Raw genomic sequence first — 144,179 nt, 5'->3', positions numbered from 1 at the left:
CGCGCGCGGCCGCCGGTATATGCAGCGCCGCCCGCGGACGCCCGCGGAAGCTAGGCGTTGCACTTTGGCACACCGCGAGGATGACGCTCTCATCTTCGCGGTGTGCCACAGTGCAACGCGTAACTTCCCCGGGCGTCAGCGGGCGGCGCTGCATATACCGGCGGCTCGCGCGTTTCAATCCGTGAGCACTGTACATACCTCGGCATCATTCCACCTTTGCGGAATCACTCATCTTCACTGGCAGATCAGATAGAGGATGGCCACGCGTTAAACACATCAGAGTCCTGTTGTCAGAGCACTTCACCACCTGTCGAAGTCCACAAGAAGTGCACAGCACGACTGGGTGGCACAGTAACACCAGCACTTCGTCTCGCATGCCAGCATTGCATAAAAAATTGCTGCAGGCTCTCGTGGAGAAACTTTTGTAACACGAGACGGAATCGTTTGAAGCAACATAGGACGTAAAAAAATCAGCGCACAGGGATACCAACAGGTCGAACCTCCGTGCGTTTGAGTGGCCAGTTGAGTGGCCAGTTAATACAACCCATGGCTAGGCACACACTTCGATGCCGCCTTTGCAAAAACGGCGTTTTGACCACGCTACGCAAACCTTGCAAGAATTGCACTGCTGGCGCAACCAGCCTAGAAGTGTCGAGTAAGTCGCCTAACTTGGTTACAAGCGCCAACAAGCGCCACTTAAAACACGAGGGGCCTCGTATTAGGTAACTGCAAGAACTCTTTGGCTAATTAATGCAATAAAAAGAAACACACAGCATATACAGGCCATGCTTACTTACTCCATAAATGACTCAACATATATGCAGTCAATGTTCAACATGCACTGAAAGCCAATTCTGGCTTGCCTTTATAACCACGTTTTGCTTGAACAAACTCATTTCCTATCCCACTGGAGGCAGAGCTGACACAAGTGCAATGGACCTGGATGCCCCTCAAGAAGCTTCACTGCTACTAGCACCAGGTTTTTCTCTTTTTTCCCAAGTACTGTCGCAGTATTGAAGCCTGCCTACGCTTGCATTTTATGCAGTGATCAGCTAGTTAGTAGAGACTCCTTAAAAATAAAATTAAAACAAGAAGCATTTGAGGCAGTGAAGCCTTCTAAATGGCATGTCCTGTCCAAGTAATTGCAGTTATGCCTAAGGAAAAAATGAAAAGGTTCAGCACGTAACAATAATTTTCTCCTGCATTGTGCCTCATCTTTGAAATAACTGTAGGATTTGTAAGAGTCCTGTATAGCGCTTAAACTCCTTGAGTTCGTTAAAAAGTTAAGAAATCGAAAAAAAATTAATCTACTAGCCAGTAAAGCTTCTTTAAAAAGTTACCTGCACAGAAGCACTATTCACAAGCACTTATATGGTTAACTATTACCAAGGACCAACAAAGAAGCTAGGAAGTAAACAAAACAACAGACAGATTTATCGAAAATTTCTGCATTAAAGGGGCCTTAAAGGGACACTGAAGTGATATGTAAACATTGCGGGACTACTAGCGCAAACTGTAGTCCGGAGTCCCAAGGCCTTGTTTCGACCACTCTGGGCGCGTTTACGCGATTTTATTTAGTCGAAAAATTAATTTGAAAATGCTGTCCTCCTCTCTTTACGCTCGCCCATTATCTGTGGCGTTTTCGTGTGACTTCGGGAGGAGCCGAGCTCGCAATTGGCTGCGCTACTGCACGGCTCCCCGGTCTTTATACAGAGTCAGTCGGCCCGGCGTTTCGTCCGCCGGCCGCCGACGGGTCGTCGCAACTCATTCGCTCAGTTGAAACGAAGCTAGGACACGTTTGTAAATGGAAGTATGTGCCTTTCTTTACATGGTTAGTTTGTACACTGTATCTAGCTCCAAGTCAAGGTCGCTTCACACAAGCGCTGCACATGCGCACATGCGACGCTTCGCTGACTGGTACGCCAGTAGGGAAATATAAGGCATCTTCAAGGCGGGAGAACAGTCAGCGAAGTCAATATAGGTACTAAAGAAATAAAATCAACTGATATTTTTACCGTACAGCGTAAAACTAGGGCGCCGGAAGCACTCTTTTGCGCTGGGCGAACAAGCACAGCGGCCAGCAGCACGACTACGCATCTCCGGACGCTTTTCCATCTAAGCAATGCAATTGCTAGACGTGAGATATTGTGGAAACATGGGGGATGCTTACTGCACGAGCGCAAACGAACAAATAGTCACCTAAGCTGCTTGAAATGCTAAAAATAAATAAAAGTGTAAACTGGTTATACATTATATATCTTATATTTCCAAGGTCGGCAGCGCTCGCCCGTGGCCGAGTGGTCTGGAGCGCTAGGTATGTCATCGCAAGTGTTTTGCAAGTCACAAGGTTGAATCCCCGCGGGTACGTGCTTTTTTTATAAATTACCTTTTTCGGTTTCGGCCGATGTTTTCTCTACTGCGTTCACCTTTTATGTTCCGCAACGTTCATTGCTCCACGAACTAGTTCACAGAACGCGCGCAGGCTGGCACTGGCGCGCTAGCGAGTTCTCGTTGGCATGCTGTTGCCATAAGCACCGACTGCTCGCGGGCAGTGGGCACAGGCCAGAATCAACAGACCCTTGGCCTGGTGCGAACACGCGTTTTACGATACAAGCATGAGTGAGGCAAGCTCCAAATATGGGGGAAAAGCGCATGGCATTTGAGAGTCTGCGGGGACGCGGAGGGCGTTCATGCACTACGTAGGCCTCGGCTAGTGAATGCTACGATTCCAAGCCGTTCTGGGAGGCTTAACTTATGCATTTTACAGCCGACAACATGGCAGAAGCGCGGTACGATGATTACTGATGATATTGAGAATGCCCATGCAATAACGCCATCGGTTGTGTTTTACAGAACCGAAACCGAAACCGAAACTTGTTTTATTGCTAGCCTTGGGCATCGTCCAATCATGGTGCCCCTCCTCCTAACGTAACAGCCTTAGTTGGTGCGGCCGCCACCAACCGCGCATGGTAGTTTTTCTTCTTTCGCACTTTGTAAAATAATTACTGATTTGTCACCCGGATAAACGACGAAAAGTGTGCAATTTGAGCCAGTCTACGCAGTGCAAGCAAAAACGGGAGCTTGACAAATTCACTGAAGTGTCCTTTTAAATAGGTCAAAATTTTAAACGCGCTCTTGTTAGAATACGTGCTCTCCTCCCTTGACTGCACATTTCTTGCGGAAACCGGGCTAGAAGAGGTTCTGTGAACCCTCTGACCACATACATTTTGTATATGTGTGCATTTCCCCACTCCCTCTTCCTCCCCCTTTCTTTTTAAGTGCGAATGCACTTCTTAAGGGAGCCTGAATCGTCCGCCACTGTCCGCATAGCAACAGCTGCGGGTGCGTGCGCTCCTCGTCTTCCTTGCAAACGGGGGGAGATGGGCGCGCGCTGCCTGGCCGCTGACATGGCACATACCCACGTGGGGGATTGGCCAGGAATCTCCTCGTCTTCCTTGGCAACGGGGGGAGATGGGCGCGCGCTGCCTGGCTGCTGACATGGCACATACCCACGTGGGGGATTGGCCAGGAATCGGGCGTGAGAAGGGCTAATGCACCCGCTTAAAGGAGCACTGACACGAAATTTCAAAGCTGAGATCCGCTCTAGCCATCAAGTACAACGGCAACACAAATAGGTGTCTGTGAATAAATGCATCTTTCTTTCTTTGTAGTTGTGTGTGTGTGTGTGATCACTCTTTCGCGAACATTACCGAACCGCGCAAATTCAACTCGTGCATTCGCACTTTCACATTCTTCCCCTCGGGGAAATGCGGGGAATTTTTTATTTTTTTTCTCTCTATTTTTCTGTCACCTAACGGCATTCACCCCATCTGGAGTAGCAAGCCCTGCCGTTAGTGGGGCTGACCTCTTCAGTTTTCATTAAAGGCGTTCTCTCTCTCTCTCTCTCTCTCTCTCTCTCATCGCCAGTGAAGGGAGCAGTGATCTAGCTTTTCGCGTGTGATCTAGCCTCTATGACGCAGCTGGCGCTGAAGCCTACACCGCCATTACTGGCGGGTTCTATCAAATGCTGCGGCCAATCAGCATTTCTGACTCTGTGGGAAGCTGCAAGCAGTTTCGGCAGTTTGGACGGCATCTATGCGAAGGACATTCCGGTACAGTATATCTTTGCAGGAACAAATGTCGATCACCACCGTCCATCACTCCAGCTTAGCTGCGTTTGTTGACATAGCGTGTCATTTATGCGACCAGAATTTATGCTGAAAATCACGGAGTGTGTTTTGCCGGCCGAAACCCTATGCACGCGACTGGAGCAACCTGCCTGCTCGGTGAACATGGAACCCACTAAAAATTGGCACACACCGCAGCATCCTAAAGGCCTGAATACATGGAGCGAATATGCGACGAAAAGTCCACGAACAACGCGCGGCGCTGTCCGCCCGACGGGCGGCGGGGAAAAACGTCGTCTGCCACCGATCTGCCGAGGACAGAAAAGTTCGTCCACCGTCGACGGCACCGGAAGCGGCAAATAAACAGCGTACCAAAACTAGCCAATGAGGAAGTCTCGCCGCTCGCCCCCATTTCCGTCTAATCCACTTGTCGGCGCCGTCTGCTGGGCTGGATTGTCACCGTTCAAGCCGGTGCACACACTCGATGTGCACACAATAAAGTGGCGGCAAGCTGTGCAGCTGGGAATAAGCGACTGTACATAATTCGCTTTCGGCTACTTCACGGCCACCCAAACACCCACCACTCGGATGCCTACCTAATGACCGTGACCATTCTGCGGAGGTAGTGACAAAAGCGACCCGCGTAGCTGGAGCAGACGATGAAGTGCACACGATTTTCGCCCTGTGTAGCCAGACCACATTCAGATCGCCGCTTTCTTTAAACTGCAGCGGTGCATGCACATCGGCCACACAACAACAAGAATAGAAACTATTTTTAAAGAATATTTTATGCTTTTGCGGAGTGTTCTACAATTTTACAAAAAAGTGGTAGTGGTATCGAGAGCTTTTTGCTTGTGATGCGCTTCATTTCGCTGCAGTTGCCTCATCCAGCCACACTGACAGCGACCCAGAGGCGAGAGCGGCGAGAGAGGGTGTGTTCCATTTGCCCTTTAGACGGCTTCGTTGACGTCTTCGCGGAAACCCCCCATGTTAGCACCATTCCGATTCGAACAAAGCAGTCAACGAAGACTGCTTCGAGGAGACGGCATCAAAGTGAGCGGCGATGCAGGCTACCTTCCTGTATAAACTAATAAGCGACGCCAGCGCTACCGTTTTGCGTGTTTATGTTGCAACAAAAGCACTTGTTCTTTTATTGGAATATTTATCATAATTTACGAGTGGTGAAGATGAGTTCGTTTAATTATTATATTACATAATGTTTGTAATAATAACGGTAATTACCTTGCAAAGAGACCTCGACCAAATTAATTCCTGGTGCGCGACTTGGCAAATGATGTTAAACACAACTAAGTGCAAAACTATCTCCTTTTCTCGTAAGCATACTCACTCTGATTTCACTTATTGATTGATTGATTTTGGGGTTTAACGCGCCGACGCAACGCAGGCGATGAGGCGCGCCGTAGTGGAGGGCTCCGGATCAATTTTGACCACCTGGGGATCTTTATCGTGCGCCGAAATCTCGTACACACGGGCGTTTTTGCTTTTCGCCTCCATCAGAAAAGCGGCGGCCGCTGCCGGGAATCCTGATTTCACTTACCATGTAAAAACTCAGCAATATCACGAGCCACTACCTACAAATATTTAGGCATCAATTTCACTTCTACATTTTCCTGGTCCACTCACATTACTTCAATCTGCGCAAAAGCATCCTGAACTTTGGGACACCTGCGTCGTAACCTGCGTAACGCGCCACCAGACATGCGCCAATTGTCCTACTTCACATTCGTCCGCCCGCAGCTAGAATTCGCCTCATCTATATGGTCACCTCATCAAAGCTACTTAATTAATCTGGTCGAGTCCATCCAAAACAGAGCCGCCCGTTTTATATCTCGGAACTATAGTCGCAATTCAAGTATCACACAGATTAAAATTGACCTTTCATTCCAACCACTGCAAGTTCGTCGCATGGTCGCTCTTTTGTGTTTGTTTCACAAATACGCCCATAGTGATAACCCATCCCCGCTCCCCCTCGAAACCCCTTCACGCGTCTCGGCACGTTTACACAATCAATTCAGCTTTAAGCGTATCTATGGGGAAACACTTGCATTCAATTCATCGGCTCTACCTCGCGCATTATCTCATTGCAATGAACTTCCGGACGCTATCACTTCTATAACAAACCATGACAAATTTCGTGAACAACTAAATGCGCATTTTTCCTAATCTTTTTACTTCACATGTGTGCTTCTCACATACTCCATAACCATGCTTTCTATTTCTGTTTACACATTCCTTGAATTTTTCTTTTCCTTTGAGTGTTTATGAAATTTTGTGGGTACCTTTTCATTAAAAATGTATAATGATGTCCTGTTAATCTTGTTTATATTTCCCTTTTAGAATGTGTTGGCTATATGCCCCAAGTTCCTCTTTTTTGTATGCCCCCCTTACCCTATGCTCCACCTGGAGCCTGTAAGGTTTTTATAAATAAATAAATAAATAATATTTAGGAAACCCGCGGCTTGCGTTCTTAACATGTCTGCTACAAAGTTTTTGTCGTCTGCGCTGGTGTTGTGTTTGTGACCGCGGCGCCATTCCAATTTTACTCCTTTAGACGTCTAGTTAGACTGCTTCGTAGGCTGTCTACAAAGCTGTCCGCAAATTGGAACGCAGCCTAAAAATTCCCCCGCATTTCCCCGAGGGGGAGAATGTGAAAGTGCGAATACACGGTTGTCGGCCCGCTTGCGGCGCTTGCGCTCGGCCCCCGCAGCCCACCGCCTCGCCGCCTTCTCTTCCATCTCTTCCATCGGGTTTGTAGTATCACGTGTACACCACGCAGTTATCAAGCCGCTATAACGCCGCTGAGTCGCCAACGCACGCCGCTGACGACGTAGTTTGAATGCGTTAAAGATATAAGGCGCGTCAACACTGATATCACCGTCGCGTCCGTGGCTTGATCGGTAGAGCGTCGCGCTGCGGCCGCAAAGTCCGCGGATCGAAACCTGGCGCCGGATGCTGTTTTTCTTTATAGAGGAGCACTGCGGACGCCGCCGACGCCGGCGGTGGATGGTTTGGGGTCGCTTATAAAGTGTATTCACACTTAAAAATTTTTACCAACGTGACGTGCGAATAGGGACACCCCGTTGGGACTCGAGATCCGCGACAGCGCCACCAATCCACGCACGTTGGTGACAACGTCCAAGGAGAGACTGCGCCAGTGGTGGTGGCGGACCTAGCAACCAGGGCCCAGGGACAAAAGTGCTGCACACGATGATACTGACTCATAGAGCAGCCCGTGATTCGTTCAGAATGTGCCTGCCCTATGCATGCCTAACCTTCCCAATATAATCGCCTGTAGTTCCTGTAGTTATAGTTTGATGCGACGGCTAGGGTGCCAAACTTGTGCACACCCCATACTAAGGGGACAGCCACACCATCATGATGATCATCATGATCATCATCATCATCATACTCGCCAACTGCAGCCAGTCCTACCAGTATCTACCAGCCCCAGTTCATTGGGGAAGCAGTGGCAGCAGTAATTGAGGGCACATTTGGCTCAAAATCTCCAGGAAAGCATTCATAAACCTGGAAACGCCCGTGAAATTGTTGCTCTCCACAAGCGTCGTTTGCGTGAGCACGTTTTGCACACCGACTCCGCCCCATGAAGCAGCGTTCTGCCTTTGTGCTGACGTGCGTGTTCGTGGTCGCTGTGCTGGGAGCCGTCTGTCATCTCCAATGTCAGTACGCACCCTCCTTTATTACGGCGATGAGTGGTGTTTGTAAAGCGGAAGAACAACAGCGCCTGAGCCAGCTGCAACCACGGTAAAGTACGAAGCCATACCCTCGAAGTGCGACATGTGAGCATGGCTAGATGCGTCTGCCGCGCATGCGGGCGCTATTATGGGCGCAAAGGGTGTCGTTGCTATACAAAACATAGCTTTATTCCTAGCGTGTTCACGCAAACAACACACCTGTACGCAGACGCAACAGTCCAGTAAGCGCTGACCACATGAAGCGGGTTTTCACGCTTAAGGGGGAGTGTTGCGTCAAGTGACGTCTAGTTAAGCGTTCTAGGCGTTTAGCGGGAGAGCGCTCCTATGATGTGTTGGTGGCTGATGTGTTGATATGATGTGTTGGTGGCCGCCCCTTTGTGGCGGGGCAAAACTTCTGGAGGTTCCGGGGATAGTTTTAGTAGAACCCGCCGTGGTGGCTCAGTGGCTAAGGCGTTGCGCTGCTGAGCACGAGGTCGCGGGTTCGATTCCCGGCCGCGGCGGCCGCTTTTCTGATGGAGGCGAAAAGCAAAAACGACCGTGTGTACGAGATTTCGGCGCACGTTAAAGATCCCCAGGTGGTCAAAATTAATCCGGAGCCCTCCACTACGGCGCGCCTCATCGCCTGCGTTGCGTCGGCGCGTTAAACCCTACAATCAATCGAAAAGCAAAAACGTCCGTGTGTACGAGATTTCGGCGCACGTTAAAGATCCCCAGGTGGTCAAAATTAATCCGGAGCCCTCCACTACGGCGCGCCTCATCGCCTGCGTTGTGTCGGCGCGTTATAACCCCACAATCAAATCAATAGTTTTAGTAGAGTCGCCAGCATGCCTACGCGTTCCAACAGGCATCCTTTCGCTGCACGCTCGTGGCCTGCCGATAACGCCTGGTTCGAGATAGCCTGCTACTGAGCATGCGCCGCCACACTTATGGCAGTGCCCACATCAGTTCGGTCAGGGGGAGAACCCTGTCATGCTGTGACGTAACGATTACAAAGTACATCACGAAAACTTGTTGCCCCACCGCCTTTTTTTTCGCACAACGCCATTAAAAATCGTTGGTGCAGCGATATTTACGCCGCGTCCATAAAGAAAACATGGGAGTCGCCGCCGGAGGCTCCAGGGGGGGGGGGGTTCCGCAGAGGACGGCAGCGTAAACATAGTGGCGCGCGGGTATGTGAGGATGCTCCATCGGTGATGTAAGAAAACAATGCAGCGCAAAGCTATTTTCTCGCCGGTAAACAATCCCTGTCGTTAACTGTCAACGCTTCGGCTACTGGCTTATGCGCGTACAGTGTTACCGGCTGCTGCAAATGATATAGTGTTGGCGCGAGCTCATTATCGGCCGAAGTGTTCCGCAGGCTTAATTTACGCGTCGACTTACTGTGGGGTTTCTCGGCTGTGTCGAACCACATCATTAGAGGGGGAGCGGCGAAGAAAAAAATCATAAATTATTTGCGTGTAGACTTGGGCATGTTGAAGTAACAGCGTGTATCCGCACGATCGGCTTTCAATCGTGCGATCGCACCAGCTGTTTCGGCGGTCAGCTTTTACTGCAGGAAAGGCTCCTGGTTTGAGCCAAAAAAGTTGCTGTTACTTGGTAACATAGCTGTCTTGGTGAGCATTTTTTTCCCAGCGTTTAGCAAGCGTTCAGGGTCACGTAGCCTATTTAGCCACTAAGAAACGCTTGTCCAACGCGGACCGAACATGCGTGCCATGTTAGTAATTATCGCAACAAGGCTTAACGAAGTTTGTCGCTTAACCTGTCTATTGTCTCGTCGTGAAGTTGCATGCTCATGAGTCCGTTCACTTGTTAGGTAAGAAATGAATAGTTTTAAGAATAGGTTTTTATGCTACCTTTTATTATAAAACATGACCCAGGATTCAGCATATTGTAAAAGTGCCTTGTCAAATAGACGAACTTGAATACCAAGTTTTTACGTTTTGGTTAGCCTTAATCGTCGCCGACGGCACGCATGCATGTCACGAATAGTTTGACCGTTTATGACGTACAGCTGTGTTAATTTTTGTTGCCTTTCATACTCAGTTCAGTAAGTTGTGGATATTGTTTTGCATGCATTAAAGTGGTGTGCAAGCTGATTGACGACCGTTCTTGTTTTTTTTATCTTCACTCAAATACATAGTTACTGTACCAGTGCTTTATTTGGAGACATAACCACACTATAGCCTGTGTATCTCCAAAAGTGCAGTGCAGTATTACATGTCCCACGTGATTCCTTTCATCGAGACCTTTAATTTGGTACCTCATCCGCCCTAGTCACATCATTTTGACTATTAACCTATTCTATGACTCGGTGACTATCTCATGACTATAACTAGGAAGCGATTTCTAATTTTCCCCCATAATTCCACTAATCGAGACCATTAGTTTGATACCTACAAGCCCTAGTGGCATCAATTTCACTTTTAACCGAATTTGTGACTCGCGTGACTAACTCATGGCTATAACCAAGAAGCAGTTTTTAATTTCTCCTATGTGATTCTCCTTATCGAGACCTGTATTTTGATGCCCCACAAGCCATAGTGGCACCACATTGACGTTTACCTAATTTGTGACTCACGTGACTATCTCATGACTATAACCAGCAAGCAATTTTTAATTTGTCCCACGTGATTTCTTTCATCAAGACCTTTAATTTGATACCTCATCGACTCTAGTCGCATCAATTTGACTTTTAACCTATTCTATGACTCGGTGACTATCTCGTGACTATAACCAGGAAGGGATTTTTAATTTATCCCACGTGATTCCCCTCATCGAGAGCTTTACTTTTATACCTCACAAGCCCTCGTGGCACCACTTTGACTATTAATCCAATTTCTACTCACGTGACCATCTCATGACTATAACCAGTTTGCAATTTTCCATTTGTCCCACGTGATTCCCCTCATCGAGACCTTTAACTTGATGCCCCACAAGCCCTACTGGCACCATTTTGACTTTACACCCAATTTGTGACTCACGGGACTATCTCATTACTACAACCAGTAAGCAATTTTTAATTTGTTTCACGTGATTCCCCTCATCGAGACCTTTAATTTGATACCTCACACGCCCTAGTCGCACCACTTTGTCTTTTAACCCATTCTATGACTCCGCGACTACTCATGACTAAACCAGGAAGCGATTTCTAATTTGTCCCCTATAATTCCCCTCATCGAGACCTTTAATTTGATGCGTCACAAGCCCTAGTCACATCTTTTTGACTTTTAAACCAATTCGTGACTCACTTGACAGTCTCATGACTATAACCAAAAAGAATTTTTTAAATTTTTCCCACGTGATTTCCCTTGCTGCAGCCTTTCATTTGATACCTCAAAAGCCCTAGCGGCATCACTTTCACTGTTAACCGAATCCATGACTCACGTGACTATCTCATGACTATCACCAGGAAGCAATTCTTTATTTGTACAGCGTGATTCCCTATTCTAGACCTTTAATTTGATACCTCACAAGCCCTAGTGGCATCATTTTCACTTTCAACTGAATCCATGACTCACGTGTCTATCTCATGGCTATTAGCAGGAAGCAACTTTTAATTTGTCTCACGTGATTCCCCTCATCGAGACCTTTAATTTGATACCTCATAAGCCCACGTTGCTATAATTTGATTTGTAACCCAATCAATTATTGATTAATAATTAACATGAATTAGGTAATTAATAAAATGAACAAGCGTAGCCCGCACCTAATTTCTGACAAAAAATGTGTGTCATATGACTACCATTATCAGGGTAACCAGCGGTTGCACTTTTAAACAACACGGAAACACGCGTTCTCCACATTCACACGCCAGGGCATGCCCATACTGTGGCTTAACACACCAATGTTCGCTCGACGCCTGTTGAAGCCAATACCAGAACCAAGATTTGTCCTTTTGTACGCTTCTGACCAATTAACCAAGATAAACTGTAGTTTGACGGAATTTTTTTTGGCGTTAGCCCTGGCTTTAAATGCTATAATTTGAAAAGTATGATACTGAGAGCCTTTTGCTTGAAGTCAGTCGTGGGGGAGATGCCTGTCGTGAATCTTGCAAGATTGTTTCGGTCAGCTACACAACTTGACTCTTTTGAAGCAACAGGCAGCGCGCGGCATACTTTTATTAATCTCCAGAATGTGCCAGTACCATGCGATAAACTGTACTGAGCATTACATATGACGTAAAAATGGCGTGCAAAATTAAATAGCTTGGCATGGTGGTTTAGTGTTTCGTCTCAGTCGGGTGTCGAAATTCAACAAATTATACGAAGCATTCATGTTGCTCCCTTCGTTTATGTGTAGTGTCCAACCACAAACCGTTTACGCTTCATAGGGGTATCGCAACGCTGGGGCTCGTTCCGGAGAATGTGGTGATGGCACGGGCGTCTTTTCGAATGCCCAAAGTGCGGGGGGAGCTCCTACAGAAACACTGCCCACATTCCACCACTGCGACATGCACACGTACTCCGCTACCTACTTCGGGAGCCGTCTGAGTTAACTTCTTGCTGATTTCTGGCCTGTATGCCTCTTGGAATGGAAACGGTGCTTAAAGAGAACGACATGGGACGGGCCGAGTTTTCAGACGGAGCGCCTTCACTCTCGCTGCTGCAGGAGTAGCTGGTATTTCTAAAGTAGCCTTCTCGCTGCGCCGAGATCTTGCAAGAGTGGCCCGCATAGACTGACGCATCGCCCATGATAGCGCACGTCCCAAGCCGTCGCGTGCATCATACTTGGTGCGGATGCGAAGCTGTCACATGTCTCGACCGGCAAAGAAGGAAATTTGAAACAGGGAAAGGCTTAACGAAACAAAAATTATTCTCAAAGACAGAAAAAACGTATATACATAAAACACAGCAAGCAAATACACCGAAACTACAAACGGACTGCAAACACTACACTAAATATTCAGCAAGGAATTCTAACACTCGTCTCCTAAAAAATCTGTATGTCCTAGGACGAGATAAGACGTGGGCGCGGATGTTTCGGTGGCCTATCGAAACAAGCTCAGGTGGCAGCCAGGAACCACAGGAAGCTTGGCTCGGATTTGGGAGTACTGCCGTTACGGCGGCCGTCGTAGGGGAGGAAAATGGCTCGAAATCGCCACCCGAAGACACTCGCCTGCCGCTGCTGGGGTCGCCTAATGCATGGGTTGGCATTACGTTGAGAGTCTAAAGTCGTCGTCCCACTCCTGCCTTTGGTGTTTTGGCCTGGTCACCCCTGGCATTGGTGTCGCGCAACTTTGTCCCTGAGTGCCACTTCTTTCCGCGTCTCTCGGACTTCAGCTGTGAGCTTCAATTTTCTCTCCTGTCCCATCGCGACGTTTCTTCATTGGCCCTTCCAGTCGCAAGTCGGGATTTCTTTGGGGGGCGTTGCCGAGTGGTCATACCCTTGAAGCCTTATTGAAATTCTCAGTCTTCATCATCTTTATCTTCTTCGCCTAATTAACATGTCTACGACTCCTGCCAGTAGCGTACTGCGCATGTGCGGTCTTCGGTCTACACCCGTGAGTAACCTACGCCCAACTAAAACTCCACCAGCAGGGCGAACGAGCAAGGAAGAAGGGAGCTTACACCAGTTTTCCAACTGCTTGTTTATAAGCCTGAGAGACTGACCACAAACTTTACACTAAGTCTTCTTCTACACATCAAAAGATGTCTCGTTGCATTTACTGATCTCCCCTTGCCCATTAAGGGCAGTTACGAATAATCGCGTCTTACAATACGCTTGAGATTATCATACAAGCATTCATGATACGCAATGTATGCTGCATGGACATAACTTGCCACGACTGCATTTTTGCTACAATTCAACATGACAACATGACATTATAACTAATAACCATTTGGTGGGCTCTGCAAAGAGCCTTGTGGAGATTCTGAGCTGCACACTGCAGCATGGTGCACCTCCATTTATTAGCTCAATGCCAGTCAGGTTGCCCAATTCCCGTTGTAATCTGCACTCCTACAGCTGTCGTCTTCCTCACCGAGGATGATGATGATTGGCTTCACATGGTTGCTAAAGCGACACACCTCTGGGCATCTGTCTTCAGTCACAATTACGTGCTTCACAGCTTTGTACCAGTTACTTTCTCAGCTGTCGTTACGACTAGCACGCGGTTAATCTCAAAGTCAGTGTTTAGCTTTGCCTCTTAAAACCTTTCATCTGTGCCCAGATTATCTTGTTGGGGTGGCAACCACAGAATGGTGCACCCAGCCTTTTCTGCCGCGACATCAATCTTCAAGTGCACAACGTGGTGTTTCACCAGTGCCACCAGATCAACAAGCTGCTTCTTTGTCACCGTCATGTCACTCAGGGTACCTTTCGATATAAGCCAGGCTAATACGTCAGGCTTGCGTGAGGACATGGTCGACACAGCTTCTAGGCGCCTTTAGTGGTAGGTCGCGTTGTCCATGACAACAACCCCTGGGGCAGCGTATAGAGAGCAGAGTCAAGGGAAGCCTCCGAATGCTTGCCAATCGTTTCCTCGGTAGCATTTCGCCTGGCGTACACGCACATTTTCCCGCCATATTTTTGCGGACCTAGCATGGTTGCGGCAGCAGGTGGTCGGCAGCAGGTGGTAGAAGTTTATGTGACACCTTCGCCTACTGTACATTAGGTTGTTTTTTTTCTCTTCTTTCTCTTCCTTCTTCTTCGTGTCATCCCTCCCTCTCCTTTTATTTCGGCCGCCCCGTCGCCGCTGATTCCTCTCCGCCCGACCTGCCGCGTGGAATACGCTGGCGTTTGAGGCCTGCATGCGCACGGCCTTCCCGGTGTTTATTGATTTTTTTTGTTTCGTCACATCAGCGGATACAGAACAGGCAGCGTGCCGGTTCCAGAAGCGGCTTCGTTGATTAGCTCGCATCACACATTCGCGGGTACTACAGACGTATTGGGGCCCGTAAAGGCCGCGGATCTGTCAGTCCGCTCTGGTTACAAAAGCATCGCGCTTGCGCCCCAGCTTGGGCTCGGGTGCGAGTTCGTTCTTGTTTTTTTTCGCTTCGTCCCCAGGGGAGGTTGCGCGCTTTGAATGGCCATAAATGCTTATTGTTAATGCCTATTTCATTGTCGGCACCTACGTAAACACTTTTTTGTCGCAAGGTTCATTTTTGGGTGCGGTTTGAGATCGTTTGATGTTGATTAGCACTAATCAAGGTGTTGGACTTGGAATTTGTGCACCTTGCAGCTTAAAAATTTTGGTTTTCGCTGATAATAGAAATACTTAGCTATTATCACGACTCTTCTTTTGCTGCAAGGTTTAGAAGACTGGTGCCTAACGGGCTTTGTTCATTTCGCCGCAGTGTTGCGGGATCGTGAACTCGTGCTAAGGGCAGCACGTGAGCTTATAAAAAGCAAACATCAAAACAGGAGGGAGGGGGTAGATCAGGCGTCCGAATGACTGGGTACACTGCCTGTCACCACTCTCTCTAACTCGCGGCCGGGGGGCGCGCGTTGGAGAACATCTAGTAGAATCGAGAGCAAAAAACCTGGGTCTTATAGCGCACTGAATATGCACAAAAATATTAACAGTACCTAAAAATTTGGAGTCTGTTCAGCGCCAAATATCCTCAATATTTTTTGACACGCGCAATTAACATCACTTTTTCCATAGCGTGCAAGCGTTATGTATTGTGCGCCAGCGCGTGTTTGTTCTTTCAGCATCCTGTTTTCTGATAGGTGTAGGCTCACGGAGCTGGCGCTCATTCTCAGACACTCCTCTCGCGCCACAGCACTGCTTCACACCGCGCCCTCGGTTTCGCCCTCCGTCGCGCTGCTCCCCCATCCCTCCCACCATGCGTTCCTCGTGCTTTCTTCCAGAAAAGGAAATTAGGCTGCAGGGCAAGAGTTCGACCCGTATAGCATCGGCTGCAATTTTCAATTGTAACGGGGATAGGGTCCCCTGGTACCTGGCCCCTGCCGAGCCACCAGCACGTGCACACGAATGCCTCGCCGAGTTTTCTTCTATAGTCGCTAGCATGGCTTCGACAAAGCTAACACGTGCTGCAGAATAACGCACGCCCATAACGCAGATTCGTGTATGCGTAATTCGGTAATATTTACACCTAATGCACGCATTCTACCGAAAAACATGTGATACGTGCCCGTGACAAAACTTTTTGGGGATATTTCGCGATGAACAAATTTTATTTCTTCGGGCTGTCAGAAAACGCTTACGGAATGTTCGGTTTCAGTGTTGAGAAACAGACTACTCGGTATGCGCTCATAACAATATTCTGTTATAAATATGGTTGGAACTTCTTCCTCTTCTAAGCGGTAGAAGACGACGCTGCATCATCCTCAGTTTCATATGACAACGAAGTGGTGGCACGCGCTCGCGCTGCACCCGCAGCTGTACGATTAAAACCCTCATTATCACCAGACGTGCGCTCTCCGCTCTCTCTCGACGGCTTGGCAGCCGCAGGACCTCGAGGTCCATTAGAAATATCATAAACTCGAAGGTGTACTGAGTGACGACACAAAACAACTCTTTACTTGGGACGGGTGAATCCCATGCTTGAAATAAAGGGTTCACTTTTTCTGAAAGGCGTGTTACGGGGTCTGGACAGTTTATCGTAGCAGTTTTATCGCACACCGTTCTTTCGACGGACGTTTTACCGAAAGTGTTTTTCCCGGCCTATTCGCGTAACCAAATTTGCAATACGTTTTTTAGTTTCCACCTCCCTGTCTAATTTGAAAATCTTGTCTCCACAGCGAGCCTATTTACACGATTTGTAGTCTTTGTACTAGTTATCATTTATTTCCTGCCTGGTTTTTCTTTTTGTTATGCGTGAAATTTGACTGCGCAATTTTTTCGTTCTGTTTATTGCACAGGTGGTACCGTCATAACCAATCTCCTTGTGTCTCTAGTCCCCCCCTCTGATCTGAAGCATATCACAGCCTTGTGGCGTATTTACAAGAATGCCTCGATATGCTTCGTACTTTTTTCTATACACCACTTTTGTATCGGCACACAGTCTAATTATTTCGCCGCGTATGTTTTACACAAGTAAGACACGTCTTGGCGCGTGTGGGTCCGATGTAAAAAATTTAACTGGATTTCTGCCTTCCTAATTATTATTGGGCTGTTAGTTAAGTTGCTAAGAGGTTACAAATTCTTGTGCTATGGTTCTCGGTGCCTATCTTTAAGCTAACGAGAATAAGGTTAGTTACAAAATTGGTCACGATATTACAGGCCTGTTCATTTTCATTTTTCTCCCCTCGTTGCACCAATTCCAATCTCTTTTACTATTTTATCACAATGCATAAAAACATTGAGATCAAAATAGTAAACACCAAAAAGACAGAAATCGTGTAATTCTACTCAATAGAGCGCCGTCACCCGATTACTTGGAAATTAGAATGTAAAATGAACAAAATTGATACGAGCGAAAAAAAATCTAATATGGCCCGTGTGATTAGCTGAACAAAGCACATACGAAACCAACAAATTGCACTGTCTCGTCTGGCGTGTTCCTCGAAGGCCACCTAGGAAACGTGAAGTTGGTGAATAAAGAGAGACGTAAGAGGGCCGACGCTTAAGTAGAAAATTTTACGAAATCCTGTACTTTTTTATTTGACCATGATCACCAGGTGCTATGGCGAGCTATCCTACTTGATGGGTTCACCTATGACGAGTTGACCATGAAGGATTCACTTGTGACGAGTTCTCTTAGTCTCCACCACCTCTGTTGGGGCCTCACTTAGTTTTACTGTCGGAACCCCGCACCCTGCCTCTTCCCCCCTGATCCATTCATACAGCAGTAAACTTTCCGAATTTCTTGGCACAATATTTCTCCAGATACTAACAATGCGACCACATGGTCGGAGTAGGAGTCGTGTGCAAACAACGTGAACAATTGGGGAAGGACAAGACTTTGGATCACGGAATGATGAACCAGGGCGCAAGGGATATATTTGGCAACACGAAAGTAAATACACCAATACATACGTAAGGAATATTGCGTGCGGGGTTGCTATTATAGTTGCCACTATAGTGGAAAATTCTCTAATATTAACAAGGGGGACGTTATGCTAGAGTGAAAGCAATGAAGACACAAAAATATAAAAAAAATTCGAATAAAACAAAAGGGATCAAAAAGACGGGAAAGACACGGCAACATACAGGGTGTCCCAGCTATCATGCACCAAGATTTAAAAAAAGAGCAATGGCGTTACTCTAAGAACACCTAGTTCATAGTGTTAGCAGTACCGTGGAGAAGCGGGCAGTAATTGTTTTGTTAATGAGACTTAACAAATTAATTGTAATTAATTACCGAACTCGAGAAACATTGTCCTAATTACTGAAGTGTCAATGAGAAACTTGTAGGTACCCACAAGGGCCATCTAACTGCGGTACTTTCAACGACGAACTAATTGCCTACTCATTCATTCTGACTGACAAATAACACCTGCGAAATATGAAAAATACCACGGGATGGCGCTTCCGCGCGCATTGTAAAGCAGCGTCCCCAAATATAACGAATCTCCGTCTCCGTCCCCCATCTGATCCGCAGCTTGCCACGTCGTTGTAGCGTATATGCTATAATGCCCTGATAAGCTCCTTAGTTTTTCATACTCCGCTTTTGTATCGGCACCTAATTATTTTGCGGCATGTGTTTATGTAAGTAACGTACTTACTGGCGTTTGTGCAACCCCGTCGTGGTGGCGCAAGGGCTAAGGCGCTGTCAATGGCTCTACGCTGTGTTGCTGAGCCAAGGTGGCGGGTTCAATCTCGGCCATGGTGCCCACTTTTCAGGTGAATGCTAAAAGCGAAAATACTCGCGTGTTGAGATTTCGGCGCGCAACAAAGATCCCTAAGTTCTCAAAAATAATCCGGAGCCCTCAACCATGGCGCGCCTCATACCCGAGGTCTTGCTTCACAAGAGAAACTTGAGACAAAAAAGTCTGCAGAAATGCATGGCCGCTTGTCTTGAGCGTGAGTTTTTTTACAGCCCCAGTTTTTAGTTTTTCTATATCCTGTTCGGTCAATAACCTCAATTTAGGCCATTGTAATGATTAAACGTGGAACATTCGCAAAATCGGCATATTGTGGAAATGCCATGCATTATACGTTTTGTACTTGTGCGTAATTATTTTGCTTTCTTATTTTTTATTTGTTCAAAATTTTGTTCAACCAATTATCCCCATTTACAGTATGATAACGATTACATTTATAATTTCCCGAAATCTGCATTGTTGTAGAAATAAAGGGCGGTACACGATTCGCCAGTTTTCAAAATTATTTTATATTTTTCTTTTTTTTGTAACTCTTCAAAATTTCGTTCGGCCAACTATATCCCATTCCGCTATTATAGCAATTACATGTAGAAGTTTCGCGAATTCTGCATTATTGTGGAAGTACAGCGCGTTACACGTTCTGCCATTTTCACAAATTTTTTGTTTGTTGTTAAATTTTTATTTTTTTTCAAAATTTTGTGGACCAGTTATCTACATTTACGGTACTATAGCGATTACAGGTGAAATTTCCACGACATCTGCTATTTTGTTGAATTGCGTGCTGTGACACGGTCCTGGCTGTGGGGGTGCTCATCAAAGAATGCTACGCTTTCAAAGTGTTCACATAGGCGCCGATTATGAAACAGCCTTTAAAAACAGGCAATTATGGCCATTTAAAGCACGCAACCACCCCTGGGGAGGAAGCGAAAAAACATTGGCCGCGTATCTGCTCCTTTTGTTGCAAATGTCGTCAAAAGACGACAGTCTTTGTAGACATTGGCTAAGGAAATGCCCCCCTTTGCTTTTCCGCTCGCCTGGTGTTCGTGTACCGTCGCGCTCATTCCAAGGTAAACACACTAAAGGTTTTCGCAAGGTGATTTGAATTTACCGCGTTCTACTGCTACTGCCCGGGTTCCTCGATGCGAGCGCTGCAGTACGGTGGAGACGCGCGTGAATGGAGGTGGCTGACTAGAATTTCCATAGAGCCGCGTGGCCGTGCTCGAGGTGCGTTCCAAGCATAACATGGAACCTAGCTAGTGTAACCTTTCGTTGCTGTTGCAGCGTGATTTGTCATATGCCGCCAGGAGGCGGCGGTTTTCTGCAGTAGGTGTAGAATATCATTTGCTATCGAAAAACCAAGCATCCATGAATTTTTTAATAAAGGAACACTGTAAATATCCCTTGTGTACTAATTTCCTGTCTTATATTTGCGTAATGTCTTGTTCTTGTTACACAAAGTTGACAAGTATGAACATATTAACCGGGTTCAGACGTTTACCTTTGCCTGTGAGTATATAAGACTATTGCGCAATATCAATTTTACTTTGGCCGGGTGGCTGAATCGAGTCACAGACAGACAGACAGAAAGACACACAGACAGACAAGACACACAGAAAGACCAAAATTTCTGGGGTTAAGTAGCCCAAGAAAGACTATCGTCTTTAAAAAGAACGAACCCGGGCCCAAGCCCGAGCCGTAGCGCGAGCGCGCAGAGGGTTGTAACCAGAGCGGACTGACAGATCCGCGGCCTTTACGGGCCCCATTGAATTTGCAGTACCTCCTCTGGGGACGAAGCGAAAAAAAACAAGAACAAACCCTGGGCGGAGCCCGAGCTTAAGCAGATTCGCGGAGGGTTTTGTAACCAGAGCGTACTGACAGATCCGCGGCCTTTACGTCCAATACGTTCGTAATACCAGCGAATGTATGATGCCAGCTAGTCAACGCAGCTGGTGCTGGAACCGGCGCGCGTCCTCTTCTGTATGCGCTGATGTGTTGCAATAAAAAAAAAACAAAAAAACAATAAACACCACGAATGCCGTGCGCGTGCAGGCCTTAAACGCCCGCGTATTCCACTTGGTGAGTCGGGCGGAGAGAGAGAGAAAAAACTTTATTTTTCTTTCTATTATCGCAGAGGTTTGGGTGGCATCCGTCAGCCACCTCCGTCCAGGCAGCTGCTGGTAGCACTTGGGATGAAGGCCACCAGGTCCCGTTGATCTTGGTGATTGCAGGCGGTAGCCAGCCACTCCTTAGTGTGATGTGTTCTGAGTGCTGAGGTGTTAGTGCATTCCCACAATATATGTTCTTTGTTAAGTATGGCCTTGCAGTGGCTGAACTGGGGCTGTTGGCTGGTGGTCCCATGCCTTAGGCGGTGTAAGCATGCCGGTGTTTGTAGTGTGTTTGTTTGTGCTTGTCTGAGTAGTGTTCTTCTCTGTCCAACAAAGGATGGGGGGTGGATACTCCATCCTGTCGTGGAGGTACTGTCTCATTTTATGCGAAGTTGGGGGAGAGATTTCAGGATACATACATGGTCAGCGGGAGCTCGGATAAGCGTTTCACGGGCGAGTTATTGGCTCGTTCGTTCCCAGCTAATCCCATGTGCCCAGGTACCCAGTTAATTCTGGCCTGTCCTTTTACTGTGGCTAAAAGTTGCAGTGCAGATTGAAAGGTGATTCCACTTGCAACGAGTGACATGCCTTCTTCGAATTCGTGTAGATGTTTGTAAGCGTGGTGCGGGTCCTCGTTCGGCCTATTGGGAGTGCTATGGCTAGCATTTCAGCTTCTTCCGGAGTGGTACAGCTGGTGTGTATCGAGCATTCGTCCTCTTTTATGTTTGTTTGGCTATTGCACCCATAGTTCCTTTCTTGGCTGCATCCGTGAATATGTGTTTTTGGTGGGGATCTCTCACAACCTCCTTTGAATAAATGCCGCTCTAATTTGTCGTCGCGATGAATTCCTTTCTTTGTCCATGTGCCGTGGAATGGGTGCCACCTGTATGTGCTTGAGGATGTCTTGCTTGATGAGGCTTGTAGCGGCCTGGGTAGGGCTTGGTTGGTATCCGAGTTTTGTGAGTATAGCTTGTGCCGAGGGAGTGCTGTTTAGCCGTATTACTTGGTTGTGACGGTGTGTGGTTATAATTTATTCGGTGGTATGGAGATTCCGTGTGTTCAGAAGCTTTTTTGTGCTGGCGCTGAAGGGGATCCTAAGGCAAGTTTTGTTGCTTTCCTGATTAATGTGTCCAGCCAATTTTCTAATGTTTGGTGAGGTTTATGCAAAGGCCTTGATATCTGATGCGGGTGGTGATGACGCCGTCCCTGAGGCGGATTAAGTCTTCTTCCTTGAGCCCTTTATTTTTGTTTGACACTCTTCTCATCATGTGTAATGTCTGCTCACACTGCTGTATGATTTGGCTCACAGCTCTGTGTCCTCCGCCGTCACTTTGTATGTGGAGGCCCACGATGCTTATGGAGGGCTTAGGGTATATATATATGTCGTGGTTTTCGTGGCTTTGGTGTATGGTGGGGGGCTTCCATCGAGGATTGTGCACAAGTAAGAGTTTCGTTTTCTCTGTGGAGCATTTTAACCCATTCGCTTCCGCCGCTCTAACGCCCGTCCCCGCGTGCTGTACCGCGCAAATTTCGGCGGCACGAGCGGCCCTCTACGCCGCCGTAAAGAAACCTCCACAACTCCGGCTATTTAAATCGCACACCAACACTTTTTGTTTTATTCTGTTCAAGAAATTGTTCGAAAAGCACTGCAGTCAGAAAACCTTGCGTGTGTGGAAGATCTTAAAGCAGACGGGCATGTGAAGTGCCACCCCACATTTCTCACACTCCCACCTGCTCTCGCTCTTTTTGCCCTGGGCTTTGCAGACGTGACATTGCCTTGATGGGTTTGACTTGATGGCATTCGGGAGTATTTGCCGAGGGAAGTGAGCCCACTCACAGGCCTCTAGTCGCATTGGTGAGTCACCGACAGGAAATTTGCCTCGACGCCGGTAGCCCGGCAACACAGCCTCTTCGATCATCTGCTCCGCCAGGTCGACTTTCCAGTCTGTGTAGCTGGCTCGCCTTCCCGTAATCTTGGCTGACAAGATGTAGCTGTTGTAAACAGCGATGTCCATGATGTAGAAAAATATTTTCTTGTATCCCTTTGCGTACCTACGCATTATGGGGAAGGAAGCGAGCTGTTGATCTTCTCGATCGACACCTCCCATTCCACGGTTGTAGTCCTGCACAACCTGGGGCTTCAAAACCGGCAGATCATTGTGGCGTTTCTTCTTGCCGGTATCAGTCACATTGGCTGATTTGTGACACGTAGAAAGCATGTTGACCGGCTTCTTGTCCTGCCATGTCAAGGCCATGATGCCTTGGGAGAAAAAGGCCTTGCACTCGCCTTTTTTCAGCTTTGTCTTTTTTAGCTCTTTGGGCATGTTCTTGCGATGCACCCTAACAGTACCCACGGCGTTAGATCCGGCTTCGTGTATTTGAAGAAAAAGGAAGGGTGAGGAATACCAATTGTCCATGTAGATCGTGTGACCATCCGCGAGATGATCGCCGCAAAGGTTGATGACGACAGCCTCACTACACAACATTCCAATGGTAGCGGCCGTATGCTCACTTTTTCCTGTATATACAGAAAAGTTGAGGCAGTAGCCACTAGCAGATTCGCACAGCTTATAAAACTTCACGCCAAAACGGGCGCGTTTTGACGGGTTGAATTGCACGTATGCGAGACGACCACGAAACTTCATCAAGCTCTCATCCACAGCGAGACCTTCTTCTGGAGAGTAGGCACTGCCGATGGACTTGAGTATGTAGTCCAGTACAGGTCGTAACTTCGCCAGCTTGTCATCAATTGCGGTGAGGTTGTCGTCACAGAAGTGTAGATACCGGGAGAGCGCCCAGAAACGTTGCCTTGGCATCACCGTCGCAAAAAATGGTGTGCTAATAACACTTCTTTGCGACCAATACGCCTGTATGCTGCTCTTTTTTACCTGGCTCATTAGTACACAAAGCGCAAAGTAAACTTTCATCTCCCCCGGTGTCGTATCATGCCATGTGGGGTCCGGGTTGGAAGCCTCCTTTTCCTTTGCATAAGCGTTCGTGTGCCTGGAAATCATTTCCCAAAAGTCGTCTCCGATGAGGGCGTTGAACAATTCTGCTCGTGGACTGTCACCTACTTTCAGTTCGATCGATCGCTTCACACCAGCACATCCGCTAAAAGGCAGTTTGGTGACAGTTTCAGAACTGTCTTTTTCCTCCCACTTCCAGTCGTCATTTTTGGACTTCTTTGAAGGTGGTGGCTTGGAGAGACCGCCTTGATGTACACTCACCTCGCTTTCACAATCACTGTCGTTGTGGGAGTCACTCTCATCACTGCTGCCTCCTTGGTCGGAGAGAACTTCTATGTCGTCCCCAGAGTCGCTTTCTTCTTCACTTTGAAACACCAGCTCGAGAATTTCGTCGCACGTAAGGCTTTTTTTCTTTCGCGACGCCATGCTTCAAGCGGCGAGCAACTCGAAAGAGAAACGGGAGCCAAAATACCCGCGAAATTTTTTTTTCGACAACCAAGGTCGACTTTACTGGACAACTATGTCCATCTGGTGTGAATAGGACAAAACAACCAGACACAGAGCAGAGGGTAGCGCCATCTACCGGGGTGTTTTAAAAGCAATGGTTTTTCTGGGGGCCGGCGAACCGCCGGCTTATCGCAGTTTGGCCTTGACGAACGCGGCCGGCGGATCGCCGGCTTTGGAAGCGAATGGGTTAATATTATGTTGTGGGCTGCTATTCCTACTGCATTCATAGCCTATTCCAGGGTGTCTTGGATGTGACCTGGACTTCCCTTATTGATCCAAAGTGTTATATCATCTGCGTAAAGTGAGAAGTTCATGTCCGAAACCTTGCATAATTCTCTGTGGACCTTCACCATGGCAAGAATAAATAGTGTTGGTGAAAGTACAGACCCTTGGGGTATGCCTTTTTGTGGGTGAGAGACGGGAGCAGTGAGCTGGTCACCAATGCCGATGGTGAGTTGCGTGTCTTGTAGGAAGTTTCTTACATAGTTGTACATTCTACTTCTACAATAAATGTTTCCCAGTTCTTTGAGAATAGCGTCGTGGTCTATGGGGTCAAATGCCTTCTTCAGGCCAATGGCCAGGATTGCTTTCAGTGGTGCTAGAGGTGCTTCTTTGTGTATATCTTCGTAAATGCGAAGTAAAGCATCTTGGGTGGAGAGGTTGCTCCTGAAGCCTACCATGTTAGGAGGTAGCATCCATTGATCTCCAAGATGCTGTTGGAGTCTATTTAAGGCCATCCTTTCCATTACCTTGCATATATTTGATGTCAGCATGATTGGTCTTAGGTTGCTGAGTTTAAGGGGTTTTCCTAGTTTGGGAATGAATATCATGTGCCCCAACTTCTATTTTGTGTAAAGAGGGTTTCCTCTTCATTAGTAGTTGATTTCTGTGAGCAGAAATTCGAGATCACTTTTTGCCTGGTTTATTAGGTGGGCTGTAGTTATCTGGTCAGGGCCTGGTGCCATGTGTCCTGTGCACTTCTTCATTGCTATTTTAAGTTCAGCCATGGTGAAGTCCTTATCAAGATCTTCGTTGTTGGTACCCGAGTAGTTCCAGTAGTTAGGTTGGGTCGCGGAGGGAATATACAGTTTTTGTAAGTATTTCAGCATTTTTTTTTTGCGGAACCCGCCGCGGTGGCTCAGTGGCTAAGGCGTTGCGCTGCTGAGCACGAGGTCGCGGGTTCGATTCCCGGCCGCGGCGGTCGCTTTTCTGATGGAGGCGAAAAGCAAAAAATGCCCGTGTGTACGGGATTTCGGCGCACGTTAAAGATCCCCAGGTGGTCAAAATTAATCCGGAGCCCTCCACTACGGCGCGCCTCATCGCCTGCGTTGCGTCGGCGCGTTAAACCCTACAATCAATCAATCAATTTTTTGCGGATTTTCGTGCTCATCAATTAGCGTTTGAATTTTGTTTCCAGCCATGATCTTGATGGCCTCTGTATCGATTATGGCTTTTAAGATACGGCATGCCTTACTTGTTCTGAGGATTCTCTGAAGTTGTTCCCTCGCCATCTTCCATTGTTCTCTTCTGAGTTTATCTGAGTACGTCGGGATATTTTGGTTTAGCTTGGCTATCCTTGCTCTGAGCTTGCCATTTGTTTTGCATCTTTTTCAACGCTTGATAAGCGCATTTCTTGCCTCCCATAAATGGGCTAGGTGCCTGTCCACGCAAGGTCCTCCTTCTTGGTTTGGGTAGGTCTTGGTATGCTTCCTTTTTGTGTTGATATCTTTCGTCGAAGCGTCCAGATCAGGGGGGTTTTGCCCTTCTCTTTCTTTTCCATACATGTCCCATTCTGTGATTTGCTTTTTTTTCATTTGAGTCTTCTTGGTTTGGTGTGGATAGAAAGGGCGATAATTGCGTGATCGCTTCCCATGTATTCTTGGGTATGGGTCAAACTGATGTGTCCTTGATGTGGCCATAGTAAGGCCTGGGTTCGTGTTCTGTTCTACTGAGTTTCCCAATCTAGTAAATTCCGGAGTGTCATTGTGGATTGTGTATCCTGCTTCCTGTAATGCATGTAGGAGTTTGCGTCCCTTCTTGCTGTCTTTGCCGTACCCTCAGGCTCGGTGGGGGCGTCGAAGTCCCCATCTAGTATGTGTTCGTATGCACTTCGCGTGGTCTTGGGTCTTAATATTTCCCGAAGTTCATGTAGGTTGTCTTTCGGCGGGCTGTACATACTTGTGATGTGCAGCGGTCTTTCGGTAGTTTGAATTGATATAGTGATGCTGTGTTTTGTGTCCTGTTCTAGGTTGGCGGGAAGTTCTTTGAGAATGAGGAGTACAAATTGCTCTATGGTTTGGAAGGTAGAGTAACCTGGTAGGGTTGGATGCTTTCCAGTTTCCTGTAGAAGAAGTATGTCTGGTTTCCTAGGTAAGTTTTGGATCCACTGATGTAGGGCGTTTCTTTTCTTTTTGAAACCCCTACAGTTCAACTGGAAGAGGCTTATCTCTCTAACCATGATGTGGTTTATCTGCGAGGGTGGTTAGGTGGCCTCCTGTTTTGAGTAGGTGGTCGAAGCGCTGCTCGAAACGGTGGAGTAGTATGTCGGTTAGGTGTGCAAGACTTCTCTAAAGGAGGGCATCTAACGTTTTGTCCATAACAGCTGCTATTGTTTCTTCTAGTGTTCTGAGGAGGGTGTCCACCTTTACCTCTACTTCTCGGAGCCTTTGAGAATGTATCAGGAGGTCAAAGTCGCTGTGAGCCGACGGTGGTATTACTCCACCATTAGGGGTTCCTTCATCATCTGGACTTCTGCGTTTCGGTCCCGGTGTAGAGCGATTTATTGCAACATTACAGTAAGTGTCCATGACACTTCGGATGTCTGGTGTAGTGACCGTAACTGGTGGTGAGTGGTTGGGAGGAAGGGAGCTTGGTTGTGCGAGTGTTTGTGGCAGGGGTATCAGTTGTTTTCGTTGGTCATGTGTTTGCGTCCTAACTGCATCTCTGTAGGACGTATTTGCTTGTTTGGCTGTGCGTATGTGTGGTGATTTAAGGAGTGGCTGGCTCACCTGGCGTTGACCGGCGTTTTCTGGCGGTTGTTGTATGGTCAGGTCCTGGGATTGGAATGGTGCTCCAGGCATCGATGAGCTTCGTTGCCGTGAGGAGCTTTTCGATCGTTATCGGTAGCCGTTATGGGTCTCATGTTCGGCAAAACGTGTGTGGCTTCTTCCACGTTGTTGGGCTTCTTTTTGCTGGGGTTGTTGTTAGTTTTGCTCGGTGTTAAGGTTCCTACGGCGGAATATTCGCTTGTGGTAGGCTTGGTACGATAGTGCGCTTTCCGCAGTTGTCTTTTCTCGCAGGTTTTTTCATCCGCGCTGTGGTTGCCTACGCAGTTAATGCATTGCGTCAGGCAGTCTTGGTGGTCTTCTTCTTGTACGCCTTTGCCGCATTTTGGGCAGAGTGGTTCGCTGGTTTTGGTACAAACGTCAGCTCTGTGCCCGATTGCGAGACATTTGCGGCAGAATTGCGCTCGGGGTCGGTGTGGACGGCAGCGGTATTCGCCTCCGGAGTATATCACGTCACGGGGGATATAGGTGCCCATAAAGGTGATAATTGCTGTGCCAGTTTTGCCAATCATGCGTGCCGAGGTGATGGTGTAACCTGGGGCGGAGAGGTGCTTCAAGAAGTATTCTGAGTCCGTTCCTGGTGGGATGTTGGGAACTACTCCCTTGGAGGTGTCGTGCGTGGCCGAGATATAGATCGATACTCGGCCTGTTGCTGAGTTTGTGCTTATCGACGAAATACTTCCTATCTTCTCGGCTCTCGTCTTGTCTCGGCAGTTCAGGAAGGCGGGGTTTTTGCTCGGGTCGACACGTAGAGTGAAGGTAGTTGCTTCTTTAGGTGAGAGTCTCGCGGTTTGGCATAGCTGGTGGTGTAGTTCACTTAGATTGGCGAACGCAAGCTTGAGCCCCATCGGCGGGTCGTAACATGAGCTTGATCGATTCTTTCGGACTCACCGGGCGCTGCGATATAGGGTGCCTCCAGCCGTCTTTGTCCTGGTATAACTTTGGAGCCGCGCTTGGGTGGTTTGCGCGGCGGCGCCGGCTTTTCGGTGTCGGTGGTTTGTGGAACACGTCCTAATCCTAGTAGGCATAGCACGCACTCACACGCCGGTCGGGACAAGATCACTGGTATGGTCCATTTCGTTGAAGGTAGGGATCAAAAATTTGTTCAGAATGGTTCTTCTCGGTTCCGGTATGCGTTCCGTTGGTCCGGTGAGGTCGCGGAGTGGAACTTGTTCGAAAAAGCGAAGAAACTTGCGGAGCCGTGGTGTCCTGCTGCTTTTAGCTGCGGCCGCCAGCAGCACCCCTCGGGTGGAGAGGAATCGGCGGCGACGGGGCGACAGAAATAAAGGGAGAGGGAAGGAAAGCGGCAGGAAGGAGCAAGTGAACGAAGAGAAAAAAAAAGAAAAATTGTGGTGTACGTAAGGTGAAGGGGTCACATAAACTGGCGACCACCTGCTGACGCTCATCCAGCGGGGAGGGCGTTCCTCGTCTGGCAACCATGGTAGTCTCCACAAAAAAATGGTGTGAAAGTTTGTGGGCGTGCCAGCCGAAGTGCTACCGTTTCCTGTTGGTAGTCTCCCGATTTCGTTTCTTTTAAGACGGCCAGCCGTCAACACACAGAGCCATCTTTATTGCTGATGTGGGTGACTATCAGCCATCCTTTCCTCCAGATGTCTGTTTGAGTCCTGTTGTCAAGCCAGGCAGAGACGCGTCCTGAAGTGATTTCACTATTTCGTACCACCTAGCCTTCGTGGTGGTGTAGCCGGCATATAGCCAAGTTTCATCAAAGAAGAGCACCTTGCGGTGCCGCTGCCTCTACTCGGCGATCTGACGAAGGTGCTTCTGCCGCAACTTCGGCACGTTTTGACGCTCGATTATCATCGCGATTTGTTCGCAATTCTTCAAAACGAAGCTGGTGTTGTTAAGGAGTCAACGAGTGGTGCGTTTTTGAAGGCTGGGAAGGTGCTCACTCCTCAATTTTTCTGTGATATTGTGTGGAGTAGGGGGCTCGTTGCGCTGGAACAGATTCTGCACTATGTTTCTCAGCGCACACAAATTCAAACCATCACATTCACCACCGGGCCTTTTCTGCGAAGGAGCTGTCAGCTTCTGGCCTGTAGGTTTTGCTTTGGATTTCATGTCTAAAATATTCCAGAAACTGACGCCGGTGTACTCAGTTGTCATGTTGCAAGCTTTTGTTTCCCCAATGTGCGGGTACACGTCTCACTGCTTCATGTAGACATTTAAAACTATGCTGACTGTAACAATAAAAAACAATGCCGTAGCCGTTTTTCCTGTACAAATGCTTGGGCGTTAGTCGTCTCAGCGTGCAGTGCAGATCTTCTGGAGCAGTGCTGCTCTCCGTGGTTTTGTACGTCATTGGGGATCTATCATTGCAAGGTATGTTCATATCACCATCATCATATCTTATTTCCTCAAAGACCCCACCTGGAGGTATTACACAAGGGGTGGAAGTACATGGTATCAAGAACATTTGCCATGTAAGGGGTTGGTACAAAGAATACAAAAAACTTTTGCTACACTGAGGCGCATACAAGGTATAAAACATTGCTACGTAGGGGTGGATATAGTGGGTATCAGTACATTGCCATAAGGCCTCATTGACCGAGATGACCGGTTACATTTTTAATGAAAGTTGATAAGCAAGTGATTGTGACAACGTGGTTTAGGAGGTCGTATCAGTCCTTCACAGTAAGGGGAAACAAGGACGCGGAGAACGTAGCAGTTCTAGCATGGTATCGGGAAACTTGGAGGGGGTGGCTGGTGCAGTAAGAAATGCACATCGGGGGATGACGTATGGTAAATGGCTGAGGGGCGAATGAAAGAGCTTGTGAAACAGGGAAAGAGTGGCTGTGTGGCGTAGAAGGGAAAGTGGCTGGCTTTTAAGGACGAAACACTAATATCTCAGGATATGACGAATGTATGAATCGAGCTGAGAGATTTTGAACTGATTAAAGGTAATTGATTAGGTAATTTTGAGGCAGACTCCTTATAGCTAAGGGGTATTCCAGTGTTGGCAGGTGAGGGATTTGTATGCGAGCAGATTTAGGTGTTGAGGTGGGCAACGCTGATGACGCTTCAAGAATCCTAATATTTTGTTTGCAAATGACATGTTTGTTTGCAAAACGAGAGTGTGAAACCTAGATATTTGAAACACTGCACTATTTCTAGAGTGGCGTTAGTGATTTGGTGTGAGAATAGGAAAGGGTTTTTGCGGCAAGTGAACGAGACAAGTTTACACTTGTTGGGGTTAAGTTTGAGACGCCAATTGTCACACCATTCTTGAATGTTATTCAGATCCAGTTAATGGGATGGTTGATCGGAAGCAATAGTTATTGTATGATAAATCACGCAAACGTTGGTGAACATGCGGATTTTGCAAGACCCAGTTAGGGGTAGGTCATTTATGTAGATCAGAAAGACCAGGGGGCCAAGGACGTACCTTTGCGGTACTCCTCACATTCTTCGAGAGGTTCAGAGGATTCGTTATTTATGTGCACGAACTGTGAACGATTAGCTAACAAAGATTTATTCCATGTTAACACTATGGGGTCGACATTTAGCCCGGATAACTTTTGTATTATTTTGTTGTGTGGAACTGTATAAAATGCTTTTGCGTAGTCAAGAAAAATGGCGTCAGTGTGAAAGTTTGTGTTAAGATTTGTATGTATGTCGTGAAGCAATAGTGCTAATTGGGTTTCGCAGGAAAAGCCCTCGCGGAAGCCATGCTTAGAGGGGTGAAAGAAACTATTGGAATCAAGGAAGTTGATAACATGAGAATATATGACGTGTTCATGATTTTGCATGGGATATTTGTTAATGAAATGGGACAATAACTAAGTGGGGCGTTACTGTTACCTGCTTTGTATACTGGGACGACCTTGGAAATTTTAGAATCACCGAAAGGCCGCAGGTGGTGCGTGACTGTGACGACATGAGGTGCAAGTATGGTACAATTGTATTGGTGATGTTCCTTAACAGTTTCGAATAATTTCGTCATTGCCACATGACGAGGAAATTTTAATGTTTTTCATTAGCGAAGAAATGCCGTCTGTGAAAATTGCTAGCGCAGACATGCTGGAAGCTATCGGAGTGATTGTAGGAACGGAACGCATACTGGGCTCTCTGGTGAACACCGACGAAAATGCAATATTAAAAATGTTAGCACACTCGGCATATGGGGTCACTTCATCTGATTTGTTAGTCAGGCTGATAATGCGGGATGTTTTGGGTCGCCGATCTGCCAAAATGTTTTTACGTTATCACTCAGCATTTTTGGTAGGTGCGTGTTAACAAAAGTGTGCTTGGTGTTGCGCATTGCTCTAAGATTGTCATTTTCCGCGGAGTGGTATTTATCCCATGCGCCGGGCGTTTCTTTAGATTTTGCCTGGCAGAAAAGGCATTTTTTCTTGTTGCTTAGTGGGTTTAATATTTAGGTATAGAGGGCTTTTGCTGCGTGGCACGAAGTGTGGTCTTCGGAATGAACTTATTTTTCAGTTCACTAATATTTTGTTTAAAAACTATCCAATTTTCACTAACGAATCCGTTACAGAAGTTGGCTTAAACTCTGGGAAGAAGCTAGTGAGATGGTTGTTATTTCTTTAAAGTTACGTTTCTCATATGAACAAATTGCTTTGTTTAGCATTTCACGTCATTCTGGGGAAAATCAGAAATCTGCATGGATAAATTTATGGATGGTAATTTCTTCGAGGTATGTAATAGATGATAACCTAGATAGATGGGTGGTTAGAATGACATCAAGGATGTTTGCGTAATTGGTGGCAACACCTGTTGGCTCCAATACCAGTGGTGATAAGTTAAATTTGAAAAAAGCATCTTTAAATTCTCTCAACACTTCGTGGTTTCCTTAGAAGTGTCAAGAATGGCAACTTTTGTGGCGTGACTGTTTTGTGCAGGCACATTGTCAAGCTGGTGGTTGTCACGTGCGAGCAGTCACTCAACGTGACGCTCGTCAACCTTAAGTCGGCAGTGGTCTTCACATCAGTTGCTTTGGAGCTGCTGCTCTTTGCCGATGATGCGAACATGGAACCTCTGCGAAAGGCGGTTGGTTTTATTTCTTGTATTTCATTTGTTGCTTCGTTTTTGTGAAGCACCCTACATTGTTACATGGTTACTTAATCGAACATTCGCTTATTTGCCCGTGCAGTACACAGGCGAAAACCGTGGAAAAAAGCTGTTAAAGCAGCTTGTCTGACCCATTAGACACGTTTACCAGTAACAGTGAGTGGCAACTTATGCAGTTGGTACAGACAGCTGCAAAGAAATTAAAAATATCTACAAAACGTACCCTCAGTATCAGCACGTGCAGCGTGTGTGAGGGGGGAAACAAAAATAAAATAAGGTGTAGATACAAAGCTACTATGCAAAGCTTAGCACCACGTGACAAGACAAAGGTCAAATACAGGGAGCGCAGACGAATTGATCCATCCTTAACAGCATTTCCGGTAACTTATACAAATGGCACAGACCGTAGTGAAAAAAATGACAAAAAGGTAGTGTCAGCATGCAGTGTAGACCAGAGACTGTAGCCCTTACAGCTTTCAGCAAGTTTGAATTAGTGTCAGCGAAGAAGAAAAAAAGATAGTAATCCAGAGCTTACTTGACAATAAAAAGTTGCAAAGAGGGGGCAGTGGTAATCGAATTGATCGTAAAAGTATGTTCGGTATACTTACAAGAGCAAGACATAGCATGTACAGTAGACCGTACTACCTCACAATTCAACAACCGTGTATTGAAATCACAGTGCACAAAAACAAGCAAGAGATCACAGTTAGAGAGCCAACCGCAGTTTTTTAGGGAAATATGTTGTGCGTTGACATTCTGGGCATGTAATGAATAAGATGGGCTAACTTACAGCTCTTTGACCCACAATCAAAAACACAGTTAATGCAACAGAATAGAATGTGCCAAACCTCTGGTGTTATGCATTCGTACAGGTCGGCATTGCGACGAAGTTGTGTAAGTTTTAGCTTGTTCTAGCGCTTTCGGAGATCTCTTTTGTGGTCTTCAGTGAACCTTATGTCGAAAAGTTGAAAAATTCGTGTTGGGCGGTTTATGTGCAACGCATTAAAAGTATGCGCTAGAAAGTCAAGGTTGTGTGTCTATGGATTGTAGAGAAGTTTTCTTCTAGAACATCAGTTAAGTTTTTGTTTCTATTTGAGGTAGTAGCCCCAAAAGAGGATACCTTGAGTGTCAAGGTTATTGTGAGTGGCAGTGGCGCAACCACGGTCCCCAACTCTGCAGGGGTTCTTACACCTTCATTGCAATTCCGTGCCTTGCAATATCACGGACCTTCGCACATGTGGGTTGTACCTAGCCGCGCCACGGCCGTACGTGGCTTTGCCGGGGCCAGGCGAAAAGGCATTCTGGTGGCTGAGCCAAAGTTGGGGTTGTTTTGGACCTTCACAGCACTCTTATACCGCAGGATGACATTTTCGATCCTGCTTTCCACAGACGGTACCTCAGGTATGACCCAGTTGGGGGAATCAGCCAGTCACTTTTTCCTGTTTTCCGGTCAACTCTTTCACCTGCCTATCTCATTTTCTGGCCATGTCCTGTCATCTCTTCTTTTCCTCGATTCTACAATTTTTCCAGGTGGCGAGTAATAACCCTAGGTGAGGAATCAGGGTTGAAAACGTAAACGGTATGTGGCTAGCATGACACAGCAAGGACAGGGCATGACACGGTTAGGAAACGGCAAAGTATGACATCTTCACCCCAAGTGATAGAATAAAACTACCGGAGCTTTCGAAGTTAATCAATAAGCGTAAGACAGCTTACATAAGGAAGTATAATAAGGAGAGGATCGAATATGCTGTAAAGAACGGAGGCAGACAAAAAAGAAGGGAAGCGGCGTCTAGGCGCCGGGAGAAATCAGTTGTATGCACTGAAGACAAGCAAGGCGATGTCATAACACATAGGAACAAAATAGTGATAGTAGCCGAGGAGTTCTATAGAGATCTGTACAGTAGCCGAGACATTCAGGATAATGCCGAAAGAGAAAGTAGTTCAGATGAGTTTGCCATCCTGCCAGTAACAACAGAAGAAGTAAGAAAGGCTTTGAAAGAAATGAAAGCGGGCAGAGCACCTAGTAAAGAACATATAACAGCAGACCTCTTGAAGGGTGGCGGGCCAATTGTACTAGTAAAACGCGCAAACCTGTCAATGCCTAATGACCACGAGTGTACCGCAATCTTTGAAGAACGCGAACACCATCGTAACCCATAAGACAGGTGACATGAAGGACTTGAAAAATTAAGGCTGATCAGCTTTCTGTCAGTCGTGTACAAGATACTTACCAAGGTAATCGCTAACAGAATTTCCGCAACCTTAGATTTCAGTCAACCTAAAGAACAAGCCGCGTTCCGTAAAGGCTTTTCAACAATGTACCATATTCACATGATCAATCAGGTGATATTTAAGTGCGCTGAGTAAACTGAACCCCTATATATAGCCTTCATAGATTATGAGAAAGCATTTGACTCGGTCGAAACCCTAGCAGTCATTCAGGCATTACAGAACCAGGGGGTAGATGAGCATTATGTAAGAATACTAGAGGATATCTACAATGGGTTTATGGCAACCATCATCGTCCTTAAGGAGAGAAGTAAAATTCCTATAAGGAAGGGCGTCAGACAAGGGGACACAATCTCTCCAATGTTATTCAGAGCATGCTTACAAGAAGAATTCAGAACATTGGATTGGGAACAGGTTGGAGTAAGGGTTAATAGAGAATACCTCAGTAACCTCAAATTTGTGAATGACGTTGCCTTGCAAAGTAACCCGGGAGACCAATTTCAAAGCATGCTTACCGCACTGGACAAACAGGGTAGAACCGTGGGCCTGAAAATAAATATGCGGAAAACTAAAGTAATGATCAATAACCTCGGGACAGCACAGCAGTTTGAGATAGAAGGAGAGGCAGTGGAAGGGGTAAGCGAATATATCTACTAAGGCCAAGTTGCTACCCCAGATCACAACCATGAGGCAGAAAGAATTCAGAATAAGAAGGGGGTGGAGTGCATTCGGCAGGCCTTCTCAGATATTGATGGCAGCCTACCATAGTCCGCGAGGAAAAATGTTTATGACAGCTGCATCTAACCTGTACTCACGTACGGGGCAGAAAGTTTGGAGGCTCACTAAGAGGGTTCAACTTAAATTGAGGACGAGTCAGCGAGCAAGGAAATGGAAGATGATAGGTGCAACATTACGGGAAAAGAAGAAAGCGGAGCGGGTCACGGAAAAAAACGCGGGCTAGGGACGTATTAGTAGACATTAAGAAGAAGAAATGAACGTCGGCAGGGCATGTAATGCGAAGGCAAGATAACCGTTGGTCATTAAGGGTAACAAAGTGGATCCGTAGAGAAGGCAAGCGTGGCAGGGGGCGCAGAAAGTTAGAAGGGTAGATCAGATCAAGTATTTTGCAGGGATAAATTGGTTGCGGTTTGCACAGGCCCGGGTAATTGGAGATTAATTGGGGAGGCCTTTGCCCTGCAGTGGGCGTCGATAGTTTGGTGGTGATGATATGGCTAAGGTGCGTCTAGAGCGTTGTCATGTTTGGCTCGGTTTCAGCAACCTGTACTTGCTGAAAATTGATCGAATCGCAGTAGCGAACTAAACAGCAGGTCCAGAGACTCGAAAGCCTTATAGCAGAAAGGGTGCTTGGATTTCAGTGATAGAGTGGCCAAAATCAGCTTGCATTTTTCAGCTTCTGCCTCAGCATACCTGCACTGGTCGATGAGCTCCAATTTCCAGACACCGAAGTTTGTGCACGACTCTCCAGAATGCTGGCTCGCACTGTACATCTTCTGCGTTGTCTCAACTTCATCATCAAGGTTGTATCACCTGAGAAAAGCGGCGCAAGGCGGATCCCATGTTCTTATGTCCGCTGTCTTCAGGTGGTGGCCCATCCACGTAAATTTTTTTGGTGGTAACTTCGAAACAATCACGGGGATGGCTACGTTGGTGGCAACTTTGAAGGCCGAAAATGAAACCTTTGTTTTTCAGAGCCACACCGCAATGTTCTTTCCAAGCAGTGGAAGTGAGGCAGCTGAAACGGAAGTCAGAGGAACTTGTCCCTGTAGCTTCTGATTTGACTAAAGTTCCTGGCTGTGGTGACTTTTTGTTCTTTTTGGGTTTCACCTGATTTTATGCAGACCTCAAGTTCGCGTCCTCGTTGTGTGGCGCAGGTGATGAAACTTCACATTCTTGCTTCAATATTGTCGAGGTGGCACAACACTGCATAAAGTACATTTGCGATGAGTTCCTGCGTCGCTTGCAGCTGCTCTTTGACATCGGCTGATGGTGACTGACGCACTGTAGAAGTCTGCAGGGACGGCGGGGCTACAGTTTTCAGCTGCGTTGGTTGGAAATCGGACATTGAAACGCACGGCAGCGATCACGTTCCGGTTAACGTCACTTTGGACGGCTTACAGTGCAGTCGTTCTCAACGGACACAGCGTTGCTCTGACTGGACCTCTTTCCAATCCACAGTAGCGGAGAAAGTGAACTGTTCGTCATCCTATGACGACTTAGTGCAAACACTTTTATCAGCCAGTACTGCCTGCACTAAGTATTTGAGGTTACAGAAAAGATATACTACCGCCGATACAGTGTTTGAAAGACTTCGTGCAGTGCGTCGGAGAGGCGAAAGAAGAGCGCGCCGGACACAATCAACGAAGATATCCGAGATGCTAGAAGAGCACAGAAGGCCATTAAGAGACACATGAACAAGTTGGCCTGCGCGAATGGACTTCGTTTTGTTCTAAGTTGGACCCGAGGAAGCCACACTCGGAAATATGGCGCCTGGTTCGAAGTCTCCGGGCACCAGCGACACAACTTCACCCCTTTAACTCAGTTTCGCTCAGCACAATCAAGAGTGAACTGGACGCTGAAAACGCCTTCTGCAGAAAAAATTACCTATTCGCCGACATCAAACATAAGACCCTCGTCACCCAGAAGTAAGTCTGCCCTAGCCATCACGTCTCCCCAGGATGAACCATTTTCTGTGGGAAAGATGCGCGTTTTAGGCATCTTAAATCGTTTTTTGGAAACTGGCTGCCTATGGCAAAAATATAGCACGGACGTATAGTGGCTGCACTGAAGCCTGGCAAAATACCGACTTCCATCATGTCTTACCGTCCTATTGCCGTCCTGAGCTGCATCGGCAAGCTTGAGGAAAAAATGGTGCTCCATCGCCTGGACTGGGACCTGGCCACTCGCAACGCATAACCACCACAGATGTCTGGCTTCCGCAAGAGACGTATTAGCATTGATAATGCCTTAGCACTTCCTAACAGCATAAAACAAGCCAAAACACAGCGCAACATCACAATCGCTCTGTTTATCGATATCAAATCAGCCTACGACTGCGTGTACCAGGAAGCTACATGCTCAGTCATGAAGTCTTCGGGCGTTGGGTGTCGCTTGAAGGCATGTATCTTTGACTATTTAACCGATACATGCATCTACATGCCAGGGGACAGCGGTGACACACCGCTATAAAGAGTGGCCCGTGGTGTTCCTCAAGGTGGTGTCCTCAGTCCAACGCTCTTCAACAACACTATGGTGGGCATAGATAAGTGCTTACCACAGTCAGTGGAAATATTTTTGCACGCGGATGACATCTGCGTATGGAGTGCTGGACGCAACAGGCGGGTACTGTGTGCGAGACTGCAGCGGGCAATCAATTCCACTGCGGCGTTTCTAGGAACCCGAGCCCTATATATATCAGCTGGCAAGTGCGCTGCCACCGCTTTTACTAAGCGTGATATATCAAATTATGGACTCACCGTTGCAGGCTGCACTATCCCCTATGTTCTGCACGGCATGTTTTAGGGGCGAAGCTCCTTAGGGCGTGGGTCTGTCCATCCTCGACGTATGTATGTAGCCACCTCTAGTTTAGTTCTTGGATTGTTTACTAGATGGCGGTACTTGTATATGATGAAAAGATGCGCTTGGATTGTTTACTAGATGGCGTGGCTACCTCTAGTTTAGTTCTTGGATTGTTTACTAGATGGCGGGGAGCATTGTAATAAAATCCGTTCGCTGTTGGCGCGCGCTAGGAGTCGCCCGATGGATAAGGCTGCAGATGTGCGAGCCCGCGAGGCAGAAGCGCTCCGTGAAGCTGCGCGACGCCACCGCCAAGATCCTGCCGTACGAGAGCGGGAGGCCGAAGCGTGTCGTCTGGCTGCGCGACGACGCCGCCAAGATCCCAGCGTTCGTGAACGAGAGGCCCAAGCGTCACGGCAATGGCGCGAGGACCCTGCCGTACGCGAAGCGGCACGGCTGCGGCGCGAAGAGGATCTCCGAAACGTCAGAGAACGGGAAGCGGCGAGAAAGCGCGCGTATCGGCAGGCAGACCCCGATGCAGTGAGAGCTCGTGAGGCGTCTGCAAAACGCATCAGGCGAGCTCAACCCCAAGGTGCCGACGCGCGGTTTAAGCGAGACTTTCTAGACGTTACGTTCGGACACAGATGTAGTGGGCGAACTTTCACTGAAGAGTCACGGTTTTACCGATGATTTCCCCTCAGGAGCTTCGCCCACTCATCATCATTCACCCCGTGGATATGCTGTGAATTTTTTCGGTGTGATATTTGACAGGTCTCTGACTTGGTCAAAACACGTCCGCTGAATAAAAGACAAGCTTACATCCTTCTCCAACTTTTTCCGCATGATATCTAGTAGCCCGGCGGATGCAACATACCGCCTCTTGTTCGGCTGTATGACGTCATGTGCGTAGGATTGTTACGCTACAGCCTTCCCTTTTCTTCTACCCCTCTCAAAAGGAAATGCGAGAGTCGTGCAAAGTATGCAAGCGCACGTCCTGTGGGTGTTTATTGGAGTTCCGAAGTCCACATCCACGGTGGGAAGTTTGGTGGAGTGTTGACGACTGCCACAACTTGCTCTTGGCGCGCAGGAGCTCGTTCGCGCTCCACTGTGATTTGTAGCACGGCAGCAAGGTCACCCATTAGCACTCAGCTCAGCCACTGAAGTGCGAGACCTTCTGCCTCTGCATTACCAGCACCCTTCTAAGTCGCTACAACCGCCTTCGATGTACCCGCGTCTGCAAATTACAAGTGGAGTGCCCGGCATTACCCGCAAACAGGATATCCCCACCCCTGCCTTAATGTTCTTCGCCTTGGAACTGATGCCCTAAAAATACAGGGCGCACACCCATCTATACACGGATGGATCTGTGACAGCTAGCTCATCGGCTATAGGAATCTGGTTTCCGTCCTCCCGTACCGCCTTCAGCGCAGCGCTGAGCCGCAGGACGACATCCATGGTCACCGAACTTGGCGCTCTGCATGCTGCTTTCGCCTACATCATCGAGCCACTAGCACGTCAGTGGGCAATCTTCACGGATTCTCGAGCGGCCCTTCAGTGCTTAAAATGGTACCCGAAAGATCAACTTGTTTTCGACCTCAATGCATTGCAGTTACAAGCTCTAAGTGCACACCATCATGTAGGACTTCAGTGGATTCCTGCCCACTGCGGTATAACCGGGAAAGTCAAGGCGGATACTGCGGCATCGATAGCGCATAATCTCTGGAGGCCAGTGATACCGATACCGTTCTCCCGAAAAGGTGCCTCTACCCTTGAGTCCAAGGCTGCCTGGAGATTTCAGCGAGCTATGTGGGCTGTCGCGCTGCAAAATTACGCGCCGCTTCAATCCATAGACCCGCGCGGGACCTTTAGGGTGCCTGACGGACTTTCCAAGCATGACGAAGATGTTCTTCACCGCGTGCGGCTGAATGTCCCTTACAAAAGTTATTTGCGATTAAAGATGAAACAGGCCGCGTCCCCCTTCTGCACTCTTTGTGAAGTGTTCGAGGACTTCAACCCCGTATTATGTGAGTGTACGCAGTATGGAGCGGCTAGAACGTCCCTTTTAGTGTACTTGGATCTTCCGCTTTCTAGAGGACTACCTTTAAGTGACGTGCTAAGCCATTGGTCGAACTTTAAACGAGCATCTCGAGCGACAAAAGCTCTATGGTCTTTCCTGCTAAACACAGGCTTGATCAGACTTTTTAAACAAGACTCTAATATTGAGAGCATAATCTTCATCACCGTCATTATCATAATCTCTTCATCGATTTCACTTTTTCATACATCTGGTGTAGCAAGCTAGTTGCCTTGGCCAGGCTAACCTCACGAGTATCATTAAAGACTATTCTCTTTCTCTCTCAAGCGTTTTAACTCGAGCACTGGCTGTGCCTGTTTCTGTCTTGTTGGCGTCGTCCATCTTTTCGAAAGTTTCGATGGACGGCTCTTTTATATAGACAAACTGTGGGTGACGGCGACCTATAGCAAGTGGTGAGAAAAGAATTAGTATAAGACAGCGGAGATCTTACATACGTTGAAACGTAAGTGCGAATCCCTGGCCCAAAGTTCGGAGTGACAACGCGGTGCTGCGGTCGGGGCAAAAGAGATTAGTCCAGGGCCGCAGACTATTTACTATTTAATGATGAAAAAGGCGGTTCAATGTATAGAATCTTGTAGGAGGGAGAAACATTTATTTGGGAGGATACAAAATCCATAGAGAGTGAATACCTTCAAAATTGAATAACGAACACCTTAGCCTTAGCCTCAACACCTTAGTTGAGTGTACGCCGCAAACAATCCGGTCCCTCAACATCCGGTCTAGCGCACTTCCAAAGTTGCAATTGTCTGCTATGCGCCGTATTTCGACTAGGAACACGTGCACCGACTCCCCTTCTTGTTGGCTCCGGGTGAAAAACTTGTAGCTTTCTGCTATCTCGTGACATTTGGGATCGTAGTAGTCATTTAAGGCTGCACCATCTACGGCGTAAGTAAGGGAATCCGGCGTCCGAGGTGCAATTAGCCCCGTTAGCACTTGCACAGTCTGTGTGTTGAGTGCTGCCACCAGAAGTGCTCTCTGCCTTTTGGAGTCAGTAATAGCATTGGCTTCAAAATACGCTTCAGCCCGAATAAGGTACGATTTCCACTTATCTCTTGTGTCGTCGAAGACTGGGAGCTGGAGGCTGGTCATGGTCGTCAGTACTTGTTGCGGCAGGCCGTCGGCTTCAACTTTTGGGGCAGCATGGGTGGTTTCTGGACTCGTCGCCAATGAAGTAACAGAGGCGCGCGCAGCGCAGCGGGGAGGATACAAAATCCATAGAGAGTGAATACCTTCAAAATTGAATAACGAACACCTTAGCCTGAAAACCAATATTTTCTATGCCACTCAGTCAGATAGCAACATAGACATAAGAATCTATACTTATTTATTTATTTATTCATTCAGGTTACCCCTAAAGGCCCTCTAGAAGAGGGTATTACATAGGGGGGGGGGGCAACACCACATGGTGTGTACACTACAACAGCAAAAAAAGGAAAAAAGAAGCAGAAAAAAAAGCAGTACAACAAGATACAATGCAACGTAACAACTGCAACAAAACGCAAACCATGAATACGGGCAGCAATTGCATGGCGTTATACAATAGTTAAAACAATTTTAAAAAAAGAGGAACAAAAACAGAACAACAAAAGCAAACAAAAAAAATAATTAGTTGGTCAGCGTAGCGCGCATGAGCTCTAAAAACTTAGCCGAGTCTTTCTCGGTGGCAACGTGTGCGGGTAAACTGTTCCATTCAATAATAGTGCGCGGGATGAATGACTGAGCGAAACGAAGTGTGCGAGATAGCGGGCGCTTAACTTTGTTAGGATGATCACGGCGTGGAAAGATGGAACAGGGGGGTTCAAAGAAACTGTCATGTAATGACGGGTGGTTGTAAAGATTGTGGAAAAGTGATAAGCGCGCATATTTCCGACGAAGGGCCAAATCCTGTAGCTCAGCACGGTTTTTTAAGTTAGTGACGCTGGAATAAGAAGAATAATCTGAGTAAATGAAACGAGCAGCACGGTTTTGCAAGGATTCAATATTTGATACGATGTAGGCTTGATGAGGATCCCAAATGGCACTGGCGTATTCTATTTTAGGGCGAATTAAAGTGGTAAAAGCAAGCTTTTTTAAGTGCGATGGAGCCTGTTTAAGATTTCGTTTCAATAACCCGAGAGACAGGTTAGCAGCTGCAAGAGTGAGTTCTATATGATGGTGCCATGATAGATCCGATTGAAAGTGGAGGCCGAGGTACTTGTAAGTAGATGTTAACTCAAGTGTCATATTATTCAACGAGTATTGACTAGCAAAACGGGTAGCAGCGTTAGTAAAAGACATACACTTTGTTTTAGAAACATTTAACGACATAAGCCAAGTTGAACACCAATAATTAATTTTGTTAAGGTCAGATTGCAAAGCTAAGCGGTCCGAATCAGAAGAAATGTTACGGTATATTACGCAGTCGTCCGCAAAAAGTCGAACGTGTGAAGATAAAGAATTTGGTAGATCATTAATATAAACGAGGAAGAGTAGAGGACCAAGAACACTTCCTTGGGGTACACCAGATGTTAGCGGTATATGAATGGATCAGAGAGCAAGAAAGGAATTGAAGCAGAATTGGCAGTTTTCAATGCAGGGGGAATGAAAACTGACACCAGCAAAACAAATCTATCGAAGTATAGAAGGGGTGGCGATTCTGAAATAACTTGAATATGTACCAACCATAAGGGAAGGCCCAGGCGTCCAAATTTTTTCTGATAGCCTTTCATATCTGAAGGTGCATTTGAACCCAGGAAACCATTAACAGCTTGTCAATGAAAAGGGAAATACTGGACGGTCAGAGAGGTTCCCACTGTACGTACGTTGAACCTCACAGCGAGATCTACAGAAACGAGATTGGAGACGAATTGGCAAAAGAAGGAGTTACAAGTGGAATCTTTTTGGAAGTGGCCATTTTAGCACGTTTATAAAAAGAAAACTGGCGAAGCGTGCACTAAGTGGCATAAGGATTGAACCTTAGCAATGCTGTAGGATTCGTTTCTACGTGAGCGCTGCAGGACACATCACAATGCATTTGTATGAGTGGAAAATTGTTTGTTTATATGTTCCGTCGTCCCTTTGCCCTGTGCTATTAGTAGTTACCGTCATATGAATCGATATCGTTGTGTTCCTTTATCATTGTGTTCTTTTGTGTCCCAATATTGTTTTGCGGTGGCTCTTGACGACAGCTGGGGCACAGCGACGGGGCGTACGTGCATGATGCGTGCGCGGCGTTCCTGGAGTGACCTTGAGGTTCTGTATAGCAGGTGTTACACCAGCTGTGGCTATAGGTGGTTGCTAGGCAACGAGAGGTGCTTCTGGGTTTTTGCCAGTCTTTTTTTTTTGCTTTAGCTACTGCGCGAGGCGGGGATGTTCGGTGGTCGTGGCGAGGCACGCGCGCACGAGCGCTCAGCATTTTGTCGCTCCTTGGGGTTTCGTCAGCTTTGTTTTTGTTTTGCTAAAGCTACTGCGTGTACCGGTGACGCTAGGCCGGTCACCAAAACGCCCACGATCGGCACACGCTCAGCATTTTCGTGGTATTTGCAATGCGGAACGCGTTACGCGCCACACATTACAACTGGTTACAACAGCTCCGATGTGAAAAATGATATAACAAGGACGGCGCGTTACGCGCCACTCATTACGACTCGCTACAACAGCTTAGATGTGAAAAATTAAATAACAAGGATTGCTTATGAGAATTGGTATACAATATGGTTTGTGGACACCGGAGATGCACCACTGCATCAATGGGTAAAAAATGCTGAGCATATTCCGGACCACTTCCTAACCAATCACTTAGAATCCCAATGACTTGCCGTACAGAGAAGGTTCCCACTTTATATCACAGGATTTGGCACAAAAGACAATGAATCACTCTAAATGAAAGGACGCGGTAGAAGATGTTCATCATTGTAACTTTCAAAGCAGTGTCATGGAAGAGTAGAAGCCGAACCAGAAATAATAAGAGACAAACGTTTGCTGGATATTTTAGCAGGAGTGAATAATTTTGTTAACTTACAGGCAATTCAAAATTGTTTTTTTAGAATCAAGCATCTCATGCTCGGGGCTGTGTCCCTCCCTCCCTCGTTGTCGTTCTTGTCCGCCGTCCACACTCTACTCCGCATGCGCCTCTCTTCAGCCCCGTCAGCGTTTGGGCTGACGTCAGCGTAGTCCACTATAAAAAGGAATGGCATGACGGCTCCAGGTTTCGACCCCACGGATCTTTGGCCGCAACGGGAGGCACGTGGCGCTCTTCCCACTGCGCTACAAACCAAGACGGGAGCATGTGCTACGAATGCGCCTTGTCCTTCACGAATTCAAACTACGTCAAGAAGCTACTGATACAACGGAGGCACTCGAAGTGGAACGTAAACGGAAACGACGAACTGAAAACCTTAGAGGAGAACGTTAAATTTTCCGCGCGGAAGCTGTGGCGGGAAGCGCCACGCGCCTTGCAGCTCAACCAGAGAAGAGCACGAAGAGGGCGGGTAGCGGGGTAGGAGCGTGAGCACGCAATAAAGAAAAGACGAGAACCAGGATGTGTTCGATCAGGTTATGCGGGTGCCGGTCTCTTTGCTCTCTCCACAGTTCTCTGTCTCTACATAGGGGTTCACACTACGTTCCCATTCGTGCTATGATAAATGAAACAACATAACGGCAACACAATGAAACCTACACGGAACCTTCATGATGCTTCGCATACTCCTCATGGTTTCCCACGGAAACATGGTATACTTTTTGTGGATAGCACCTCTCTCCGTTCTATTGTAGTGTTGACTTGTGGTGCATGTTTATTCTTAGTATTTTTTGTGACTAATTTATGTGTGTTTGACATACAGGGTGTCCCAGCTATCATGCACCAAGATTTTAAAAAAAGAGAAATTGTGTAACTCGAAGAAAACCTAGTGCATAATGTTTGCAGTACTGTGAAGAAGCGGAGAGTATTTTTTTCGTTAATGAGACTTAATTAATTAATTGTAATTAATTATCTAACTCGAGAAATACTGTCCTAATCAATAAAGTGTCAATGAGGCACTTGTAGGTACCCACGAGGGGCACCTAACTGCGGTATTTTCAGCGATGAACTAATTGCGTACTCATTTATTTTGACTGATAAAGGAAACCCGCGAAATATGAAAAATATCACGTGACGACGCTTACGCGCGCATTGTAAAGCAGCGTCCCCAAACAAAGCTGATTGAAAGCAACTGCTTCGCGTGTTACCCGCCGAAGAGACAGCGCATCACCTTGATAATAGCATGCATGGAAGGAGCAGCAGCAGCAAGATTCGCGGGACGCGTGTGCAGATAAGGAACAAACTCGGTCGCGATTTCTTCTTTCTTTCTTTTGTCTATTTCATTCTGGCTAACTCAGAGGCAGCCTGTTTGAGGGCGTTGCTTTACGGTGCGCGCGGAGGCGCCGTCACGTGGTATTTTTCATATTTCCCGGGTTTCCTTTATCAGTCAGAATAAATGTGTACGCAATTAGTTCATCACTGAAAATACCGCAGTTAGATGCCCCTCGTGGTTACCTTCAAGTGCCTCATTGACACTTTAGTGATTAGGAGAGTATTTCTCGAGTTAGATAATTAATTACAATTAGTTAATTAAGTCTCATTAAAGAAAAAATACTGTCCGCTTCTTCACAGTACTGCAAACATTATGCACCTGGTTTCTTTCGAGTTACGCCTTTACTCTTTTTTTAAATCTTGGTGCATGATAGCTGGGACACCCTGTATATTGTACACTTTCCTCATTACACGTTTGCCAATCCTGTGTGCCCTTCTTTTAACAACTTAACTATGGATTTATGAGGTTACTCGGGTGAATTTTTGTACGAAACGAGCAGTTTTGTCCGGATGCACATAATAACTACTTCTCAAGACCCAACAAATTCATCATTGAGGTAGCAGTTGAGGCACAATGACCTGGACGTTCGAACCCGAGTGAGGGAACGCCACGTTTGCTGTGCTGTGGATGAGTTCGACTGTGCCGGCTCCTCCCTTCGATCAGGATGCAGCTTTCAAGATTGCCACCACCGGCATATACTGAGGGTGCTTCTGGAGGACTTCCAGCGGCCCCTGGCTCTCTTGGCGCTACTAGGTTTAGCAGTTTAGGCGGTCCACGAGGAGTGCCAGCCCTCAGTGACTACGACTACGCCACTCTCCTGAAGCGTGGGTCACACATGCTAGCACATCAACCTCCCACCGGTGACGGGAGCGTACGCGTGGCGGGATAGCGGCTTCATCGCGCATTGCAAAATTAAAGTCCCTTGGGCATGTGGCACGGGTGCAAGTTGTCGTCCCACGTCACACCAAGCTCGCTCGGTTGCGCGAACATTTCCTTAGCTGGACGCCAAATTATCTTTCTCAACCGTTTTTAAATCATGATTACCTATATAAGTATTGTCAGTATTTATTCTCTCTCTCTTTTCTTTATTTTTAGTAGTACATGACAACTACTATAATTTTCTTGTTCCCGTTTGTCTGCGGATATGCACATTATGGCAGGCTTTTTGGGTACGTGAAACTAACTTAGGTTATACAGGTCAGTTAAGGTTACTTTAGGGTAGCAAACAATATTATTATTTTCTCTTTCATCATTTTTTTTCTCTTTCTTTTAGTCGGGTAGCCTAGTAAACATTGGTGACAAGCATCTTTGGAAAGCAGGTGAATTTTATGCAGCTCTCTTTTCGGACAGAACAGTGGAGAGGCAGCGACCACCGATAAGGATGTGCAGTAGTCGAAATCATCTTCGAGGTATCAGCAGCAATAGGAACGTCCAATGGAACTGCACCAGGATCACCTCCGCACAAAAGCTAGAATTGGAGCAAGGCTTTTGAAGTCGTTGGTTTCCTTTTTGCTGTTGGTCAGGAGAGGACGACGCCGAACCTGTTACATCGGGGTGAGCTTTTTAGCCCAGGCAGGAGAGAGCGAAATCGTCCCCCGCCCGTACCCCTTCTGGATGGGGTACTCTCATCCATAATACAACAAACGTGCATTAAGCTGAGGTTTAATCGACTCAGCTGAATCCGCATTTGCACAGTTCTTATTGATGATGTCCATAAATGCCGCATTTCATCCAGTCCCACCACGGGGCCGGTGGTTTCTGGTGGCAGGCTCTTATTCCTTACCTATTTCGTCTGCTGCACTGAACCCTGCTATGTCCTCTTTTTTTTCCCTGTTTACCTATTCTTTAGACAATCTTTCGTCATTTATTTTTATTTCTTTTTTTAATTCTTGTTTGTTTGAAACCCCTCTTCCTTTTTCTTTCTTTTACCGGTTATACTAGAGCGGTACTGGTAGGTGTCCATGCCACTTATGTCTGTGCCTGTACGGATAAGTGGGCTCATGAGTGAGTTTGCTAATGTTTTTTATTCCTTGACCATCCATCCAGATTGCCTCGTGGCCTTCCAGTGTGCGAAGACGCATTCGATACTCTGTTAGGCCTCTGTATTATCCAGGGCCCAATGCAACGGAATGGCGGAACCTGTTCAAACCCTGCTCATCGCAGAGACTGTTCCTACCCGTGAGTAATCCCACTATTACACCGCCTAGAACAAAGCATATTTGTCTACGCTGTTAGGTGGAGTGGAATACTAGGCAAAATATAGAGCATGCACAGTGGAGCTGCTGCAAAATGTCTGCAAGAGGTTCTCTGAGCATTTTTGAACAATCAGTCTTGTGGTGAAATTGGCAAATAATAGTAGCCAGGTGACGTGGCCAAAAGATCGGAGGCGTACCTGGTGAAACGAGGAACCATAGCGAAATTCCAGGTAGCCTCATCCTTGTCGCCAGGTTGTTATATCTGCCAGATGGTGTGGCTGAACGGATGCACCACGCTGGACATCGCCGGTCAAACAAAACGTAACACTTCATTCCAGGATGTTTGTTTGGTATGCAGTAAAACATCATTATAATGAAACAGATTATAACGAAATAATGGGTTAATGCAGAAATCGTAATTCCCCTTGAAATTACCATAGACGCCCGTGTACTTACCCAAGTCCTTGTTTTAGCAAAGCTAAAATTTACTCGCGATGGGCATAACCAACCCTTTTTTCTAAAACGAGCAATTACGGACCATTTTGGTACCCGTCAGGTCAATGTCTTACAGGGCACCAAAGGTTGCATTGCTTATCAGATGCGATAATTCAAAACTCGTGCTTGCTAAGCGCTACCAACGCCGTTGCGCTAAAAGGGTGCAAGCGTCTGGCAACACGTGCGACGGTGCGCATCTCCCGTGCTCACGGTAGGATGCCTGGATGTTCCTCCAGGCACTGTACCGGGATGCGCCACTTCTTTGGCGCTCACGATGAGGGCTGGGGTGGACTCAAAATCGTAGCTGCAGCACAAAGCCATCATTCGCCTGAAAAAGACATGGCAAAAAACTATCAAGGCCTTTTTCTCTGCGAAGTGAGGGGCCAGCTCGTTTGCTACCGCATGATCATGGGTGAGCTGCTTGGCGTGAATAAAGAAAGAATTTTCTTTACTGTTTATTACGCGTGTTTTTTTTCACGGGCTGATATGAGTTTGGGGGGTGAGTACATTCCCTTTCGCATGTAAATTGTCGGTAGAATTTGACAGTCGCTGTAACGAAGTAATGGTTATACCGAAGTAATTACGACCACCCTTCAACTTCGTTATTGTGAGGTTTTATTGTATACATTTACTGTATACATTTTTTGTATACAATATAACAAGTGTGAAGCCACATTTCGGCATCTACAGATAATATTAGATGAACAGCAGCACCCGGTGCTACTGCGCGAAACTACACAGTGTTCTCTGGCACATTCAATATGAATCCGACGCCTCATTGGAAGTGCCTCGGGAAGTGCGCTTCTCCTGATGGAGTGGTGGTGATAACTTTTCGCGCGCACTGCCGCGCTCGGTGAGGTGGGGCATTGTCGGGTCACTTGCATGGGTGATGATGGCATGGTAACGAAAACGTGGGGAAGTATTGGGTGTGAAAGGCAATAGAGGAAGAGGGGTAACTGATCTGAGGCGTGTGGTTTTTGCTTGCTTGAGCCATGAGACACTGGTGGCTCTGCTGGCGCAGAGAGACCAATGAGGTACGGTGCAACTTTTTGTTCGCGAAGGCGTGTCAAGTCTTGAAACAGTGATGATGAAAAAACAGAATTCGGTTTTTGGACATCATCGGATGGGTGGAGGCCGGTGAGAAAAAGCACCACTTTTGAGCACGATACTGGCCAAGAAAGATAACGTGAAGGCGCAGGGCAGCGTAGCCCGGCCATTCTGGAGCCATTCGTGTGCATGTTCCTGCAGCTGGCTCCACAAAGTGCTTGCATGGTGGAATCAGGGGAGGGATGTTCGGACACCATAGACGGCTGGGCTGATTGCCTCGAGAGTGGATTTTTAGAGCTGTCAGCAATCCCATGGGCCATTCCGAATTGCACATCACCAAGTCAGTTCATAGATGCTGACGACGACGAGGATGCTACGGCTAATTGCCGCAATGCAGGCTTCATGTTGGATATCACCGATGCGGAAGACGATGATCCTACTAGTGACCTGCGGCAGCTGAGCTAGCGTCGGCGTGATTTCCTGGTGTTCTGGCGCAACGGATATCTCCAGCAGGCTTGAATACAGGTTGACGAAGTTCAGGACGCAAAGCAGCAAATTAATTTCAAGGACTTTTTTATGCTTCACAGCACAGTGTGGGGGTCGTCGCACTGTGTAATATTATTTGCCGTGATTTGATAAACAAATCAGTAAGTCACGTCTTGTCACGATTTTGGAAAGCTTTTAGTGAAGTGTAAAGTTGTGAGAAGAGCTCCTGATGGGCATATTTCATATTTCCAACTGTCGATGTCTCAAACTACAGACGACGTCCAATTTCCTGGACCTTCAAGAGATCACGAAAATATCCAGAAATTTAGGCAATCCGGAAAAACTAATGCATGCGAAAATGCACATTTGATACGTATTTTTCCGCTTGTGAGGGTCTATCACAAATTTGGGCGTACGATGTCTAAAAGTACCATATAGTTTTTTTTCATAATATTTACAACGCCTAATTCTTCTTAAAGATGTAGGATTCATTCAGTTCGGTACTATTCGCCCCGAGAAAATGCTGGAACTCTCTGGAATGAAGCGGCGGTAACGCCACCACTCGCCGGTTCACCGGCAACAAAATACTAAAATAAAACCTCCGCCGCTCAGGTTTCGTCGAAGCTTCCAGTACTTTCGAGGAGGCGCGAGTGGCCTTGCCAGCGCTAAAGCGCGCCGATGATTTAAGAAGTGAGGAAGACGGACGCTGTTCGGTCGATAGCGGCGGGCGAGTTGCGGGTTCTGCCCTCTCTCCCCGTGACGGCGCAGTTATAAAAAAGAGACTCGCGCCGAAGAAAGTCAGCTGCGTTTGGAGTCGCGAAGTGACAACGGCTCCTGCCCGCGTGTGCATCACCATCGGCGACCCTCGCCCTGGAGGACTACAATGTACTCCCGGGTCTCGAATCACCGTGATCGTCTCGGAAGGCCTGGCCTACAACGAAGCCGCGCTTCCCAGGTAGCCGAATCACTTCCGACAGCGGTGCATCGTGCGGCCCAGTCGAACAGTTCGATATGCATCGAACTGTTCGTTTTTCTTTTTAGTTAACTGCTCCTACTCGCAATATCTATTTGTTAACGCTCCTGGTTGTATCAATTTGTCTAATTTTTAACTGTTTGTTGTATATTAAATTCGTTCTATGTTGTCTGTCATTATCGATTCGTTACCTCGTGCTTCTGCAGTATTTTGCCTGTTTAGATATGATTCCTTGTGCTGTTTTCGTTCAAGGCTCTGACTCATTCTTGCCGCTCTGGCCCGCGAAAGCCGCACATCCGATGGCCGCACCCTTCGTCACCTCTGCCCTGTGGATTCGGTGGGGTTTGTTGGGTGTCTTGAGTGAACTCCCCATATCTTCTGACAGGGCACCCTATTTAAGGAAACCGGTGACATGCTCAAAGTCGCAGTACTAGGTTTGCGCTGCGATTCAGCCGACACATCGTTAAAGTGGCGTTTAAGAGCTGTTTATAATAATAATAAAGACCGAAATCCTACATCTCTGGCACTACTTTATGCGGCAAATTGAACACCTCGGCGCAATAAAGTCACGTTTTCTTCTGCACGGAGTTCCGCTGACAGTTTCGTTGACACCGATGACAGTTTCTTCGGTGCTCGCATCAACTCCGAGCTCGTCGGCTGTGTAAGCGCTGTCTCTATTATCGGCGTCGCAGACGTCGGAATCCTCCGTAACTTGACGGACGATTTCGTCGTCAGGAATTTCCACTCAGAGCTCGAGGTTGTTGAAGCCTTCAAAGGTTATCCGGGCTGGAATGGATACGGCGGCCGCGTGAAGGTCATCGAACACAACGTCTGCGGGCGGAAGGTGATCACGCAAGCTGTCCTCACCGGGCGTGCAGGCCGTCTCGGTGTCGAGAATGAAGCCCGCCGGGAGAGAACAGTTCTGAAGGGTCGCTGGCGTCACCGCCTACGACGCGTCTGCAAGCATGCCGACGGCAGAACTGAGATCAACAGCGTAACGTCGGCAAACCTCACCATTCGGCTGAGTACACGTGAATTGTATAAATGCTTCAAGTTGATAATCACGCAGTAGTCCATCGGCTGCGGATTGCTGTAGTTTTCGGCGGCCGAAATTCTATCTGTACGGCCTCCAGCTCTTTCATGCGGCCATGCACGGCGCAGTTGTACACGAACCGCAGAACTTTTTTTTGCTGCTCCAACTTCCTATCCAGCTTGCGCGCGTATCCTTCGAATAACTTCTGCGTTACCCACGCCTTCTTGTTCGTATCGTACAGAACAGTGAGGGCTACTGCCACTTTGAAACATCCTGGATGTTTCAACGTCGCTATGACGCGCAACGGATGCTTCTCGCTGCCTATGATGTTGCTGCCGCCGGGAACAGTGAACTACTCTTAGCTGTGCTTGCCTCCTTGGCAGGAGTCACCAGCAAATTCAAGCGTTTTTTATGTCAGAAGCTTGTAGAAAAGCCAGTTATATGGCTGTGGAAAATATTCAGGCGTGAACTGTTGAAGCAAAGATGGCAGCTTTCCCTTCTGATACTCTGCGACTACGGAATTGTTGACGGCGCTGCTTTTCCCGCACATCGCCCTGAACTTCAAATCATTTCGGTTCTTAAAATAGCGAAGCCAAGCATTGCTAAACTTGAAGTCGCTCACGTTCATTCGAACCGCGAAACCCCGCACGTTCTGCTTCAGGATGCCGCCTGACACCGAGATTTTCTTGGCGATCATGGCATTCAGCCACACGCGGAGTTCTGACTCGAGCTTCTAGAAGCACCCTGATTCGCAGTCTTCTTTCCGGCCCCGGCTGATTTCGTAGCCGCTTTCAAGATTTTTGTCTTGTTTCTAATGAAGTCGGAAGCAGTTTACTTGGAAACTCCGAACTCCCCCCCACCTCTGCCTGTCACCAGCCGCTTTGAACTTGTTGGATGATGGCGGCTTTCTTTTCCATCGTCAGCCTACGAGGCAGGATTCTCATTCATCAACAGATATCCGTAGGAGGTCCGTAGAGATATCCGTAGGAGGTTCAACTGTATGCCCGAATAGCAATTTTCAGTACCTACTATAGGCCCCTAAATCCTTGATTTTTTTACATGAAGCTCCGTTCTCTAGTGATCACACTTCTTATTCCCACAACCCATAGATATGTTTATCCCGCCCCTCATGATGGTGCCACAGGATAATACAGTCATTGCGAGTTCACAATTATCAATAGGTATTCATTGTGGGTGCCGTAATACTGATAACTAGCGTGTGAGTTGTTCGGCCGGAGCATATGCACAAAAGGGCCAGTGAACACACTGGCAGTTACGGCAAAAAAGACTCCGCCATTTTTTCGGCGTGAGTAGTAATATAGGAAAGCCATACGTCGCGCTACCTCTGGTGGCTACATAACACAGTGACCTAACTGTGGCAGCCTGCACAGTTACAGATCATTTTGAGTCATCTCACACCTTCTACTGAGTTCCGCTATGTCATCGGCTGTGGATGCTAAGCCTTTTTTATGTGGTTCGCAGGGAGCACTGGCGGAGGTAGATGCGGTGATCTACGCGGACTCTGACGTCCTGTTTCTGAGCCCCATAGAGGACCTGTGGCATTTCTTTGATACCATGAACGACTCACAGCTGGCAGCCATGGCGCCTGAGGGGGAGGACTACAGCACCAACTGGTACCGCAAGAATGCCGAGCACCCATTCTACCAACCGCTCGGTGAGTGTGCTTACAAAAGTGCAAGCATAAAGTGTGCCTATTCTCGAGCACTACAGCTTGAGTTGAGCCTGGTACCGGTGTTGGTTCTCCTGTACCTTGGGAGAGGTGGACACGTTTACTTGGTTGACGAAAGGACGCCAACAAGCTGTCCGTGGGTTTGCTTTATGTGTGTGCACAGTGGCGTGTTTTAGCACATCTCTTAAATAACGATGCATAGTGGTGTGCGTTGAGGCAAAATTTGATACCTTCTTGAGGCCACATTTGCCCACTATTGCATGTTTTGACTAAATCCTTGGCGAGAAAGCGTGCTGTTTGTATCACTTCCATCGGTATCTTTTGTGATCCTGCCGCCGTCCTTCAAGAGAGTCGACAACCTGCTTATACCCACTAATCAGACGTTAAAAAGCAGTTTTTGTCGTCTCGGAAGCAGTTCACGTCTTTTTACAAGCTCTCCTCTCTTGTGAGCAATTGAAATATTTTTTCTCAACATCGATGACCTTTTTGAGGAGCTTGGTGGTCGTCACTGCTTTGGGATTTTCCTGTGTGTACCACTGAAGAGTTCCCACTGGGGAGTCAGCAATAAACGATGACTGCTGTTTTCAGAAGTTCAATTCAAAGTTTAAGACTTCTTGGAAAATCGTGCCGGATTGGCCTGTGTCTCAGTAATGTGCAATGGGCATCAAGTACGGGTGGGCACGTTTTTTAATCAACATCAATGACGTTCACTGAAAAAACTCTTCCTACAGGGGCAACACAAACGTTAGTTGCTTAGTATGTTGCCACACATTGGGGAACTTGTCAAGTTTATATGTGCCTAGGCAAGGGATCAGTCAGGGAAGATGCAAGTGGTCATCAGAGCTCAAAGAAAAAGTTTGTGGCTCAGGGCGTTGGTGGCTGTCATCAAAGGTTCCAACTTTAAATAGAGAAAACGTAATTTTCTCTTTATGGGAGGAGCGAGTGCTTCTCACCTGCTCACTTTGGGGGTTTGGTCAGCGACTATGAAATAATTTCAGCCTCACTCGACTCTTTTTGTTCATTATTTGATCCATATCGATCACTTATCTATCTTTTTACGTTACTTTTCCTGAAGGCAATAATTAACACTCTTTTCATTTGTGAGAGAAACGGCTGAGACTAAGGGCGAGAAAAAGCGGTGCCTGGAACTTGCAGGAAACTTCAAAGTGTTGCACAGCAATTCACAATGCTTGTAATGACCTCAAAGCAAACAAATTGATAGTTCCTAGCTTTCACTGCCCAGGTAACGTTTAAATCAGTCCTGCCAGGACTCATACTCGCTGATGAAAACATCTGGCATTGGCGACAGCGAATAACACGGGATCTGTCGATTTCAATTCGATCTGCTGCCATGGGTGTCTTATCAAGTGTAGAGACCTCAGGATCAAATAATGCTTTGTGCCTGTACAGAAGATCCAGTAAAGACTCGGTTTGCATTAGGGCGAGGCCATAACTAATAACTAATTGTGGTGCCAAGGATAGGGTGGGGGGACTTATTGCTGGATGGTTTAGTGGAGGAAATAGAACCAAGGGGAAAAAGAGAGACAGCTTCGGAATGCACAGCAGTAGCTATCATGGCGTCTTGATGTAGGAATGTTGTTTCAGGGTGGGTGACAAAAAACGCACAACAAAAGTTGGACAATGATGCCATTTGGAAGAAAATGCGCGCTTGGCATTAGCGCACGTCTCCATCGGGGAACTAGCCACTACAAACTGAAGTCCTTGGCTCAAAGCAGGGGATGAACAAAATGTGTACTCTCCACCAAGTGACGAGTAAATCGTTGGGGATTCTGTCTGGATGCCCGGTAGGACCGCTCTCAATGCTTCGGGTTTGGCAGATGAGAACAGATGCCGACAAGGGAAAATCCTACCTTAGTATGAGTTCGTTAGAGTAACAAGATCAGCATGCGCACTGGATGTGAAGCCGAATTCGCTCAATCAAAACGCTCTTGTACAGCTTCATGAGCACCACACAAAAAAGAGCAAGCGTTTGGGGTTCTCACTATTCAGTGCTGCGAGCAGAAAGTTTTATAATGAAAGATAAGCTGGCTCTGGTGTCAACCAGGGCACGGGCATCGAAACCTTCGGCTTTCACGTAATTTTTTCAATAGTGTTTCTGGAAGAGCTCTGGGCTTGTCTTCAACAAATGCAGTTTTTCCACGGATAAATGCAGGCGCTCCTTTTCCGATTGGTCGTCGGTACCGTTGGAGGTGGTTCGTAGACGCGAGACAGCGGCAATGTGGTTATGGTGATTGGCAGCTACGAGCGACATGGGAAAGATACTCGTTTCATGGAGGAGCGCCGTAGGGAAGCGGATGTCACGTTCTGAATCCTCGCCTTTCGTTATGCTGACATTGTCAACCGAAACAGGAAACGCAGCTGCGGATTTTTAAATAATAGCGGACAGGTCGATCGTTTGAGAAAGCCAGGTAGCCTGGTTGGACGGCGCTGTGGTAAGCCTCTGGGGTGGCTGTGGCAGAAATGGTGCTCAATTGTCGACCATCCAGCCGTGCTTCTAGTAGTAAGAGTGTTTTCACAGCAATTGCGGTGTATGAAGGGGTGGTAGTGATAGAAACGAACAGTGCTTTTGGAACTTCTTTTTCTTATGCGCTGCATCAGATGACACTCATAATCATCAGTCTCAGCAGCATTGACCGAGCGGTGGCACGCCCTCGCGCGGCACCCGCAGCTTACGATTAAAAGCCCTCATCCGTGTCTGACGTGTGCTCTCCGCTCTCTTACGACGGCTTTGCAGCCGGAGGACCTCGTAGTCTATTACATGGTGCCGTAAACCCGGGATCACAAGACAAGGACAACCTCATCGACGCACGGAGCCGCGCAAGCCTGTGAACCGACGCAACACCAACGGCCTGTGCACCAGAATACCCGGCCGCCAGCTGACCGCCATAGCAGTGCTACTCCGACGTCGTCAGAGCCTTCGCTCACAACTGGATAGCATAATAATACCCGAAGCGGAAGGGGCACTGCGAGGGCAAGCAGGAGTTTCAGCGTCCGAGGTGAACGTCCTGCTTGAACGAGTCGAATCACTCCACCAGCCGATAAACCTGACGACCTCATATTTGCCGAGACGCCAGACGACCTGCTCGACAGTGAGACTTCAGATGCGGGCAAATATGGATACAAGGTTCTGAACGCGGCAGCGGCCCCTTCAGGTTGCAAGACGCGCTCGTATTCAGACCTACACGACAGCCGAGTTACCAGACTCCGACAACCGGCAAGGCAAAGTTGCCTCAGCTTGACCTCATCAAGTCCCATGGAAACAGGAAAAACTGGCCACGCTTTTGGATGCAGTAGGCGTCAGCTCTGCATAACAACAACGACCTGAGCATAGCAGACAAATTTAACTATCTGAACACCCTCGTGACCGGAGCTGCCGCATTGGCCATCTCTGGACTCCAGGCGAGCGAGGAATGCTACAGAAACGCCATCAACATTTTAAGAAGGCGCTACGTTAACCTTTAAAGAAAGCGCTGCGTTGACTCAGATCATCGATAAAGCGGCTCATCGACCAAGATCACCTAAGAAGCCTGCTGTACTTGAAACCGCTTTCGTCGTGTTCGAACGGACATCAACTTCGACAGCTATACGACTGGGTCCAAGTACACTTAAGAAGTGTGAAGGCACTTGGCATTAGTCCCACGAATTACTGCCTAATGCTACGGGAGGTCCCCTTCAGAGTATTGCTGTGCGACATAATTCTGAAGTTTCACAAATGCTTCAGCCCACCGACGCCTTCAACAACATTCATTTTAACTCAAGCAGTAATTTACCGACAGCAGCAGACGACAGAGCCCGAACAAGAGCTTTAGTGACTTCTCGAGTTCATCGACAATCAAGTGCAGTGTCGAGAAGCCGTGCAACACTATACAGGAGTAAGGACTCGAGACGTCGCTGTGACTCTAGAAGAGCCTCCTACAAAGCAGCAACACTATGACGTATCCATCATGTCGGTTCTACACACTCCAGCGAACAACACTGAGCGGTACCTGTTCTGCCAGTCCACAAAGCACCATTCAGAGTTCTGCGCCTTCAATGAATGGAACATCACACGGAAAAAACAGCTTCTCCCCAAAGAAGGCCGATGCTTGCGACTCTTCATCGATGGCGACGATTTATTGCCAGTTCGTGGAAAGGCGTTAAGCAACGCCACTTATGGAGCATAGTTCCCCACACTCCTACCGCAGAACGCGAACTTTGCAACAATCGTGACCCAGCATGCCCAGGAACAGATTATACATGGAGGAGTACCAGACTTCTTGGCCCCAGCTAACTGCAAGCTGCGAACGACACGCACCCAACCACTAGTCAATAAGCAGACTCGACGATGCTTTCCTTCCAAACGTTTGGGTTCAAACCCCCTAGTGCAAGAAACACCTCGGCTCTACAACGACCATTCACCTTAGGCCCACTTACGTCATCTGTCGGCGGGGGAGAGTGTTGGAACTTCTTTCTTGGCTGCGGTGTAGCGGATGACACTAAACATCATCAGTCTCATCAGTACCAACCGAGTGATGTCACGCGCTCGAGTGGCCGCCGATTAAAAGCCCTCATTCGTATCTGACGTGCTCTCTCCGCTCTCTTACTATGGATTGGCAGCCGGAGGACGTCGAGGTCCATTACAGGCGTTCTTGGAACGATACCTGTCATAGAGGCAACCTCCTCTTTGCCAAGGGGGCGCGACTGAGGGGGTGTTTGTGCGAATGCTATCCCACGATAGCGAACGCAGCTGCAGTTTTCCGTAGATGATACTGCATATCCACAACCCCAGCAGCTTAGTGACTCGATCATCTTGTTGCAGATGACTAAACTGCCGCTCGTCCAGGCGTGGACGGCACGACCCTGACGCTCGCACGATTTTTGAATAAAAAAGGAGTGATGCCCTTCTTCATGTGTTGACCCTGTAGGCTTCCGACATCTCAACGCCTGCCTGGTGACAAAGAGCAGTGACGTCCTCGATTTGTGATGCGTATGCGTCTTTGGGGTGTTGAATACGAGAAGCGAGCTTCCTTTTGGCAACGTCAGAATTGGTACTTGTAGTCCCGAAAATGTGGCGCCGCTGCAGGATAAATGCCTTGGTTTCTTAGGAACCATGGTTTTGCCGCTTCGTCAGGTAATAAGCAACGTTCTGGAGCTTGAACGGGTCCTTCCATCTGTCAAATGCACTCATCCATTCGTATGCAACCAGTCATCAATATCATCGCCACCTGGAGAATGCGGTGGGCCACACTGGAAGCTGGTGAGCATAAATATCAGAGACGCGGCAGGGGCGGCACCAGCGGACCTAATCGCATTAAGATACAGCATCACCACAACAGGCCCTGTTTTCGTGCAGTCCAAGCTGGTGCTTCCTCTTTGGACACCAGTGCACAACGTACCCACACGGGCAGATAGCGCTTTGACAGATTTGAGCGTTTGTTGCATGGCGCGTGCTGGTATTCTTTGCTACAATCTATATATTGTAAGCGCTGGTTATGGCCGAGGCGTCGCAGCAATATCCCCCCGGCTATTGTTTACAAACGCTGTGTGCCAACTACTCGCAGAAGGGTATGCGCCAGTGGATCCAACCGCAGGGTTTAACACGCAGTCATGCTTCATCTTCACCATCAGTTGATTATCATCAATCATCATCGCTTCCCATCTTGGTTGTTCTCCGGGGCTCGCTCGCTGTCATGCAGGACAAGGCTCGGCCGATAAAGACGTGCTCCAAGACGCCTGACGCGTACCCTACAATATATTTATATAGATATATATATATATTTGACAGAGAAAATAGTTGACTCACGATTAAAAACAAAAACAGCGGTTGACTGAAGTTTCAACTTGAGGACCAGTCATCATCTGACTAACATGCAATTTATGAGCACGCATGCTTATATAGGTGCAGAAGGCGTTCTACAGTGCACCCTTGTTAAAAACATTGGTGGGTTGGGACCAGGGAACAGGAAAAGGGAGGGCAGTGTACATGGGCGTACAAACTTTAGTGACGTTGTGCTCCTGACAATCTCTCCACAGCAAAAAGAAAGAGAGGAACCAATAAAGCGACGTTTCATAGCAACAGGAGATGCGCTACCGCGGGCGACAAACGCTTTTCTAAAAAGCAAACCAATAAACAATCTTATTTCACTGAAAAAAAAACAGGGTGCGAAGCTTGTGAAAAACAGACGCTTCACGCACAAATTATATATATATATATATATATATATATATATATATATATAAGGCGTTGCGCTGCTGAGCACGAGGTCGCGGGTTCGATTCCCGGCCGCGGCGGTCGCTTTTCTGATGGAGGCGAAAAGCAAAAACGCCCGTGTGTACGAGATTTCGGCGCACGATAAAGATCCCCAGGTGGTCAAAATTAATCCGGAGCCCTCCACTACGGCGCGCCTCATCGCCTGCGTTGCGTCGGCGCGTTAAACCCCACAATCAATCAAATCATATATATATATATAGTCTGGTGGAAACATGAAAACTCACAGAGTGCGCGAAAAATAAGGTAAGTGGAGACAGACACACACGAGAAAAACAGAAAATAAAAATAAAGTTTTCCGACGCTTCAGGAAGAGGACTTCCTTTCTTCAGAGTATAGAATGAGTTGGTTTCAGGGATATATATATATACAAAAAATGTAGCACGGTCTAGGGCAGGGCAAGGGAAGGGAGAGTTTGTCCAATGGGATCATGGTTGATGGGCAGAAAAAGAACGAGAGAAGAGGAAGAGGGAAAAAAAGGATACCAGAACCCGCAGTCACGCGGTATGAACGTGAGAAAAAAGAGCCAAAGAAGAAAAGAACGAGAACGAAAAAAGGAAAATTTACCGAGGTAATTCCTCCTTTTCCCCGCGGCAACAGGGGCGAAAGAGGGGTCAAAACATGGTATGCCCATCCACGCATTTGACATCGGCAAAAAAATCACAGTCACGTGGGCGAACATGAGAAAACAACTACTAAAAAAACAGAACCGAAAAAAATTTAAAAAGGTACTTATCCTATTCCCCTTGCAAAAAGAGAGGAACGAGAGGGGTGAAAACAAGGTATGCGCTTGCAGGCTTTTGGCACGGGCGTAAAAAAATAAGAAGGAAATCACAGTCGCCTGGTACGAGCATAAGAAAGAAGTACGGAGAAAAAGAAATTAACAAGGTAATTGGCATTTGCATTGTCTCATGGCAACGGGGGGCAAAAGAGGCGTCAAAAGAAGATATGCCCATGTACGCAAAAGGCGAACATGTGGCCATACACACCCGTTCTAAGAATCAGTCAGGTAAATGAAACATGACAGTACTACACCTGGCTTCTATTGGTAGGAGGCAAAGGTCGTGCCCAAAAGCAGGAAGACCCGCAGTTTCGACAGAAAATGAGTGTACATTCGTATACAAAGAGCAGAAAAGCGCAGGAAAAAAGAAACAAAAAGACAGGGTAAAACAAGTCATGAAAAGAAAGATAACAGAAGACAGGTGCACGCGTATGACGTGGCACTGGGCGGTGCACATCTCGTCAGCACATGGTACCAGTTCAGGCAACGCCGTGGCAGTCAGCAACGAATGTTAGAAAACAGCAATACAAACAATAAAGGCGAGAGGAAAACAATCACACGCGCTCGCGTGCCCAAATTGATTACAAGGTGAGAGTATCAAAGTTTACAATGGTAGCACAGTCTTCTACCAAGAAAATATTGTCCAGACTTTGTTGGTCAAATTATGTTTAGTGAAGCCACCGTGTTAAAAAACGCGGTGCTAGCACGAAACTATAACCGTATACGGGGGTCGCCAACTGATGGGGGAGTATTATCGAGGGAAAGAAATGGACAGGCATAACACTATCCTGAGAAATGCAGCTGCAATTTTTACCGGAGGACAAACACGTGAATTTCCCGTAACTTTCATCGATGCCAACGACGCTAACTTAAACCTAAAGATGAGGTAGGACTCACAAACGTGGACATCGTTATGAGTTTCAAAACTAGATTAAAAAATGGTGGCATTCAGTTGTTCAAACGAATGACCAGGAGTGTTAACATGCTACATAGAGGCAAAGAAGGGCAGGTTTCTGCATGAGAGCGGTGATGGTTAAACCTCAAACGAAAGGGTGTTTAAGTCTGGCCGATCTAGTGTTTGCCACAGAGGGTGCATTCCTGCAGGTATACTACGTTGGTACAATCACAGTTTAAGTTCCCTTTTACAATAACGTAATAGTTTGAAGCTATGCTGGCGGCGGCGCGCTGTTCGGTGGCCATTTTTGGGCATACTTCACACCGTGGTTTGTTACAGGGCATGCAACCAGTAGTCTGTGGTCGGCTGATGCTGGTTTTCGTGAGAAAGTCAAAGTCAAACACAAAATCAAATTTATTTCGATGTAAAGGTATACAAACATATTAATATACAGAAGAGCGTTCCAGAGTCCGCAGACTGTAACGGGACCCTCTATAAAAACGCGCAAAGTGAGTCAGTCGGAGCAGTGATTAATAAATTAACATGAACAAACCTACTAAAGAGAGAAGAGAAGTACAAATAACTGCATAGTTTTATAATTAGCAAACATTGATTTAAACTAAGTTACATATAAATGCACAATATTCGAAGCAACAGTAACACAATATAGTACAAAGTAGTAAATGTAGACGTATAGACAAGTGAATGGCAATAATAACAAAAAATCAGTGGAAGTCGATTCTTGAAGTTATTTACAACAAAATTTTCAAGGGCGTTTTAAGGTTTGTTATAGACGATAATAATTTTTGGGCAAAAAGGAGGCTATTCCAAAATGATATTGCAAGGAAGCAAGTTTTCTTGCCGTAATTAGTATGCACAGTCGTAATAAGTTGTTATTTGCGGCAAACCAGGTGAAATGTTTAGTCTTTAAGCGATTGAGATCAATGGTATCGTATGAAATATAACTGTGAAGTAACTTGTAAACGAAGGCCTAAATTGTAGTGAAATAACTTGTTTACAGATAAAATTTCATTCTCATGAAGCAGCCGAAGCTGAGGAACGATATGAACTGCGAGTGATAATTCGAATACATTGATTTTGAATGTGTTGAACTGATGAAACATGAGAAGAGTAGGCGCTACCCCAAGAGGCAATGCCATAATTAATATGACTGTGAACCAAAGCAAAATACAGTGGTTATAGGGCTTGATGTTGGAAAAAGGGTCTCACCTTTAACAATGCACGTATGCGAAATGCGGTTTTTTGTTTAAGATAAGACGAATGAAAACAAAACGTGAGGCTGGGTTCGAGCACAATGCCAAGAAATGTATGGTCACATGGAGCAATGGGGTAAGGTCCGAGCATTAGGTCAGGTATAGTGAACTAGAATGATCTAGTGGCGCGAACGGCGAGGAAGGGGCGTGCTCTTCTGTGTAGAAAACACCAGGTGGCGCTACTGCGCCATCTTCGAAAGGCCCCGCCGCGGCAGGCTGTCGCTGTTCCGATGTTGGGTAGTAATTAACCTTTACAAAAAAAAAAAACAAGGCTAATTGCGTCTGGCATCCCCGTACCTTGCTAGAAACGTTTTGTTGCAAATCTGCCCGTTTGAGCTGTAGGGAAACGGCTATAAATCGAGTTGTTTGGTGTCGTCTGCTACCTGCGCAGACGATCGATGCGAGCGTACGCGTTCGATGTGCTGCCGGCGGACAACTGCTATGTTTAATTCTTTACGAATGGATTTACTTTTTTTGTATTTACTGTAATAAAGTCCCGGCATAAACCTACTCGTGAATTTGCCTCTACAGAAGCAAATTATACCCAGTATTCTCGCGTCCAGTAGCACCCGGCTGATTTTTTCAGCAGCAAAGTTTGCAATGAACAAATTACCTTCAGTGGAAACTTTCCCCAGGCACTTAGTGCTGAAGGCAGCGTCTCCAAATGTGTCGTTTGAGATCGCAGCTTCGGTAGCACGTGTAATACATCACTAAACCTCCTAGCCGTCATGGCCCCTTTGCAGGCCGAACTGCTGTCAGCTTCTTGCAGCACACTGTTCGCAACAGCTAGGGAATATATTTCCCCGCTTCCGCATAACACACCGCGAAAAGAATGTTTGCGACGACACTTTGTCGTCATGTGGATAGAAGAGCACAGATTTCTCGTGAAAAATGTCTAGCTTTTTTTTCTTCGTATCGATGTCGTAGCGAAAAGAACGTTTCGATCGTCAGCACAATTTAGCCGGCACCAGAGCTTTGAAGGAAGCTTGACTTCTTGAAGATGGCTCATTGTGAAAGCATCCCATTCCACAGAACTTGCGACTTCATTTGATGAGCACTGCGGAGAGAGAGAAGCCTCGTGGTTTGGCTGGTGCACCTCATCTTTTTCGGCTCTTCAGCTTTGTCGTGGCTTGCTGGCTGCCGAAACTGAAAATCTTGTCGTTGCCCGCCTTTTCCTTTGCGGCTTCCGCGTGCATGCTCCGTAAGGAATTCGACGCACAGTCAGGCAGGATGGTAGGTACAGCACCTGGAGCCAGTGACAGCTTCCCGCGTGCAAGTCACACTTCACAGCCGTTTATTACGTGGATGTAATCCCGCAATAAGCACTCGGGCTCAAAGTGGCGCTCACCAACGGCTGAAGATATGGTCAAGAGTTTGTCCAGTCTTCCCAAATTTTGTTCCCACTTTTTGCACAGTTCATCGTCCAGGGGAGCGGCGAACAAAGACGCCTTGGGAGCACCTGCAGGGTAACCACTGTGACAACCCGGAGCAAAGCAATAGGTGTCCGTCCTTCGTTTTGACATCGCGTACCCGGCCTGGCCAACCTCTATTCGACAGCACTCGCAATAACTATATTCCTGACGATTGCATACCTCTTGCTTCTGTAGGGGAACATCACGGAAACGTAAAACACGCAGAAAATGAAAGGCCGGCCTCGGCCATAAACAGAAGGAGAGTCTGTCCGACCGCGCGCCGCCAACGTATCGCACATCCGCTCGTATAGTCTGCGCCGTAGCAGACGATTTGTTTGTAGCCGTTGCCCGATGGCTCAAACGGGTCTGATAAGCAACAAAACGTTCCTAGAAAAGTACAGGGACAACAAAAGTGAGCATCTTTCTTCCATAAAAATTAATTACTGTACCACAGTAAAAAACGGCAGCGGCAATAGCTGGCGAGCACCCCAAGGAACGGCCCGTGCAACCGCGGTACCGTTTTCGGAGAAGGCGCAGTGGCGCCCCTGGCGGCGGTAGACGCGCTTTGCTTCAGCCGAACGCTGCAAAGCGCTCCCGTTCGCGCCACTGGATCAAGACAGTCTAGTTCACTGTAAGGTCAGGGAATATGGTGACCTGTTTCTTAGAAGTCATGAAAATCATAAATTTATTTTTTTCCGTATTAATAAATAAGAAATTGTCATGATACCACTTAAGGACGCTATTGAGCGCAGTAGTTAATTTCGAGTTGAGAGAAATTATTGATTTATCAGATAAAGATATCTTGGTGTCATCTGCATATAAGACGCAATGAAAAGATTGAAGTCAGTTAGTAAAGTCATTAATATATAAAATGAAGAGCAGCGGACCTAAAATAGATCCCGGAGGTACACCTTGGTGACAAGTTTTAGTTTCACAAAAAGTATCCGCCACATATACTATAAACTGTCTGTTGAATAGATAGCTTTTCAGAAACGTTTGTGCTGGCCCTGTTGCCCCGTAGGCTTCTAATGTCTGGAACAAAACGTCGTGATTGATCGTGTCAAAGGCTTTGCTGAAATTTAAAAAAATTGAACCCACGAAATTCACAGTGTCAATAGATTGTTTTATGTAGTTAGTTAAGGAAAGCACGGGTAGGTTAGTAGAACGCCCTGATCTGAAACCAAACCGGCATTCATTCAAGTGATTAAATTTAGATAAGTAGCTGTTAAGACATTTAGCAAATTAGTTTTAAATTATTTTACTAATTGTGGGAAGAATTGAAATTGGATGATACTTTGAGATTATTAGTCGGTCGTCTTTTTTAAGACAGGTATGAGCTTTGCTTTTTTGAGAAAGGATGGAAAAACACCGGACCTAAAGATAAGGTTGATTATGTTACTGAGCGTGTCAGAGATTAGATGTGCCACCAGTTTTAAATGACGTATGGAAAACTTATCAAGGCCAGCAGTTGTATTATTGAGCGAAGAAATCGTGGCAAACACTTCGTTCGCTGGGACAGGGAAACGGAAAAAAGACTGGCTAGCACGGCGGATGTTGTGACGCACGTTTATATTCTCACAGGTTTTTTTATATCTGGAGGCAAAATAATCGCTAAAAGCACTAGCAATGTGAATGGGTATGTTCAGATTTATTCCATTATGAGTAATTTTCGATACAGCAACGTTGTGTTTGGACGTACTCAGGAAGGCATTTAGTCAATTCCATTGTTGTTTTGGGTAGTTTTTATTTTTGGCAAATTTGTTTTCATAGTAACGTTTCTTCGCCTGTTTTAATAGAAGGTTTAAAAGAGAGCAGTACCTTTTAAAACGCCGAGCGAGGTAAGAAATAAAAGGCTGTCGTTTATTTTTCTGCAAAGATTATCTTTTTCGGATACTTTCTGAAAGCTCACTTGTCATCCAAGGGTTACACGGGTATTTATATTGCTTCTTGCATTTTATAGTGATTGTATTTAAAGTTACAGCTCTTACAAATAACGAAGAAAACTGATTCAGAGCTTTCTCAGCATCACACACGGAATTACCAGTTCCCCAGTTAGTTACGCTAATGGTTTTAATGAATTAGTCACAGTCGAATAGTGATGTGAAGTGGGTAGTGTTTCTACACGGTGCTTCAGTGTTGTAGGTAAGAAAAATGGGTAAATGATCGGTTACGTCAATATCAACAACAGCGGAGTGGGGGGCATGTGATAGGTTGCATAACGCGTGGTCTATGAGCGTTCGCGTTTCTGTGGCGTGCATCTTGTAGGGACATTAATCAATGATTCAAAACCAAACCCTGAAAAGCAATCAGTGTAAGTATAGCATAAGTTAGCTTCGGTGTCGAGCAAGTTGATATTCATATCACCTACTAAGGGAACGTTCTTATTTTCAGCAGTTAATTTGTTGAGGATAACATCAAGGCCAAGCACAAAATCAGTAATACAAGACGATGGCGAACGATAAATGCAACCGAGGCTGAAGTTTTTATTGTTGTGTGACAGGAATGTCCGATCGACTTTGACCCAAACTGATTCGCAAAGGCTAGCGTTTAATGAGAGATCGTGTCTGCGCATGTACGAGACGTCACTAGAGATGAAAATTGCTGTGCCCCCGTGACTATCTGACATGCGATGGCAATACTCTGTTTGGCATGATGGAAAAGCATACATATTGCCGTCAGAATCTGAAAGCGACGTTTCAGAAATGCAAATGAAAGTGAAAGAATGGCTCAGCGACTCGATCAAGTTATTGATTGTGTCGACATTTTTGCGGAGGCTCCGCGCAATAAAGTGGATCAATGAGCGGTTATGATTTGAAAGACGGGATTTTGCTTCACCAGGTGATAAACCCATTGCTATAAACTGCGCAGACAGGGGTCAGACGCGAAGTGTTCAAGTATAAATTACTTGAACACGCGCAGGTCGTTTTCTGTGGTTATCCGATAAACTTTGCTATCCTCTGTTTTGAGGGCCTTGATACGGCAATTGTCGGTCTACAAGAATGTCCAGCTGAATTCCTTCTTTAGTTCCTTTTCCTTCTTTCCTTTCTTTCGTTTCTTTTCTTTTCCTGTAGTTCCTTCTTTAATTCTTTCTTTTCCTTGCCCCTTCGATGTACATTTTTCACGTCGATGTAACTGTGAGCGAACTAAACTTTTGATTTGATTTGATTTTATTCCAGTGCTTTAGCAAAAAGTTTCTTGTTTTCAGGGGTTAGGTGGTCGATCACAAAAAACGGGTACCTGGGCTTCACCGGAGAAGCCAATATCATTTTTGTTGAGCCTTGCCTTCCGCGCCTTCTCCACAAAGTCATTTTTATTGCACGTCGCTCAAAATTTTGCTGCGTCTATAAACAACGCGTGGTGGTTCCAGAAATATTCTTTTTGGGCGTTTACTTTGCACGAGGGTACTATGACGTTTTCTTAGTACAGATGGAACTTTCGAAGAGGCCCAATGGGTAAAAACCAGGTTTGTTTGTGGATTGGATTTTGGAGCTTTTTTACGGGGAATTTCGGTACGGTTCAACCAGTTAGCACGTGTAATTGCGTAATCGATCACTTGATTTGGGTATTTTTGATCCAAGAACGCGCTTTTAAGTTCTCAGCAGTTAGAATTTCTGCGGAATCTCAGCAGTTGTTAATTTCTTTTTCTTCGTACTTATTTCTCATGTTCGTACCAGGCGACTGTGACTTCCTTGTTCTCTTTGTTTACACCCATGCCAATTCCGTGCATTGGCATATGTTGTTTACCCATCTCTCTTTTCCCCTCTTGCCAAGAGGGAAAGGGTAATTACATTTTTATTTTTTTTCCTACTCTGCTGTTTTCTCATGTTCATTCAGCGTGTGTGTGATGTTTTTGCCGATGTAAAATGCGTGCATGGGCATATTTTGTTTCCACCCCTCTTTCGCCCCTGTTGCCTTGGGGGGAAGAGGGAATTACCTTGTTAAATTTTTTTGTTTGTTCGCTCTGTTTTTTTTTTCTTGTTTGGCTCTTTTCTCTCATGTTCGTACCCCGTGACTATGGGTACTTGTTATCCTATTTTCCCTCTTCCTCTTCTCTCGTTCTGTTTCTGCCCACCAACCATGATCGAATTGCACAAATCCTCTCTTCCCTTGCCCTTCCCTCGCCCTTGCTACATTTTCTGTGCATATATTAACCTGAAACCAGCTTATTCTGTACTCTGAAGAAAGGAAGTCCTCTTCCTGAAACGTCAGTAAACTTTTATGTTTATGTTATGTTTCTCTAGTGTGCCTCTCTCTACACTTACCATATATATATATACATATATATATATATATATATATATATATATATATATATAGGTTGGGAAATGAGGGGCTCGTTAGGAAAAACAGACTGCCGGCATTTATTTCTGTATATATATATATATATATATATATATATATATATATATATATATATATATCGTCACCAGCGTATCTACGCCCACTACAGGGCAAAGGCCTCTCCTATTATACCCCCCTCCTGTGCCAACTGTGACCAATTTATCCCCACAATCTTCTTGATCTCATCTGCCCATCTAACTTTCGGCCGCCCCCCCAAACCCTTGCCTTCTCTTGGGATCAACTCTGTTACCCGTAATGACCATAATGTCCAACGGTTATCTTGTCTTCGCATTATATGCCCTGCCCACGTCCATTTCTTCTTCTTAATTTCTACTATGTCCTGAACACGCGTTTGTTCCCTGACCTCATCCGCTCTCTTCTTGTCCTTTAATATTACACCTATCATTTTCCGCTCCATTGCCCGCAGAGTCATTGTTAATTTAATTTTAACCCTCTTAGTGAGCTTCCAAGTTTCTGCCCCGTAGGTGAGTACCAGTAAGATGCCGCTGTCATACACTTTCTTCTTCAGGGACAATGGTAGGCTGCTATTCATTATCTGGAAATGTCTGCCTATGCACTCCACGCCATTCTGATTCTTCTATCTCTGCCTGATGGTAGGGATCCGGGGTCACAACTTGGCCTAAGTAGATATATTCTCTTACCAATTTCACTGCCTCGCCCCCTATCCCAAACTGCTGTGCTCTCTGGAGGATAATGATAATTACTTTAGTTTTCTGCATATCTCTTTTAGGACCACGGTTCTACTCTGTTTGTCCAGTGCGGTAAGCATGCTTTGCAATTCCACCCCGAGTTAGTTAACAAGGCTACGTCATCGGAATATTTGAGTTTACTCACGTATTCTGCATTAACCCTTAATCCCACCTGTTCCCAATCCAATGTTCTGAATACTACTTGTATACATGCTGTGATTAACATTGGGGAGATTGTGTGTCCTTGTCTAACGCCCTTTATTTTAGGTATTTTACTGCTCTCCTTATGGGGGATGATGGTAACTGTGGACCCATTGTAGATATCCTCTAGTATTCTTACAAAATGCTCATCTACACCCTTGTTCCGTAATGCCTAAATGACTGCTGAGGTTTCGACCGAGTAATATGCTTGTTCTTTAGGTTGACTAAAATCTAAGGTTGCAGAAATTCTGCTATCGATTAGCTTGTTAAGTACCTTGTAGACAACTGACAGCAAGCTGATTAGCCTGTAATTTTTCAAGTCCTGTATGTCAACTCTCATGGTTTAGGAAGATGTTCGCGTTCTTCCAAGACTCCGGTATACTTGCCGTCATATTAGGCATTGCGTATAGAGGTTTGCCAGTTTTTCAAGTACAATTTCTCCGCCATCCTTCAAGAGGTCTGCTATTATCTGATCCTCACCAGGTGGTTTGCCCCCTTTCGTTTCTTTCAAAGCCTTCCTTACTTCTTCGGTTGTTACTGGTGGGATGTCAATCTCCTCTTAACTACTTTCTTGTCCGGCATTATCCTGGATGTTCCGGCTACTGTACAGATCCCTATAGAAGTCTTCAGCTGCTGTGACTGTTTTATCCCTATTTGTGATGACATTGCCTTGCTTGTCTTTAGGTGCATACTTCTGATTTTTCCCCACGCCAGGACCCCTCTTCGCTGCTTTCAGGCTACCTCCATTCTTTACAGCGTGTTCGATCCTCTCCATATTATATTTCCGTATGTCAGCTGTCTTACGCTTATTGATTAACTCCGAAAGCTCCGCTAGTTCTAGTCTGTCAGCTGCGGTGGAGATTGTCATGGTTTGCCGTCTCCTAATTAGATCTTTCGTCTCCTGGGAAAGTTTACCAGTATTCTGTCTACCCATCGTGCCCCCGACTTCCACTGCACACTTCGTGATAATGCGTGCAGGATTGTCGCTGGCTTCCGGTGTCGTAAAGTCTGCTTCCTCGGTAAGTGCGGAATACCGGTTCTGCACCGCGATCCTGAATTCTTCTACTTTACGTCTTACTGTTCTTATTCATCGGCTTCTTTCGTATTAGCTTGTTATGGTCCCTCCTCAAATCTAGCCTAATTCGTGATCTTATCATACTGTGGTCACTATACCTTACCCTTCCGAGCACTTCCACATCCTTCACGGCGCCAGGGTTATCGCATAATATGAACAATTTTTCATTTTATTGCTCCTCATTCGGGCTACTATACATACATACATATATATATATATATATATATAGTAAAAAATGGGTATAGCTTCTAACAAAACTGTTTATTGGTCGACGGTTCGGTCGGATGCCGACCTTTATCAAGACAACATTTCGTATTTCTCTGCACGTATTTATAAGCTGGTCGTCCAACGACGCCAAGAGAGAGAGAGAGAGAGAGAGAGAGAGGCGGATTTGGGAAGAAAAGCAACAACAAACAGACCCTCTCGGTGAGATGAGGTAAATGTTAACAAAAGGAGAAACTAAGAGAGAGAGAGGGGGGGGAAACCTAAACATGCATAGGGGAGAGAAGAGTACACAAATCTTTCAAAACGCTGTCCTCTATCTTTCGTCAGCTTGCAGAAAGAGTGACAGGGACCGCCCGCTTCAGAAGGGCGCTGCTCTGCTTATGAAAGGAAAGCGCAAAGCAGTAACAGAAAGGATCTCACACAATCACTGGGGGCGCAGCATTCCAATGGTCACTGACATTACGGGAATGGTTTACAGGAAGCGGTCGCAGCCGCACACATGTTTCAGTAACGCCAACCCTTCAAACAAACAGGAGGGCTCGTTAAGAGTGTAGGTACGATCTCCGCACTGTGGCTCAAAGCATGCAAGGTTCCGCCGACTGGCAGGACGGGTGGGCGGCATTCATCATACTTCGGTCTGTTCTTCCGCTCTGTCCGGGCAGTCTAAGGGGTCGTGCCTGAACATGAACCCGGGAAGGGCGCTTAACTAATCTTCTACCGGCACGCGGGAGTGGCTCGGGTCCTTAGTTGGAGTAAACGACGGCGGACGCCTCGAGGCTGTATGCGGTATATGCCGCCTGTGCGGAAGCACCAGAAAGGAAATGAATAAAATAAGAATAGCTTGATTACTTGTTTAAACAACACAGAGACTTACAATTTAGATAGGGGATTATTCCGCAGCCAGATTTTCAACAGCATGTATAGACGACATAATGCCCAGGCTAACATTCATCCCTGCATTTTCGGTATTGAGTTTGTCAATAATGTAAGATTCACGTTGTTCGCGTTCTCTTGTAGTAGAAAATCCACTCTGTAAAAGTGTAGCTTTGATGGAATCGAACGGGTGGTTTTCGGAGTTAATATGTCAGGATAAGGGTAGATCCGGAAGTGAACGAACATGTGCGCGATGGTTGTTGAAGCGCATGCAGAATGCCGCGCCCGTCTGGCCAATGTATTGAATGCCACAAACACCTCACTCCAGAAGGTACACGACATTGGAATAGTCGCAGTCGAGTGTCGCGTGAATTAGATGTTTGAAATTGGTGTTGGTGCTTTCTGCCACTGTGGTTGTCTGCATGTGTTTACATACGCGGCACCGTGCCTTTCTGCATGGTTGACACCCACTTTTGTGTGTACTCTCAGTTTTGGGGTGTACAAGGTAATCTTTAATATTTTTGGGGCGCCTGTATACGGCACGTGGAGGGGTGGGGAAGATTTTCGAAAGCCGTTCACCCTGTTGTAGCATGTTGAAATGCTTTTTCAAGATTTTGTTTATGTTCGGGGAATTGCCACCGAACGTCAAAACCAGGTTGCCCCTCCCTTTCTGATTTACTTCTTTTTCGTGGTGCAGCAACTCTTGGCGATCAAGGTTGGCCGCTTTGCAAATAGCGTCGTTGACTATGGGAGGTGGGTATTGTTTTTTTCGCGATTGCATTGCGCAAGTTTTCTGCGTTTGCCTCGAAGTCCTCGGTGCGGGAACAAATTCCCCTAAATCGGTGGGCCTGCGAGTATGGGATACTCGTTTTGCAGTTGCGCGGATGACAACTCTCAAATTGCAGATACTGCTGCCTATCGGTTAGTTTTTTTAAACTGTAGTGATCAATTCTCCTTTGTCTGTATTTATATGCACGTCAAGGAAATTGATTTCCGTAGTTGTATAGGTATAAGTGAATGCGATGCTTCGATGGGCGTTGTTGAAATACTCGATGAAGTCGATTAAGTCCTCCTCCGTACCGGGCCAAATAAGGAATACATCGTCCAGAAAGCGTTTGTAAAAAATGGCCTAATTTCACGGGTTGATAGGAATTTTCTTTCGAGATCGTTCATGAATATATTAGTGTAGTTCGGTGTCATTCGAGTGCCCATCGCCGTGCCGTTTATTTGTAGGTAATACTGATTGTGGAATTCAAAGCTTTTTAACTCCAGCACTAGCTTGGTCAAAGTTTCAGTAACTTGTGGGCTTGGAGATTCGTGATCCAGATGTATGCTATATGACTCAACCAGGGCCTGAATCCCATCTCGGTGAGGTATATTTGTGTACAGAGAACTTACATCTAGAGTTACAAGGAAGGCGCCATCACAGATTTTTATGTTGTCGATTTCCCGTAGGGAGTGGTTAGTATCACGAAGATACGCCGAATGGGTGGCGGGTATTTTCTTAATCAGGGAGTCTATGTAGCTTGATATTGGTTCGGTGAGAGTGCCTCTTCTCGAATTTATTGGTCTACCAGGGTTCCCTTCTTTATGAACTTTAGGCAGCATGTAAAACCTTCCTGGCGTTGCGTGTGCTGCTTTAAGTGCTTTATGGAGGCGTGGCTCTATTTACCCAATTTTTACAAGGTTATTTAGTGTTGTTGTTATTATTTCCTGATGTTCAGCAGTTGCATCTGCGTCAAGTTTTTGGTAGAAAAATTCGTTATGTAACTGACGGTGGCCTTCTTGAATGTAGTCTGGTTTACTAAGTATTACAATCCCTCCCCCTTTATCGGCCGGTTTTATGACAATGTCTGTTCAATCACTCAGTGCTTTAAGTGCTTCGCGCTCCTCTTTAGACAGAGTCAGGGCCCCTGGTTTGCGAGCGTTATAAACCCGCAGGACGTCTCTTTGAACGGCCTCAATGTACGAGTCCAAGTGTTTTCCTCGCTTCGATTTCGGTGTCCATAGCCGCCCTACATTAAAGGGGGTTGTGGCAGTGCGTTCTTTCGCTGGCTCCTCGAAAAAATATTCTTCAAGGCGCAAATTCCGTGAAAAATTGTCCAAATCTTTTAGCAAGCCAAACTCATTATATCGGCCGGTACTTGGGCAAAATGTCAGCCCGCGCGAGAATAATGACCGCTCATTATTAGTAAGCTGTACTCCGGAGACGTTAATCATGTTTTCATCTATGATCTTTTGAGTTTTTGGCATTTCTTTCGACTTGCAGGGCCGAATTGGGGGTGTAATTTCAGGATTCTCAATGTCCGCGTGGTAAAGAGCTGAATTGATTTGAGAAAACTCGTTCGAGTATGGAACTTTATCCCTTGAGAATTTTTTTTATTTTAATTCTGTATATTTAATCTGTCTTCTTTTTCTCAAAAAATTCTAGTTCGCTGGCCTCCAGCGCCGAAAGGACAATATTATGCCTAGCACGAAACTCCTCCGCCCTCAGAGACGCGAGTGTATTATCACAATGATCTACTACGATTTTAGTTAGCTGAAGTGATGCGGATTTTGGAATGTCGCTCCAATTTTGTGTTTCACGTTTGTTAAAGGTATGCGTCGATGGTGTTAATGATAGAAGAAGGCCCCGGGGGGCGATCCCAGCCTTTAGATTTATTTTGAGTACACGCACATGTAGGTAATGGCGCACCCGCTTGTCAATTGTTTTCCTTATCTTAAAAAAAATTAGGCGTCAGCAGCTGATCACGCGTTTGATCGGAGGGAGAGGAGGTCGAAACATTTGCTCGGCCAGGATGTAAATTCATGTAAATGCGACGTGCAGAGCCACAGTTTTTTTGGAGATGGTACCTTTGACGGGGGAGTGGCAGGGCTTTCCTCGTTTTATGGACTGGATTCCAGCTTCTCGCAGTGTCTCGCGCTTGGCTGGGGGTCAGATTTAGGAGAATGTGTTCCCGCCCCAAGCACTTCAAGGAAAACGCAGAAAACGTGCGCAATGTACTCGCGAAGCAACAATACGCACCTCCCATAACCAACGACGCTATTTGCAAAGCGGCCAACCTTGATCGCCAAGAGTTACTGCACCATGAAAAAGAACTAAACCAGAGGGGAGAGGCAACCTGGTTTTGACGTTCGGTGGCAATTCCCCGAACATAAACAAAATCTTGAGAAAGCATTTCAACATGCTACAACAGAGTGAACGGCTTTCGAAAATCTTCCCCACCCATCCTCGTGTCGTATACAGCCGCCCCAAAAATAATAAAGATTACCGTGTACACGCCAAACTGAGAGGACACCCAAAGGTGGGTGTCAACCATGCGAAAAGGCACGGTGCCGCGGATGTAAACACATGAAGACAACCACGGTGGCAGAAAGCATCAACTCCAATTTCAAACATCTAATTGACGCGACACTCGACTGCGACTCTTCTAATGTCGTGTACCTTCTGGAGTGCGGTGTTTGTGGCATTCAATACATTGGCCAGACGGACACGGCATTCCGCATGCGCTTCAACAACCATCGCGCAAATATGTTCGTTCACTTCCGGATCTACCCTTATCCCGACATATTTACTCCGAAAACCACCCGTTCGATTCCATCAAAGCTACACTTTTACAGAGTGGATTGTCTACTACAAGAGAACGCGAACAACGTGAATCTTATATTATTAACAAATTTAATACCGTAAAGGCAGGGATGAATGTTAGCCCGGGCATTATGGCGTCTATACATGCTGTTGAAAATCTGGCTGCGGAATAATCCTATATCTAAATTGTAAGTGTCTGTGTTGTTTAAACAAGTAATAAAGCTATGCTTATTTTATACATTTCCTTTCTGGTGCTTCCGCACGGGCGGCATATACCACAAACAGTCTCGAGGCGTCCGCCGTCGTTTACTCCAACAAAGGGCCCGAGCCACACTCGCGTGCCGGTAGAGGATTAGCTAAGCGCCCTTCTCCGGGTTCATGGTCAGGGACGGACCTTTCGACTGCCCGGACGGAGCGGGAGAATAGACCGAAGCATTATGAATGCCGCCCACCCGTCCAGCCGATCGGCGGAACCTTACATGTTTTGAACCACAGTGCGGAGATCGTACCTACACTCTTAACGAGCCTTCCTATTTGTTTGAAGGGTTGGCGTCACTGAAACATGTGCGCGGCTGCGACCGCTTCCTGTAAACCATTCCCGTAATGTCAGTGACCGTTGGAATGCTGTGCCCCCAGTGATTGTGTGAGATCCTTTAAGTTACTACTTTGCGCTTTCCTTTCTTGAGCAGAGCGGCGCCCTTCTGAAGGGGGCGGTCCCTGTCAAGCTGACGAATGATAGAGGACAGCGTTTTGAAAGATTTGTGTACTCTTCTCTCCCCTATGCATGTTTAGGTTTGTTTTATTTTCCTATTTTTTTTCTCTCTCTCTCTCTCACTTTACCTCAACTCGCCGAGAGGGTGTGTTTGTTGGTGCTTTTCTCCCCAAAACCTCCTCTCTCTCTCTCTCTTTATCGGCGTCGTTGCACGACGAGCCTATAAATATGTGCAGAGAAATACGAAATGTTGTCTTGATAAAGGTCGTCATCCGACCGAAACGTCGACCAATAAACAGTTTTGTTAGAAGCTATACCCATTTTTTACTATTTGTTACGGCAACCTAAGACAGCCCTTCCCGCAATCAAATATATATATATATATATATATATATATATATATATATATATATATATATATATATATATATATCAGGGTTGCAGTCGTCATTGACAGTGCTAGTCGGCTTTTTTCGAAATATTTAATAGGGCCGAATGACGTGTGTTGGTCACGTTTCTTTTTTTTTTTGATACATTGATAAAATAAGCGAAAATACAAGTCGAGAAAAAATCCGCCGTTTTTCCGGGAGCGGGACTCGAACCCACATCTATATATATATATATATATATATTGTGGTAATCCGGCAATAGTGGCGGGGGACAATCCCGCGCGATGGACATGTTCCGGCGGAGTATGAAGATGTGGCGCGAGGGGAGATAGGATGGAACATGGCGGACTCGGCTGGGCGACGTGTGTGCAGCCAGATCGGCTGAGCGGTGTACCTTGGCGTAGCGGGACTCCAAGTAAAGGTGTGATCGAGGGGGCTCAGTGTCCTTCTGGGGAACCGCGGCCGGGTGCAAGAACCCCGGTACCACATTTGGCGCCCTGAACGTGGGGCCGGCCGTGGTTCCTGGGAAGGGCATTGTGGTCTTCTTCCTCGTTTTGGTGTTCCGCGGCAAACGTGACCGACAGCTCGCTGAAGATGCGGTCAGACACGATCGACCTGGCGGACCAGTCTCTGGTGGTGGACATCTCGGATGCCCTCAGCGAGAGGGACAAGGTCAAGTTCACTGTCCACACCAAGACGACGCTGTCGGACTTCCAGAAGTCGGAGTTCTCTGTGCTTCGGCAGCACGAGGAGTTCATCTGGCTCCATGACGCCCTGGAGGAGAGCGAGGACTACGCCGGGATGATTATTCCCCCGGCCCCTCCGCGGCCGGACTTCGACGCCTCGCGGGAGAAGTTCCAGAAGCTCGGCGAGGGCGAGGGCTCCATGACCAAGGAGGAGTTCGCCAAGATGAAGCAGGAGCTCGAGGCGGACAGCTGCTGACGACTGCGCCGGACACCACCCCCGCGGAGCAAGGCCCACGGACAGGACCTTGCCACGTTTGGACCTTCTGCAAGGACCCCCGGGTCTTAGGAGGCCACCTGTGGCACCGGTCTTCTGCCATCCGGGCTGAGCCGTGGGAGTCCCTCGAGAGTGCCGACGCGACCCGCGGAGCAAGGCCCGCGGACAGGACCTTGCCACGTTTGGACCTTCCGCAAGGACCCCCGGGTCTTAGGAGGCCACCTGTGGCACCGGTCTACTGCCATCCGGGCTGAGCCGTGGGAGTCCCTCGAGAGTGCCGACGACTGCAGCCGAGGGCAGCCAGCGTCGGCCTTTTCTTCGGAGGGGGGGAGAGTGTGGTAATCCGGCAATAGTGGCGGGGGACAATCCCGCGCGATGGACATGTTCCGGCGGAGTATGAAGATGTGGCGCGAGGGGAGATAGGATGGAACATGGCGGACTCGGCTGGGCGACGTGTGTGCAGCCAGATCGGCTGAGCGGTGTAACTTGGCGTAGCGGAACTCCAAGTAAAGGTGTGATCGAGGGGGCTCAGTGTCCTTCTGGGGAACCGCGGCCGGGTGCAAGAACCCCGGTACCACAATATATATATATTTATATATATATATATATATATATATATATATATATATATATATATATATACTTATATATAGAGAGAAAGATAAAACTCACAAAGCGCACAGAAATAGTACAAGTAAACAGTCGTATACACAAGAAGAACAATAACAAGGAAGGTTTACTTACGTAGCGGCAACGGGACTTGCCTTCATCAGAGTACAGTTACATGGGGCCTCTTCGATTTACAGTCTCGGGCTCACCGCGGACTCCCCGAGAAATAGACCAACATTCGATTTTCCCGTGTATCCCTATGGCTTCGGGGAATCCTCGGACTACCCGCGGGCAGCCCGCGGGGAGCCAGAAGTTTAAAATCGAAGAGGCCCATGATTTAGCTGCCACAAACATTTGGAACGCATTTCTTATATAGCTTTGCAGAAAACAGTGAGAAGGAGCGGAAGATGTTTCGCATTATGAGGCCACCAATTTCGGATTACGTTTCGAATTATAAGGAGGAAAATTATGAGGCCGCCATTCTTTATCGAGGGATACCCTCGATACCTTCAATTTTAATCGAGGGATACCCTTGAATAAAAATGGCGGCTTCATAATTTCTATAACAATGTTTATTAATCCTACCCTTGAGTTTCCCATCGGAATTCGGAGAAACTCTCCAAATACAGCAGCTTTATTAGCCTAATGCGGCTCAACAATGCCATTTGTCCTCGGGAAGGAAACCGCGTTCCAACCACCACTTAGAAATGTTTAACTATTTGTGATTTATAGAACCTAACTATATCCTGTTCAGTTGCTAGCTAATGTGCAATGCTCTTTTGTGCGCGGTATCTAATCTCTCTATCCGCGGGGGGCACACCCATCTTCGCTTCCGCCCCAACCAGTCTCCCCGCCAACGGCTTACCTTCCTTTTTAAACCGCGATTATCCAGTTTTCCGTACTGTCAGAATGAACTTGCAGCCCACACCGCGTACGTTGCCCCGTCCAGGTGCAACGTTGAGAGCTGCTTTGTTAATACGACCCCTTTCTCACTCTCTCTCTCTCTCTCTTCTTTTTTTTTCTTTTTTTTATTGTGACATAGGCAGAGCGAGACTGCATGCATACTCTCCATTTCCGAAACGTCTTCCACTCCTTCTCACAGTTTTCTGCAAAGCTATATAAGAAATTTGCTTAAAATGTTGACAGCAAAATCTTGCAACTGTACTCTGAAGAAGGCAAGTTCCTTTGCCGGTACGTAAATAAACCTTGCTTGTTATTGTTCTTGTGTGTATCCAACTATTTACTCATACTATATATATATATATATATATAGATATATATATATATATATATATATATATATATATATGTATATTTATATATATATATATATTAGGTACTACGTACTGTCATGGACACATAGGTGGGCAATGCCACATAGTGCCGTGGCTTATGAAATATGCCCAGGACGACAAAGTCGCTGTGTCTTTGCGCACGCTTTCTTGTGGCCACCATTTCTTTACTGTAATAAATCGTTCATCAATCTTCGCCATGGTTCGTGTCATCTGTCCTCCCGCCAGGTTATATTTTGGTGGAGGGTGGGGGTAAGTCATTCTTATCCTGGTCTGTTCTTCGCGTGGTCTTGGCGTGGATGGGATCACCCAAGGCATGTAGGCCATGTCGGGTAGTCCCAGCCCAACCGCGGCCAAAGCTCGACCACGCCCCATACACCCCGTGCCTCAGACCATGAGATGCCGATCAAGGTCTGCCGACACCAGGTGGGTCAAGTTGAACAGCAGATGTTTCCCCAGTCCTACAACCTTCGATGCTTTGTCACCTCTAAAATCCTCATTCCTGCGGGGCCAGGCAATCACCAAGCACATCATCGTCATGCATCGTGGCAAGTGATTCTGCATTGTATATTTCATCGCATTGCCCATCCACATCCCAACCAGTTCCCCCTCTTGCTGTATGGAGTCTTTGTGACCATGTTTCAATCTGAAAAGATTGTCGCCCTCTGCTCTGAGTGGACAGATGTGCCAGCAGCGCACAATGATCCGTCCGCAGAAGTCGGCAATTGACTCACCGGGAAGCTGTTGAAGCTTTCCGAAGCGGTGTCGTCCGGTGCAGATGTTGACAGTAATGGCGAAGTGATGTGCGAGGGTCTCCACTGATGCGTCGTATGCGTTGGCCGCATCAGATGGCCGCTCTTACTGCACTGATACATACAGTGGACAAAGCAACGGTACCCTAGGCCAAACTCAAGCAACACCTGGTAAAATTTGGCAAGCAGACTGAAATACACAGAATGACGAGTTACACATAATAAAACCACGCTTAGGGACCACACACTACTGACTCACACTACAGATTCACCGAAGTTGCCCTATCTGAATAACAGATAGGCCACACGCATGCGACACACTCCCACATGCTCACTGCCTTTTCAAGACCCCTGTGCACAAGGTGTGAAGAACACCGATCTGTTATGCACATCCTAATAAAATGTAAGGCACTAGACACAACACAGTGCAAACATTTCCCACAACTTTACAGACTACATATTCCACTCCATCCATCATTCTTTATATCTGATGATCCCATGATTCCATTTAAGTGTATTTTTGCCTGTATATCTGAAATTGGATTTTTGCAGCTTATTTTTTGTCATGCTGCATGCCAGAAGGTTGTTCCTAACTTCACGTTGTACGTGTTCCTCATGCAGTGTGTGGTGCAATAAAGTAACCAAGGACTAATAATTGATGGTGATATGACACCAAATAAAGAATACGCATCTAAAATAATGTTTGGACCCGAAAATACAAAAAGCGCTCCACCCTAGCCTACACATCGTGCCGGCATTCCAACTTCATTGGTAAACAAAGCCTCAGGAGGATTGTGCATCGTCTGCGGTACATGGAAAATTAGAATTTCCTTGAGGAAGCCTCTACCGTGTTTATCCCTTCAGAAGCGAGATGGAATTGGACGAGTGTGACATGAGAGGCATTTACATGGCAGGGGTGGCAGAAAACTAGGCTCTTCTGACGATATTTGCGGCAAAGTGAGCAGATATGCCGACAATTTTTTGCATTACACTTGATGGCGGGCGTTGATGTTATCCAGCTTCACATGCGTCACTGGAGAACTCATGGCGGGATTTTTGAACTGTCAAATATTTGGTACATTTGTTTCACCTGCACCACGTGACCCAGTTCAGGTGGTGCAGCCTCAGTTTTTCCTTCATTTCAGTGGTGCAGGTCGCGGTACCTGAGCCGCACCGTTCGATTCACCGGTGGTGCGGACAGGTGCAGGTGGTCTAGTTCCTGGCTTTGCCTGCACTCCCTGCCGAGGAGGCGCAGAAGGAGACGAAAAAAGTGGAGGTCTTGTTCCGCAGAATATCAAGGATGGCGGAACCCTCTTTGCATTGCTTTGAACTGATTCTAGAGGTGCCGGCTAAATCGAGGACCCATTGTCGTCGTGTTGTGCACCATCTCAAGTTGGCGAGGCACACTCGTGAAATCGGCAGAAAGTCCTAATTTCCCAACAATTTTTTCCTTACATCCTGTTATAGGCAAATTCTTTCTCCTCAAAAGATGTTTCAAATTGATTGATTTTTATGTACTTTTAAAGGAATTCGAATGTGCTTGTCTCATCGATTGTTTCGTTATAGGTCATGTCATTATAGCAACGTTTACCTTATTCATGTGTTTATAGAAATTGAGGTAATCGATATACATATCCTGTGTGCTCAAATATTTCTCCCAGGGAAGAATTAGCGGACTGCCTAATTTGAGAGGATATTTAAAACAATTCTCTCTTCCCGTTCCTTGCCCTCTCCCTCGATAGGACTCAATTCGGGCGTGATGCTGATGAACCTGACACGGATGCGGGCGTTTCCCTGGGAGCGATGGATGAATCGTCTTCTCCGGAAATACACAAACGTCATTCCTTGGGGAGACCAGGATATACTCAACATTCTGTTCAGCATCCACCCTGAGCACCTGCTGGTGTTCCCATGCTCGTGGAATTACCGGACTGATCACTGTGATAATGACACATTTGACACATGCTCGGACAGGGCACCTGCCGTGTTACATGGCAACCGGAATCTTTTCGCGGAGCACGTGGAGCCAGCTTTCTGGGAGATCCACCGAGCAATGGAAATGGTGAGAAAGATTGATTGGATATCCATGCCACTAAGTTCTTTTTGTATGCGAGATCTCTTATTAGGCTACTGAGGAAAAATTGGTGCACTTGCATTTGCGCGCGCTTGTGTGTTCCGGCTATTCCAGCGAAGTTAGCTGCACAGTTTCGTTTTTCCAGAAAAAACCATGCCACAGCAGTGTGGGAGGTTGCAGTTATTCAACCGGCAACAGCCTGCTGGTCTCATGCTTTAGCGGCCAGAACTGATTGCTGCGAATACCCCTGTAATTGCAAGTTAGAGATGAAAGTGGATCATCAGGTATGATTCACAAAACAAAAGCTGGTTTTACACGGTTTCTTTATAAACAAGGGCTTTCTTGTTCACCTGACCCATAAGCGTAGTAGTGAGGGAATTTTTTCTTAACCGGAATCATCGTTCATTGTCTTTATTAATTAGAGTTTATTTTCGCCCAGTAACAACTTGACGACTTCTTGGCACAGAGATGCTTGAGAACCTTCACAGAACAGCAGAAAGTCAGCACAAGACACAGAAGACAAGATGCATAAATAACAACAGTGATTACTCACGGTTCTAGATAGAAACGTTCAGCAAAATACTCCCTATATAAGCAAATTAGGTGCATAATAGAAAAGAAACAGTTGGTAACAGGTCGCAAACACGATTTAAACTCTTGTTTTATTCTCACATAGAAAATCTATGCGAACAATACATAATCAGTAGGCGACATATACGGAAGCAAAAACGCACATGATGTAGTATCGTGCCCACTTTGGCGGTGAGCACGCGAGCGACAGCTGAAGCTGCAACGCGGGCGCTTCTCAGCCCGCGTTTCAAGCAAATATAGACATCGTTTGTGTGTTTCTCAGCCGAATTGTTTTCGTTGTCAACTTTTCCCCCCTAAGGTAGGGGGTCGAGCTATATTCCGGTTTATACGATACTCCTACCAACGTGCTCTCCCAGAAAGGAACACCTTTGAGGAGCAGAGATGTCTAAACCGTCTGAGAACATCAAGCAGAGGGGTCCGGGAAAACCGCCTCGTTGCAGATTATGGTCACGGTGTCCTTTGAGAGGCCGGGTCTCTGCCCGTAAGCGAGGACGGCGCCGTCCTTGCTAGGCAAGTTACTATGTACATCCAGTCGTCCATTGAGGGAGTCTGTTGGGCGCTCCGCTAGATGCCTAGGGTGATCAGACTCGTCACCAGCTGAGAAGCGTGTAGGTCTCAGACAGGCGTTTCACACATAGTGGGCGCATTCCGTGGTCATCTTGTTTCCATGGGGGGCGCCGTAATCTTGCCATGCCGGTGGGGTTATGGTGGCGCTCCAGTACACTGAGCAGCGAGTGGGCAAGAGAGATAATTAAGGTGCTCTGGTACTGGATGCTTTATAGTCACATAACTTTATGTTCTCGCCTTAGCTCGCGGGGAAAAGTCGAGGAACCCAATCTCTCACTAAAATAGTTTCGCGCGCTGCCTAATCCACTGATGGTAATCATCCCGTTACCTTTTCTTTTGCTTGTTTTTTTTACTTTGGGAGAAGCCACCGTCTGGCAAGGGAATCGGAGCTGCGCGTTTTTCTGGTTTGGTGCGGGGGAGTCGAGGGGTTGACGTCGACCAGGGAGGTAGGGCGGCGTTTGGGGTCGGGAGTTCGCAGGTCGTCAGGAAATGGTTAGCGTCAGGTATGCACCTTTCAACTTGTATTGCGTGAAAACGAAGTGGTGTGTTGGAATAAACGAGTCATCTCAGATTGCACTAGTAGTCATGATATAATGAGAAAGAGCAGTCAATCTTGTCTACGTGGTAGCTGAATCTGCTTTCATCCTGCAATGAGTCTGAGAGTTCTTCAAGGGTGGTCACGAAACACAAACAAGCAAACATTACTTAGTCTTTGCCACCGAGAAAACATATTGAATAAAAAACACCTCCTGCGGATGGCACAAGGGGTTTTTTGGGGGCTTTGTGTGCACTGGCTTGTTGACACAGCTTTTATTCACCTTCCTGCAAAGGAGCAGCCAAGCTGACACGAATACAAACAATCTTGATGTAAGCACTGCTGGCTATTTTTCCTGTGTGGGACGTCTTGAATGTAAGACACCACAGAGGTCCAAAATTGTATGACAACTGTCAATTGTTGGCTTTTTGAGCTTCCTCACAACACAGTCGGTAACAAGGGTTAGTCATTCCAGAGGGTAACCCGCCGCTATTAGCAAGTGGCCTACTTGTTCATTAACGTTGGTATTAAGACAGTTACAACATAATTTAGCCTATGAGTTAGGAACAGTTTAGTGATGGCCTGCATTGCCCGTATAGATAAAGCTGAATACAACAGCAGTAAAGGCTTGTTTTTTTAGGGACTTTGTTTATATGCCCAACCCGCGTGTTGGGGGAATGGCTCAGCTCGATATTGACAAATCTATTATCTCTTTCAGTGTAGTTTGTCATTGTGACTAGTGGGTCCAGCAGTAAGTAAAAGGGAAGGCTCCTAAATATCAATGACTAAAATCCTTTGGGTCACTATCTAAAAGCAAAAGTTAGCCACTCATAAACCTAACTATTTTGAAATCTGCAGGCAGGCAGCCAAAAAAAGCATATATTTCATAGAAAGGTACAAATCACTTAAAACGTGGGCTTTCTGCGCGCAAATTCCACATTTCTCTGCACGATATCGCTTGCCAGTGCAGCAAACGTCAAAGTAACTTAGCAGGACTCTATTGCGAGTTATTTGCTTCATGTTCATGAAAAAACCGAAACAGCGCCAACGAAACAGGATGGAGAATAGAAACACGTAGAACACAAAACGTAGTGCCCGTTTGTGTTCTATGTGTTTATATTCCTCGGTCCTGTTTCGTTCGCGCTGTTTCAGTTTTTTCATCGTCAAAGTAACAGTTGAGTAAGATTTCTAACAACTCACGCACTGATACTATCGTGCTCTAGAAAAAAAATGGCTAAGAGCTCATTCATGTCCACAACACACTTTAAACGCTCGCTTTGTGGAATAGAATAACGCAAGTTCAGTCGGCAAAACGCTTGTCTGTAACGCGTGAGCGGCGTTCTCCAGACTGCGCCTGAGACATCTAGTGGTAACGCCTGGTTTGGGACTGGTAGAATGTGAGCATGCGTGACCCGGATCAGCGCGCTGGCTGTTTCACTTCCCGCTGTGCCCGTCGCCTAGGCTTACGTTCCTTCTTTCGCCTTGAAGAGTGCTGTCTGCGCTGCCGGCCCGTGAAAAAATAGTGGAGATTAGCAATTGTTAGTACAGTGTTCGCAGCATTTAAATACGTGCAACACGTAATTTTCGCTGCGCAATACGCATCTTAAGCAAGAGTTCTTTTTCTGTAGGCGAGAAAACGAACAACAATCGAAAAAACGCATCGATGCCAGTCTTCTAGAGAGACTATATATCGGTCCGTGAGCGCTTGCCCAGTGCTTTAAGTATTGTGGCGTTAGTCCGTCAGCAGTGACGAGCAAAGCCGAGCACAGAAACCGGATAGTGGTGCACGCGCTACTCATGCAGCGTATTCACAGAAAGATGACGCAATGAACAGCTGTGCACCAAAGCTAATGCACACAAAAAACAAGCACAGCGCTTTAATGCGGGTAATTTCCGTTTTCTTTCTCGGCGCGGCAGCGCAGGCATGCAGTGGTAATTACGGTGAAAGAAGGCGTGGAAGCCAAGGCAACAGGCACAGCGGGAAGGGACACAGCCATCGTGCTGATCCGGGCCGCGCATGCTCACATTCTACCTATCTCAAACCAGGTGTTATCACTATACGGCTCCCTCACAGTCTGGAGCAAGCTGCTCACGTGTTATAGACAAGCCTTTTGCCGACTGTACTTTATTTCAACTGAGTAAAGAAAAGCCATAATAAGGATTGTTTTGGTTCGTTTCGCCGAAGTCGGGGTCGATCAGGATCCCAATCGCCCGGGCTCCGGTTGATTTCGCAGGAGGCTGGCAGGAAGATGGTGTTGAAGTTCCTGGAGACGGCAGTCGAATTGATGAACTCGAGGCGTTGGGGTTGATTAAGTGAACGAAGAGTTTATATACAGCTATTTACAGTAGGAAAACTGGGTACATGAGCACAAAAAGGAAAAACTTCAAACTTCAGCAAGACGCTAGCTCCAAGTGCACACAAATCACTCGCTCAGCTTCGCGTATCTCTCCTATCGTCGGAGTGTACACAAACCGCTCGAGAAACGACGGCTGAGACCCTGTCTCGCCGCAGGATCCTTCCAGTTGCCCGGTACGGCGCCGTACCCTAAACTTCCGACGCGATCCTAAGCTCTAGCCTAGGGGGCTCTCATTTCCTAACCTAGCTTTAACGGTCGAGACTCCTTGTCCCGCCGGGAACTGCCCGGCTCACCGCTCAGACAAGAACGATTTCTGACGGACAAGTTTGGCCTTACAACCCCTCGAGATCACACTCTCTCGGGAACGCCCCTGTAGCGTTCGTACACGCCCAAGGGAGTGCCCGAATTCACGTAGACAGCTGCCACTCAGCGCGCTACGGAATATTCAATGAGTTGCCGCCACCGTTGGGTCAACGGCCCACACGCGGGCCAGCAAGCGCGCACGTCCCCGAAGGGTCATGGCGAAAGACGGCGACTGTGCACTGGGCCAACCGGAGCGCGTTAACAATGGTGTCTCGCGGGGCGCGCGCTCCGACTCCGGTAATTCCACCTCCCCCGCGCGCCACGTCGACGATTCTCGGAAGCCGGCAGCGCCGTCTGCGTTCCCAATGGGTGATTATGCCCGCGGTGTTCCGTCGGCTAGACAATCCGTCTCCCGTGCGTGCCGTGACAAATTGGTGTCCACTGCTCTGCAGTGTTGGCAGTGCTACGCCGCCAGACAGAGTGGCGAGTTCTCACGCACAGGCCCGGCGCCTGGCCACTGACCTCATCAGTGGGTCTTACAAATCCGTCGACACCGACTACGTCCTGAATGGGGGATCATCCCAGCGGAATCCCGTTAGCCGGACTATCCGGCGCCCGTACGTGCTGTGACGAATTGGTGACGGCTGCCGCGTAGAGTCCACAGTGTTGAGCCACCAGACAGAGTGGCCGGTTCTCACGGGCAGCCTGCGGGCCTGGCCACTGACCTCATAAGTGGACCTTACAGCCATATTCAAAACGTCGATTTAAATATTCGATGATACTTTTGTCATAACTTTGTGTAATAGTAGTTTTTATCACACTACCTTTTTGTACCAGACTTTTTCTAAAGGGATAAAAGATATTAAGAAATAAGTCACAAAAGAAACAAATGGATGAACAAGGGCTGAGACAGAAGAGTGGACGTGTGTCGTGCATAACATGCAGTTCTAGCATGAGGCACATGCTGGTGGTATCAGCTTAACTCACCTATAGTTCATTTCTGAACCTGCGTGCAGCCCTGTGGCAGCTAAAGTGTTTTCAACAGTCCGCCCAGTGAGGATGCTTAACTCACCGTAAAGGAAAGTGTTGCTGGGGTCTCGTGGTTGGAAGGCTGAAATGTCCTTTTCAGGCCTCATTCAAGGTCCGTTAGGTGTACTCAGGGGGAGACATTTGATATAAGTCTCTACAATGCTTGACTGTAGGGTTTAACCCGCCGACGCACCGCAGGCGATAAGGCGCGCCGTGCTGGAGGGGTCTGGAATATCGTTGCCCACTCAGGAATCTTTACGGGGGTCTCAGGATTAATTTTGATCACCAGGAAATTTTTCGCTTTTCGCTCCCATCAGAAACGTGGCCGCTGCGGCTGGGAATCAATCCCACCTGCTCTGCAGCGCGCCCTAGCCACTGAGCCACCACGGCGGGCGCCTCTACATTGCTGCACGCAGCTTCTGAAATGAACTATACCCCGCACAGGGCACCTTGAGCATCCATGGGGACAGTATTGGAGACACCACGGATCCCGAGCCCCCAAGCATAAGCTGTTGCCAACCGCGGCGATGTGTTTATAGGTGGTGGGTAAGAAACCAGGAACGGTGGCACTCGGCGCCTTCATCCGGCTCTGGCTAATGGGCTCACTGTCTGTTTACCAGGCAGGTAACTGTGGGACCTCTCTCGGCATCGGGGGAAACCGGGCGAAGAAAGTACCCTGGTTGCCCCCTTTTTTAAGCCTTGTGCTATATCAAAAACTCCCCTCCAAGCGTGATTGAAATATCTTTTCCACCCCTTCCTGCCATGAGCCTGCTGTGCTGACAACCACCCCGGCTTTTTTATAGTTGAATCTGTGGTCGAATTGAAGCCTCTTTCTGCTCAATTCGTATTTCTTGTAGTTATGCTTCTTGAAGGCATACTTGGCAAGACATACTATGCCAAACAACGAAGAATTGGTGAGGTCCTAGTTGAGGTCTATACGCAGCAGCAAGCCGCAACTCCCGTCAGCTGAACTTGCATGGTAGACCTGGAGATCACTCACACCCCACCGCAGCTTCAACAGCTGCCAGGGTGTGATATCTGAGCCAGATCTTCTTGTTGAGACAGACACCGATCTGCTCGAAGGCCTAAAAGTTCAATGCAAGCTAAGTCCAGGGCGCTCGATCCACCGGGCATTCTCAGGACATCTGAAGATGGAATGGACGTCGGACCATATCTGCATTCGTCGCAGCGCAAGGAACGGGCTGCGCTGTCCACGCAAGCAGAGATGCCCAAAAAGCCGCCTCCGAGAATAACAACCCTGAAAGAGTACACACACAGGCACACACAGTCCAGCCATTAATAATTGCAAACAAAGAACAGAAACCATCACTCAATAGAACTGCAGAGGCCCCGTTAAATATCTTGACGATGTCTACGAGACAATGCATTCTAATCAGCCAAGTGTAATGTGTGTCCAGGAGACCAATCCTAGAGATCCAAGATACTTCAAACACACAAATGTCTTGAATATTTACACGGTATTTACGAAGTACAGGGATAGTGGTGGTACATCTTCAGGTGGTGCGACCATCCTTTCCAGAAAATCGTTGGAGTTCCGCACTATCCATTAACAGATGATACTTGATGCTGTTGTCATTCGAACGATAATTTAACAGGCAAACAACAGTATGCTATTTGTGCATCGTTCCTGATTTCCAGCTTAAAAGAGCCATGAAGACAAAATAGAAGTTTGCTTTATTCGAACGATTTCGTGTTTTATAGTACCACCAGCGCTTGTCCAGATGGAAGGGATTGTTTATTCACTGAGAAATATTTCAATTTAAGTTAAAATTTTGATTTTCCCGCTAAAACGTGCATTTTACTGATCTGCAATGACATCAACGAACCGACCACTCTGCAGCCGATTGCGGCACAGCCGGACTCGACTCTCCTCCTCCCTCACGGAGCCTCGTTTACTGTTAGTCAACCTTGATGGCGCCACCATAACGTGGCAATCCTTGTTCTGCCTTTGGTTTTTTTTTTTCAGGGATAAAATACGCTTCGTAAAACATAGTGCTCGCTCGAAAAATATGGTCACGTAAGAAACCCTTGCTTGCGTCAGTCAGCCAGTGTCGTCTGGGACAAACCCAGAGCCCCGCTGTCCTGTGCAGCTAAACCAAGCATACTGCCCGCAGTAACGACAGCAGTATGAATCGGCACTTCTATATTTACGTATGATTTGGTAACCTCCACGGTTTGTCCCACGATTCTTGCTGCTTTAAAAGAATGTGCCCTAAATTTAGTCGCAAATAGCTCGTTAGGCCAGCTTATAAGCTCTGCCTGATTTGCGGTTTCTTTCGCCGGCCTCCGCCAATCGCAGAGCGGGCTCTAATGGCATCATAGATTCTGTTGCGGGAAATTAACTAGTGGATTGCATGATCATTTCCTTTTTTCATAATTATATTGCTTATTTCAGCCAAGCTTACCTGAAAAGTTGTGTCAGTGTAAATCTAACGAGGCAATCTTTTGAATGAATCAAACTTGTGCTTTCTCTTCATGGCTCCTTTAGGAGTTCGGATTTCGAGGGCATCGTTGATCAGCTACCTGAACCCTTCATACTTGTAGGCGAACTAAATGCGCTTAACTTTTTTGGGGGCTTTTCCTGCGCGGATGCCCGATTTTGCCTTATCGAAAATTTCCTAACATCTTCGGCCGCGTGCCTATTCAACAGAAACAATCCTATATATCATAATCTCGGACACAACATTTACTCAAACCTCGGCTTGGCCATAGGGTCTGCAGTACTGTTTCCCTCTCTTGAGTGGGATGTGAGCTCTTATCCTTTGGCAGTGACCACTTCCCAACCGCACTAACATAGATAGCTAAAGGACCTAACAGTTCACCTTTCCATAGCTCGTTTAACGAAGCAAAAGCAAACAGGAGTACATTTACAGATACATGTAAACCTCGCCACACAAAGATAACACACGTATACGGTGCAGCCAAACTCCTCATGGCACAGATCCTCGATGCCGCTGAAAAGTCCATTCCCTAGGCCTCTGGTGCCCCGCGCAACCAAAGGAGGCCTTGGCGGAACAAGGACTGCAGGCGAGCATGGTAGGTTTAGAACAAGGCAGGGGTGTCCTTCAATAGTACCCCACGTCGGATAACCTCATCTTGTTTAAACGAGGAAAGGCTTTTGGAAACCGCATGCGTCGTGAGGCGAAAAGGGAGAGTTAATTCGCACATGCACACATACAAGTTACAGACAAGAATATGAAACTTAAAGGAAAACAAACACATAACCTGCCTCTGGTCAGCACAGCGAGGACACAGTCGAAGACTAGGCTAACACAGTTGCACAACACATTCAACACGTGTCCAGTTCTGCGCACTACACAAACACTTTCCTGAAACATAAAAGCGCTTGTGAAAAGAAGTCTCTACATGACAATAACAAGTCAAAATGTGCTTACAACTCTGAATTTACACTGTATGGCTTGAGGGCTGCCCTGAGCGCATGTGAACCTTCAGTTCCAGGTGCAGAAAAAATTACATACACCATGATTCCAAACCTACACCGACACACTCTTGAGACACTCTTGCATTCATGCAACAAAATATGGCTTTCAGGGCACATTCTAAGATCTTGGAGGGAGGCCATTGTAGTATATTTCCTGAATGAAGGAAAGGACCCTTCCTCTACCGCAAGCTACCGATCGCCCTGACACGCTGCCTATGCAAGCTTCTCCAGATGATAAGCAGGAGAATGGTGTACTTTTTGGCGTACAATGGTCTTCTGAAGTGCTGCCAGGCGGGCTTCAGGGCGAGGTGATTCCCGTACAACCAACTCGTCACGCTCGAGTTGTGTATCAACGATACCTTTGTCCACAAACAGTTTTGTGCTGCGGTGTTTTTTAGTCTAGAAAACGCCTATGACACCGCCCGGCATTGCGGCCTCCTCAGTGACCTGAGGTCATTCGGTGTGTCTGGAAATGTGTTTAACACTCTTCCTAGCTACATGGCTGAACGAACCTTTCGCAGAATAGTTGGTACTGCCCTTTCCAATGTTTTTATGCAAGAAAATGACGTGCCTCAAGGCGGTGTTTTGAGCTGCACTTGTTTATAGTCTAGATGAACCCGCTCCCAAAGGCGTTGCCACCAACCATTTCCTGTTCAATGTATGTGTAGATGATGTGCAAATACCTTTGATAGCGTGTACTCTGTCAATTTGCGAATGCGAAGTCCTGCTCGTTATCAACAAACTAGCTGGCTGGACGGCTCAGACGGATAGGCGGCACAGTTTATTGATAAAAAACGTTCCTTTACCCTGCATATCAAACAACTAATAAGAAAATGTCTAAAAGCGATGAATATTTACAAGGTCCAGTAACATCATGCATGTGGTGATGAAAAACTCGTACCTTGGGTGTTTAACAGCCCGGTAGTCTCGCGGTTGGATTATGGGAGTGTTGTATATACACCAGGAAGCGAAGCAAGGGAAGCAGGTCTAAAAATGCTCTTACCTAGTGTAGCACTTTGGGCTTCGGCTTGCATCTCGCGCTTTGTGCCCTAGCCGTGTGAAAAGCCTGTGTGTCGAGTGTGGCAAATGGTGCTTAGGGTAGTGGTGCAAGCACGTCGATTCACTATATGTTTTTAACGTTTATCAATGTCTCAGCATCCTTTTCAATGTGTAATTAACCATATATGAACATCTCAACTAGACGATATCTGTGTCTTTCTCGCTCTAGGTGAGGCAGGATGTGTCTGAACTGTCTTTCTCGTTTTTAGACATTTTGAAAACTAGTTTTTGATTGTCTAGCCCCAAAGCACCTTCGGCATGTATCATGTGATTTGTCTTTCACCCAATTTAGTAGAAAAAACGGTACCCAGAACCACTATTTTGCCGCATTTCTTGTATCTCCAGGAGAAATCTGAGGCTGTGGAATTTTCAGCAGTGCATCAAAAACATCCAGCCTAGTGTGTTGTGCTGCACATGAAGCCAACTTCAATGCATTTATAATTATGAATTTGATAATCACCATTTTTACGGCGTAATGTGGCATATTTCTTATTTTAAATCCTTATGCTAAATCATATTGCTAAGTGAATCATTTTCACAGATTCACTCAGCATCGGACGGGCTTTATCATTACAAGTTCTTCCCAAATTATGTCGCACTCCTGTTTTTTAGTCTTTCATATCAGCAGATGCCTTAAATCTCAATGTGACCGTCTCCCGCATTCCAGGCCACGCTGATAATGCTGGCAACGAGTTGGCCGGTGAGCAGGGCATGGCAGTCACGCAGTTAAAATGACAACAGTACCCTACACTGACCTCAAACTACTCATCAGATAACACCTGCGTAAAAAGTGGCAAGCAAAATGGAGTGAACAGACAACACACTACATGTAATGAAACTACCCTTGGGAATATACACAACGGACTTGCACAACAGACACATTGAGTTGCCTTAGCAAGGTTACACATAGGGAACCCACATGTAACACACTCCCACCTGCCGACTGGATCACCAAGACCCCTTTGCAGCGGGTGTGAATAGGGCCAATCCATAATCCGCATACTCATTCAATGCGAGACACTGGCCCCAACAAGACGCAAACACTTCCCACAACTGTAGAGGCAACATACTCCACTACACCCATAATTCTTTTTTAGGAGACGAGCCTTTCTTCCATCAAGCGCATTTTTTATTTTCTACCAAATTTAATTTTTACAGCTCACTTCTAATAGTGCATCTTGACAACCTGGCCTTTTACACCAGTCATCTTGACTGCCTTTTGTTTCTATTCTCGTCTACTTTCCTGAAATGTTTTTGCAGTTGCGGTCATTTTACTCGTTCAACAACTTTCCTTTAGCGTTATTCGCCTTTAGTTGGCCTTGTGCCCTTAAAGGAGCACTGACACCAATTTTCGACGTTAATATTATTGCACAGTCCGCTTCCTTCACTCAACAGAATACCCTGGCGGAAATATGAGCGACCTGCGACGTGAAGAACATAGTTCAATTGTATCTCATTTATCGCACCGATGGAGCAGCGCGCGGAGCGCCACTCAGCAAATGGACATCTCCGTGACATCACCCCATGAAGCCAACCGAAGTGACGGGACAGCGCTCGTCAAAAACTCCTGACGTCACTTGACGCGCGCTGCCCCACGGGCGGGGAGTGGAAGCAACACCCTCTCAAGCATGCGACGATGGCCTCCGCACAAAGCAGTGAGGTCGGGCCGGGATTCTGTCATATGAGCCGTTCGGAATGAAAGCGCGGGAATTTGAATTAAACGATTTTCAGGCCGTTCAATGTACGTATTTATCGCACGCTAAAGTATTTGAAAGCTGTTTCAGGTTCGCCAGACCATTACGCATCGATAAAAGCAATAAAACTGTAACATAAAATTTTCGTGTCAGTGCTCATTTAAGATCCGATCGTCATCATGATGAAGTTAATTATCATAACTATCTTCAGATGCCACCAGCTGGAACTGGTAACGGGCAATGCGTGGATGCTCCCAACACTGGGAGTCGCAACCATGAGGAGTGTATACATGTTTAGTTCAAATAACAGCAGTGAGCCTGTCCGCCTCGCATGCCCGACTGCCACCTCTCAAGCATGCGCAACATAGCTGGTGCCGACTGGCACTAGCAGAAACCACTCAATATTTTCTCTTGGGCTTACTCTCCATACTTCCCTATTCTTCTTCCAGTATAAGTTCGGGGAGAATCTGGAGCAGCGGTTCGTTGAACCTCTCAGGGTCAACCTCACCAAGGCCAGCAAGACACCCTGTGTGAAAGTGTTCCTCAAGCAGCTTTCCCAGTGGCAACAAGCGGCTCGGCGTGCTGACACTGCCATCACCAAAAAATATGGCATTTAATGTGAGCATTCCGGGACTGTAGCGCTTCATTGTTTTATACGTCAGGGCTTGCTTTGATCGGATGTCTTATGTAGGGTTATGTTACACCAGACAGTGTATGCTTTGCAAGTTAAAATATTGCCATTAGGGATCATAAGTAAGAAAGAGACCAGCTCAACCAGCCACCTTCATTTTATTTATTAAATCAGAGTTGTCCGTTAGTGTGTCTTTTATCTCGGAGAAAAAATGGTGGTGTAATGGCTAGCTCCGCACTTGTGCCAGAGCGCCTGGCACAAATTCACTTCACCTGTCGACGCGGCGACGGCTGGGCCGATTTACGCCTTCGTCAAGCCGCCCGCGGCAGACCTGCCTTGACACTGCGGGAAACGGCGCCGCCGAGTCTCCTCTCCGTTTCCCGTCGTGGCGCCTTTGCCTGACGATGTCGCTTTGTCTCCATTCGTCGGATTCAAACTGCGGCCAGTCGAGAGTACTGCTTGGCCGGGATTCGAACTGCTCGCACAGCGACGGACTCCCGGTGGTACAAAACAGCCCGGAAGCAGCGGCATGGGCGGCACTCATTAGTGGCACCGAGTTCAGACGTGCTGTCGCATTTGTGCCAGCCATGTAACGCTCTTGTTACCCTTGTACATATTGTATAAAAATGCTGCTTCAACTCACTGTCTGCTCGACAACTTTGTCGCTAAGCTCTGCGCCGCACTGGTAGCGGACTAAGGAATGCAACTTCTCAACAACACCCTGTCAATAATACGGCACTTTCCTTAAAGCAGCAGAGAAGACTAGAAGAAAACATATGCAGCAAAATCCCGATAATACCAATCTCGCGGGACCACAAAAAATATTCGTATCATCCGACATTCGTATGAACCAACACAGACCAAGAAATTGAGCACTAAAAATGTTTTAGTATATTTCTTTTCGTACTTTGGCTTTAAGAATGCCGTGACGTTTGTCGGCTTTGTTTTAAACCTGCATGTCGCCGCGCGGTCCTTTCTGTACTTTCGTATTCACACTCGCGGTGCCCATGAGGTGTTTCTGCACGCGATTTGTGCACGTCGGTCTTGCGAGCGCGATATTTTTACGCCCACGCCGACGATTCGGCAGCCGCGGCTACCTGTGCGCAAGTTAGAAAATGATGCGGGACACGATTGGCAGAGGCAAGAGCCTGACGACTTGCACCTGGGGATTCGTGCGCCTCATGGGGACCGATTCGGAGCACTCAAGACAGCCTCAAGACTCAAGACTCAATACTCAAGGCTTGCTCCTCCGGAGATATTCAGGATTTGCACCCCGGAAGATATTTCATGGGAGCTGTCACTACCTGCACGGATAATGTTTTATAGCACCTTTTTCGCGCACATTATCAGCTCATTTACCGCACAAGGATCTTTTTGCGTGCCTTGAGCGGCATTTCAGAGAGCGGTTAGAAGCGGTCGCTTGGGCGACCCGCACCACTTCTTGACCGAAGCCACCGCCATGTTGCCCCGGCCGGCCGCGTCCGGGTAGTTTCGCGGCGGCATCACGCCCGCCAGTCAAGTGTGCGGTGAGTTTCCGTGAGCAGAAAACAACAGCCCGGGCCCCTCCTGGAGAAAGATCGACAGACAGAGGAGAGAGAGCCCGTACGTTACCGTCGCTTGCTGGCTCGGCAGTCGGGCGCCTCGCCGGCTCGTTCGTAATAACTTCGTATCATCCGCCGTACCGCGCAGGCCCGTTCGTAAGAGACAATATTTTGCCTATTCCAAACAATGAAATTTCGCCCGTGCTTATGAGAAATTCATATCATCCCTAAATTCCTATACCCAGAATCGTATCATCGAGATTGTACTGTAAGTGACCTGGATAGAAAAGGCACTGGGATGGAAGCCTTTCGGAACCGCAGCTGACATATTGGGGCCAAGCTTAATAATGGTAACAGCATCAGTAGGGAGCCGCTGATGAGAACGAGCGAACAAGAACGCGCTCATAGTCCGTTTATGCAGCTGACTTGGGGTAGAGTTGTTCAATGTAAGAGCAGCGTGCACCACTGCAGGCGCCAACGCTGGTGAGAGGGGAGGCCACCACCGCGTGTGCCGCCGCAAGGTGCGGAGATGTTTGCCCGTCTCGGCATGCAAATGCGCACTGCGTTTGCTTACCCCGCTCTTATTTATCTTCAGTTTTTAACCTACCCATTCAATTTTGGATACACACAGTGCCTGCCTTTCATGGGAGGATTATTTTTCAGAAAACTCCGACTTACACCTGCACGACCTATAACTACTTTTCTGTCCGAATTGGTTATCGTCAGGTTTACGGATTTTAATATATGGTAAGGACCTTTGGTACTCGGTGAGGTAAGGCGTTTACGATACGACAAATCCGTCTCCGAGCACCGGTTCAGCAAACAACGATGATGATGATCAGTCCCGTAGTAGACGAAAAGTTCATCGATGTGTTTGATGAATGGCGAAGTGAAATAAATGATTTTCTACACTTCGGAGCATGGCGCTCACAATATTTTTATTCTTTTTATTCTTACCTAGAAGCTATAACCATTATTAAGGCGGGAGCTCTATACTAAGATGAATCTTTATTGCGTTCGGATCACTCCAGTATTCAGAACACGGTAGAAAAAGAATCATACTGGTAGTCAAAGCCCAATAATGTAGGTTGGGCAGGTTGGTACTCACTTCCACAGATTTCGAAGTACTCATGTAAAACAAGGAATGAAAATGCGTTAAGATGGGAGACGCCTGTTGTTGTGAAAGAAGATGTTCTCCGATCCCCGCGCATGCTGCCATTATCATCATCATTATGTAAATAGAATTCATGGTTCCCTCCGCACGTCCCGGCCCTTTGTCTCCTGGTTTTCCACAACATTGGTGCCGAAACCCGGGAACGAAACCCCCTCGACGACTCGGAAGTATCCGACCTTGGGTTCAACAACGATGGAAGCCAGAGACCGCACCGATGCCGACGGACGTGCCTACATACCGAAGGGCCCATGAGAACTGTTTACTACAGCGGAATCTCATCGCGTGTTGTGGAATTTGGGTGAGTCAATCGAGAGCCGCATTTCACTGTGGAAGAATATGATGGCGGACACGGGAAAAGAGGACTGTTCATTGAAGCTTCCTGCTATCAGAATCATTACCATAAAACGACAGGCACTTCGTGCACTAATACAGAATATTCGAGCAGAAGCCCTTGCCGCAGTGACCTGCCCGCAGCCCAGTGCCCTAGCGCTCAAAAGCCTTCTTTATCGCCTCCAAAAACACGAAGCCAAGCTGAAACAGCTTGACAAAGAGCTTGAGCCACAGGCAGCCCCCGAATGTCTCGAAGAGGAATTTAACACATGCTTTGAATATGAGGAGATTATCATCGACACGAGAACAAGATTATGGTGCGCTTTACAAGACGGGATCACAACAGAATATCAGCGTACTGCTGATGTATTATCCGGCATATCCGACTCTTCGCTCGTAAAGAAGTCTTCAGGTAATCGTGCTCCGCATAATTCAATTCCGACACCGCCCATTACAATCGAGTACCCCGCTAATGAAGCCGTTCCGGGTGAAGCTTCAGCAGAAGATTTCCCAACTAAAAACCGTGAATTTATTCGTCCGAAGCACTCAGAGAAAACACCTAACGACAGAGACCAATGCCAGCGTGAGCCACCTTCAACAGTACTCGGCCAGGAGCAACTCCCACGGGGCCCGGATTATGACATGCTTCAGCGGATACATAGCGCACGCAAGGCAGCAGCAAGGATAGGCCTGAAGAACCGAGCCAAAGCCCTTTCTCCTTGCCAAACGTCATTCGCATCAATCAGACCTTCTCCCAAGCGCTCGACCCGTTTGGCAGTTCAACTGAGGAAGCGCATCAATGACTGGACACTGTACGAACGTGGAAAGTTTAGGAGACCACCGAAGTCCTTGATTAGGCGCACCAAACAGACAAACCCTCGGATGCGACAGAAAACTCCTCTGTTAAGCAAGGACCCCACAGCAGAAGAATACAGTGAAACCAGCACGTGGGATCTACACAAGTATCATCATCGACGGCTTCTGATCCCAAAGAAAATCGGCGAAACTCATGAGGAACTTACTTTCGTCCAACAAACTGTGATTGTTGTCGACAAGTCCGGAACTGCACACAAGTATGTTTGTCGGAAGCGCAATCGACGCTACAAACACCGCTGGAAGATCAAGCTGCCCTGATGGAACTGGACGAACACAGAAAGTGACCATGCCAGTGAAACGGACTACAGGGACGGGACAACTAGTTTATTCACTCTGTTGGGGCGGGGAGGATGTTGTGAAAGAAGATGTTCTCCGATCCCCGCGCATGCTGCCATTATCATCATCATTATGTAAATAGAATTCATGGTTCCCTCCGCACGTCCCGGCCCTTTGTCTCCTGGTTTTCCACAACATTGTGGAAAACCACAACATTACTTCATCCTCTTTATTCTCTACTAATCGGAAGCCGTTACTAAGCGGCCTCTTCTTTCTCAACATCCTCCCCCGGGAACTTTAAATGCTCCGAGCAAGGACTTGTTGAGCGTTCGTTTTTGTCGTCCACGTAAAGTTCTTTCACTTGCTAATCTGTTAGGCTAAGGTTGTTGCACTAACCACTACGGTCTGTAATTGCGTATCTGGTCAGCGCATAGAGTTATCATTTTCGTCGATGGTTGTCTCTGGTTGCACCTGGTTTGATGTAAGTGTTGTCTGTCTCTTCTCCCGTGACCATAAATTAACTCTTGCTTGTGAACTGTCCGAGTAACGATACCTTCAGGTCGCTTCGTGCTGACAGGAATCGGCCGCTGTTGAGCTGATGTGTGCGGGAGAAAAGTGACTTGACGGCCTCGGGAAACATTCCGCATGAAGGCGTCAGGTTGAGACAACTTGTACTCGTTAGCAAACTTTAGATGCAATATTTCCGGTTGACGAGGAAATCCATTCCGGTTTCCTTTCAGTGAACAAGCCAGCGCACACTTTCGTGAAAAGCTAACGTGGTACTGTTCGTCGTGCTTGGGCAAGTTATTTTCGAAGTCATGAAACACTGTACGGCCAATTCCTTCGGCATGATGAGTTTGTTCTATTGCCATGTTTTCAATTTCAGAGTACTTGCATTGCTTCTGTTTAGTGTCGAAATCTCTTTGAGGGGCTATCAAAGAGGGCAAAACACAGAGCATACATTTAGGACTCATGTTATCTGATTTTCTCGCTGTGGCTCCTTGAAAGGTCCATCCAAATATAGTTTTGATGGCTGCCAGGCTCGAGCTGGTGCTTCGGCAGACTTCTGGCGTCATGATCAGCCACATTTGGTCAGCTCCTATCAACACACTGATGCCAGGTGTCTCGTTGCCCTGCCCGAACTTGTTCAGATCTGCGATCTCTCTTCCCGAGTTCATTAACCTGTTCACGTAGGGTACATCGGTAATATCTCCCGGAATGTCCTGGCATATCTCTGGTACCTCCACAGCATCGAAGGTGCATTCATTTTCGTTGTACTGGCTCTGGAGCGTGATTCTCACGATTCGGTAATTCTGTTTTTTAGCTTCACTTGTCTTCCCAAAAGTGTTGATGGACAATGCTACTTCTCCGACGACTGGTAGCATCAACTTCTTCGACACGTCTTCTCGTATAAAACTTCGCTGACTTCCCCCGTCAATTAGTCCTCGTATGAAGCTCCTTTTTCCCTTTGATACAGCCCAGACTCGAAATGTCTGTAGCAGGACGGTCTGGTCAGCGGTGGACTTTTCCGATGTGTCTGCAGCGTAGTACGCTCGTGCAGCGCGTGAAATGTGTTCCTGAGAAGTTGGCTGCTTAGGAGACACCGGGAAGCAGAGTGACGAAGCGTGATGTCCATTGCACTGACGACAAACAATTCTCCGGCGACAGTCTGAAGCTCTATGTCCTCGCGTCGAGCAACGAAAGCATCGTCCTTCACGGCGAAGAATAGCCTTCTTGTCATCCTCTGAGACAGGAGACGTGCAGTCTTCAGCTCGGTGATCGGTATCGTTGCAGAAGCAGCACGAGACTTTGCCGTTGTTGTCTGAATTGTGGAAAACGGAAATGGTTGGAACTCGGCGTTTATTCGGAGGAGTATTCGGCTCGGGTTGTGGATCATGTCGCCTCGTCGAACTATCAGGAATTGCGTCGCATTTCTCGCGGCTCTCAATCTCGATGCGCAGAAAACTAAGGAGGTTCTGCAAGCGCTCCTCGGCTGAGTCCGTCCTTGAAGACGCTGAGGGAGTTCTTTCGTGAGCCTTCTTTCGGTGATAGTCCACTATTATATCTTGGGGGAAGGTCCTCAGGAGAATATCAATGAGCATAGAAGCATACGACGTAGTCGGCACGTTCAGTGCTGTTAGACCTCCGATGTGGCTCATCAATTCATCATAAAGCCTTCTTAAAGCTACAGTGTTGGACGAGGAAAAAACACCTTGCAGGGATCGTAGCCGGTATAAATAATGCTGCTCAATTCTTTCGGTGTCGCCAAATCTTTGCTTCAAGATATCTTTGGCAGTCGGATAACACGCCTCGGTTGTCGGCAAATTTGCTACAGAGGCTGCTGCATTACCAGTGAGAAGGGTTCGCAAATAGTAAAACTTCTCGATTTCTGTCAAGGCGTTGCTGCGGTCGATGGTTGCTTCAAACTGCTCCCAAAAGGGCAACCACTTCATAATGTCACCGCTAAATGGTGCTATTTCAAGTGGCGGAAGCGTAGGTCCTATGTGCCTAGATTCCAATTGCGCATGTGGCATTGCGCTATTTCCGGAACTTGTTTGTACGACAGCAGCTCTTGTTTGCTCTATCATAGTCCGGAGAATCGACATTGCATCAAGAATTTGCTCTTCTATATCCATGCAGTGCTGAATTTCTGCATCCACGGATTCTAGCGGAAGGTGGGGCTCTAACTCAGCGTTAAGGGCGGTGAGATCTGCGTTGAAAGTGGTTAGACGATCAAGCATTGACTGAAGGCTCACCACATCAGATGTACCAGACTGGATGGCGGACTTAACCTCGTTGACCAGCCTCGTTGTTTGGCCGCGGCGGATCTTCCGCTTCAACTTGGTCGCTTCAACCGGCATCGTTGTGGTCTCGTTTCTCGGTCTATCTAAAGGTCGGAGTGGTCCGAATCAAGCCGGGATTTCGGCACCAAGATGTGAAATAACGCGAGAAGGAGACAAGGGCCGGGTGTTCCCTAATAGCGCCACACCTACTTCATCCTCTTTATTCTCTACTAATCGGAAGCCGTTACTAAGCGGCCTCTTCTTTCTCAACACCTGTCTTGGGCAGTAACTAGTTACTAGTAACGCGTTACCAGTAACTAGTTACTTTTTTAAGTAAGTTGTAACTGTAACTAGTTACTTTTAAGTTAGAGGAACTTGTAACTGTAACACTGATACTTTTTTATGGAGTAACTGTAACGAGAAATATCGTTACAGTTACAGTTCTTTCTATAAAAAGAATTATCCAACAGCAACACGCATTAACGGCTGATGTACAGTTTGCGCGTTTCACTTTTTCGGCCTTTCTTCCGAAGAACCTTCGTCTACTTCATCTATGCCAGCTCAATCCTTTCGCATGCGTGAAAACATCTGGAATAAAAATGTTTAGGCGTGCACGTGTGCGTGGTGTCCCACGCGGTCAGCTAAGGGCTCGAAGTTTCTAAGTGTAAGCTGCAGTATTTTCCTCAGCGGCGCGATATCGGTCTCACCCAGGCCATAAATAACGTTGCGACACACGCCTAAGCGCACCTGGATGCATGTTGACGCGCCAGAACCCATTGTCCGACGCGCGGCTGCACCATTTTTGCCATATCTGGAGTGCAGTAAAAGTCTTTGAGGCAAAGGCGAACAGGAAAACAAACACCCACCAACGCCGCACAACTCACTGAAATCTTTGCACTTTTGCGGAAGCCTGGAAAACTCCGGTAGATGCGTCGCCTTCTCATTAGCGATGTGCAGCTCCGTTTGTGGGGTCAGAAAACGCCGGGGGAGTCTCTCGGCGGCCTCGCACTCGTCCAGCACCGTGCGCACTGTAGAGTGCTCGATTCGCAAGTCGCAGTTGCTTGCGACCATTGTGCGCTTTTCAGACCCCTGGCCGTATTTGGGACCACGCTTGGGACCCCTGGTCTAGAGGCTTCGTCGAGCTGTCAACAGTGCTCGAACGAGGTCGAGGAAGTAATAAATTCAACGCCCCTCCACACATACGCCGACCCAAACGATGGTGGTCCCCGAGTGCCCTCACACCAGCCAGCTTCTTGGCCGGCAGACGTATGACCACACTGCCACTGCACGAGGAAATGTTCTTGGAAAGCATCGCGACTTCGTTTCGAGGGCTGTGGCCGAAACGAAAACTGTAGCTACATCTGCTTTTGAATGTTGTCTGCAAGGAATACGTGGACGAGTTTCGTTCTGCCTATACGCCTCAAAGCAAACGAAGGGGGGGGTTCCTGGGATCGCCGACGTGATTGCAAAATCTTGTTATCTTAATAAGGGTAGCGTCCTGGGCATGTTGGTATTCCTTAACTAAAAATAATTCCCCCAGAAATGGGAGACACGGACGAAGTAAAGGACGGACACACACGGCGCCGTGTGTGTCCGTCCTTTACTTTGTCCGTGTCTCCCAATATTTTCTGCAATTATTTTTAGGCTTGTTAGCTAATACTTAGTTTTATACAGTAACGAAAAAGTAAGACCTTACTTTTTTGCAGTAACTGTAACTGTAACTGGTTACTTTTGAAAACTTCGTAACTGTAACTGTAACAGAGTTACTTTTTTGGGTTAGGTAACTGTAACTGTAACACTGTTACTTTTTTTCGGTAACGTGCCCATGAGTGAGAGACACCACGTGTCTTTTGGTTTTAGAGATTTCAAGCATTTGCAAATGTGAAAGTGCTAACAAAAAATTAAAATAAATTGTATCAATGATTGCAATAAATAAATCTCAACTATAGAAACGGAGGAAAACGTGCAGAGTTCTTACTAGGCAATAAATTTGTTTTTTGCGCTGTAACGTGCAGCACGCAGAAGAAACAAGATATGCAACTAAAGAGCCCAGGAACAACATTACAGGGTTTTCACGTGCTAGCCTTTGCAAAGCCTAGTGAAAATTCGACACTAAGTAAAGTACAGCTACTAAGTCGGTGGATCGACAAAACAAGGCTTTCAATTCGGCTGCTGCTGTGAAATACCGTATTTACTCGAGTAAAGAACCCACTCCCGCAATGAACCCCCTCCAACCCCACTTGTCTTTATGAGGTGCTGTTTCGATACATTGCATTAAAAATGCTGCTGGAATAGAAAGGGTACTTCTGAATGTTGTTAGTTCGGCATGGTTGGTGATGTCGGCGACAATCGCAGTAACCTTATATCTCGCCACAGTATGGCAGAAATGCTAAAACCGCATTCTAACAAAACAAAATTATCAACATGCCAGAGACATAAGAGCTAATGCAAGCGTTCAGTTTAAAGATGATGATAATTAGAGGCTCTCGCTTTGTATCGGGACGTCGGTTGTCACCAACCGACTTGACTGTGCTATTCTACTTATTCCCCTGCACTTCCTCCCCCCGGTTTTAAACTCCAATCGCTTACCCCCCTTCCTGTCCTTGGACACCGGTTTCCCACTCCCCCCTTCTGTTCTAAAGTCTAATTCGGTATATTACTCTTCATGCGTCCCGCTCTCTTCCCTAATTTTCTTCCATGAGCATTCCAGCCGCCTCTTCGTCACCTCTATGGCCCTGTAGTTGAGGCTCCCCTCACACCAGATCCCAAAACCTCTGTCAACGTCGCTTCCCCATCCTACCGCCACGGTCATATCTCTGTGAAGTCTATGACAATATGTTCTGCAGTTTCCCGATCCCTGCCGCAGCGTATACAGGTTTCCTCCTGTTGCCTGTAGTTAGCCGTGCATGCCCGTGTTTTCAGACACCCGTGCTTCAAAAAGCCCGTACTTCGAAAAGCTATGCACTGCCTCGGGCATTGCTGTACAAACCTTCATACTTGATTTCTAGTTTATCTGTTCTGTAAGTCTCTAGGTTTTTTTCGCTTCCATTCTCTGTCCCCGATTCGTCTAATCTGCTGCTTTTACCTGGGCCCGCTTGCTCGAAGCCAAATAAGACAGCCTTATTCGCAGTCTAATCTTATTGGCAGTCTTATTCGGGGTCTTATGTTCCCTAGGCTATAAGACGCTTTCTGGAAACTTATAAGACAGCGAATAAGACTCTAAATAAGAACGCAATAAGACTGTGAATAAGCCTGCTCCGAGCAGTCTTATTCACAGTCTTTGCCCTCATTCACACAGCCGTCACCTTCTGAGTCACGGCACCGTCACGTCAACAAAAAGCCACGTTGACGGAACGGAGAAGTGTTCAGACTGGATCTACACGGGAGCTTTCCGTCAGATTACAGGGTCGTCTGCCTAGTGATCAGTTTAGCCTAGAATTGAGCGTTTTTAATCTGAAAAGTGAAGAAAATGGTTGAAAGTGAAAATCCTTTCACTTTTCGCAAAATTTAGCAGTAAAAATTTGTTTTATGATTAGCTGGTTTAGCGCGGGGCATGGTTCCATCACGTTGACGTGACGGAAACGTAGAGCTCGGCCTCCCGTCACCGTCGCACCGTTTTCGGCGAGAAATCGGTCGAAAAACGGCGCCCAAGACGGAAGGCGGTGACGGAACGGTGACGTGACGGGGTGAAAAACAGCTGTGGGAATGAGGGCTTATGCTGACGTGGTCGGTAGTTTCATCAGAACGATCGATCTCCATACTGTGAAAAACGAGTGCAGTAGCCGTACAAGTGGCGAACGATACCAAGCGGCGGCCGTTCGACCGTCTGCTTAGAACAAATAAATGCCTGTTCCGAGGAGATCGACGCCGTTCGAAACGCCGTCGGGAGAGAGGGTGGAAAGCGACAGACAACGCAGGCGCCGGAAGCCGCAAGGCCTACCTACTTTGAAGTGGCACCGATGGCTGCAGCCAACCACCGTTTTCAAATTTCGCTGTGCGCTATGGACGTGTGCTTGTTTTTCAATGTAGGGCGGCTTTTTTTCTCCCTCAGGTCAAACAAAGATGGACACGAGTGATAGTCTGCGGCCCGATATTAGTCCCGAGCAGACATCGGGCGGCCAAGCGCGCGGTGTGAATGTGTGATCGTCTGCTATGTCGGCTGTCACCACAGTAGCTACGAAAAGGTGGCACGGAAAGGACGGAACAAATGTATTGTTTTATAAAATCATGCCCATTTACCCAGGAACAACAAATAGGCGCTCACAATAGAACTACAATGTGACAACAAAATTACACACAACCTCAAAACGCTAGCAGCCTGTAGTACCTCTGCCCGTGAGCGTCACATAAAATCACGTTTTCAACGAGAAGCTGCGCAGACTCGCGTCTTTCCATCCTTCTCTTCGAAAGTGGTACGCATGGTGGTACGAAGCGCATTCTGCTTGAGCAAATGGGATCCGGAGGCGACACGTAAAAGCAGCATGCATAATACCAACATTCGGCTATATTCTACAGCGCGATTGTTTACATCAGCAGCCCTCGCTAACGTGCTGCCGGCTAGGCAGCGGGTTGTTGCGATCATGTGACGTGTCGCCGTTCCAGGCGGCGTGAGCCGCTGGAGTGCTCGTTGCATCCGAGTGTACGACGATGAACCCGAAGCCAATTCGCAACTTTCTAATTTACGGTGAGCTGAACGCACGACTCGTGTTGTGACAACGTCAGACAACGTCGCTGCTTTTTGCGTCAGCCCAGTGGGTTTCTGGGGCCCACGCTTCGAGCAGACGATCTTTGTTTTACGCGGCCGGGCGACCGAGGCCCGGCTGCGTGAGTTGGCGTACCAAGGATGGCGGATCATTGTAGCGTATGTGTCACAAGGACCAAATACGGCGTCTTGAATTTATACTTGAATTTATCCAATCATGGTTGAAAATACACGCCTGCCCAACGCCGGCGACGGCAACAAGCAGTTTTGCGGCGTATTCCCCGCTTTTCCCTAAGGGCCTCTCTTGTGCTCATCTAGGTACCCGCTGTCCCTATAGTCTTCAATAAGACCGCTCTGTAGACTGGCCCGAGTGATTCGAGCAAGCGCACTAGTCCGAATCTTATTCGTGGTCTTATTGAAGTCCGTGAATAAGACTAGACTGTGAAGAAGACTGCCAATAAGAACGTGTGTTCGTGCAAGCGGGCCCTGGTTTTTAACTGTTGTGTATACCCCACCTTTCCCTGCCGAATTTCCGTACCGCTTAGTAGCTATCTGATCCTCCGTCTCCATCGCGTGTTCATGCTTCTCATATACAGGCACCTAAACACTCTCGCGGCCCATTTTTCCTATTCCATGTCACGCAGTCTCTCCTCAATTGTATCTTTCTCTGCGCCTCCCATGCCTCAAAGGACCACCAGCCCATATCCCCCTGTACCGCTTCATTAGTAGTTATGCAATGAGCCCCTAGGGCCAGCCTACCTACCGTCCTCTTATTTAACTCCAGGACACCTTGGGTCTCTGACCTCATGCATATAACCGAATTTCCGAAAGAAAATTCTGGTACATTGACCTCCTTCCACACTCCCCTTACCACCTCGTATTTGTTGTAGCCCCACAGTGCTCCATGTTTTATCATAGCCGCGTTCCATCTTTCTTTTGTTTTGATGTCGGCTGCATGCACATGCGTGTAGTCTGCGCCGTCGTTAAGCCATACTCCCAAATATTTATACTCCTTTACCCGTGGTATTTCTACTTGCTGAACTGATACCGATTTGTGTTCTGTGTCAACGTTGAATAACGTGATCCCTGATTTTTCTCTGCTAAAGGATAGCCCAATGTGCGTCGCTTCCTCTCCGCTTATATATTCATCAGGCCCTGCATACCTATCTGGTCATCCGCCAAGAACAGTATGTCGCCTGCATACATTAATCCTAGACTTCGCTGTTCGACCACCTGTTCGTTTTTAATGTATCATAAATTGAATCTCAGCGTAATCTTCTCAAGCTTCCTTTCTAAACCCGCCATGTAGATGATGAACAGCAGTGGACAAAGAGGACATCCTTGTTTAAAACCCCTGTTGGTGTATACCAGCCATTTGTATGCAACCCTCTCCAACACTTATTTGGACCTAGTTCTCCCGGTGTAGTTCCCTGAGGAAGGTAATTAATTATGCCCCCACTCTCTCGTTCTCCATGATCTATCATAGCTGCTGCCTGTCTATGTTTTCAGACTCCGCTTTAATATCTAGAAAGGCCGATTTTGCATATTCGCTACATCTGTGTATTGGCTTACTACAAATAGGTTGTCATCTAGTCTGGTGTCTTTTCGAAACCCGTTTTTAAGTTCCCCTAGCACTCTATTCTCTTCTACCCACTGCTCTAGTTCAGATTTCACTGCCTGACCCAACCTGTATAGCATAGAAGTGACGGTGACTGGCCTATAGGGTGTATTCACAGGGCTTTGGACTGCGCGGCGGCGACGACGCCATATTTGAGGTTGCACTTCTCCCCGTGGCAGCTCGTTTCCCGACGCGAAACGTAGTTTGGAGCGTGGCGCTGGCAAGAAATTTCGTGTGGACGGTGTTTTTTCTGCGTTATTCGTGGGCTTGAGAATCCATTGTCGTAACGAGTAGTCATCATTGTTTTCGCTGTGAAATTCCAGATGCGCTGTTCACGTCTCCTCCAACCACACACCCGAAGCAGGCTGAAAGACAACAGAAAGTGCGCCAGGTATTCTTTTGTTTTCTTTTGTGTTTCGAATCGAAGACCAGGGAAGTGCTTGAAGACGGTATGATTTCGCGCGATGAATTCAACTGTCCAACGGTTTGTCAGGCGCGGCCGGTGGTGTGCATAACCCGCTCCGTTTCGGCGATTTCGCAATATCTCTGTGTCATCCCCGTGAGGAGATTTCCTCATTTCCTGCGTTGCTTGAAGCGACCGTGGCTCGAGTTGACAACATTTAAAACCCAAGGCTGCGTGGAAATTTCATTGTGTGGTGGCGTGTGAGATGAGCTGATTTTACCGTGCCATCCTGGCATGTTGCGCGCTTCTTGAGGAGTATGAGAGACGGTGAGGTGCTCTCGCGAGAGTGTTGTGTGTGACGAACGCATGAAGGTCGTCCATTTGAGCTCCTAATAAAGCGCAACAATTACGCACAGGGTCTGCGTGGAAACCATCGCGATGTAAGTACGTGATAAAAATAGGTATGGTTGCGACGACAAAGATCCCACCGATGATTTTCAAGTGTTTTCGTTTCGGTAAAGACGAAGCGAAAATTATAAGCAGAACAAGATCATGTAATACGCTTTGGCTACTTCGAATCAGCGCAGAGACAAGTGACCCAGAATGCTCTAGTTTCTCCCTTCATACGTTTTCGTCTATACGCTGGTTTTGAAGAATTCGAACTGTGTACCCAGCGTAAAGCTTTAGTGTGTGATCACGTAACACGCTTGGTCATTAGAGAACAGTTGAAGGCGACGAAGAAGAATCCGATGCCCCCAATTCCATTAAAAGCGACGTTGCATGTACGCGTGCATTCACCTCAACACTAGAAGTAGCCCATGTGGAGGTTTGGAAACGAGTATGGTTTGTTTCATCCATAAAGTATGCCGGCTACCTTGATTTGTAAACCTTTTCAGCACTGCGTAATGTTTCAAACATGTGACGGGGTGCGAGATGAAAGTTCCGACACACATCGTCTCGTTGCCACCTGAATGAAACGGCCTCCAACAGATTCGGTACTGATTAGCCATATTATCGATAACATCTTTTGGAATTTGTCGAATGAAGACAGACCGTCTTCAAGCACTACGATAGCTGTCGCATCAAAAAAGTGAACAAAAAAAATACTCGGCGCGCTCGATGTTGTCGTGCGGCCTGCTTCGGGTCTGCGGTAGTAGGAGACAAACGCAGTCCGGAATTTTGAAGCGAAAACAATTCTAGCTACTCGTTACGACAAGGCATGCGCAAACCCACGCATCACACAAAACAAACTCCACCCACACGAACGTTCTTGCCAGCACTACGACGAAAACGACGTTTTGCGTCGGGAAACGCGCAGCCCTGAAATATGGAGTCGTCGCCGCCGCGCTGGTGGCGGCGACGCGCAGTCCAAAGACCTGTGAATACACCCTATAGGTTTAGTCTTGTCTCCTTTGCCCTTACAGATTAAGATGACACGTGTCCGGTATTGCCTTCTTTTCTATCCCAGCGCTAATGGCTTGTAGTAGCGTTCCTTGCTCTTTGGTCCTAATTGGTTGACCAACTCCGATGGTATCCCATCATTGCCCACTGCAGTATTTTGGGGATCTTCCTACCCGCTATCCCCAACTTGAGGTTGTCCCCTCCTATCTTGAGCCCTTTCAAATTCCCGTCGTGCCATCGCTGTGACGCAGCGGGGCCGCTCTGTCAACTTTACAGAATTTCTGGGATAATTTGATGAGGATATGTTCGAATTATTCGAATATCGAATTATCAAAATGAGTAACAAAACGCGCATTTTAAATTATTCTATTCCATACCGTTACTTTGAAAAGAAGTCCGTGATGCTTGTTTGTTCTATTGCGGACAGCTGAGCAGAAAAGACTGGTTTTCTGGAATGTGACAATCCCTCTAGCGCAAGCGTATTTCCTCGAACATCGTAGCCAAACTCCTCTGGTAGGACGAGAGCATGCGGGGCTTCTTTTGCGGTGACGCATCTGGCGTAGCATATCGCACGAGCGTTCTTTGCCGGATGTCTCATTCGCCTCCCCGAGGGAAGCGCTGATGATGATTTCGTCATCGGCCAAGTGGCCGGCCACGACAACGCTGCCATCGATTGCGACGTAGTCGGCAAGCTGCACTTCGGTAGGAAGCAGGCCAACGAATGCCATATTTGGTGGTTGAGATGTTGGTTACCGTCTCAACCAACAAATAGGTGCTTGAGGCGGTAAAGATGCATGTTTCCAAAACAAGTTTGAGTTGCGCCCATCTCGACTTGCGTCCAGTCCTAATTAAACGCAGCGCGTGCAATTTTGCGTCAAATTTGCGAATGTTTTCAGCCAGAGGCTACGTACATTGTTGAAAGGAGGGTGTGGTGATTACAAATTACCCGAACTTCCGAACAAACTGTGGCAGGAATAACGAGATCCTTCGGCATTACGGCGTTCAGGATAGACATCAGCCACCGTCTCGGAAAACATGCCATATCGTCGGCCTCGTTTATAGCACAGTGAAGCCTCACTGGCAAAAAAAATTGTGCTTGTTCTCTTTCCCATAGGAACCAATAAAACACGAAAGTGAAATGTGCCTTGGCAGGAGCACTTCAATGTATATTGTCCATCGATATGGACTTGCACGCCGCTATTTATATTTTGTCGGTATGGCAGCGTTAGACGCAACAACGTCAGACACTGGATTACACGCGCAGGAGCATTGTGTATATCCGACTGAAACGACAGGCGTTCGCAAACCATGCGTGCAAACAAAACCAAAAGGGTTGCCAGCGAATAGTTTGGTGAAGACACGGTCCGTTGCAGCGAAAGGAGCAGCGGACCGTGTCTTCACCAAACAATTCGCTGGCAACCCGTTTGCCACGAGCGCTACATTCGCAAGTCGGCTTCAATCTTACTGCGTAGTCGTTGCCTTACAGGCGTCTTTGCATATTCCGTTGCGCGTCCCCCGTACGCATAGGCTGGCATCGAGGCGCCAGCTGTCGGCGCTAGTTAGTAACATGATCCACTACTTCGCTTCGTCTCTCCTAGACGGTAGCACCATCAGAAGGGAAGTATATATGGCGAGTTTGGCTTCCTGTTTACACGCCTGTTCACAGCGCAGTCGGGAGCGCCTTTCGTATCTCCCGTTGCGGCGAAAGAGTTCGTGGTTCAAATCTCCGGCGCAGCCACGTGAATCGAAGTTTTTCCGGCGAATGAATTTCCGTGACGTGCATGACGCCAGTTAGATCTTGGTGGAGCCCGGTGTGAAACATTTAAAAATCTGGCACTCATAATTGATAAAGGCGGCTGCGTGCATTGTTTCGAGCGGAGTGAGCAACATAGGCAATCGCCGTTCCCTGCTTTGTGTATTAGAATGGAGGAAAGAAAAGGGGTATTCTTTCCTCCATTTGTATTAGGCTCGCTCTGTGGCGGTCATTTTTTAGTTGAAATAGTCCCACGAAGCTCAAGAAACCAGGTTGAGAATTCGCCCGCTGGAGGCGCCATCAATTTGTGGCCGAAAGCGGGAGCTTCGGGTAGAGTAATTTCTCAAACATGTTAGTTGCAGCGTATACGCAGGACATTTTGGCTGCAGCAGAACGACACAGTAAACAAGCATCTTGTACAACCAGGCTGTCATTTGTATCGTCCGAAAGTAAGCAGAAATTTCTCGCTCATAACCACACCACGAACACGCAGGGCCGTTCCTAGTCGCTCAGAGCAACATATGAGAAATCGCAAAATACGCTTTCGCAAAAGACTGCCAAATTTTTTATCTGTACCTTTATAGTTGCATATGCTTGAGGCAGACAAGAATTTTTCTCGATGCGAGTAAGAACAGGGGCGTCCTGGTAGTACGACGCAACATTTATTGTGTGATCCATGGGCCATTAGCGTCGTTAAAGGTAAACTTGGAGCGTCTGTTTTTTTCGTGCCTCGAAGTGTATCCGAAGACGAATAATGCAGCAGGACCTAAGAACAACCACCGACAAAGCTCTGATTACCCGGCTGACCGGGCACACAGGAAGAAACTCTTCTTTCCACAACCCACGATACAAAATGCGAGAAAAAGACGTAAGAAAGAAATGGAAGAGGACACATAGAGGGGAGTGGGCGCGTTGCAACATAGGTATAAGCCTGACAGGATGTGCGGGCATCCAACAGCTCCTTCGAACCAGCATACTGACCACTTGCTAAGTTGATTGTGACTTTTTGGCAGCATTACTGCCAGCTCAGCCGATTCCGATTGCTAGGACGTAGGCTTGAGCTTGTGGGATTCGAACGAGGAGGGTTTTGGTCTGGGCCTAAGCCTGTGCTTAGTTCTTGAGCTTTCGTAGGGCGACTGTTCTGTTTTCTTTGTGAATAAGGCTTTTCCCAAAGCTCCTTTTGCATTTTGTGCTGTTACACTGTATCGTTTCAATTTTATGCTTCCGAACTCTCTTACAGAAGCCGTCACCATTCTCTGTTATAGAAAGTTAGGAAGATGGAAGTTTTCGCCGCGAACCATTTTTTTTTGCCTCACATATCCCTACTTTTTGTTGTTGCCGCTGGGCGTCAAGAAAAACTATGCCCAGCTCGAGTCGGCCTCCGCCAAAGCTCTCGGTTTTGTACATGATGGTTGCTGGTCATCAGCAGCACAATTTCCCGTCCTACATTCCTGCTGTTGTCTCTGATTTCTTTTTCGATGGACGGGCTCCTCTTCAGTATGCATTTTTGAATCTGAAAAGCTGCCAGCTGGAGCAAGCACGAAATTACGGCGCTTATGAGGGGTTCAACGAACCCGATTCAACACATTGTCCTGTAATTTAGCACCCATCAAAACCCAAGCTGAGGAAATTTTCCCTTTTTGAAGCGCTACAGTACAATGAGAATAAGCCGGAAATAAGTCGAAAATCCATGAAGACAACAGAGATGCCATTTTGATTCTAGGTGAGAAAAAGTATTACCTGATAAAATCTTTGCATGGAAGAGTACCCTGTGAATCAATGGAACAACGTTGTGTTGAGGGCCATCAAGCGGGGGTGCACCCTCGCCGTCCTCTCCTTTCACTCAGCACAGGTGATATGGTGGCCACACAAGATGTGGTAAGCGTGACGGAGGGCGCGAAGAACTTTATTTATTATGCAACTGCAATTGGCGCGCAAATAATGCAAATAGTAAAAATTGGCAGCATTACTGCCAAACAAATTTCTTCCACGTTAGCCTGCATCACGGGGACCCAAAAATGGGGGAAAATTCTTTGTGGTCAAAGTGTAAATTTCCACAGCGAGGTGGCCGCAATCTACACAACAGAAAGGAAAAGCCTGCAATATAAATCAAAGGATTTCCGCCCTTTTAGTTAAAGAATGAACGGGGTTGTTTAAATTTGTCAGTTTCGTAATATGACCAGCATCAGGTCACTCTTTGGTCCTCACTGAGCCTCGTTGTGACGCTTAGCGTCGCTTTGTTCCATTGCATATATACGTTTCGTGGCATACAGAGTAAGCCCTGGTGCCGCTGCAATGCACATCTCTCCGGAAGCTGAGCAGAATCAGATGTTTCTAGAGTGGCCTGGGCGCCGTCGTCGAACGTTCCGCAATGACGGAACAACTTTCCCAGACACGAATACTTATTTCCACTGTAGCGTATTCAGCCGGCCGGCAAATTGAGTTTCCGACAAGTCCGCATTCTCACCGCCCCATCGAATGGACCGGCATTGCTACATAGAATCTTCTTCTTCTCAGCCCGGCTCTTATTCCCTCCCCTGAACACTTGGAGAAAGCACCGCCCAGCTCGGACTCTGACGACAAGCTTCGGCTGGTGCGACAAAGATTACTCAATTTCCAAGGAGCAGAGAAAAACAAGGTCTACACCCGACTACCCTAGTATGTTCTTCAGCTTGTGGCTCACACGATGGATGCAGGGTACTAAGGCTACCAGGAGTCTGCCCCAAGAGAGAAGACGAAGGTAGCCGTAATGCCCTACATCCATGGTGTGAGCCACAAGCTCAAGAACACTGTAGGGTGGTCGGGTGTAGTAGACTTTGTTTTTCTCTGCTCCTGGCAAATTCAGTAGTCTTGGCAGCAAAGTAATCAGCGAATGCCCCGCGGTCAACAGGTGCACGAAAAACCATGCGAATCCCTTCGTTCAGTGCCGGGAAGAAGTTATTTATGAGATGCCATTGTCCTGTAAAAGGTCGTTCGTGAGCCAAACGAGGCGCTGCCTCAATGATTGCCTTCGGGAGCACGCGTGTGATGTAAGACACGCAACAGGGAGCACGCTCGCTGCGCACGTTGCGAATTGGCCAAGTTGCTCGCCTTCATTTGAGAGAGAGAGAGAGAGAGAGAGAGAGAAGACTTTATTTAGTGGCCCCAGAGGACGGTCGGAAGCCGAGCAAGCTTGGACCCGACGGCGGCATCTATCGCCGTGCCGTTCATGAATGAGGTGAATGCGGTGGCGTGCCGCATTCCCACGTGGTGGCCAGGTATCAGGACGGGCTGCGGCGGGATATCAGAGAAGCCTGGGCAATCCCACCCGTCAGCAGGATTGCATCACCACACCCTCCGTCGCCCTTACTGGGAAAGAAAATGACTATCTTTGTAGCTATGAGAGATTCTGAGGACTCCCTGATATAAATTGCGGTGGTTGCTGCAGATATAACAGTACTGCAGATTACTGTGCCTTAGAAGATTTGTTTGTAGTCTGAATTTTTTTAACTTTTATTTTTGTGTTGTATTCGGCATTCCTAGATTAGTATGTCAAGTGTTTTCTGCTTTTTCATATTCATTGCCTGTTCGCAACAATAAAATTCAGTTAGTAAGCGCCGTTTTCGCCTGATCCTCATATCGTCCTGCTCCTGCGCTGTTTGTATCTCTCAGTTATGTACCTACTAGCCTGCCTACAATCTCTGTTATTCAGTTCTACTTTGTTCTCTGACCCACGAAGCTTGTTCACTCTGTCAAGTTGTTAGTGTGATCATTATTCGTTCATGAATTAAAGTTTTCCTTCACTTGTTCTTTAGTAACGCGCCAAGTTTCCGCTCCATACTTGATCACCTCACATTTATTTCTGAATTTGCCGCTGCAAGTTCTCCATGACTGGCAGGCCCGGATCGTTTTGTCCGAACCTTTCACCCCTCCTACATTAGAACTTGCGGCCAATCCCGCAGAAAATTCCCGCGATATGGGTTCAAAATAAATGCTGCGCGCGCGGAATATGATGATAGCTCCATCGCAGAGACGCCGGTTCATAACGCGTAGGACCCAGCTTTGATTACGACCACGGCAATCGTGTTTTTTAGATGCAGAGCATATCTTGTTCTGGCTATATCCGGCGTCCATCCGTTGTCCGCACCTTCCCCGCTACACTATAAAAAAAATTCCCTCGCACTTCCCCGAGGGGGAGAGTGTGTAAGCGCGAATGCACGGTTGTTGATTGCGCGATTACGGCGGATATTGTGATTTTGGAGTGGAGAGGAGGCGCCCAACACCCGCAGTCACTGAGCGGAGAGAGGAGGAGGAGAGTAGCGCCCGCCGTTACGGCGAGGGCTACACGAGCGCCCTCATGCGTCGGAATGCGGAGCGCCCGCTATGCGAGCGAGAGCTCTCCCGCCCGAAGTGGAGAGGAGGCGTACAACCCCCGCAGTCACTGAGCGGAGAGAGGAGGAGGAGAGTAGCGCGCGCCCATCCCCCCCCGTTGCTAGGGAAGACGAGGAGGAAGACGAGGAGCGCGCGCACCCGCAGCTGTTGCTATGCGGACGACGGCGGCGGACGATTCAGGCTCGCTTAAGAAGTGCATTCGCACTTAAAAAAAGAAACAGCGGCGCCCAGTTTCAATCCCACGACTCTCTGGCCGCAACGGTTGGTGCACGGCGCTCTTCCCACTGCCCTACAAATCCGAGGCAGGAGCAAGTGCTACGAACGTGCCTTATGCCCTTGACTCATTGAAACTATGTCAAGAAGCTACTGATACAACGAAGGCACACAAAGCTGAACGTCAACGGAAACGACGAACTGAAAACTTTAGAGGAGGATGTTGCGTCTCTTGCTCGGGGGGATGTCCCGCGTCCGTGGCCCGTCCGCAGCGCCTCTGTTGATGATTGTAGCAGGATGCCCCTAGGGACTGGCCAGCCAAAGACTCCATCCCGAGATAGCTTCGCGTTCAACCACCGTTGTCATCTTCCCGTAGGGGAACCGCTGAAGACGAAGAAGAAGAAGAAGACAAAGCTGCGAAGAGGAGGGTGTGTAGGTTGCTCTCGCCCCATCCGCAGCGCTTCTGATGATGATTTTGGCAGGATGCCCCTAGGGATTGGGCAACCAAAGAATCCATCACGAGATAGCTTCGCGTTCAACCACCGTCGCCATCTTTCCGTGGGGGAACCGCTGAAGAAGGAGAAGAAGACAAAGATGTGAAGACGAGGGCGTGTACGTTGCTCTTACCCGGTGCACCAACGTCACCAACCTTTACCTCACGAACGCTGACGGGGACTACCGATTCCACCGATAGCGCGCGCGCTGCTCCTCCTCTCCACGCCAGCTGCGCGATACGCGCGCATGCACATCTCCTCTCTCATCTCCTCCTCTCCACTCCATCTGCTCTATATAATAAACCCGGTCCGCGCGCCGGTTCCTCAGTTGCTGCTTCTGTTGAGACATGCTGCGCCGTCCGATGAGCTGAATGGACGCCTACAATTCTGCTTTGCATCACCACATAGTTCCCTTCTGGGAGATAGTGTAATTTTTTTTGTTTCCAGATGGACGCCATGTTATTGTTTCCCACCGCTACTAAACCATGCTTATCGGGCCTTTTGGGTGTCCCAGTGGATAAAACACTGAACCAATGGCTCATGCTTCAACACAACATACAAAGAACAACTCCGCCCGCTACTGTGGGTGGTGCATGTTAAAAACATTTTTGGTTGACTTATTCGTGCAGGATGTTAGCCCAATCAGTTCGCTGTTTCTGAATTTTGATTACATCTCTGATATAAGCATTGCTTCAATTAAGCACTCTATTACCATTCGGCATTACTCTACCAGGCCGGTAATGAAAAAAAAAACCAAGTTGGCCTAATCGTTAGGTTGCCGGCTTAATGGTGTAAAGGTCTAGACATCGATTCCTGGGACCTCCCTTCCTACATTTTTTTCTACAGCCTTGACAGTTTTCAAAAGATCGATTTTCCCTAGGTGTCTCTTTAGTTTTTCTGACCTTTCACATAGTCAAACTTTTCATAACTGCAAACGAAGTGAGCGTAGTGGGGCCTAATATAGTGAATAATTTTTCAGGACGCGTAGAGGGAAAAGTTTTTGTGCTGCATGTGTCAACTTATATTGACTTCAGAAGTTTGGTACAAACCCTTCCATGTCGCCGCAATGCAGCTAACCTGGAGATATTCCGTGCTTTGTAACTGCTAAACTACACAAATTATTCAATATGTGTCTGAGGCCTGGGATATTGATAAACCTCGGCTTAAAATTGTGAAACCGCTTTTAGATGCAGAGCATCTCTTGCTCGGGGATATTTCCGGCGTCCATCCGTTGTCCGCACCTCTCCCCCTACACTATAAAAAAAAGAAACAGCGGCGCCCGCTTTTGCTCCCACGACTCTCTGACCGCAACAGGAGGTGCGCGGCGCTCTTACCACTGCGCTACAAATCTGTTTTTTTTTATTACATGGGATAATACGCTCAGACGTTGCAGTACGAGGAATACAAGCAAACATAAGAATACACTGAAGTTATGAGAAGCACATATACATCAAAATTCAGGCAAACACACACAAGCGTTCAAAAGAGGGAACCAGTCAGGTGGTTGGTGAAGCAAAATATACACACAATTTACAAATGCCACAGTTTCTCGGAAACAGGACTTAGTTGATCTTGGTGGCTCAGCATGCCTATCACATAAGCGGCATCACCACAGACTGTACAAACCAATCAGCACAAACATGTCATAAGGCGGCTCACCAGGATAGTCGAATGGCAGAAATAGCATGGAGAAAGGCGTAATATCCATGTCGTTTCGGAGCGTTCGCTGTAAAACGTCCCAGAAAAAGACCGCATCTCTGCAGTGTACAAAGCTGTGATCAATTGTCTCTGGTCGAATACAGAGCCGACAGTATGTCGACCAAGCTATAAACAGGCCCTGATCTTTCATCCAAGTTTTAACACGGAGCGTGCCAGTGTGTAATTTAGAAAACATGTTTTAACACCTGGCGGAGCACACATTTTACACACTCTTATGAGGGCATCCTGGTACGGACACTGTAGGTACAGAACACGATATAAAGATGTGGGAATAAGCCCATAACCCAGGGCATCAGATATAGACTCGCGCGAAGCAGTAAATATGTTCTCAAGGCTAAACCGAGCCTGTAAGAAGCGAAGCGTGTTAACCCCTTCTTTGAGATAACCTCGTCGGCTTCGGGCTGCGTCCACAGACAGCGAAGACACCACAATATTAGGGAGAAAATGTGCAAGACGTATTTGCAGTACAGCTTTCAAAAAAGGATGTTCAACATCTCGAAAGTAGAATGAACTAGAAAGAAGCTGCCAAAGAAATAGATGAACAAGCCCAAGTCTCCCTCGCACAACCGGAAGAAAAAGTTTATCGCGACGCATTGGCTCACTACGCGAACACCGAATGAAGGTTGCAAAAATCTGGTGAAAAACCTAGATCCTGAGTCGTGAGCAATGTAACAGCTGTAGGACATAATGAAGTCGGTTCACAAGAAGCGTGTTACACGCCCGAACACGAGAAAAGATGGACAGCTGTCGTCCCCGCCAGTCATTCACTTGGCACTGTAGCTTCACCGCCAGCTCCGACCAATGCGAGTCAGTATTGTGAAACTGTGAGAGGGGTACTCCTAAATAAGTTAGGTCTCTATTCTAATTGATTCCGGCGAAACAATCGGTTGTGGTTCCCCATTCTCCGAACCAAAATCTACAGCTTTTCTTGAAATTCAGGGCCGCACCTGAAACCTCGCAAAAGTTTTGTGTAATGGCAAGAGCATTCTCCGCGCTGGCCGTGTCGGTACAAAATAAAGGACATCATCGGCATATGCTAAAATTTTAACTTCGAAGGACGATAGCGTAAACCCTGTAACAATAATGTCATCTATTATGCGCATGCATAATGGTTCCAGATATAAGCAAAACAGGAGTGGTGATAATGGGCAACCTTGACGAACCGATGAAAGAAGGTGGATTGGTTGGGTTAGTCGATTGTTGACTATCACTCTTGTCGAGCCATTAGCATAACATATTTGAACACATTCGGTAAGCCAAGATCCTGTGTTTACATGCTGTAGAGCCCGAAACAGGAATTGGTGACTGACGCGATTGAATGCCTTTGCCAAATCTAGTTGTACTAAGGCTACCTGTGCTGACGTACCCGAAACAAACTCCAATATAGACCTTGCTATGTGTACGTTAGTTTGAATAGATCGCCCACAGATGCCACATGTCTGATGGTCACCAACTAGTAGCTCAATCACATTTTGAAGACGGTTGGGCAAAATCTTAGCGAAGATTTTATAATCTACAATACAAAAGGAAATGGGACGATATCCTTCTACGTTACGCCGTTTGTCAGGATCATTACTTTTCGGGATTAAAACAGTGTGGCCTCCGTACCGCATAGGTAGAAGAAATCCAGTCTTGTAAGCCTCGCGGTAAATCTCAAGTAAAAATGGAGCCAGCAGAGAACAGAATGTGTGGTAAAATTCTGCAGTGAGACCATCAGGTACCGAGGTCTTGCCTTTCGCCAAAGATTCAATGCTAGACACCAATTCTTGAATGCCGATCTCCTGGTCAATAAATTCACACTCATCTTAGTTTAATTTGGGCGGCAAGCTAATGAATTTGTCAAAGGAGTCTTCGCTCATCGCTTTTTTTGGAGTTTGGAATCCAGTTCTATTATAATCGACGAAGGCCATCATTATCACAGTAGTGTCGTCAGTAATTTTCTTTTATACTCAATTTCAAGTATTTGTTTAGACAGAGCATGACGGCGCTCATCACCTAGAGACAGGCGACATGGTTGCACTTCAGCAAAGCGCTGTGATCTCGCTCGCACTAGTGCTCCCCGGTATTTCTCAACATCAAACGCCTGTAGCTGCGCCTTGACATTCCGAATGGCATCCATATATTGACCTCGACATCGGCCTTCAAGTTCATAAAGTTCTCTTAACAATTTATTTCAGTGATTTATGTTGTTTTTCTTTTCAAACGCCATCACTGTAACCTCTTCAATTGCCGTGACTTCACTTCTTGAATAAATAATTCCCACCGTCCGAGCATTGGCAGATCATAGCCATTTCTTGCATTTCGCATAATTTCTGGCACACGATTTAAGATGTGCTGATGGGATAGTAAAGAATTATTAAATTTCCAAAATTCCAAATTCAGGCGACGACTCCAACACTGTTGGCTATCATGCACAGCAGATACAAGGCAATGGTCGCTAAAAAATACCGGATGAACAGAGTAGCTATGGACACACGGTAGTGAATCTAAAGAGACATAAATACGGTCTAGCCTAGCGTGAGAGGCTCCCTGAAAATGTGTAAAACAATTTTGCAGTCGGACATTTTCTCCAATGTCACAAAGGTGAAAGTCACAAGCAATGTTTTCTAATATTATAGCGCTTACGTCCGATCATTGGTGCTCACATGACCTGACACTCGGGTTACACACACCGTTAAAATCCCTTAAGACCATTAGGTGCCGGTCAGTACGCAGGTGACTTTGTAATGACAGGAACTATTCTTCCCGTTGACGAGGTTTAGACGGTGCATAAACGACAAGAAACCTCAATGACTGTCTCGCGATCATTAAGTCACATACGTTAAGGCGTCCCTCCCGATCAGTGGACACAAATTCCACACAGCATTGGAGGCACTTGTTCAGAAAACGCATGCACCCAGCAGATAATCCTTCGGCGTGGCTGACGCACACTTCGTACCCTGATTGAAAAAGAGCTAGATCTTCCGCAGTCTCTTCATCCGGCTTAAGTTTCGTTTCTTGAATGGCCAATATATCAAGCCTCCAACCCCGCATTAGGTGAAGAAGCTGGCCTTGAGCCTCTTGTTACGTAAGTCACGAAGATTTAACGTTCCAAACTGAAAAGTAAGAGCTCCCACTATGACACCCTGCAGCAGTGTAGCCTCTCTACCTCGCCTACCCACAGCTCCATCAGGATCTGGAGGCCGCGCAGCAGGACGGCGACCAGTAGTTGCACTTTCGCAGCTGGGGAGGCAGCCAAAGCTGCCCCTGATGATGATGCGGGGTCGCCAACTAGAGGAGCCTCTGAGTTTATGAGGCCTGTATCGCAGGGGGAATGTGGCACCCGGCGCCAAAGCCGTCGATAGCACCGCCGAAGCAGGAGGAGCAGGATCCGAAGCATCCCTGGCAAGTAACCTCTCCGCCTGCTTTATCTACATGACCTCTGGTTTTCCCCCTGAAACCTCGGCTTCATCAAGGGGCGCAGGTCGCTTTTTGGTACCAATGTGTAGTTTCATTTCGTCGTTCTCCATTGACGGTGGTCGATCCAGGTAAGGTGGCGACTCGGCCCGTGCGTCAGGCAAGACCGCAACGACAGCACCCCCTCCTTCATCCTCAGGCGGTACCAAACGGGACGCATCCTCCGTGGGCACCGCAGGAGCCCTATCTTCTCGCCGCTGCTCCGCAACAGCTTCCCCTAAAGAATCCACGAACTCACTTGTATCCATGATGTGAGATGCAACAGTGTCATCTTCCGCTTCACGACCCGAACGAAGCTTGACTGCGTAGGTTTGCACACACGCTGATGACAAGAGGCCGTGACGGTGGCATTTCTTGCAACGCGGATTCTTGCACTGCCTCCTTATGTGGCCTGCCGTATTGCAGCGCAAGCAGAGTGGCGGACGCCCAGGAATCAAAATGAGAGACTGTTGACCGCAGACGTCCAGTAGGTGCGGCAGCGAGTTGAATTAGATTCCATCCTTCAGCGTGAATGACACGTCTGTGTTGGTCATCTGCCAAGCCTCCATGCCATCACAACGCCAAATTTCTCTTGGGATAGACTGAACCGTGCCATACGGTTCCAGCGCTTCTACAGTACGGCGTTGCTTTATGTGCGGGGAAAGCCAAAGAAGCTTCGTTTTGATATTACTGCTCTCAGGATCAACGACCAGGCACTTGAGGCCTTTGACCGCAAGTTTGCTCGCTCTACTAGCTTTTGTTTCGCTGCACCGTTGACGCATGTAACAAGCCAAAAGTGACTAATTTGACATCGAACACAAGCGAGAATGTCCTTGGTGTCTAGAACGGCAACCAAAGCTTCACGACAGTCCGGTGCATGGTACGCTCGGCCAGACAGGTCAGCATGCAAGAACAAGGAATTCAGAACGGTGTTACCAGAAGGCAGAAGGGGAATTAGAATGAGAGACAGCTGGGCGAGTTAACTTTTGAATATGAGCAGACGGGGAAGTACGACCTTTGAGATTCAGGAGTCGTCAGATGAGGCAACTTGAGTACCTCGGCCCAAGGCTGATGCGCTCTTCCCAGCAGAATGCATTGCAAACGTGGCCGTAGCAGCCGAGAAAGGAGCAAGTGCTACGAATGCACCTTATGTCGTTGACCCATTCAAACTACGTCAAGAAGCTACTGATACGACGAAGGTACGCGAAGCTGAACGTCAACAGAAACGACGAACTGAAAACTTTAGAGGAGCATGTTAGCGTCTCTTACTCGGGTGGATGTACCGCGTCCGTGCCCCGTCCACAGCGCCTCTGATGATGATTGGGGCAGGAAGCCCCTGGGGACTGGCCAACCAAAGAATTGCTCACGCGACAGCTTCGCGTTCAATCACCATCGTCATCTTTCCGTGGGGAACCACTGAAGAAAAAGAAGGAGAAGAAGACAAAGCTGTGAAGTCGAGGGCGTGTACGTTGCTCTCAGCTCGCGCGGTGCTAATCCTCTCCCCCTCTCCACGCCAGCTGCGCGATAGGCGCGCATGCGCGTCTCCGGTCTCATCTTCTCTCCACTCCATCTGCTCTATATAATAAACCCGGTCCGCACGCAGCTTTCTCAGTTGCTGCTTCTGTTGAGACACGCTGCGCCGTCCGATGAGCTGAATGGACGCCAACCATTCTTTGCATCACCACATAGTTCCGTTCGGGGAGATGGTGTAACTTTTTAAATTGGTTTCCAATTTAAAAATAATGGCGTACTTAACCGCAATGCAGCGCATTTCTTAAAAAAAGCGTTTTTTTTATAAATCTAAAAATAGCAATACGAATAAGAAAAGAAGCTTGTAAAAACGTTGAACTCCCAGATTCGAAGCATACAAATTGGACACGACCATTTGCAAAATACTGAAAATGTTTCATGGTTATAATTTTTTATAGGAACGAATTTCTACTTAAAAAAAGCCTACTTGTAAATATTTTAAAGGTATGTGAAATTTTGACAGAAAAAAGGCCGGTTTATCTGTTCCTCACGTTGCGGGTGTCAGCAAAAGACGATCGTCCATGTCATGTAAAGGCCTCCTGCTCTTTCCCGCTCCCCTCTCATGCTGTTCCCCTCCCGTCTCGTTCCTTCCAAGGTAACAGGCTAGAGGTTTGCTCAAGTCAATTTAAATTTACCGCGTTCTACTGCCCCAGGCCGGGTGCATCGATGCCATCGCTGCCATACGGCGGAGAGGCGCGTGATTCGAGGCCCCTTACTACAATGTTTACAGAACCCCTTTGCCCTGCTCCACGTGCATTCCATGTGGAATGTGGAACCTGTCTAGTGTAACCTTTTGTTAGTGCTCCCATTTGATTTCTTAAAATTCCGCTAGGAGCTGTAGTGCCGCAAACAACACTAGGCAACGATTTTCTGTAGTTGAGGTGGTATTTCATTTGATATCGCGGAAACCAAGCATCCATAAACTTCTTAATAAAGAAACACTGAAAATATCACTTATGTATTGATTTTCCTCCTCACATTTGCGTAATCTTTTGTTCTTCTTCAACAATGTTGAAGATTATGAAGATTGCCACCGGGGTGACACATTTAGATTTGTTAGTGGGTTGTCCATTGTCTCGATCGTCGCGCGTGGTTCGTAGCTGCGGCAGCAATTTGCACTCGCAGCGCCTGCGTCACGTCCATGGTAGCTTTTTAGGATACCAAAATTTGGGACTCGAAATAACTACAGCGCAGGTTCGGTTTCCCTGTGGCCGAGTGGCTGAATTGAGTCACATACATACAGAAAGACAGACAGACCAAAAGTTCTACGTTTCAGTATCACAAGAAAGACTATCGTCTTTAATAACTCTGCCAGAATTTATGCAAAGCTTTATTTTGCACTGGTAAAAGTTTCAAATTTCCGCTCCTCGCCCAAGACGGCTGTGGCCCAAGCCAGCTTAGAAAGGCAAAATCTTTTCCAGCAAACAAACTTCAGATATCTAATTATGTGTGCATGTTGAGCTATGTATACATGATTTGCCCAATCTATAAATACCTGCCAGCTGCACCTGTCCGAACTGTCGTACAAACACCGCAAACTAGTTCCCCGGGCAAAATTGGGGATGGGCAAAAAAATGACTGGTGTAATGTTTTTAGCCCACGTTTTTCCAAAATACCTGGCCCAATCGCTCACGGCTTTCCTTGATATAGCACCAGTGTGACTGAGAAAGGTAGGCATTTTTGAATGTTTGTTCGTATTTTGCTGTTTTGCATGATCGCTTTAAACTAAAAAACCGGTGTTTTGTCACATCGCTGATCCTTCAACTCATCGAACCAGTTCATGAACCGCTTCAGAGCCTCCTAACCGGTTCGCGCACTGTTAGGTGTTGGATCTCGTCGAACCTGAACTGAACCGGAACGAAATGAATTCATCCGAACGCTAACCAGTAGTTTGTTCGGCTCGACACATGCTTGCTTTGTAAAGTACTGTTGCTAGAAATTATTTATCCCATTATTTGAAATAAAGGAGTTTCGTTCAGTGCACAGACTTGACGCAACAGCATTTTCCTTTAAAACCCTCTCACAAACATTTTAATGCGCGTAACAAAAGTTTTCCGGTATACCGTTCGCTCATGCTGAGAGCTGTAGTCAAAACAGCCCTACTCGGGTTTCTTCCGTTTATTGAGCACATCCAGGTGATCAAATGTGAGGTGGAAAGCAAGTTAACTATTGCAATTGATGCGTTTGCGAGAATGCACTGCAGTCGCGTTAACTGCCCTCATAAATAACCAAGCGGTGACAACTAAACATGTGTTAATGTCTATCAACGATTAAACAGCCACACCTAAATAAAATCCGAAAAAATCGTCTTGCTCTCCCTGGAAGAAACTTTTTGACCGGTCATTTCCCTGCTTTTCTTGTGCACCGCGCACCAGGAAGTTAAACCGGAAGATGCAAAAAAAGCCAGTGCACAGGGATTGGATCCGCTTTCCTTGAACATGTAATAAAATGAAGCTAAAACAGTGCTGTACTGTCAACTACACAGTATGAAAGGTGCGTGAAACCTTTGTGCACAAAGTCTATGCAAAAACATTGGTGAGCTGCTGAGGATCATGTTTTTTAAATATTCAACTGAAATTTTGGGTGGCCTCGACATAAATAAAAAGCAGAAGTGGTCCAAACCGAATCAAGTGATTAGTATATGAACTACGGGAAGAATGCGTGTTTCCCAATACCGTCCTCAAAGTAAAAACCCCTTGCAAGGAGGGGTCCATGGGGGAGTCAGCAAACAGCTGCTGCGTCGTCAACGCATCCGACCCCGAACATCCGCACGTCAGCAAGTACGTGTCTTGAGGGCGGTCCCGTACCTTGTATCTGATGCCACGACCGGCTGTTGCGAACCGGACATACTCGGCGACTTCACCCAGTAGAGTTATTTCCCTGGCCAAGTCCGCTCGTAAAGCATTACTTGAACATTTTTTTTCTGTTTTCGAATGCCTGTTTTCTCCCCCCCTTATCGTCAGCCTTGATGTCTTCCTGGTGATGACTTTTCCAAGCCCCATGCGGATGCACAGGAAGTGTCTTGGGAGTAAATCGCTGTCATTGTCGGCTCTATGCCATCATCTATACTGTGTCAGAAAGAAAATGCGCGCCGTAAGAAATCGGGGAATCCGGTGACGGCGTCTGAGCCGAAGTAGTTCATTCTTCATTCCTGCAACATCGAACATTGGGCGTCTGCTCTGTACGTACACGAGGACGCAGTAAGAGCGTACTTCTCACAAAACAAGCAGCATCACATGCTGGCATCACGTGCACTACCTATCCGCCACCACAACTAAATATCTGTCCTCTTATTGGTGCGAATTTGCTCTTGCCAACGGCGTATTTTGAGCATAAAATTTGTTTCGCCTTCTTTGACCCCACACTACCCGTGCCAACTAAGGCCGAGTCGCCACACTTGGGCTAAGAAAGTTTCTTGCTGCATTCCTTCCTTACTTTTATTCCTGGCAGCGCCAACTTCAAGAAGAGCAGGCCGAGCAAGAGTTTCTAGCAAAAAGTGATAACATTCTTCGTGAGGCGATGGCGTTCTGTCAGAAAAGTAATGCATTTCCCCATAAATTGGTTGGTCGACCAAAAAGTTCTAATCGGACGTCGGTACACACGGAGTGTGCTTAAAACCGGGCTTCCATTCTGTCAAAACGGTTACTTAAAAATCCCGAAAAAGGGACAGTTCTAGATGCGACAATGCACGCATTAATGATAAAGAGGGAGAACGGCAGCGGTCTTCATGTGATAAACCACGTGTAAGTATACCTTTAGATCGTTCGCAGATGCCTTTCATTAGTGCTAAAAAAATAGTACCATGGGTTTGTTCTTCTTCCGCTATTTGATTGATTCATTGTAGGGCTTAACGCGCCGACGCAACGCAGGCGATGAGGCGCGCCATAGTGCAGGGCTGCGGATTAATCTTGACCACCTGGGTATCTTTAACGTGCGCCGAAATCTCGTTCACACGGGCATTTTTGCTTTTCGCCTCCATCAGAGAGCGGCCCCAGCGTTCGGGAATCGAACCCGCGACCTTTCCGCTATTTGGTCCTTTGGAGTTTGGATGAACGATTGGACGCACTTTTGGCGAAGGTTAAACACACTTCTGGCGCAGTTTTGATGTTAAGAAGCTTTCGCGCTCCTTTCAACTTTCCTTAAAAAGAAACGGTGATTTTTTTATAGTAGCTGGTCAGAAGACTGTGTAGCGCCGAATGGCCACCTGAGCTCAATTGACTGTCGTAGTTTCGTATAAAAATAAAATGGCAGTTATAAAATGTAAGGTCAGTTGTGTCCTTACGTTTGTCCGTATTTTAAACACGAAAAGCGTTACACAAGCACCGTTTGCTGTAGTTGCCATTGTTATCATTAAGAAACATCAGACAATGTGGCAAGTATTAAATAAGACCAATGATTACTGCTTATCTTTGATTCCTTTTCTAAATTACCTCCACAAATATCGAGCTGTAAATGTAGTCTTTAAAGCTGTTTATGACGAACAAATAATTAGAATAGTTAGGAACATGTGTTGATAAATAAACAGGAAGAACATTTTATGTTGAAGCATACGAAAACAAGGTCTATAAAGAATAAATGCCACTACATTCATAACTACTTCAGTTTTTGGAGACGTGCCTCATTCCCTAGGTGGCGGTTACAAACATGCACAACAGAAACTCGGTGGAGAATACTTATATTTTAATGCTACAAGTAAGCCCTGAGAAAGTGAGCCAGTGATATCTATCGGTGTTATTTAACCCAAAAAAACAAAGCGTGATGAATCTAAGGATATTTCTTGTTGCCTTTACGTTGAGCGCCATCGGAGGAGACGACACAAGCGAGGACGTATCGTTATCTCACACGCAGCACGATCATTGGTGTCTTCCCTTGGATTGCACTGCGCAAAACACACAATGTACAACGTAAGTCTTTAAACGAGCATTAATGCCCACTAAAAGCTACAACAAACACGAAGCTTGTTCGTGGTTACTCTAGCCTTTAGACTGCAGATTTAAAGAAATCCGCAGCCAGCCTTCGAGCGGAGGAATATTTTAGATGCGCAGCATCTCATGCTCAGGGCTGTGTCACTCCCTCCCTTGTTGTTGTCGTTGTTGTCCGCCGTCCTTACCCCCACTGCGCACGCCTGCCAAGGCACCGCTTATGATGATTGTGGCAGGATGCCTCTCGGGATAGGCCAACCAAAAAATCCATCACGAGATAGCTTTTCGTTCAATCACCGTCGTCATCTTCCCGTAGGGGAACCACTGAAGAAGAAGGAGAAGAAGACAAAGCTGCGAAGAGGAGGGCGTGTACGTTGCTCTCAGCTAATGCTCGGGGCTGTGTCCCTCCCTCCCTTGTCGTTGTCGTTGTTGACCGCCGTCCGCACCCCCACTGCGCATGGCTGGCCAGGCACCGCTGATGATGATTGCGGCAGGATGGCCATAGGGATTGGCCAACCACAGAATCCATCACGAGATATCTTCGCGTTCAACCACCGTCGCCATCTTCCCGTAGAGGAACCGCTGATGAACAAGGAGAAGAAAAAGCTGCTAAGCGGAGGATGTGTACATTGCTCTGAGCCGGTGCACCAACATCAACAACCTTTACCTCACCAACGCTGATGGAGACTACCGATTCTACCACAGAGACGACAACGTCGACAAAAACATGATGGAAGAGCTTCGGCGCATCGAGAACCACCGCCTACTCACCGTCACACAACAGCACTTTCGTGCTTTTGCCCTTGGTGTGGACCCGGACGTGGAATTCACTCTGGCGCTACTAAACACCAGATCACTCAACATAACGGCAACACAATGGAACCGCACGGAACCCCCATGATGCTTCGCATCCTCATCAGGGTTCCCCACGGGAAGGTGGTGTACTTTTTTACGCTAACCTGAATCAACGTCCACCAACATTCCGAGTGTGAAAAAACTGCAGATATTGCGGAAATACTACTCTGATATCCTACCACGTCGACAAACCGTCGCAGCCGCCTTCCACAGATGCTGATTCAAGGGTTCGAGAATGGCGCCTTCAGCAGTGAGAGTGATCACCGCCGCCCACGCGCTTTCCTGGCGCCGTCGTTATATCCCAAAGCGGCCATTCATTACTTCCGGCGCAGAGACAGCCAGAAGACACAAGTGCTGGGACGTGCAACCCCCTTCGGGCCAGCATCCCTTGAAAGCGCCCTTCTCGCACTCATCCATTTCACCCCATTACAGCTTACGGTTGAGCGTCTGGTCTGTTTATTGATTGGTTTAGCTTCCCGGTGTAGGGCCGCTGGCTCCTTCGCGTTCTGTTGCGTTTGTTTGTGATGACTTACTTATTCCCACTCCACTCTTTCCTTGATGCAACCGATTACATTGACTGCTAGGAAAGTGTGCCTTCTACTATGGTAATTACTTCTGGCGTCGTTTGCGACAAGGTAACCATTCTAGCTTCCGGAATGTCACACAAGACCACACTAACAAGATAAGACCATAAGAAAGAGTTCCTTACATACTGGGTTGTAAGTATTGATTCACCCAGGGCCGCATGTTTTCGTCCCCGGTAGGGGCGGCCGCTCTAGAGGCGCAGGCGAAAAGGAAAAACGAACAGGTGTCGGGATTTCGGTGCGCGGTAAGGATCCCCAGCCGCTCGGAACAAATCCGGAGCCTTGCACGACGCCAATCCACGCAGCTCAGGTGTAGCTTCGACGCAGAAAAACACCTACAATTAGAATTTCAAGTACCCCACTTCTCAAGAGACAATATTGCACAGTTCGGCAGCGGTACATGGGAGGAGCAGCAAGAGAGTAAGCTCGTATTTTTTTCAAAACCGCAGCCCATCCATCTCTTTGCCAACTAAGCCTTCGCCGAAACCTTCGCCCAAGCAATGAAACAGCTGTCTGCTGTGGTCCAGAGGCACCCGGTCTCGGGAAGCCACTCTGCGCACCCTCAGACCATCAACGGACGATAAAACCGGGCAACCCGACAACGCTCACCTCAGTTCGGCAGTGGTGCATGAGAGGAGCAAGGAGCAACAGACTAAGCTCGTATTTTTTCAAATCCGGAAGTTAGCGCAATCTTCCTGCAAACTTGTGTGTCCTACTGCACCGCTGTAGAACACAGCAAGCGTTCTTTTGAAACTGTGCAAAGATGGGAAATGACTGTAAAGACATAACAAAACAACTGGATGACTTTCGAAGGGAACTAACGCTGGATATCCGCACTCTCAAAGATAGCGAAAAGTCGTCTTTTGACATTGCCAGCAATGTTGTGGAAATTCAAAAAGACCTGAAAGATATGAGGCACAATATGAAGAAACTCATCGAAAGGAACAGATAACTAGAACAGGAAAGTTGCCAATTAAACAGTCGCCTCAACGAACTGGAACAGTACCAAAAATAAACAACCTAGAAACAAAGGGCCTTCCTAACAGCTGTGATGAACTGACTGCTGTCAAGGAAATTGGAGATAAACTTGGCGAACAGCTAGATCTTCATGACATCGATTTATGTCATAAGATTAGGATACCAAACTCGGCGCAAAAAATGTGATCGTTTGCTTCACACGCCCATCTAAAAGGAACAAAATTCTGGCGAAAGCCCGGAAAGCCAGACTGACGACAGAACCGCTTGGCTTCGACGGCCTGAACAAACCGGTCTTCTTAAGGAATACCTTACGCCAAGAATTACACCATCTTGCCATGGGGAACCCTGTTGAGGATGCGAAGCATCATGGGGGTTCCGTGTGGTTCTATTGTGTTGCCTTTATGTCGATTGATCTGGTGTTTAGTAGCGCCAGAGTGAATTCTGCGTCCGGGTCCCCACTGGTGGCAAAGGCACGCAAGTACTCTTGTATGACGGTGAGTAGGCGGTGGTTCTCGAGGCGCCGAAACTCGTCCATCATGTTCTTGTCGATGTTGTTGTATCTGTGGTAGAATCGGTAGTCTCCGTCATTGTTGGTGAGGTAAAGGTTGTTCACGTTGGTGCACCGGCTGAGAGCAACGTACACACCCTCCTGTTTGCAGCTTTGTCTTCTTCTTCTGCCGTTCCCCTACGTGAAGATGCCGATGGTGGTTCAACGCGAAGCTATCTCGTGATAGATTCTTTGGTTGGCCAATACCTATGGGCATCCTGCCACAATCATCATCAGCGGCATAGGTCGGCAAAACAGACAGAACTCACTCAAACTCAATCACAATATTTTTCATTCAGACTGTACTCAATTAAACTCAGACTCAAAAAGCTCGTCTGTTCATAAAATCACTCGTACTCACTCATCAAATGCTCATTTGTAATCATACTCACTTGTACTCAAACTCATTTTTCCTCACGAGTATTCGTACTCAATCTGTACTCATGAATACTGAATCTGTACTCATGAGTGCTCACTCTGTACTCATGAGCACTCAATCTCTACTCATGAGTACTCAATCTTCTGTACTCATAAGTACTCAATCTTCTGTACTCATGAGTACTACTCATTCTGCACTCATGAGTACTACTCAATCTGCACTCATGAGTACCTCTCATTCTGCACTCATAAGTACTCAATCTGTACTCATGAGTATTACTCACGAATTTGTATTACTCACGGATAATCAACTTATCTGCACTGTTAGGTAGGGCGTATCTCGATTGTTGGAATAAAAACAAAAAATAAAATGTTTAAATGATAAGAAAAACACAGGTTACATATATATCAGGACAGAGGAAAAAAACGTCTGACGCGGTGCATTGTCGTAGGGCGACCTACTGCGCGAAGGCACGTACATGTGAGAGAGCGAAACGGAACGTAAGCACTCGCGCTGCGTCTGGCATCTTCTCTTGTTCTCAGGAATAAAACAATGAAGACTAGGCCGGTTTGCGCTCAGGGTTGCCCGGGGCTTGTCGGTGCGGCCGTGACCGTAAACTGCGGTTTTGTGCATATCTTCGGGTGGCAGTTTTTGTCGTCTGTTTTCCTTTCCGGGCGCGCTGATACTCTCGTAATCGTGCTCTGAATTCGAATTGTGCCTGGCCGCAGGCACAATGAAGCGTTCGCGTAGATTGATATCCGTTCGTATCCAGATCACTGTCCGCTTATTCACAGATGCTCGATGCTGGCATTTGTTTTTTGTTGTTCCGGATACTAGAAACTTTGTTAAGAGGGTGTTCGTCTCGTTGAGTTTCGGAGAATTTCAAATCTGCTTGATTTTATTGTGTGTGTGCCGTGGGATGCACTTCGTCAGACCTGAACTTGACAGTGTTTACGGCGTTGCGTTAGCTGCGGCGCTTCCGCCTGCGATTGTGTTCGTGTAGCTCGTCGCGTGCTAGGTGCATGTGAGGGCGTAGATGTCCGGTTTGTCGGGTGGCGAGCTACGCATTGTAGGGATGGCATAGTTCGGCGCGTTGAGGACGTTGTTTCAATTGACGTGTGCGTTGCGTATGGTGCGGGAGCCGTTTGGCTTTTCGTTTAGTGTGCGGTAACGTGGCGTTTTAGTAGGGTGGCATGGCTGATCGGTCAAAGTCGTTCCGGCTCCGTGCTGGAAGTCGCCGTGGTTGTTTCGGAAGCAAGCAGGCGTTGGCAAGCGGGCGTGGTCCATGCCGTCTGTTCGGTCCGACATTCCTTTGCGTAGCAAGCCTGACTTCATCGTTTGGGCATTCGATGCCTTCGTCTGGATCGGGTTCATTCGTTGCCGTTCTTGCCGTGTCCGTGTCGTCTCTCAAGCATTCGTCTTTTTCCCGTTGTTTCGAGAATGCTATAATCTCTATCTCTCCTATACAAGCAGGCTCCGTTCGTCCCGAGTCCGCTTGCTCGTGGTTGCGTCCTCTTGTACGAAGTGGTTTTTTTCGTGTGAGTCTCCGTCGGAGCGCGGGTGGTTATTGTTTGTTCTGGCTCGCACATGACGCATTTGCTGGCCGTGGCGTTGCTTGTTGATGGACAAACCGCCACGAGTGTTATGTCATTCCTCCGCTGGACATCGGCCTGGAGCAGCGGGTGTTGGAGAGCTCGTACGTTCCGGTAGGGTTGAGCCTCGTGCGCTGAGTCTTTTGTTGCTTGTGGCCAGGTCATTTTTGCGGTTGTAACGTTCGCTGTCCAAGTCCGGATAGCAGCAGTGCGAGTGGAGGATGTCGCGAATAGCAGTTTCCTTCGTTTGCGCTGGGTTGGTGGCGTTCCGTGCGCTGTGCATTTCGTTCGCCGTGGTCAGCTCCACTGGTTGAAGTTGGATGTCTTGCTCGCTTGTCGTGGCCATATCCACAAATCCGGATATGATGTCGTTGGTTGCGTGGACCGGCGCCGGGACAGGACTTGCGAAAAATGTACGTACTGGCTTTGTTGCGTTCCGTGCTCTCAGTGTTCCGTTTGTGTGCGTCTGTACCGGAAGAGCGGGTGCCAGGATCGTGGTGCCTTCTGGCTCGTGCGCGCTGCGTACGTTGCGCGTCTCGTTGCTCGTTGCTGGAATGACCTGCACGTGGGCGATGTCGTTCATAGGCGATGTAGCAGAGCAGCGTGTGTTCGTGGTCTCGCCAGAAATGCACTGACCTTCGATGCGTTTCCGTAATCGTGGCGATTACCTGGGAGAAGTCCGGTGAGAACGCAATCACACTTTTGCATGCGTCGTCCCGTTCGTGTGTGTGCCGCCGTGCATTCTGCCTGTGTCCGGATCTCGGGCAGTCCAGGCACCGTTGGAAACGTTCCGTCGACTCTCGCCAGTTCTCTCTAAAAACGTTCTCGTTCATCACGCAACCTCGTGCTCTCAAACAGCGCCGCTTGCAGGGTCCGCTGCCGTTTGTTGTCGGAGGCAGCCTGAAGTAGCGTTGGCACATTCGTTCGTTTGGAGAGGTGGCGACGTTCTGCGTTGTCCTCTAGAAGGCGCAAGACGATGTCGTCCTTACGGCCAGAGTAGGGTAGCCCTAGTAATCATAGTGCGCTCGCCAACTTCTGCTCCTTCGCAGAGCAGAGGACGTAGCATCCCGTTGAAGTCAGCAGTGTGTCGACCACTGCTGACATGGCGATTGGTGTAAACACACATGCATCATCTTCAAAATATCTGCGGCAAATACAGCCTAGAACAAATTTATAATCAATTTCAAAGTGTGCGAAACGCAACCGAGCATCCAGTGGAGGGCCTCCCGCAATCGATATTCTCTCGATATTTTGTAAATAAACATCAATACACGTCACGAGTTTGTGTTGGCCGCTTCCGCACTGCCGGCGTTTCTCGCCGGCTCGCCGCTCCAATCGGAGGTCGGAGCTTCTGCTCTCGAGCCACGAATTACCCAATCGTTTGCGGCAGAGGCGCGGTGATTTCGTCGGCTCACCGGGCAGCTGGCCGCGATCTAAGTTCTACAGCTATTTCATTCACTCAATTTTTTATTGCTTTTTCTTAGACTAGACGCGAAAACACGCCGGCGACACCTAAAGCGCACTGAGCGAGCCGCACTGTCTCTGCGCGGGCGGATGAATGGATGTGAACATTTATTAACTGATATATTATAGAGTGGTAGCTTGGAGGCGGAGGCCACGGCTACGAAGTGGTGCAGGCTGGTGCAGGTAGCTCGAGCGATAGCTTGTTACTGCTGCGCTAAATTGGACCCAAGTCCCAAACATGGCAGCACATATGAGAAAGGAGTTAATGAATCGATGGCGGGTTGCATTAACAACCGTCCTCTGAATCACCTACGAGAGCGGCAATCGAATAACCACCGCAGTTCTAAGCCGAACGCATCTCTAGGCAGACCTGTAGGCAGACCGGCCGGCTGCTACCAACGCTATCTTCCCATCCATTGTCTCGATCGTCGCGCGTGGTTCGTAGCTGCGGCAGCAATTTGCACTCGCAGCGCCTGCGTCACGTCCATGGTAGCTTTTTATTTAAGCCGGTCACGAGGTCAGTGCGTGGGGGCATTCGCAGAAACTGCCGGCGACGCGGATTCGACAGTGCTACGGCAGCTCTGCTCTGTGATATCTGTCCGACCGTCACTTGGTCAGCTTAGTTCACACAAAATCTCGCGTTTCGCGGTGGCCGCTGAACCCGAAACTGCGACTGGCCAAATTGAAAACGCCTCTAATAAACAACCCCCGCACGCTGTGAGCAAATTAGGTTTCCACGAGTGATAAGTAGGTCATTATACAGCTGATCATCGCAACAAAAAAACCGAGATGCAAAATATTTGTGTCAGGGCCCTTTTGTGGTAGCACTCGTATCATTTATTTCCGGTCGAACGCCACAACAGCCCGCCACAAGCATCACACACACACATCACATGCAACAACAGCCCAACAACCTCTTGCAAGCATATTTTGAGGTATCCGCGCAGCTGCAAGCCCAGGATGTTGACCTCCAGCATAGCGTCCGGGCAGGGCGATGGCACAGAAATGGCAAACTGAGAAATGATTATGCGCTTCTAGTTTGTCGAATCGAGAGGCAGCTTTCTTCCTTCATCATAAACGCACAACTTGAGGCACAACGAAGCAAGATAGAGGTATTGCGAAATGGGTCGACAAAGGGCGGCAGTATCTATCTTGACAAAGACAACAGATCACGTCAACGTTACCCCTATTTCGCTCGTCCATTCCACTGCGTCGGAAGGTGCGGTTCCAGCAGAACGCCTGCTGCGGCCTCTGGTGTTTCCCAGTCATCTTTCACGCGTCAACCCATAGGTGTCAAACCCCAATTATTTGCTGATATGTAACTCCGCAATTTAATATTAGTAACAACTAAGCTGGGAACCCGTCACGCGCGGATTGCAAGGTGGTGAAATGGAATGCGTTTATCATCTCCGCTATGGTTTCCCGTTCCTTACTTGATTGGCTTTCTTATCAGGCCGGGGTTGCTGTCGCGCTTTGGTTTATTACGAAAGAGGAATGGGCGACTGCAATACCTGGCGCTACGCAGCGCGAAGTTTCAAGTTTCACGGCGCAACCGCCACAAGTTCTCCCTCCCTGATGTGTTTACCGCTTGCATGTTCTTAACGGGGTGCAGGGAAAGGCGTCAGGGTTGCGCGCCGCTTCTTTCTTTCTTTCCAGGGATGGTATCACGGTGCTAGGAAAGGAGCTGAGGGCAACAGCAATGGGATGCCTCTCATTGGTCGATGGCGTGGGTTAACCGAGGTCAGCAAAACAAACAAACAAAAAATCGGATTTTTTGCCGCCTTGTGCTGTCGGTTGCACACACTTTCTTTACACTTTCACGCTCGCGCTCCCGGTGCCGGCGCGCCAGCGAGACGGCTCAGCGAAGAGGGGAAAAGAATCGCCCTTCCGTAATACCTCGAAAGCGCGGCAACTTTTTAATCGTTGTGTGCTCCACTGTACATATAATTATTGTACTGTCGACGCCGGTAGCGTAAGAAAGCTCACAGCTGTTAGCCAAGCTTGTATAGCTACGGTTCCGTGTATAATCTATGTCGGTAAATAAGAACTCCCGAGACTCCATGGTTTCTCGAAGCGCGCGGGGTGCTGTGGCCTGAGACTTTCACTTTCACTTTCTTATCACTTTCGTATTTATGTTTGGGTTCAAATATCCCCAACGTTTTATTTTTATTCAACAACGCTCATAAATAGGAATCATGGTACGAGCTTGAGTAGCGAGGGAATATTTTGCCAATATGAAGCTCTCGATTAAGGATTATTTTAACTTTTGGCCGAGCGGCTGAATCACGGAGAAGTTGGTCAGTTGTAGAGAGAGCACTTTATGTGCATAAAGCTACTTAACGGCGACCCCAGTAGCTCCCGTGTATACAGCGGGGCGCGATAGTAAGTTGCAATAATTATTATCCTTATGACGGGCACAGACAGCCAGACTGACAGGGCAACATTGCCGCGCTCGAATGGCCAAAGAAAGCTATCGTCTTTAAAACCAACTGGAAAGAGACGCTGCCTCTACTGTTCCGCATTCTGCGAACATCGCGCAACCGTGCCCCTCGCAACCGCCGCCAGCCCGCAATGTAATAGATAAACAGAAACACGTAAACCGGCTACCGCGCGAAAAGCGAGGTCCCGCCGCGAAAAAGGGACAGGTCAGGAGCGCTACGTGTCGTTGTGTCTATTTCCGTTAACAGCACGGTCAAAACCCACACGGTCTGACCTTAATCACTAATTTTTGTATGCGTGCGTGTGCGGTAAACCAGAGCGCCCGACACAAATTTGCTGCACCTGGCGACGCGCCGATGGTGGGCCCGATTCGCGCCTCGGTCAAACAGCCCGCGGCAGACGTGCCACAACTTGGCGGTACACGGCGCCGCCGAGTCTACTCTCCTTTTCCCATGGAGACGGCCGCACCAAATCAGGCCTGGACGACCGGCCCGAAAAAGACACGCAGCGAGTAGACCCTGGAGACGGCGCAACTGAGTCGCCTTGCCTTCCCTTTTCTGTCGTGGCTTGGCTGACGCAATCACTTCGCCTTCAAACTTCGGCCAGTGATAGCCCTGATTGAAAAGATTCGAACTGCACGCGGCTGCGGCGGAACCCCGGGGGTATAAAACCAGCGCTGAAGCACCGGCTGTGCGGCGGCATTTCATTGGAGGCACTGAGTTGAGTAGTGCTATCGCCTTTGTGCGAGCCATGTAACGCTCTTGCTACCTTTGTATATATTGCATATACATGCAGTTTAAAATCACCGTCGGCTCGACAACTTCATCGCTTTGCTCTGCGCCGCGTCGATGGCGGACTGAGCAGGGCAAGGTCGCAACAGTGGTGACTGAGCTGGAATGGCCCAGTCCCAACAGTGTGTGTGTGTGTTCGGGGGGGGAGCAGCGTGGAGAGGGGTATCGCTCGCAGTCGAGCGCCGCAGGGCACCCAGTTGCAGCCGGTGCTTGGCAGCCGTTACAGCAGTGTCGAACTGCTCTGCCGTACTTCGTGTACTCGAGAACAAAGTTAGCAGACGCGTTATTGGGAGGTGTGATAGCTTGCACTGGCGTCACTGTATTCCCGTGTTGGTGGGTTGGTTGCACAGTGGAAATCTGCAGCTCTTATCTCGAGCAGCGCGGATGAAGCTGACAGCGATCGATCAAAAAGTGCGGTGGCGTCGTTATGTGCAATCCACATGTTTTACGAGACGTTCCAAGACGCGAGCTCGAGCGGCACTCCCGGCGTCTGGCGTTGGCGTTCATCATTTCAAAACGATTTCTTCACGAGGCCTGCCACAGTGCGAGCTTACTCAGCAGTAGTAGCTAGCGAGGGGTGGTCGCCCCACATGTAAACAGCAGTGAAGGTAGGGGAATAACAATCACCGAAATTCACCGTCATCGTCAGCGCCCTCATTACACGGTGGCATAAATGAGAAGCGGCGAATGGGGTTGCCACTCGAATGTAAAGCCATTCGAAAGCAAAACTCTGCTCCAGCGGCAAGATGCCAGAGCTTTTCGACAAAATATGCGAGGATAAACAAAGCGTCGCACGCTTTTAACTGGATATTATGACGTCCCATCCACAACTCACAAACGTGCTTAGTTGTACCCGGATATTTTATTTTCATTGCTGGGGCAAATTCCACCGCCGCGCATGCATGGTGGGGTCTATGCTCACTTGTAAATGGCACTACACGAAACCATATTACTAGCGAACCTGAGCAAAATGTTTCAAAATGGGAACCTTATAATACCATATGGGTGCACGTACATCAGCCAAATTGTCGCTGACACACACAGCGGAATGGTGCGGACAATTTCGGTGAGACAAACTTTACAAATCACGCAGTCGGTTTGACGCGAGTAACGTAAATTAACTTCGACTGTTGAAATGAGTGGTTCAGCTCACGACACAACTACACCGCGTGGCATGCGTCTCCGGAAACTTCTCAAAACCTAAAAAGAGGGACTTCAGTACGCCAGGTGCGTGAATTGTTAGCAGCCTCCATGGCCTCTCCCCTAAAACAACTGGAAGAAAGCAAGCGCAATAAAGGCGCTCCGCGTTCTCAGGCCGCGTCAACCAAAATAACTGCGGCAGTCAACAAGTGCCATACGAGCAGAGCAACTGCGGCCGCGTTTCCCGCCGGGCTCTCACCCCCTCGTTTTTCCCTCTTCACCGTGACCCCTTTGCGAGCGACCGCCGAGAAACGCTTAGAACGCCAAAGAGGGACCGGGAAAGGAGGGAGGTGCAGTTTTCGTTGTCTAATTTTACCATCCTTGACAGTTAAGCTACACAGCGGCACCGCTAAATGTTTGCGACTCGTACACGCGTGTCTGGACTTGAGCTCATGATAAAACTTGTTTGCTATACTGTACTCACGAGTGCAGGCACTCGCAAAACCAGTATTCATGAGTATTGTACTCATGTGTAGTGTACTCATGAGTACTGTGTACTCATGAGTACTCTGTACTTATGAGTACTGTGAACTCACGAGTACTGTGTACTCATGAGTACTGTGTACTCACGAGTACTGTGTACTCTTGAGTACTCATACTCATTAGTACACATACTCGTGAGTACTCATACTTATGAATACTGTCCTCGTGAGTACTCATACTCATGAGTACTGTATTCACGAGTGGTGGACTTACCCCTGTACTCACTCGTCATCGTACTCACTTTTTTTCTGGGTGTGTACTCACTCATCATCGTACTCACACGTGAGTTTGCGTACAGATGAGTACAAGTTAGTGTACCCACGTGTGAGTACGCTGACCTATGCTTGAGACTTCTTACTTCGGAAAGCCACGGCGAAATTGGCCAGCAAAGTAACGATTCTAAGAATGGTACCATTAACTGCTGGGCCTACAAGTCAGCAGTTGTAATAGCCCGAATGCGTGGATATGACATCTACGTACCTCATGGAGATCCACTACGCATCTAATATTAAGAATTTCTAACAAATATGGCGGTTCTAAGCACAACTCTTGCCTCATGTTAGCCCGTGGCAGGATGACATATGGTTTCCCCGTGTATGAGTTAAGCTCAAGACAAATCCAAGAACTCAGAATTCTGAACCGGGCACTAATCACGACGGTTACTGGACTTCCAAGTCATACAAGAACGGACATTCTTGAGCAAGCTGTCTCTCTACCAACTGTTATTACTTTGGTCGAAGAAACACAGCTACGATTTGAAAACCATTTCAAGCATGCTTCTGAGTGACATGCCATACAAAGGTGGGATCTTCTAAAAAGTGAACTTGACCCCAGAACTGCCTGAAGACGCTTCCATCATAGGAAAGACCCTTTCGTGGCATCATTCGTCGGCGCTCCATTTCTCGGCGACACCCGGAGGCCCGGGAAAGATATGTGCAAAAACTGCCCAATGACAAGGAAGAAGACGAAGTTGATCTTTTTACCGATGCTGCCGTTACTGACACTGCTGCAGCCATAGCACGGAAGTGCCCAGAACTTCCTCGGCTGGATGGGTCTCGCACTATTATTAACACGTGTGAACTGACCGACGAAGCGGGACTCTGGAATATTAGGCGCTCTGCTTATCATTCAGAATCACTCAGAACAACTACAAACAAGAAAACTCAGAGTCGTAACAGACTCTTACGTGCACTCAGGGAGCTTAACAAAGCCTTCACGCAAACTTTTTCAGCCAATTCTGTACATAAACGGTACAAGAACTAAATTTTGATGGAATGAAAGTCCGCATGGCTTGGACACCAGCACCTACACCAGGAGCGCAGAGCAACCAACTGGCACATAATTCTCCCCGAGTGTGCAAAATCCTCCCTTGACCCCCCGTCGTCACAGTGCGCTGCGTTCGCCCAAACACACGTACCCACTACGAACTGGCAACAAGTGTACCGACGATTCAAGCTACTCAGAAGGCAACGATTGGCTAAAGCTTCCTCACCTGGTTTTTTGACACCTTTAAAGACACTATCGAGACCAGAAGAAGTACTCGCCAACAAGGTGTATACGGATGCGGCTTACACACCGGACATGATTTCTAAATGGACAAGAAATCAGGCTTCGGCATCTAAATGTACCTTCGGCGCGGCACATACTGCCGCCACTATCATCACGAGCAAGTCACGGTAGAAATGACGAGGCTATCACCATCAGCGAGGGAGAAAAGAAGACGAGAACGCTTGGGCAAGCGCTTGTCCTCACGGGCTCTGGGCTGCAGCTTTGAGTTTAGACGCATTAAATCTTCTTGATAGCCTAAATCACTGGAAGTACCGATTGTCATTCGTGACATTTCTGGTGGCGGTGCGGGGTAGACCCCATTCATGCTGAGTACCCCTCAAGGCCCCGTAAGCGAAGCCCGATACTGAGTCTGGGCCGGCGAGCCTTCCTCCAAGAGCCTGGTGTTCGCACCAGTCGACGTCCCCAAGGCCAAGCACCGGAATTCGGGCAGTTGACCGCGGTTCCCAAAAGGACACAGGTGACACGTGCGGTTAGCATGACATCGCAGTCCCAGCAGACTGACGCGTTCGGCGCTCCGATTATGTTCTGTCCGATCGCGCCCCGTAATCCTGCCCCGTTCTATGGCGAAGACTTCGAGGACGTAGAAGACAGGATTGCGCAGTACGAGCGTGTAGCTCGCCACAATGGTTGGACGTAAGACCTGTGCCGCTAGAGCGTCTACTTCTCTTTGGAGAAAACTGCTCGCATCTAGTTCAATAACCACGAGGCGCGTATGACGTCATGGGAGTCCTTCAAGGAGGGCCTTCGGCGAGCCTTCCCTAACCGCTTTCGACGTGACAGGGCCGAAGAACTCTTAAGAACCCACGCCCAAGGGCCTACCGAAAGCGTGACGAGCTTCGTGGAAGACGTTCTGCAATTGAGCACACGAGCGGATCCGCTGGCCACTGAGGAAACGAAGGTGCGGGCCCTTATGAGAGGTGTAATGAGCGACATTTTAGGAGGGCTCGTTCGCCATCCACCGACGACTTTCGATGAGTTTGTGACGGAAGCCACAAACATTGAACAGGTGCTAGCGGCGAGGAGTAACCATTACCACAGGTTAGTGGCTTCCCCCGTAATTGCTGCTTGCACTATTACTTCCCGCCTAAACGTGAACAGCAATAATGATAGTTGTCTCCGCGAGATCATCCGCGGCATGCTCAAAGAGGAGCTACAAAAGCTATTCTCAACGCGCGAGTGACCTGCTTCAGTATCGGTTGCGGAGGCTGTCAGAGAACAAGTGCAGCGCACTATTGCACCCATAATTCCGGTCGAAGTTGTCCCCCAACGTCCCTCTGTGGCGTACGTCACGCCGGCTTCTCAGCCACCCTCGTCAGTTGCCGCCCCTTACTCAAACCTGGTACCACAGCGGGTGGCCGGTGAGTCGCCGAATATTCCACAGCAGCTTCGCCACAGCAGCTTCGCCCGCGAAAAACGGATGTCTGGCGAACACGAATAACCGACCCCTCTGCTTCCACTGTGGACAGCCGGACCATACCTTTCGCCGCTCCCCTACCGTGAGCTTGGACTTCCAGGGTTCCGTCCAAGCGACTCGTGCCCACGTTACGGTCAGAAACCCCCCGAAATCGAAGAATACCTTCGACGCTCAACGCACCCGTTCCCATCCGTTCCTCGTGGACCCCGTTCGCCGTCACCCCGTCGCCCACCTTCGCCTCTTCGCTCGTCTTGCCGAGAAAGCCTTTCACCCGTGCCTCGCCGACAAAACTAAGTACGGCAACGCGGGGGGGTAGTGTTGCCGACGACGAAAGTCATCAAAAACCTCCGAAAACGCCGCCAAGCTCCCACTCCGACTCCAGCAACCCTTTCATCCATACTGCTGTGCCGTTGAACAACCTGTCGATCACTGTAGACGGCTACGACGCGACGGCGCTCATTGACACTGGTGCTCCGTCCTCGGCGGTAGGCTTTCCCGTCACCTACGTAAAGTGATGACAGCGTGGGATGGCCCGGACATACGTACCGCCGGAGGACACCTGGTAATGCCTGTTGGATTGTGCACTGCCCGCGTCGAGATCCACGGAGAGCCATGCACTGTGAAGATTGTCGGTCTGGAGAAATGCTCCCGAGACATCAATCTCGGTATGGACTTCCTCTACGAGTATGGTGCCGTCATTGACCTGGGCTCGAACAGCCTCACGCTGCGGATGCCGGACGCACCACGCCGCTACTCCGAGCCAAGTTTCGCCTCGGCCAGTGTGTTAGAGGAGCACGTGAAGCTGCCTCCGCTGGCCAGTGTTTTGTTGCTGGTGCAAGTTGACACATGCCCTGACGGGGAAGCACTCTTAGAAGGCAGTATCCAGCTTCTTCTGGAGAAAGGAATCGGGGTCGTCAGAGGCCTACTGCGGCTTCAAAATTGATGCGCAGAAGTTCTGGTCACAAATTTTCGAAACGAGTCGCAGCACCTGACCAAGGGCATGGCCGTAGCCCACGTGGAAGGCATCGCCGAAATCTCAGCTGTTGACGTGGTGTCCGACGCCGGTACATCGTCTCGGTCGGAAACGGCAGCAAGTGTGGAACTCGACGTGAACTCAAAACTTTCGGGTCAACAAAGGAGTGAGTTGCTTTCACTGCTCGACGAATTTCGTCACTGTTTTGCTACGCCATCCGGAGTTGGCCGAACCACTGTTGCTACGCACCGGATTTTGACTGATGACGCCACGCATCCAACTCACCAACCGCCGTACCGAGTTTCGCCCAAAGAACGAGAGGCAATACAAACCCAGGTGAAGGGCGTGCTGAAGGACGCTGTCACCTAACCGTCTAACAGTCCCTGGGCTGCACCAGTGGTGCTTGTAAAGTAGAAGGATCGGAAACTGCGGTTTTGCGTAGACTTTCGGCGGTTAAACAAAATAACAAAGGACCTGTACCCGCTTCCACGCATCGATGACACTCTCGATCGGCTCCGCCATGCCCGCTTATTCTCGTCAATAGACCTGAAGAGTGGGTACTGGCAGGTTGAGGTCGACTAGGGGGACAGAAAAAAGACGGCCTTTATTACCCCAGGTGGGCTGTATGCGTTCAAAGTGATGCCTTTCGGGCTACGTACAGCACCAGCGACCTTCCAGCGTGTAATGGACACCGTTCTTGCCGGCCTCAAATGGCATACTTGCCTCGTTTATCTCGATGACGTCGTCATTTTTGCAAGTACGTCCGACGAACATTTACGACGACTTCGAGAAGTACTGAAGGCTCTCGAAACCGCGGGCCTTACACTCAATCCAAAAAAATGCCGGTTCGCGTACAATGAGTTAAAGTTCCTAGGCCACATTATTAGCAGCGCAGGTGTAAGCGCTGACCCAGCGAAAACAGCCGCGGTTCGCGCCTTCCCAACACCGTCTGACAAGTCGAAAGTGAGAAGGTTCCTGGGTCTGTGCGCTTACTATCGCCGCTTCGTCAAGAACTTCTCCCAGATAGCTGCCCCACTGACGTACCTTACAAAAGAACGGGTCCCGTTCGAGTGGAATGAAGAACAACTTCGCGCATTCGAGGAATTAAAATCCGCTCTGCAAACGACTCCCGTCTTAGGCCATTTTGAACTGGAGGCTGAAACTGAAGTCCATACCGATTCAAATAGCACGGGACTTGGTGCTCTGCTTATCCAAATGCAGGATGGCGCTGAGCGAGTCACCGCTTACGCGAGCCGTACGCTAACCAAAGCGGAGCGAAACTATTCAACTACCGAAAAGGAGTGCCTTGCAGTCAATT

The 144,179-nt window shown here is 47.6% G+C and overlaps 1 protein-coding gene across 1 annotated transcript; it reads left to right on the top strand.

Annotated features, from left to right (window-relative positions):
* The first annotated feature begins 24,611 nt into the window (after nt 1-24,611).
* LOC144161567 (glucoside xylosyltransferase 2-like) lies at nt 24,612-94,038 on the top strand. Its single transcript, XM_077692218.1, has 7 exons — nt 24,612-24,620; nt 26,419-26,486; nt 32,113-32,260; nt 47,519-47,650; nt 53,184-53,376; nt 81,492-81,811; nt 93,871-94,038. The coding sequence occupies exons 1-7, from the start codon at nt 24,612-24,614 to the stop codon at nt 94,036-94,038; spliced, it is 1,038 nt and encodes a 345-aa protein (XP_077548344.1).
* Nucleotides 94,039-144,179: the final 50,141 nt, after the last annotated feature.

Source organism: Haemaphysalis longicornis, unplaced genomic scaffold (genome assembly GCF_048455015.1).
Source record: "Haemaphysalis longicornis isolate Haplotype H1 unplaced genomic scaffold, Haemaphysalis longicornis Haplotype H1 scaffold_12, whole genome shotgun sequence".
Classification (NCBI taxonomy): Eukaryota; Metazoa; Arthropoda; class Arachnida; order Ixodida; family Ixodidae; genus Haemaphysalis; species Haemaphysalis longicornis.
Note: the sequence above shows the minus strand (reverse complement) of the source record. Positions and strands in the feature narration are given on the sequence as shown.

Bases quoted from the DNA above. Each gene is read 5' to 3' on its own strand.
- LOC144161567 (XM_077692218.1), top strand. The intron at 26,487-32,112 runs GTAGGGTTGGAT...TGTTTTGTGCAG, and splicing joins TTGGAAGGTAGAGTAACCTG to GCACATTGTCAAGCTGGTGG. The intron at 32,261-47,518 runs GTTGGTTTTATT...CCATCCATCCAG, and splicing joins TGGAACCTCTGCGAAAGGCG to ATTGCCTCGTGGCCTTCCAG.